Raw genomic sequence first — 144,179 nt, 5'->3', positions numbered from 1 at the left:
CTTATTAGACCAATCGGACCTCACCACATCACCCGTCTCAGTCACTCACAAAAGAAACACAAAATTATCTAGGCTGTCCATTCCATAAATCAACGGCCTACAATTTTAACTTCATTCTCTTTATTTTTAATACATCTCCAGATCTAATACTCACCATCCAAAATATAACAATCCAACGGCCACGAAATTTTCTTCGAAAATCCTTTTAAATGTCAAAATACCATGACCGTTGCCCAGATTAACCCCCCCCCCCCAATCTTTCAAACCTTAATTCATTTGTAACTCTCACAGCTGCTTCCCTTTTCCTCTTTCGTCTTCTTTTCTCTCAATAGCCATGAATAATCAATTAACAAACCTTGCACAAATCTGTGCAAGATCATGAAATCCTTATCAAATCATCCTTTCCTGCTTCATTATCAAAAAATCCAACTAACTTTCCCTTTTGTTCGCCAAATCTAAAACGCTAGGACCAGTGTCTTTGAAATCGAAGAATCATTTTGTTTTTGCTCTCAAATCCAACTAGTAGAGCCAAATCGCCTTGTCCCTAGGCTATGAAGTTTGAGATCATATTTCTGTTTCATTGATTGAGTTTCAAAATCCCTTAATCCGAAACCCTAAGCTAATCGGTGCAAGGTCAAATCCTTAGGGAGTATTTGTACTCTGTCAAAATTGGTGGCATGTATGGCCATTTTACTGTACCATCATCATTATTCTTGGTCTAGAGGTCAAGCACAGATACCTCTGGATATTGGGCCTTTATCCGATGGATTCATGTTCTCTACGGGCAGTCCTCCTCTCTCAGGTACAAATTATATTTACTCTCGCCACTGTCATCTTTGTTTTCACTTGAGTATGCTCACATCATCTGGTACCTGTCATCTTCCACTATCCTAGTTTGAATCTTGAAACCCTAAGGCATTGAATGCCACTATAAATAGGGCTTTCAATGCTCTCACCTAACAAGATCAAAGAAAACAACACCTAACACACAAATACGAACACTATCATTGATAGGAAACTTAGAGCTGAGAAGCTTAGGTTTTCTTACTATTCTTTTCTTTTGCTTTCTAAGTACTGTCACTGGTTAAAACTTGAGTTTCTTGGGGTCTTAAGCAGCTGAGGAAGCTCTCGTTTGGTCTGCTGCCCTAAAAAAGTTAGCCCATCTCTCATTCTTCTTCTTTTTTGTTCGTTTTCTTTGAATGCTACAAGCATGGTATCTAGGTTCTGAATATTATAGTTGTTTTATGGTGTTTAATATATTAATACTTGTGCTTTGATTAGTCTAATGACTTCTTGAGATTAGTTGTCTTATTGGGAGTCTTTAAATGATGATTGATTAAACTATATAATTGATTCTTGTTGATCTTATTTTTTAAATTTCCAACAATCTACATGCTTAAGTTATTCTATGTTCATGTTCACATGAACCTTATAGCTTTATTTGGCATGCAGTAACATTTATCCTTGGTTGTTTCATCTCTTTAGCTTGTGAGCTTTTGAAGTTAAACCCATATTTTCATAACTATGATTAAATGAATCTTAAGGTGTTTTCGTTTATATCTCCTATCCTTTAACCTTAAGCAAGATCTCTAAGTGTTTATATGCCATTTCCCTGCTTATGTCTGTTAGACTATTTTTGAGTTGCTACTATGGTCTTTCACTTTGTTTTAGTTGTCTGTTGCTTTTATCAACCTGATCTTGTTTGAACTAAACTTCTTCTATCTCCTTCCAGTGATCTTATTGTACACACCTGTTAAGGTTAACTTATATCTCCTCACAATGTGATCACGATTTTGTTCCTTTCTTTTGTTATAAAGATTGATAATTGGTTAGACTAAATTTAACTACTTTTTTAATTAGCCAACACCCTCAACAACATGCTTATTTGGTATTATATCTCATATATTTTATCTTTAGGGTCATCATGCATCTTTGAAAACCTGGCATGCATTTTATCTTTTAAAGAACCTAGTTTCTCTTCCTTAGTTAAGTGATAACTTGTAAAAGGGAAGCATGACCATCTTTGTATTCATTTACTAACTTAGAATTAAGTTTGAGTCGAACCTATCCTGATGCAATGTTTATCCCTTATCTATAACCTTTGCTTAATCCAACCCTAAAAATGTGTGAAGTTTCCCTTGACGGCATAAGATCATTACTGACCTAGAATGTGTAAGTAGCTAATTAACTACTGCACGTCCTTACTTAATTCCTGGTTATATATCCTATTCAGAACTGTCCTAGTCTTTGGTCTTTTGATAACTATAAAACCAAGTCTAATCCCTAAGGTCTCATGAGGATCTTTGTTGATACTATCTGAACTTGATGATTTGTTTGAAGTTAATATAATTAGGAGTTTGATGCTTAGGAATTCCCTGTTGTAGTCTGTAAGTTTGTGGACCTGTTGAGAAAGTTGATCATATCATAGATACCTTTGAAACTTCTATATATGCTGAGTTGTTGTTGTATAGATTTACCTTTCCTTGGAGTATTGACTTACTCTAAATTTGGACTTTTGTAACATGTGTGTGATGTTTTTGATGTTCACTTGTATGAGTTTCAGAATCAGATCTTTTAAATCATGTGATACATATGTGTCACGACCCAGATTTTTTGCCCTCGGGAGTTGTGATGGTGCCTACTCTTGAAAGTTAGGCAAGCCGAGTATTATAGATACACTAACTCTTTTATTTACCCTTTTTTTTACAGTTTAAATCATCATGCAATCAACAATGAAATAATAACAATAATTAAATACGTGCGGAATACATAATCTGATAACTTAGCCAAAGACAAGTGCGACAATATCAAGTACATCTATACCCGGAACCGGTGTCACAATATCACGGACCGTCTACGAATACTACAAACAATTGTCTGGAAAGAAAGATACAATCTGTCTCTGAAGTAAATGAAAATAGAATATAAAGGTAGAAAAGAACGTCGGGGCCTGTGGACGCTTGCAGGACTACCTCAGGATCTCTAACTGGACTGAAGGCAGCCACCCAAAGCTATGGTCCAAAAGTTGCCGCTCCGGGATCTGCACATAGAGCAGATTGTAGCATCAGCACAACCAACCCCATGTGCTAGTAAATGCCTAGCCTAACCTCAGCGAAGTAGTGACGAGGCTAGGACCAAACTACCAAATAAACCTGTGCAGTTATATAATATACAGCGGAAATAAAAGCAGATAATTACAACTAAAGTTGGGCAGGGGAAACATGTTGGGGGAGTAACAGATAACAACAGAACAACAGTAGAGAAATATAAGGAATGCCATAAATCAATTACCAGCAAGGATAAAGAAATAAGAAGAACAGGTACACATGTAATACCGTTGCAGGCGTGCAACCTGATCTCATTTCATATGATACCGTTGCAAGCGTGCAACCCGCTCCCATTTCATATATTTTCGTTGCAGACGTGCAACCTACTCCCATTTCATATATTACCGTTGCAGGCGTGCAACCCACTTCCATTTCATATATTACCGTTTTAGGCGTGCAGCTCGCTCCCATTTCATATATTACCATTGCAGGCGTGCAACCCACTCCCATTTCAAATATTACCGTTGCAGGCGTGCAACCCGCTCCCATTTTATTTATCAACACCAATCATAAAAAAATCTCGGCAAGAGAACAATACCAATATAAGAACATCCCAACAAGGGAACAATAATATTACAACAACATCCCGGCAAGGGAACAATAATATCACAACAAACATCCCGGCAAGGTAACAATAATATGACAATAACATCCCGGCAAGGGAACAATAATATCACAACAACATCCCGGCAAGGGAACAATAATGATAATCCTCATATGAAGCACAATAAACTACGACGGAGTCATAACAATTACACTACAAGACTCACGGGCATGCTTGACACCGACGTATAGATACTCGTCACCATGACTATACGTCGTACTCCACAGTTAACACGTAGCAAATAAGACACGACTCCTAATCCCTCAAGCTAAGGTTAGACCAAATACTTACCTCGAACTTCCACGGTCAACTCAACCTCAAACACTTCTTTTCCTTTAGAATTCGCCTCCGAACAACTCGTATCTAGCCCAAATTGATTTAATAATATCAATAAATGCTAAAGAATTCATACCCAATGCTTAATTATAGATTTCCTATCATTCTTCCCAAAAGTCAAAAATCGACCCCGACCCGTTTAGTCAAAATACGAGGTTCGGACCAAAACTCAATCACCCATTCACCCACGAGCCCGAACATGTAATTAGTTTAGAAATCCGACCCAAAACAAGGTCTAAATTCCATTTATACAAAAAGCCCTAACTCTACCCAAATTTCTAATTTTCTACCCTTAAGAACATGATTTAGGCCTAGATCTAATGGGTATTAATGGAAATTGAAGAAAATGAGTCTAAGATTACATACCTATGAATTTGTAGTGAAGTTCTCTTTCAAAAATCGGTTAATTTGGAGTTTGGAAGAAGAAGTTATGAATTTTGGGTTTAATCCCGAATGTTCTGTTACTATTTAAAAATCACTGGGAAGACCTTCATCGCGTTGGCGATGGGTCTGCCGCATTTGCGAAGAGCAACATTCCTCAGGCTTACGCGATCGCGAGTCCTCTTACGCATTCGCGAAGGGTTGGCCCCCTGACCTTCTCGTCTGCGGGCCTGTGCACGCGTTCACGTAGAGGAATGATCACTTCCCAGACCAGTCCCCCATTTACACTACGCGTTCGCGGGAAATGGGTTGCGTTCACGTAGAGCAACCCCCAGTGCTTCGTGTTCGTGGCCGTTACCTCGCGTTCACATTGAACAAATTCACCCCTGCCCAATTTTCCCTTCCGCGATCGCGTGAAGGGCTTCACGATCGCGAAGCACAGAAGCCCTATGCATCAGAACAACAGTTTCTGCAATTTTCCTAAGTTCAAAAACCTTCTGAGACCTATCCAAAACTCACTCGAGCCCTCAGGGCTCCAAACCAAACATGCACACTACCTCAAAAACACCCTACGGACATGTCGTGTGATCAAATCGCCAAAATAATATCAACAACTACGAATTTAGCATCAAAATCATGAAATCACTTAAGAACTTCAAATTTTCCAATTTTCTCAAATACGGTCCGATTCACGACATTTCAAGTCCGTTTCTTACCAAATTTCACAGACTCATCTTAAATCACATATAAGATCTGTACCAGGCTCCGGTACCAAAATACGGGTCCGATACCATCAAGTTTTAAATACATTTCATTTCCAAAAAACTCATAAATATTCCAAAAAATAATTTTCTTTAAAATATTCATTTCTCGAGCTTGGGACCTCGGAATTCAATTCCGGACATACGCCCAAGTCCCATATTTTCCTACGGACCCTCTGGGACCATCAAATCATGGGTTTGGGTCCCATATTTAATAGATTTTCACATAATACTTTCTGGCTAAGCGCCTGGACTACACACGCAAATCGAGGTGATGCTGAAAGAGGTTTTTAAGGCCTCAGAACATAGAATCCATTTCTAAAACAAGTGATGACCTTTTGGGTCATCACATTGTCCACCTCTAAAACAATCGTTCGTCCTCGAACGGACATAAGACGGAAGTACCTGAGTCGGGGAAAAGATGGGGATAACGGCTCCGCATATCAGTCTCGGACTCCTAGGTCGATGCCTCAGCAAGCTGACCTCTCCACTGAACACGAACAGAAGGGAAACTCTTCGATCTCAACTAACAAACCTGCCAGTCTAGAATAGCTACCGGCTCCTCCTCATAGGACAAGTCCTTGTCCAACTAGATAGTGCTGAAATCCAACACGTGGGATGGATCGCCGTGATACTTTCGAAGCATGGACACATGAAACACTGGATGCACGGCCGATAAGCTCGATGGCAACGCAAGTCTGTAAGCCACCTCCCCCACTCGATCAAAAATCTCAAACGGGCCAATGAACCTAGGGCTAAGCTTGCCCTTCTTCCCAAATCTCATCACGCTCTTCATAGGCGACACTCGAAGCAATACCCGCTCACCGACCATGAATGCCAAGTCACAAACCTTACGGTCGGCATAACTCTTTTTCCTGGACTGAGCTGTACGAAGCCTATCCTAAATGATCCTGACCTTGTCCAAGGCATCCTACACTAGATCTGTACCTAACAACCGAGCCTCTCCCAGCTCAAACCATCCAACCGGCGACCGACACCGCTACCATACAAAGCCTCATAAGGAGACATCTAGATACTCAACTGGTAGTTGTTGTTGTAGGCAAACTCCGCTAAAGGCAAAAACTGATCCCACGAGCCTCCAAAGTCAATGACACAAGCTCGGGGCATATCCTCCAAAATTTGAATGGTCCGCTCGGACTGCCTGTCCATCTGAGGATGAAACGTTGTGCTCAACTCCACCCGTGTGCCCAACTCTTGCTGAACTGCTCTCCAGAAATGTGAGGTAAACTGTGTACCTCGATCCGAAATTGATCTCCTTCAGGTCTGCATCCCCAGGCTCTTTGTTCCTGCTAACTTCACAAGAAAAGGTAGAACCATCATAATAAGGGGTTGGGGGAAGATAAGAAATATAAGCACAACCATAAAAGTGACCATTTTTACCACCACACACATCACACACATTCCATAAATAAGATTGAGTTGGTGCACATAACTCGCTCTTAGGAACGTTTTGAAAATTTTGCCATGAGTGGTTTCCTTCACAATATGTATGGAGATTAATAGTAGAATTATCTACACCTAAATTCCCATAATTCCAAGATGTCATGTTTCTCAAATCAATAGCTATAAAAAAATAAAAAATACAAAAAAACAAAATTAAAGAAAACAAAATAAAACTTCAAACTCGAAACCTAGCAATATATACAGTTACAACTATACCGTTAGTCCCCCGGCAACGGCGCCAAAATTTGATCACGCCCAACTCTAGTCCTAAAAAGGATAAGCGGTCGCTGCAAATATAATCCGGTCTAAAAGTCCGGAGTCGAATCCCACAGAGAACTAAGGCTTAGCTATATCTGTTTAATATCACTAAAAAGACAAGTTTGAACAATTTTCTAAATTATAAAGATTGAGGTTTATATTTCTAACTAATTAACTAGCAAATACTAGAAAACGGTAAAATTATCAACTAACGAGACAAAGGGTGTAAGCACGTGATTTTGACCCTCCCCGGGAATTTTTACGTCCTTAAGCTTAAATATCTAATTTAGGACTAGTATAGCCATTTTAACTATTTTTACTTTATTTCGTTGCAAAAAAAAGAAAATTTCAAAAAATATATATATAAATTTTTGTTTATGTATCTCTCATAAATTTGAAAAATACAAAAAAATTGTACTTTATTTTTGGTACTTTATATAAATTCAAAAATTACAAAAAATATATAGTTCTATTAATGTTTGCAGTCATTATAATTTTGAAAAATACAAAAATGTTACTTCATATTTTTGTCTTTATTAAAGAACGAAAATTAAAAAAAAAATAGTTTTATTAATATTCTATAGTCATTTTAGCTTTGAAAAATACAAAAATATTACCTCATATTTTATCTTAATGTTTAAAAACGAAAATTACAAAAATAGTTTTATTAATATTTTGTAGCTATTTTAAATCCTTAAAAAATATTTAAAAGATATAGTTTTGTTAAATACTGGTCTTATTTTGGTAGTTATTTTGCTTATATAGGACTAGTTAAGCAACGTCGTTTTCTATTTCTCGGGTCCGGGCAAAAGAATAATATTCGGGTTCAAACTACCCGGTTTTAGGCCTAATTTTCGGACCTAACCCATAATAAACCGTGTCCAGGACCCGTGGGGAACCCCACCACACGTGGGGGACATATGCCTCGAACCCCACCACGCGTGGGGCTCATTTTCATGGGCATTGTATTACAAAAACACGGACAAACACATTTTGAGGGAGAGATTTTGAAATTTTGGAAAAGGGGGTACTGTATATCTTCTTCTTAAAAAGAAGAAGACAAAGGAAAAAACGGACGAAAAAACCAGGGGGACTTTGAGATTTTTGGTTTTGGAAAATACTGTGCATCTTCTTCTTTCTCTTTGAAAGAAGAAGCAAAGAACCCTACTGCATACCCTAACCATCGTCTTCTTCTTCAACTCACCAAACGACCCATCCAGCCCCGGCCATCGACTACTGTCCGAGCACCACCACCAATGCTGTCCTTCGACCACCGGACCCCCTCCCCACGCTCGAACACCCCCCGTCACGACCCCTCCGGTAAACCACCATTAACGACTCCTACTGTCGTAGCAAGGACGACCACCTACAAACCATCACCTTCCCCCACCGATCTCCACGTCCAAACACCAACCAAACGACACCGTAACCACCAGCTGACCCCTCCCCGTCACCTTCCCGACGCTAGACCACCAAACAGGCCCGTCGTCAACCTCCGAACAGCCCCCCCACCATCAACACTCCATGAACGACCACCCAACTCCTCCATCGCCGACCACTGTCAAAACGCCATAACCATCGACAGACCACCGTCCTCACCTTCCCAGTCGAAACCATCGTCGTCATCACCCAAATCACCACTGTTTCGCCCTCCCCAGCCCACGAGCTCCTGCCCGTCGTCATTGTCAAGCCGACGACCAAACAACCCAGCTCAACACCACCGTCGACCACCAACGCTGCCCGTCCCAGCTTCGCCAGCCTCACGTCCGAAAACCACCAGTCTGTCACCTACCCCATCGCCTAAAAACCACCTGTGGAACCAACAAAAACCATCACCAAACAGGCCCGTCAACCACTGCCCGCAACCCCACCGTCCAAACGCGACCACCACTGCTTCAGCTCATGTTATCGTGGTTCTTTCACTGTTGTCGTGCAGTCCGTTGAGGTCGTCTTTGTTCGTCGAGGTCCGGCGCGTCGAGTTTGTTCGTTGAAGTCGATGTTGAGGTTCGGTCCATGGCTTTATGCATTTCTGTTTATTCAGGTTAGTAAGCCTCGATGTATTGGATTAAAGAAATTTTACGTTCAATGTTTGAAGTTGCAATATATCAATTGAGATTCTGCTTATGTTTCACCGTATGCATTTTAGTTCATTTTTGTGTTATGTTATTATTGTTTACTTGACGTCATTTGATTTAGTTGTAGTAGTAGTCCTAAGACACAGTTTGACGTTGATTCGCTCGTCCCTTCATTGTCTTAGTTTGTTTGGACAAGATTAGTATTAGTACGTGTTGTTACTACGCCCGAAACACTCATTCGCTTAACTTCTTTTATCAAATCTTGACAAGTTATGAGATTGTAGTTGTAAAGAAGCCGTAAGGTTTAGTATTGTTAAAGGCGTAAAAATGGCATCCTTTTAAAAACAAAAAAAATAATAATAAAAAAAAAAAAACTGTACAAGCTTCGCCAAAAATAAAAAATGTACAAATTGCGGGGCCCTCACAAAATATATGTATTAAATACTTAGATTCTGGGACGGGCCATTTAGCAAATTTCACGGCCCTACCCAAAAAATAATAATGCGCTAGTTGCTTTAGGCGCGCCTTTAATAACGTTATCTCCCTAAACTCGGGTGCACATTTATGTGACCCAAATCCAAATCTCAACGAAATCGAAATGTGCCTCTAATCACGGGTACATTGACTGTGACGTGGTATGAGATGCATTTCCATGACGTTGCGAATTCCTTTTTAAAAAAATAAGCATGAGATGAGCCTCGCCGAATAACAACACAAATCGTGGGGCCCTCAGTAAATACTTGTTTAAAATTACTTAGAATTCAGGAGGGTCGTTTAGCGAATTTCACGGCCTCCGCAAAATAATAATGCGCTAGTTGCTTTAGGCGCACCTTTAATAACTTAATTTTCTTAAACTCGGGTGTGCATTTCATGCGACCCAAATCCAAATCCTAAAACATCAAATAAAATATGTTTCGGATTGTGGGTGCATTTCATGTGACACAGTCCAAAGATATATTTTAAGCGATGTTCACATTCCTAAAAACAATAATAGTAAAGCGGTTAAAAGATAAATTTGCACATAAGTTCATATTGTATTAAAAATCAGATAAATAAGCCAAATATAACAGTTGAGCGACCGTGCTAGAACCACGGAACTCGGGAATGCCTAACACCTTCTCCCGGGTTAACAGAATTCCTTATCTAGATTTCTGGTACGCAGACTGTAATATAGAGTCATTATTTTCCTCGATTCAGGATTAAAATTGGTGACTTGGGACACCCTAAATCTCCCAAGTGGCGACTCTGAAATAAACAAATAAATCCCGTTTCGATTGTCCTTTAATTGGAAAAAACTCCCCTGCGCCCCCTCGGGTGCGGAAAAAGGAGGTGTGACAGCTCTGGCGACTCTGCTGGGGATTAAACCCAGAACCACTGGTTCAGGGTTAAGAATTCGAGCTTAGAATAATTGTTGTTATTTGGCTTTATTTATTATCTGATGTTTACATGATATATGCTTAATGTGCTAAATGATGCTTTTACCGCTTTAATATTATCTGAATTGTGTATATAAAACTGCTACGAAACCCTTCCTTCTGAGTCTTCTGAATTTATGGTGTACACGTGCGCGTGACCCACCTTTCTGTTAAAGTCATACCAGATAAAACGGAGTTGGGATAAGTAACTAGGCCGGGCAGACTTTCGTGCTCCCGGTACGTTGCCCCCGCTTCGGCTCAAACTGTCCGTTTGGGTAAGCCAGGTCTAGAACAAATACCCAGGCTATGAACTTAGTATAACAAAGCCACATGCCGGATCGCTAGTAGGAGCGTTTATTTGCATCATGTGCATTTGACTTAGGGGACTCAACACAGGGGTTGGGTCCGTCTAGGACAAGCAACCTGAAAATAATAGACCATCTTTTGGCATCCTATGTGCTACATGTTGTACTTATTCAAGGGTGAATGGGTCGTTTGGCGGACCAATAATAGTTGCGGACAAATAACACACCTTGTTAGGTTGATCACATTTAAATAAGAAGGCCGCACGTTTTTCCAGCTTGATGTTATTTTAATCAAAGCATGGAGAACATTTGTGGAATCCAAGAATTCTTGGAATTCCCTATGTCCCCCACGCTTGCTTTTTGGGAAAGCACATGGGGAACATTTGTGGAATCCAAGAAGCCTTGGAAATCCACTATGTCTCCCACGCTTCATTTTTGGGAAAAGCACATGGGGAACATTTGCGGAACCCAAGAAATCTTGAAATTCCCTATGTCCCCCATGCCACATTTTTGAAAATATAATAAATATAAAAAATAAAATATATATGTATATATATAAAAAAAAACATTGAAAATATATATGTATATATGTATATATAAAAAAAACGTTGAAAAATTCAAAAAAAAAAAAGATTTTGTATGTTTTCATCATCATCCACAAGTTAGAAATAGTGGAAAAGAGGAAAAAATAACAGTTTATAAATGTGAAAAAAAACAAATGTCCAAGTAGTGTCGAAACTCTGCCGAATTTTTGAGAAAAATATATGTCTTATTAGTTAGTTTTATTAACAACAAAGGAAAAGTAGAAAAAAATCATCATTGTTTTGTTTTGTTTTTCAAAAAATAGCTTGTCTTGCCATAAAAAAAATAAAAGTAAAAAGGGGTCTTGTTTTAAAAATATGTTTATTTATTTGTTTATGAAAATGCTGAAATTATAATAATCCAAAAATACTTTCCATTATTGATTTCTTTAGAAATTCTTTCTAATTGTTTTTAAAAAAAAAACATGTATATATAATAAAAAAAAATCCGAAAATATTTTGATTCTTTTTCAAAATTGAAAAGAAAATTCAAAATCCAAAAAAAAAACATTTTGAGAAGCATTCCTTTTATTAAAAGCAAAATTCCGAAAAATATTTTCTTCTTCTTTAGAATAAAGAAAAAAAAAGAGCAAATGAAAATTCAAAATATATCTTAGAATTGTTTCTTTCAAAAAGAAAATCAATCAAAAAAAAATAATAATACTTCCTTTCTTATTTTGAAGTAGTTCTTTCACAAGTCTCAATTAAAAAAAAAGAATGTGTTAGTTCATTTTCTTATTCATTATTCGCCCGAACTACGCGGGTTTGATTCTCACCGGATGTGAGATACGTAGGCAACCCTCATCGGGTCCAACCCCACCTTTTGCTAAAATAGCCAAAAATCAAAAATTTTAATCTTGTCATAAATAAGTCGGGTGATGTCCAACCCACCTTTGCTAAAAAGCCAAAAAATAATAATAAAATAAAAGTAAATATATGTCAAATTTTAATCTTGTCATAAAGAAGTCAGGTGACGCTGTTTTATCAAGACATAGCCGAATGTTCCCGAAAGGGACGCCGGAAGGCTGACTTTGCATAAACAGCCACCTTTGGGTCATTGTTTTAGATTTGGTCCAATTGACCCACACAGCCTTAAAAGATCTTCGTCCCCGAGGCGCTGAAGGGCCGTGTTTGCAACACCACGTTTTCATTGTAATTTGAAAAAAAAAAAACAAACAAAGAGTCAGCGGTCAGGTGAATACCGTTTGAATTTTGTCATAATAAGCCGAGTCAGCTTCGGCCGCGTCTTAAACCGTTCTTGCCGAAATAGCCTTAGAGTATCTTTCAGTTGTCGAAAGGTTATTTTTGTAAAAGAATGGACAAGTTTGTAAAGCGTCATAAAATAATCCTCCTCGGCCTCAAAATTCATGTGAGAGTTGGAAAGGGCCACGGTTGCAAAAACAACCATTTGGTTAAAATTAGCAAAAGGAAGAAGGAGGTTGGCCATTTGTTTTTTGAAGTTTGTAAACCTTTTGATTAAAATAGGCGGGTTGTTTGATTTTCAAGTTGGTAGGTCATCTTTAAACCTTTGAAACCCAGTTTGTTTTAATATGAAAATTGAAAAAAAATGTTCATTATTGTTTATCTTTTATTGGCCGAACTACGCAAGGTCTGATTCATGCGGGGTCATGATACGTAGGCAATCTCCATAAGATTCGACCACAACAAAAAAATAAAAAAATAAGAAAAAAATTTTTGAAAAAAGAGAAAAAGGAGAAAACAAAAAAAAAATGAAAAATCTAAAGAAAAATAAAATACAAAATATAATAAAATACAGGGGTTCCCAAAGTACTTCAAAGGGGAAAATAAGCAAGCCGGGATGATGCATGTTGTTTGAAGCAAAGCATGTTAGGAACCGTTAACTGCCTAGGGGCATTGCACCCTCAATGTGTTGTTATCAAATCTTTTAAACTCTAAACGTTAACAAGTTTGTTGTTTTCCGAATCTCAAACAGTTAGTTGTTAAAGAATTCTGGCAACACACCCTTACCAAACTAGATCCAAAGGACCGATAACAACAAACATGACTACTTCAGAGAATAGTACCGAGGAAGAAAGGCCGATGAGCCAGTTGTTAAAGGAAGCGATGGGAAAGATAGAAAGGATGGGACTAGAGATGAATGCAATGCAGCTAGCTCTAGCCAAAGCACAAAAGAGCCCTGAGCCATTGGGGCACATGCCGGAATACCCTCACTCCGGCCCTTCAACAAGCCTCCCAAATCCCCATTACCATCAAGAAAGAAGCCCTCATGATTCCCAGGCTCCACCACCCCATCAACCTCTCCCCACACCCGATATTCCCACTCTTGTGGGACCCACACCAGCCCCCTTGCACAGAACGACCAGTGAGCCATTGTTTCAGGCTCACGATACGCAATACTATCCCCCTGAGCCTACATTCCATGCCCCCGAACCACATGCTTACAATCCACACTTGGAGGTACCGGCAGAGATCGAAAAGCCGGTTAAAGCCCCTGAACAGGGTGAGGTGTTGAGAAAGTTCAAAAGCCTGGAGCAGTCCTTCAGGAACCTGCACGGTTTGGGCAACCAGGTCAGCGTAGCATACAAAGATCTATGCCCTTTCCCAGACGTCCAACTCCCGGCTGGGTTCAAGATGCCTAAGTTTGATTTATATGAAGGGCACGGTGATCCCATGGCATATTTGCGGGGATTCTGTAGCAAAATGAGAGGGGCAGGCGGCAAGGATGAGATGCTAATAGCTTGTTTCGGCCAGAGTCTGAGCGGATCTGCACTAGAATGGTATACCAGGCAGGATTCCAGTAGGTGGTATACTTGGGATGATCTGGCGCAAGCTTTCGCAGGTCATTTTCAATACAATCTCGAGATAGTCTCTGACCGTCTCACATTGCTGAGGACTGGAAAGAAGCCTGGGGAAAGTTTTCGTGAGTTTGGGTTCCGCTGGAGAGAGCAAGCGGCCAGAGTTGATCCTCCCATGAAAGAGGGAGAAATGGTGGACTACTTCTTGCAAACACTTGATCCAACTTACTTTGGTCACTTGGTGACAACGGTTGGGAAATCCTTCAATGAAGTGGTAAAGATAGGGGTCATGATAGAGGAGGGCCTAAGGTCTAACAAGATCCTAAATTACTCAGCGCTCAAGGCAACGACCCAGGCTATTCAGAGCGGCACGGGAGGTGCGCGCGAGGTCGCATCAGTCGAAGCAGGTACTCGGTCCAAATTCAGAGGTCCTTCCTCTCACTACCAGCCCAAACCCAGTCATCCAAATTATCCACGCACTCCATACAACCTTCCACAACCCTACTACCCACCATCAGAGCCACTCCTTTCAGCCTATCATGCCCAAGCCTGCCCCCGAGCTCCATATAATCCGCCTCAATATTATCCTCCAAACAAGGTCCGGTCGCAGGGTCAACCATCAGGTCACCCCGGCTGGCGAGAGCCAGCACCACGTAATGCATTCTTGCCTTCACATAGTTCCCAAGCACCCAACGACCCTAGAAAACAGGGTCATGGGGGAAAACAAAGGCAAGGAAACAATTTCACGCCAATTGGGGAGTCCTACGCAAGTTTGTTTGAAAAGCTAAAGCTTTCAGGACTGATTGAGCCGCTCCTTGGCTATACTCCAGATCCATATGCAAAAGGGTTCAATCCTGCTGTATGATGCATGTACCACTCTAATGTCCAAGGACATAGCATTGAAGATTGTCGTTCTTTGAAAAAGGAAATCGAAAGAATGATTCAGGAAGGGGCAATTGTGATCGACGACAGTGACAGGGAGCAGGCGAATCATGTTGAGAACTTGTTGATTGATGTTGATAATACTGAAGTTGGGGATGGTCTTGGAAATGTTGATATAGAGCTCAATGGCTAAAATGTCATGCTTTGCAGTTGGAAGATACTCCATTTTGGGTCAGCCGGAGATGCCGTGCTTGGATAGTTGGAAAGACACTCCATTTTGGGTCAACCGGAGAGGATCTTTGATGGTCTATTTTGTTGTCATTTCCGTTGTTCGGATTATTAGGATTGTAATTCGGATTTGTTTTGTGTCAATGACTTTCCGCTTATCTTTCCGTTTTTTCATAGCGGTTTGTTTAAGTTTTGTCCAAGTTGTTTAGGATTTTATTCCGTTTTGCTTTGTTTTTAAAACCATTTGTTCAGTCCAATGCAAAAAAATTCAGTCATTGATTATTCCCAGTCATCTTTCTGTTTAGTCATTATGTCATTTTTATTCAGCACCGATTCTAGTGACACGACATGCGCACACAGTTTGGGCCTAGTCTTTAAAGTTAATCATAAAACCCCAGAAAGGCGATCAAACCATTTAAAGAAAATAAGGACGGTTTGAGATTATTTGGAGCCCGAGTCATGTGGAACTGGGGCAAGTTAAACACAAAGAAAACCGTTAAAGAAAGATTCGCCTAAATTGGCATGAGGGTCGTTCATAATAATGAGGATGAGAGTGTCGCCCAACGGTGTTTTAGAAGTGACAAGTGAACAAACAGATGTTGAATATAATTGTCAAGTCCGGCACCATTGGAGGAGACTATAAATCTATTGTTTAATTGTGTTGTTTGCACTTGGCATGTGTTGAAGACTGGAATGACGAAGGCTTTTTGTTCTGCTACCCAAACACTTTATCCTTCGTTAGCCCTTTGAGCCTTATTTATTTTCTTTCATACCCCTCGTTCGGAATTAGTAGCAGCGATTAGAATACGCAAGCATGGCAGATAAGAAAGAAAAGAAAACAACAAAACGGAAAAGAAGAATAAAAGAAAAAAAGAGAAAAAAAAACGACAAAAGAAAGGAGAAATGAGAAAAGAAAAAGGCAAAAGAAAAAGAAAACAAAGATAAGAATGAGTGAAAAGAAAGTCACAAGAAAAAAAGAGGAATTGGGAACTACGTTTGACCTGATTCCTCAAAGAGGATACGTAGGCGCTTCACGGCTCGGTCATAGTTTTGGAAAATAAAATAAAAAATTCAATTAAGATATCCCCAAGCAAGAAACTGGGGCAGAGGTTGCGTTCGTTGTAAATAAATCTAATTCCGAAGGTTGTAATTAATAACCCAAAATTAATGCATTTTTGAGCCTTTAATACCTTTTTTTTCTAGCCCTATCCAAAACCCATGTTACGGTCCAAAGAAAGACCTTCTGATCAGTCTTTAAAAAATGCCAAGTCGGACAAATGAAGAGTCTTACCGGCAAACATAACATTCTGTTCCACATCAGAAAGGACTCTAATCTCCAACAGAAAGAGTCATACCGGCAACACTCCAAATCCCCCCAGCTGGAGAGAGATATAAAACGAGAGAGTCTTATTGGTGAAAACCTTCACAGGCACCATAAGGCGATGAAAGCTGAGAGAAGAACCCAAAAATGAGAGAGACTTGATAGTGAAAACCCTTCGGGCACTACAAGTCGAATAAGATTGAGAATCAGAGGGGGAATCGCCAATTGAAGATCTTAAAAGATGATTGACGGTAAAGGATAGGCCCCATATGCATGTCATGGCCATTATAGTCGGTACCTGCGTTTGATAGATTTTTATTTATAGTTTCTTTTGTAAAAGAGTCATCGTTTCCTTTGTCTTTTATTTTGTTTCTGTTATCTTTCTCCTTTCATAAAAAATTTCCCCAATAGAGTCTGTCCGGTCAGAACAAGTATGAAATGACTTCAAAATATGCCATCAGCTTTCCAAGATGAGATCTGACTAGTATATCCGAATGGTATAGTCAGCAAGGAACAAGCGCGAGGCCAGTGTCAAAAAAAGATATCCCCAGCAAAGGGAATTGATAAAAGGATTGACGAGCGTCAAAAGAGATATCCTTGTCAAACCCAAGGTTATAAACCTCAAAGGCCAAGGCCCATGAACAGAGCAAGGAGAGCAGTGAGCATGATTTGGCGAAATCCATACTAGACTAAAAGGTCGGGGAAATGCCAGTTTCCAAGCTATGCCACAAAAGAAGAGGGATATCCCCCAGGAGGAAGGGGGTCATCCCCAGCACATAATATCATCCCCAACAAGTGGTGGAGCACAGAGAAAGGAAGAGAGAAAGGGAAAGCCATCCCAGTAGGAGTATCACAACCAACCACCACGTTTTAAACTAACAGTTTTTGTTTGATTTGAAATAGGTAAAGGAAATGGCGTTGATGCCAGAACTGCATGCCACAAGGGATATTATCAAACTGGGGCAGAAAATTTTCCTTCCATTTAGAAAATTTTCTGGAAGTCAGGTACCCTCAGCTGATAACATTTTACCCCCAACAGGTAAGTAAATAATTCCCCAACAGTATTATCCCTAGCAGTTGCGAGGAGTCCAACACAAGGTTGGAAAGTCGGTATCCTCAGCGGTTCCTTTCGGGGAAAGGCAGAATGACTCTCAAGGGAGGTAGTCTTCGAAGGAAGAAGCTATGAATAATATAAAAAAAAAAGAATAAAAAGAATAATAATAAAAAATGGGGAAGGTAGAAAAATTCATCCCAATCCGCCCTCAAATAGGATATGTCGGGTTCATCCGCCCTCAAATAGGATATGTCGGGTTCATCCGCCCTCAAATAGGATATGTCGGGTTCATCCGCCCTCAAATAGGATATGTCGGGTTCATCCGCCCTCAAATAGGATATGTCGGGTTCATCCGCCCTCAAATAGGATCTGTCGGGTTCATCCGCCCTCAAATAGGATATGTCGGGTTCATCCGCCCTCAAATAGGATATGTCGGGTTCATCCGCCCTCAAATAGGATATGTCGGGTTCATCCGCCCTCAAATAGGATCTGTCGGGTTCATCCGCCCTCAAATAGGATCTGTTGGGTTCATCCGCCCTCAAATAGGATATGTTGGGTTCATCCGCCCTCAAATAGGATCTGTCGGGTTCATCCGCCCTCAAATAGGATCTGTCGGGTTCATCCGCCCTCAAATAGGATCTGTCGGGTTCATCCGCCCTCAAATAGGATATGTTGGGTTCATCCGCCCTCAAATAGGATATGTTGGTTTCAGTCTTTATTTTCAAGTGAGGCGCCCACCTGAATAACGAGAGGAATACATTTCTGTCTTTTCATTGTTGTTCTAGGTCACCAACCAGTATAATGCGGGAATACATTTCTGTCTTTTCATTTCTGTTCTAGGTCACCCACCAGTATAATGCGGGCATATCATTTTTCATATCTTTACCACCAGGCGCCCACCTGTATAACGAGAGGAATACATTTCAGTCTTTAAATTTCATACCAGGCGCCCACCTGTATAACGAGAGGAATACATTTCAGTCTTTAAATTTCATACCAGGCGCCCACCTGTATAACGAGAGGAATACATTTCAGTCTTTAAATTTCATGCCAGGCGCCCACCTGTATAATGAGAGGAATATATTCAGTCTTTACTTTTAAGTGTTGAAGTTGGGAGCCCGCCCAGATAACAGAGGCATAAATTCAGTCTTTACTTTTCAAGTGTTGAAATTGGGAGCCCGCCCATATAACAGAGGCATAAATTCAGTCTTTACTTTTCAAGTGTTGAAATTGGGAGCCCGCCCAGATAACAGAGGCATACATTCAGTCTTTACGTTTCAAGTATTGAAGTTGGGAGCCCGCCCAGATAACAGAGGCATACATTCCACGTCTTTACCCATAGGAGACGCACTTCCTAAGTTTATTTCACCAATAGGAGACGCACTTCCTAAGTTCAGTTTATCATAGGAGACACACTTCCTAAGTTCAGTTTTACCATAGGAGACGCACTTCCTAAGTTCAGTTCTACCAATAGGAGACGCACTTCCTAAGATAAGTTTCACCAATAGGAGACGCACTTCCTAAGTCAGTTTCACCAATAGGAGACGCACTTCCTAAGCAAGTTTCATCAATAGGAGACGCACTTCCTAAGTCAGTTTCACCATAGGAGACGCACTTCCTAAAGTTCAGTTTCACCATAGGAGACGCACTTCCTAAGTTCATTTCACCCATAGGAGACGCACTTCCTAAGATATGTTTCACCATAGGAGACGCACTTCCTAAAGTTCAGTTTCACCATAGGAGACGCACTTCCTAAAGCAAGTTTCACCAATAGGAGACGCACTTCCTAAGCAAGTTTCATCAATAGGAGACGCACTTCCTAAGTCAGTTTCACCATAGGAGACGCACTTCCTAAAGTTCAGTTTCACCATAGGAGACGCACTTCCTAAGTTCATTTCACCCATAGGAGACGCACTTCCTAAGATATGTTTCACCATAGGAGACGCACTTCCTAAAGTTCAGTTTCACCATAGGAGACGCACTTCCTAAAGCAAGTTTCACCAATAGGAGACGCACTTCCTAAGCAAGTTTCATCAATAGGAGACGCACTTCCTAAGTCAGTTTCACCATAGGAGACGCACTTCCTAAGTTCAGTTTTACCAATAGGAGACACACTTCCTAAGTTCAGTTTCACCAATAGGAGACGCACTTCCTAAGCAAGTTTCACCAATAGGAAACGCACTTCCTAAAGCAAGTTTCACCAGTAGGAGACGCACTTCCTAAGTCAGTTTCACCAGTAGGAGACGCACTTCCTAAGTCAGTTTCATCAATAGGAGACGCACTTCCTAAAGTTCAGTTTCACCATAGGAGACGCACTTCCTAAGTTCATTTCACCCATAGGAGACGCACTTCCTAAGATATGTTTCACCATAGGAGACGCACTTCCTAAAGTTCAGTTTCACCATAGGAGACGCACTTCCTAAAGCAAGTTTCACCAATAGGAGACGCACTTCCTAAGCAAGTTTCATCAATAGGAGACGCACTTCCTAAGTCAGTTTCACCATAGGAGACGCACTTCCTAAAGTTCAGTTTCACCAGTAGGAGACGCACTTCCTAAGTCAGTTTCACCAGTAGGAGACGCACTTCCTAAGTTTCAGTTTCACCAATAGGAGACGCACTTCCTAAGATAAGTTTCACCAGTAGGAGACGCACTTCCTAAGTCAGTTTCACCAATAGGAGACGCACTTCCTAAGCAAGTTTCACCAATAGGAGACGCACTTCCTAAGTTAATTTCACCAATAGGAGACGCACTTCCTAAGTTTATTTCACCAATAGGAGACGCACTTCCTAGGTTCAGTTTCACCAATAGGAGACGCACTTCCTAAGCAAGTTTTACCCAGTAGGAGACGCACTTCCTAAGAACAGTTTTTCCCAATAGGAGACGCACTTCCTAAGCAAGCTTCACCAGTAGGAGACGCACTTCCTAATTTGATTCATTTTAAGTTCGACCATAGGAGACACCATTCCTAGTCCAGTTTTTTAAAGTTTACCCGTAGGAGACGCACTTCCTAGTCGAGATTTTATTCATAGGAGACGCACTTCCTAGTTCTAGTCACTGAAGTTTTCACCCTTAGGAGACGCACTTCCTAGTTTAGCTCATTCTGATTCAACCATAGAAGACACACTTTCTAGTTTGAGTCATTGAGGTTTTACTTTAGCAGACACATTTGCTAGCAAGAGTTTTGGTTTTACTCATAGGAGATGCACATCCTAGCCTTTAGATTACTCTCATCATTGCATCAGTAGTGTAAGTGAGTTACAATTTTGCTAACGACTCACAAACCTTCCCAGTACAAACTGGGTTAGGAAATTTTGTTTGTTTTGTTTGTTTTGTTTGTTTTGATTGTCAGGGACCCGCCTGTAGAACGGAGAAACATTTTTCAAAATCAAGCAGTGACCTACTGGAGAGCAGAAGGATTACAACAGAAATCCCCAGCATTCAATCCAAGTTAGAAGCTCGCCTCAAGAGTGCGAATCAATAGTCTGGGATGATCAACAGAAGCTGGTCACAAAAACAAAACAAAAAAACAAAAAAACAAAAAAAAAACAAGAAAAAGAAGAAAAAAAAAGAGAAGAAGAAAGAGAAGAGCCCAAAATACGGAAGTGGAGAACAAATGTGGTCTGCTCAAGAACTAGCACCTACAACTAGCAAGTATCAAGGTTCAGATCCAAAGTCTGTATGAAGCACCATTCAAGATTCAAGACCAAGTTTCAGAAGACTTAAGAGATAGGAATCCTTGTAACTAGTAGCTGATAGGCTTAGTTAGTCTTTTTCAGTTTTCATTTTTGTTGTAATGACAGGACCGCGGACCGGAACCTCAACGGAACGGCACCTCGATCGGCTCTTCACCTCGGTACACTTCACTATCTCTCTCATTCCCAAACTACACGTGGCCTGATTCCTGTATAACCAAGGATATGTAGGCAGCTCAGATACCAGGGCTCGGTCACATTCCCTCCCTTTCCTTAAGTGTAGTCCGTCCAAGTAATGGTCGGGTCAAAAACACGTCTAGTCGTTCTTTGTCGAAAAACTCTTCGTGTTTCCAGTCAAAGAGGGGCAGCTGTAAGCACGTGATTTTGACCCTCCCCGGGAATTTTTACGTCCTTAAGCTTAAATATCTAATTTAGGACTAGTATAGCCATTTTAACTATTTTTACTTTATTTCGTTGCAAAAAAAAAAAAAAGAAAATTTCAAAAAATATATATATAAATTTTTGTTTATGTATCTCTCATAAATTTGAAAAATACAAAAAAATTGTACTTTATTTTTGGTACTTTATATAAATTCGAAAATTACAAAAAATATATAGTTCTATTAATGTTTGCAGTCATTATAATTTTGAAAAATACAAAAATGTTACTTCATATTTTTGTCTTTATTAAAGAACGAAAATTACAAAAAAAAAATAGTTTTATTAATATTCTATAGTCATTTTAGCTTTGAAAAATACAAAAATATTACCCCATATTTTATCTTAATGTTTAAAAACGAAAATTACAAAAATAGTTTTATTAATATTTTGTAGCTATTTTAAATCCTTAAAAAATATTTAAAAGATATAGTTTTGTTAAATACTGGTCTTATTTTGGTAGTTATTTTGCTTATATAGGACTAGTTAAGCAACGTCGTTTTCTATTTCTCGGGTCCGGGCAAAAGAATAATATTCGGGTTCAAACTACCCGGTTTTAGGCCTAATTTTCGGACCTAACCCATAATAAACCGTGTCCAGGACCCGTGGGGAACCCCACCACGCGTGGGGACATATGCCTCGAACCCCACCACGCGTGGGGCTCATTTTCATGGGCATTGTATTACAAAAACACGGACAAACACATTTTGAGGGAGAGATTTTGAAATTTTGGAAAAGGGGGTACTGTATATCTTCTTCTTAAAAAGAAGAAGACAAAGGAAAAAACGGACGAAAAAACCAGGGGGACTTTGAGATTTTTGGTTTTGGAAAATACTGTGCATCTTCTTCTTTCTCTTTGAAAGAAGAAGCAAAGAACCCTACTGCACACCCTAACCATCGTCTTCTTCTTCAACTCACCAAACGACCCATCCAGCCCCGGCCATCGACTACTGTCCGAGCACCACCACCAACGCTGCCCTTCGACCACCGGACCCCCTCCCCACGCTCGAACACCCCCCTTCACGACCCCTCCGGTAAACCACCATTAACGACTCCTACTGTCGCAGCAAGGACGACCACCTACAAACCATCACCTTCCCCCACCGATCTCTACGTCCAAACACCAACCAAACGACACCGTAACCACCATTTGACCCCTCCCTGTCACCTTCCCGACGCTAGACCACCAAACAGGCCCGTCGTCAACCTCCGAACAGCCCCCCACCATTAACACTCCATGAACGACCACCCAACTCCTCCATCGCCGACCACTGTCAAAACGCCATAACCATCGACAGACCACCGTCCTCACCTTCCCAGTTGAAACCATCGTCGTCATCACCCAAATCACCACTGTTTCGCCCTCCCCAGCCCACGAGCTCCTGCTCGTCGTCATTGTCAAGCCGACGACCAAACAACCCAGCTCAACACCACCGTCGACCACCAACGCTGCCCGTCCCAGCTTCGCCAGCCTCACGTCCGAAAACCACCAGTCTGTCACCTCCCCCATCGCCTAAAAACCACCTGTGGAACCAACAAAAACCATCACCAAACAGGCCCGTCAACCACTGCCCGCAACCCCACCGTCCAAACGCGACCACCACTGCTTCAGCTCATGTTATCGTGGTTCTTTCACTGTTTTCGTGCAGTCCGTTGAGGTCGTCTTTGTTCGTCGAGGTCCGGCGTGTCGAGTTTGTTCGTTGAAGTCGATGTTGAGGTTCGGTCCATGACTCTATGCATTTCTGTTTATTCAGGTTAGTAAGCCTCGATGTATTGGATTAAAGAAATTTTACGTTCAATGTTTGAAGTTGCAATATATCAATTGAGATTCTGCTTATGTTTCACCGTATGCATTTTAGTTCATTTTTGTGTTATGTTATTATTGTTTACTTGACGTCATTTGATTTAGTTGTAGTAGTAGTCCTAAGACACAGTTTGACGTTGATTCGCTCGTCCCTTCATTGTCTTAGTTTGTTTGGACAAGATTAGTATTAGTACGTGTTGTTACTACGCCCGAAACACTCATTCGCTTAACTTCTTTTATCAAATCTTGACAAGTTATGAGATTGTAGTTGTAAAGAAGCCGTAAGGTTTAGTATTGTTAAAGGCGTAAAAATGGCATCCTTTTAAAAACAAAAACAAAAAAATAATAATAAAAAATAAAAAAAAAACGGGACAAGCTTCGCCAAAAATAAAAAATGTACAAATTGCGGGGCCCTCACAAAATATATGTATTAAATACTTAGATTCCGGGACGGGCCGTATAGCAAATTTCACGGCCCTACCCAAAAAATAATAATGCGCTAGTTGCTTTAGGCGCGCCTTTAATAACGTTATCTCCCTAAACTCGGGTGCACATTTATGTGACCCAAATCCAAATCTTAACGAAATCGAAATGTGCCTCTAATCACGGGTACATTGACTGTGACGTGGTATGAGATGCATTTCCATGACGTTGCGAATTCCTTTTTTAAAAAAATAAGCATGAGATGAGCCTCGCCGAATAACAACACAAATCGTGGGGCCCTCAGTAAATACTTGTTTAAAATTACTTAGAATTCAGGAGGGTCGTTTAGCGAATTTCACGGCCTCCGCAAAATAATAATGCGCTAGTTGCTTTAGGCGCACCTTTAATAACTTAATTTTCTTAAACTCGGGTGTGCATTTCATGCGACCCAAATCCAAATCCTAAAACATCAAATAAAATATGTTTCGGATTGTGGGTGCATTTCATGTGACACAGTCCAAAGATATATTTTAAGCGATGTTCACATTCCTAAAAACAATAATAGTAAAGCGGTTAAAAGATAAATTTGCACATAAGTTCATATTGTATTAAAAATCAGATAAATAAGCCAAATATAACAGTTGAGCGACCGTGCTAGAACCACGGAACTCGGGAATGCCTAACACCTTCTCCCGGGTTAACAGAATTCCTTATCTAGATTTCTGGTACGCAGACTGTAATATAGAGTCATTATTTTCCTCGATTCGGGATTAAAATTGGTGACTTGGGACACCCTAAATCTCCCAAGTGGCGACTCTGAAATAAACAAATAAATCCCGTTTCGATTGTCCTTTAATTGGAAAAAACTCCCCTGCGCCCCCTCGGGTGCGGAAAAAGGAGGTGTGACAAAGGGTTGGAGACTAAATTAAAGAGGTCTAGAGTTATGATTTCCCCAATTGTCGGAATCCTTCTACCTATATTCCCTACAATTTCGCCAATGTATTATCTACTGATCGTGAGCACTTTAGGAGCCGTAATTCTCTCTCGAGCAACTACAACAATTTGCTAGACATATTCTCTCGAACTACGCTAGTTGGCTTTATCTAACCACTCATTATGACCACGTCAAGGCTTTGTTATTTCTAAACCTACCTTTAAACCTGTTGTATTGATTTCTCACACACGTCAGGAGTGACGTTGTTCAACAATCACCTAACTATGTATCCTTTCTCAAGCAACACATAATAAATAGGCATAGTCAATCGATGGACATTCAATCAACAACAATAAACACGTAGTTGAACAAGTAGAGAAATCCAATGGCTCAATTATATAAAAACATAACAAGAATTTATCCTACAAAAGGTTCTATCAATACCCTAGATAACAATTTAGCTATTCATAATAGTATGTAAAAATACAATACTAAAAATCATAACCAACAATGAAAAATAGGAAGAGGAAGGAAAAAGTCGTTGAAGAATTCCCTGCCTTGCTCTTATTGTGTTCTTGACTCCTTAGGTCGAATCCTCGGTCTCCTTAGCCTCCTTAGGTCTAATTTTTATGTCAAAAGTGTGTCCCACCCTTAAAAATACTGTTTTTCCATGTATATATACCAAGTAGGGTCGGGCCCAAATAATTATACCTTCTCCAACGCGAAAAAGGACAATATTTCACGTCTGGACTGCCGCGGTCAACTGCGGTATATGGCAGGTATACTGCCTCAGCCTGCCTCAGCTCCCCGGACGCGGTTTCGACCGCATTGTTCACCCTGTTCCGTTTGGAATTTAAAAAAATATAAAACATGAAAGTTGTAGCCCTTTGAGTTAGATTTCCAACCATATATTTTGGAGCCCAAATGGAGTTATGAGCAAAATGTTATGTATATTTTACTAGACAGTATACAATATGCCTACTCGAGTCTTCGTTTTGTTGCTTTATCATCCGTTGATCCCCGAATACGATCCCGGCTTAATTCCTTTGGCTTTTACTCAGACTTAAAAGCTCCAAATCACTTGAATTCATTTCATAACATCTATATAGCTCGGAATCACTCCTACAAGGCATAAAACACATCGTTAGTGCAAAATACTAGCGATTAAAGCGCAAACTCAACTAAAGTGCAGTAAATTAGAGTGTAATAATAGACTAAAATACGCAATTATAGCCGATAATCAACACCCCACACTTAAACATTGCTCGTCCTTGAGCAATCAAACTACACTTTATATAGACACGACCTTTTTAACAATTTTCCTAACTCATCACACCAAGAATATTTAAAATAGACTAAGCACAAAAGCGTAACATCTTCACCTCAAGATTTGACTCACAAGTACCACGCATTATTCACAACTCACCTACTTACTCTAACATAGAGGTCATTGACATTACCTTTCCTTCATGAATCAAGTGCCCTCACACAACAAAAAAGAGTAGTTCCACACAATAAAATTTAAGAACATTTAGGAACTCAAGATAGAAAGAATTCACTCACTCTCAGAAATAATATTCATATGCCACAAAATATGCACCATAAGCTTGCCCGTAGTGTATTACTCCACTAATAAAGCTCATTCAATCTAAGATCAATTAGGACTTTATTTGGTTATAATGTAGGGTACGGGACGGGTAGGATACATTTATATATAAGAGTGACTACACCTCCCGAAGCACTTTAATACATATACTTTAACATTCAAACACAATACTTATGTCAAACCAAAACTCCACCTTTACATCAATGTATATTACCCCATTCTTTTTTAAGCGCACTTACATCAAGAGCCACCACTTATCAAGGAATTTTTTTTTCACAACAATCCAACTACTTTTTTTTTAATTCAAGTGGCTCTTACTTTTTCAAAACAGTGCACCTTTCTCCTTATTTAATTTGTTCCACTCAAAAGCCAAACCAACCACCCCACACTTTAACCTTTACATAGTTCATTAACAATTCAAGTGCTCATGAGAGGTTACAATGGTTCAAATAGATGGTTAATTCGAACAAATGGGTAAGGCTTGTAATGTGGTTGCCAAAGAAACAAGATTACAGGCTCAAAGGGGTTAACTACGATACATAATAATTAGGCGGATAAAATATACATATCTGGCTCAACAAAGAAACGCCTATATCACTTCCAAGACTAAACAAAACTACTATTTCGCTTTGCAAACACACGGGGAAAGTTCTAGGCATCAAATGCAATGCACAGAATGACACAAAACCTTGCACACACATGGCACATAACTCACTAAGGATTGGATTCATAGACACTCTAGTCAAAGCAGTTAAGCAAAGTTAAAATCATACAATTTAAGGTACTTATACAAGAGTCAAAAACTGAGCCTAAGCATTACAACCAAAGTACTAACTATTCTCAAGGCATAACAAAATCAAGAGATATTGCTTCAATTCAAAACACAACACAATGTCTCCTACTCCAAAAAAAATAACTACACTCGGTTCAAACAAAACCCTTGAAAAAGAACTGTGGTTTAAAGAAAAACCAAGGGGTAATTGATACACTACCTAACAAAAGAAAATCTTTTTGTTTTTTTTTATTTAGACTTAAATCCCTCAAGAAAATTGTCTAACATATCCATCGTCAGGAAAAGTCCAATCTTTTCTATTTAAAAAAAATTATTCAATTAAACTAACACAACTAAAATAGCATACAAAGTCACCCAGACAATCTCCTCACCCCACACTTAAAATTGTGCATTGTCCCCAATGCACACCATAACTAATAAAAGGATAAAAGAGACTCCCTGGTAGGCCAAAGGCCGAATCACTAACAACTCATGAGGTACTCAGACTTCTCTCAAGCTTGGTCCTTCGTGCGGGTACCTCACACTTAGTTCCAACCATTTGGTTTGTTGTTGCATCTTTCCCATACCTTTGCTTTCCATGCTCCTAGAAAATAAAAAATTGACACTACAAAAATAATTCAATTAAAAAAAAAAAAAAAAGAAAGCAATAAAGTTGGGTTGCCTCCCAACAAGCGCTTGATTTAACGTCGCGGCACGACGCTTTGCCTCCACCTTGAGCTTATAAATTGAAACCCCAATTTGGCATCAAGTTTTCGGCTATGATATAGGGGTGGAGGAACAAATCTAATTGGCCCAAGCAACCATTGTACTATTCTACACTTCTTGGCTTTCAGATGAGGTATGTAGTCCTGTCTTTCTGGCAAGAAAAATTCCAAACTGTAGGCACCTTGTTCCTCATTCCTTGACTCCTCAATCGGCTCGGATGACTCTATTTCCATATCATCATCCAAGCCCAATGTGGAAAAATGTTTGGAGTGAGGACCAATGTGCTCAAACACATGAACTTCAGGACTTTCAGCATCCTCAACATCAATGATACTAGAGTCAACAAAATTTGTATCCTTAATGTTCTTGGCTGACTCTAGTCCCACTTTTTCAACATTGACATCCTCAAATTGTAGTTGGCTAAGTTGTTGATGTTCTACTCTGGCCTCCCCAATTAACACTTCAAATTCATGCTCTTCTTAGCTATTATCCCCAATATTAGCTTGTTGAGCATTAACAGCTCCAATCACTTGACTCAATTGAGCCTCCAAGTTGCGAATAGTTGCTCTTGCCTCTCTATCTGCAGTTGTTTCTCATTATTTTGTTTCAGAAGGCACTTTAACATATCCTTGATCTCCTTCAGGTCTGCATCCCCAGGCTCTTTGTTCCTGCTAACTTCACAAGAAAAGGTAGAACCATCATAATAAGGGGTTGGGGGAAGATAAGAAATATAAGCACAACCATAAAAGTGACCATTTTTACCACCACACACATCACACATGTTCCACAAATAAGATTGAGTTAGTGCACATAACTCGCTCTTAGGAATGTTTTGAAAATTTTGCCATGAGTGGTTTCCTTCACAATATGTATGGAGATTAATAGTAGAATTATCTACACCTAAATTCCCATAATTCCAAGATGTCATGTTTCTCAAATCAATAGCTATAAAAAAAATAAAAAATACAAAAAAAGAAAATAAAAGAAAATAAAATAAAAATTCAAACTCGAAACCTAGCAATATATACAGTTACAACTATGTCGTTAGTCCCCCGGCAACGGCGCCAAAATTTGATCACGCCCAACTCTAGTCATAAAAAGGATAAGCGGTCGCTGCAAATATAATCCGGTCTAAAAGTCCGAAGTCGAATCCCACAGAGAACTAAGGCTTAGATATATCTGTTTAATATCACTAAAAAGACAAGTTTGAACAATTTTCTAAATTATAAAGATTGAGGTTTATATTTCTAACTAATTAACTAGCAAATACTAGAAAACGGTAAAATTATCAACTAACGAGACAAAGGGTTGGAGACTAAATTAAAGAGGTCTAGAGTTATGATTTCCCCAATTGTCGGAATCCTTCTAGCTATATTCCCTACAATTTCGCCAATGTACTATCTACTGATCGTGAGCACTTTAGGTGTCGTAATTCTCTCTCGAGCAACTACAACAATTTACTGGACATATTCTCTCGAACTACGCTAGTTTGCTTTATCTAACCGCTCATTATGACCACGTCAAGGCTTTGTTATTTCTAAACCTACCTTTAAACCCGTTGTATTGATTTCTCACATACGTTAGGAGTGACGTTGTTCAACAATCACCTAAATATGTATCCTTTCTCGAGAAACACATAATAAATAGGCATAGTCAATCGATGGCCATTCAATCAACAACAATAAACACGTAGTTGAAAAAGTAGAGAAATCCAACGGCTCAATTATATAAAAACATAACAAGAATTTATCCTACAAAAGGTTCTATCAAAACCCTAGATAACAATTTAGCTATTCATAATAGTATGTAAAACTACAATACTAAAAATCATTACCAATAATGAAAAATAGGAAGAGGAAGGATAAAACTCATTGAAGAATTCTCCGCCTTACGCTTATTGTGTTCTTGACTCCTTAGGTCGAATCCTCGGTCTCCTTAGCCTCCTTAGGTCTAATTTTTATGTCAAAAGTGTGTCCCACCCTTAAAAATACTGTTTTTCCATGTATATATACCAAGTAGGGTCGGGCCCAAATATTTATACCTTCTCCAACGCAAAAAGGACAATATTTCACGTCTTGACTATCGCGGTCAACCGCGGTATATGGCAGGTATACTGCCTCAGCCCGCCTCAGCTCCGCGGATGCGGTTTCGACAGCATTTTTCACCCTGTTCTGTTTGGAATTTGAAAAAAATAAAACATGAAAGTTGTAGACCTTTGAGTTATCTTTCCAACCGTATATTGTGGAGCCCAAATGGAGTTATGAGCTAAATGTTATGTGTATTTTACTAGACAGTATACAATATGCCTACTCGAGTCTTCGTTTTTTTGCTTTATCATCCGTTGATCCCCGAATACGATCCCGGCTTAATTCCTTGGGCTTTTACTCAGACTTCAAAGCTCCAAATTACTTGAACTCATTCCATAACATCTATATAGCTCGGAATCACTCCTACAAGGCATAAAACACACCGTTAGTGCAAAATACTAGCGATTAAAGCGCAAACTCAACTAAAGTGCAGTAAATTAGAGTGTAATAATCGACTAAAATACGCAATTATAGCCTATCATCAGAGTCCATGGGAGTCTAACAACAAAGTATATAGTGATACGCTCCCACTTCCACTCAGGAATCTCAATCTTCTGGAACAAACCGTCGGGCCTCTAATGTTCGTACTTAACTTGCTGAAAGTTCAAATACCGAGCCACATGTGCAACAATGTCCTTCTTTATTCTCCGCCACCAATAATGCTGTCGCAAATCTTGATACATCTTAGCGGCGCCCGGATGAATAGAGTACCGGGAACTATAGGCCTCCTCTAAAATCAACTCTCGGAGTCCATCCACATTAGGCACACAAACTCGACCCTGCAATCTCAGAACTCCATCATCTCCTAAGGTAACCTGCTTGGCACCTCCGTGCTACACCGTGTCTCTAAGGACACACAAATGAGGATCATCAAACTGCCGATCTCGGATACGCTCCAATAATGAAGAACGAGCGATGGTGTAAGCTAATACACGGCTGGGCTCATAAACATCCAACCTCACGAACTGAATAGCCAAAGCCTGAACATCCAAAGCAAGCGGTCTCTCACCGATCGGGATATAAGCAAGACTGCCCATACTGGCTGAGTTCCTAATCAAAGCATCAGCCACCACATTGGCCTTTTTCGGATGATATAAGATGGTGATATCATAGTTTTTCAACAGATCCTACCACCTTCTCTGCCTCAAGTTTAGCTCCTTCTACTTGAACAAGTACTGCAGACTCTTGTGATCCGTGAACACCTCACATGCCACGCCATACAGATAATGCCTCCAAATCTTCAACACGTGAACAATGGTTGCTAACTCCAAATCATGAACCAGATAGTTCTTCTCATGAATCTTCAACTACTGCGAGGCATAGGTAATGACCTTGACATCCTACAGTAACACCGCACCAAGTCCAATACGAGATGCATCACAATAAACTGTATATGGCCCTGAACCTGTGGGCAAAACCAACACCGATGCCGTAGTCAAAACTGTCTTGAGCTTCTGAAAGCTCACCTCACACTCGTCCGACCACCTGAATTGGGCACCCTTTTGGGTCAACCTGGTCATCGGGGCTGCAATAGACGAAACCCCTCCACAAACCGACGATAGTAGCTTGTCAAACCCAAGAAACTCCGGATCTCTGTAGCTGATGCGGGTCTAGGACAGTTCTTGACTGCCTCTATATTCTTCGGATCAACCTGAATACCCTCTACTGATACAATATGACCCAGGAATGCAACTGAACTTAACTAGAACTCACACTTTGAAAACTTGGCATACAACTGGCTATCCCCTAAAGTCTGAAGAACCACTCTAAGATGCTACTCGTGCTCCTCCCGGCTGCGGGAATAGATCAAAATATCATCAATAAAGACTATCACGAATGAATCCAAGTAAGGCTTGAACACTCGGTTCATCAAATTCATAAAAGTTGTCGGGGCATTTGTCAACCCTAATGACATTACCAGGAACTCATAATACACGTACCGAGTGCGAAAAACTATCTTAGGGACGTCGGATGCCCTAATCCTCAACTGATGGTAGCTAGATCTCAAGTCAATCTTTGAAAATACCTTGGCACCCTGAAGCTGAACAAACAAATCATCAATCCTGGGAAATGGATACTTATTCTTGATTGTAACCTTGTTCAATTGCCGGTAATTTATGCACATTCTAATCGATCCGTCCTTCTTCTTAACAAACAACACCGGCGCACCCCAAGGCGAAACACTGGGTCTAATGAAACCCTTTTCAAGCAAGTCATGCAACTGCTCCTTCAACTCTTTCAACTCAGGAGGGGTCATACGATACGGCAGAATAGAAATGGGCTGAGTGCCCGGAGCCAAATCAATGCAGAAGTCAATATCCTTGTCGGGTAGCATACCCAGTAGGTCTGAAGGAAATACCTCAAGGAACTCACGAACAACAGGCACAAAATCAATAGAAGGAATTTCAGTACTAGAATCTTGTACATATGCCAAATAGGCCAAACACCCCTTCTCGACCATACGTTGAGCCTTCACATAAGAGATAACACTACGGGTAGAATGATATGGAGTCCCTCTTCACTCTAAACGAGGTAAACCCGGCAAGGCTAAGGTCACAGTCTTGGCATGACAATCCAATATAGCGTGGTAAGATGATAACCAGTCCATCCCCAATATAACATTGAAATCAACCATGTCCAGTAGTAATAAGTCTACTCGAGTCTCAAGACCCCCAATCACAGCTACACAAGAGCGATGAACACAATCTATCATAAAAGAATCACCCGCCGGGGTGGACACATAAATAGGAGCACTCAAAAAATCACTAGGCATGACCAGATAAGGCGCAAAATAAGATGACACATAAGAGTATGTAGACCCTGGATAAAATAGCACTGAAGCATCCCTACTATAAACCAGAACCGTACCTGTGATAACTGCATCGGAAGCCTCAGCCTCAGGCCTAGCTGGAAGAGCATAACATCGAGGATGGGCCCCACCACCCTGAATTACATCTCTAGGACGGCCTGCTACTGGCTAGCCTCCACCTCTAGCTGCCTAACCTCTACCTCTAATACCTATACCTCCACCTCTAGTACCTCTACCCCCACCCCTAGCTGGCGGAGCGGGCAGTGGAATGCCTGGTGCCTGTACCATAGCACGGGAACCCTACTGTTGAGAATTGCTCGATGCTCGAGGGAAATATCTAGCAATGTGCCTCATGTCGCCATAAGTAAAACAAGCCCTCGACTGTTGGGGTTGACGACCCTGAAAAATTTGAAGCGGCGGTGCACTGATTGGATCTAGTGGTGCACTATAGGACTACTGATCAGAATACTGCATATAAGAACCACAACCACCTGAAGCGCCGTGAAAGACCTGAAGTGCTGACTGAAAGGGCCTAGGAGGATGACCTCTACCATACAAATCCCTGCCTCCAGACGAGGCACCACTGAACCTGCCTGAATGACGAGGCCTCTTCTCAGACCCCTGACCACCTCCCTGCGACAGAACCATCTCAACTCTCCTGGCCACATTGGCCGCCTCCTGGAAAGAAATCTCACTCCCTGTCTCCTTAGCCATCTGAAGTCAAATCGGCTGAATAAGTCCCTCAATGAACTTCCTCACCCTCTCTCTCTCGGTGGGAAGTATGATAAGAGCATGACAGGCTAAGTCGATGAATCTAGCCTCATATTGAGTAACGGTCATAGAACCCTACTGGAGACGCTCAAACTGCCTCCGATAGGCCTCTCTCTGAGTGATAGGGAGAAACTTCTCCAGAAATAGCTGAGTAAACTGCTCCCAAGTCAAAACTAGCGATCCGGCTGGCCTAGCCAAATAATAATATCTCCACGAAGTCTTGGTGGATCCAGACAAGCGGAAAGTAGCAAAGTCGACCCCATTAGTCTCCAATATCCCCATATTCCTGAGAACTTTATGACATCTGTCTAGATAATCCTGGTGATCCTATGAAGATGCACCGCTGAAAGTAGTAGTGAAGAGCTTGGTGAACCTGTCCAATCTCCACAAAGCATCGGCAGACATAGCTATTCCATTACCGGTCTAAGCTACCATACCTGGCTGAACTGCTCCAACTGGCTGAGCTGCTGGAGTCTGAAACTAGGGAGCCATCTGCTCCGGAGTGCAAGTAGCAGGAGTCTGGGCTCCTCCTCCAGCTTGAGAGACAGCTGGTGCTACAGGAAGCAAGCCTGCCCGGGTGACACTCTCTATAAGGCCCACTAGACGGACCAGATCATCTTGGAGTACTGGGTAGCAATAAACCGCTCTGGGACCTGAGCTGGGCCCACCGGAACTGCCTGGGCCGGAACCTCATCATCAAAGTCAACCTGAGGCTCCGCCGCTGGTGCTGCTGCCCTTGGCTGAGCTCTACTCCTACCTCGGCCTCTAGCACGGTCTCGGCCTCGGCCTCGCCCTCTTCCCCTCGTGGGAGCTGCTACTGGCGGCTTGGGCTATTGATCGGTGGATGAAGAAGCGTGTGTTCTCACCATCTACGAATGAATAGAGTAGAAATTCAATTAGCATTGAGAAAACCAAACCGCACGACAGGAAAGAATAAATGTGAAGTTTTTCCTAACTCTGTAGCCTCTAGGGGATAAATACAAACGTCGTCGTACCGATCCCTCAGACTCTACAAAGCTTGTCCGTGAATAATTAAATACGCACGTAAGACATAATCAACAATGAAATATTAACAATAATTAAATACACGCGGAAGACATAATCTGATAACTTAGCCAAAGACAAGTGAGACAATATCAAGTACATCTCTACCCGGAACCGGTATCACAATATCACGAACCGTCTACGAATACTACAAACAATTGTCTGAAAAGAAAGATACAATCTATCACTGAAGTAAATGAAAACAGAATATAAAGGTAGAAGAGAAACGGGGCCTGCGGATGCCTGCAGGACTACCTCAGGATCTCTGACTAGACTGAAGGCAACCACCTAAAGCTATGGTCCAAAAGCTGCCGCTACGGGATCTGCACATAGTGTAGAGTATAGCATCAACACAACTGACCTCATGTGCTGGTAAATGTTTAGCCTAACCTCGGCGAACTAGTGACGAGGCTAGGACCAGACTACCAAATAACCTGTGCAGTTAAATCATATACAGCGGAAATAGAAGCAGATAATTACAACTAAAGTTGGGTGGGGGAAACATGTTGCGGGGAGTAACAGATAACAACAGAACAATAGTAGAGAAATATAAGGAAAGGAATAAATCAATTACCAGCAAGGATAAAGAAATAAGAATAAAAGGTACACATGTAATACCGTTGCAGGTGTGCAACTCGATCCCATTTCATATGATATCGTTGCAGGCGTGCAACCTGCTCCCATTTAATATATTTCCGTTGCAGGCGTGCAACCCGTTCCCATTTCATATATTACCGTTGCAGGCATGCAACCCACTCTCATTTCATACATTACCGTTGCAGGCGTGCAACCCGCTCCCATTTCATATATTACCGTTGCAGGCATGCAACCCGCTCCCATTTCATATATTACCATTGCAAGCGTGCAACCCGCTCCCATTTCATATATTACCGGTGCAGGCGTGCAACCCACTCCCATTTCATTTATCAACACCAATCATAAAAGAATCTCGGCAAGGGAACAATAGTAATATAAGAACATCCCGGCAAGGGAACAATAATATTACAACAACATCCCGACAAGGGAACAATAATATCACAACAAACATCCTGGCAAGGGAGAAACAATATGACAATAACATCTCGGAAAGGGAACAATAATACCATAACAACATCCCGGCAAGGGAACAATAATGATAATCCTCATATGAAGCACAATAAACCACGACGGAGTCATAACAATTACAATACAAGACTCACGGGCATGCTTGACACCGACGTATAGATACTCATCACCATGCCTATACGTCGTACTCCACAGTTAACACGTAGCAAATAAGACACGACTCCTAATCCCTCAAGCTAAGGTTAGACCAAACACTTACCTCGAACTTCCACGGTCAACTCAAGCCTCAAACACCGCTTTTCTTTTAAAATTTGCCTCCGAACAACTCGTATCTAGCCCAAATTGATTTAACAATATCAATAAATTCTAAAGAATTCATACCCAATGCGTAATTATAGATTTCCTATCATTCTTCCCAAAAGTCAAAAAACGACCCCGGGCCCGCTTGGTCAAAACATGAGGTTCGGACCAAAACCCAATCACCCATTCACTCATGATCCCGAATATGTAATTAGTTTCGAAATCCGACCCAAAACGAGGCCTAAATTCCATTTATACAAAAAAACCTCACTCTACCCAAATCCCTAATTTTCTACCCTTAAGAACATGATTTAGGCCTAGAAATCTAATGGGTGTTAATGGAAATTGAAAAATATTAGTCTAAGATTACATACCTATGAATTTGTAGTGAAGTTCTCTTTCAAAAATTGCCCAATTTGGAGTTTGGAAGAAGAAGTTATGAATTTTAGGTTTAATCCCGAATGTTCTGTTACTGTTTAAAAATCACTGGGCAGACCTTCATCGCGTTAGCGATGGGTCTGCCGCATTCGTGAAGAGCAACCTTCCTCAGGCTTACGTGATTGCGAGTCCTCTTACGCGTTCGTGAAGGGTTGGCCCCCCTGACCTTCGCGTTCGCGGGCCTGTGCACGTGTTCGCGTAGAGGAATGATCACTTCCCAGAGCAGCCCCCCATTTACACTACGCGTTCGCGGGAAATGGGTTGCGCTCACGTAGAGCAACCACCTAGTGCTCCGCGTTCGCATCCCTTACCTCGCGTTCGCATTGAACAAATCCACCCCTGCCCAATTTTCCCTTTCGCGATCGCGTGAAGGGCTTCGCGATCGCGAAGCACAGAAGGCCTGTGCATCAAAACAGCAGTTTCTGCAATTTTCCTAAGTTCAAAAACCTTCCGAGACCTATCTGAAAACTCACCCGAGCTCCGGGGCTCCAAACCAAATGTGCACACTACCTCAAAAAGACCCTACGGACTTGCTCGTGTGATCAAATCACGAAAATAACATCAACAGCTACGAATTTAGCATCAAAATCATGAAATCACTTAAGAACTTCAAATTTTCCAATTTTCTCAAATACGGTCTTATTCACGTCATTCAAGTCCGTTTCTTACCAAATTTCACAGACTCATCTTAAATCACATATAAGACCAGTACCGGGCTCCCGAACCAAAATACGGGCCCGATACCATCAAGTTTTAAACACATTTCATTTCCAAAAACTCATAAATATTCCAGAAAATAATTTTCTTTAAAAAATTCATTTCTCGGGCTTGGGACCTCGGAATTCAATTCCAGGTATACGCCCAAGTCCCATATTTTCCTACGGACCCTCTGGGACCGTCAAATCACGGATCCGGGTCCGTTTACCCAAAATATTGGCCGAAGTCAACCTAAATTTATTATATTTCACAAATTTTCACATAATGGCTTTCTAGCTATGCGTCCGGACTGTGCACACAAATCGAGGTGATGCTGAAAGAGTTTTTTAAGGCTTCAGAATGTAGAATCCATTTCTAAAACAAGTGATGACCTTTTGGGTCATCACAATATGTTTGTTTGGTAATCAAGTTCAAATTATATGTTCTTATGTTAGGAGGGAAAGTATATTCTTGTGGTAGATAATGCTATAGCATTTAATTTACATTAGAAGAGTCTTATTGGTATTTAAACTCATAAGAAAAATATGTTGTTAGTATTTAAGGGTATTTGAGAGTAAAGTTTGATTCTAGGTTGGGTGCCTTTCCCGGCACAAGCGTTGCCCTGGGCCTTGAGTCCCTTGGGAACTTTGAAGTGTCGGGGAATCCACAGGGAGCATCAGCCTTGACTGGAGCTTCCTCTTTAGACCTTAATTTATTGACACTTTTAGTTCTTTGAGGGTTTAATGTTTACTGACAACGAAAGGTTTTCAACGTGAATTATTTGCTAAGTAAAACCACCACATTAATATAATTTCCTGCATTATTGATTATTTCCTTGTTTTAATTATTTGTTTATATACATGTCATGTGTATTTGAATATGTTGAGAATGTGTGAATATTTCTAATGAATTTATTTTTATTCTTCTGGACATGTATGCATTTGGGCCTGCTGAGTTCCTAAGAAACTCAGGTCCAAACTAGCTTTGCCGCACCACCTTTGAAGAGTCCAGTCTTGCTATTGCCCCGCCTCCCAAGTTGCTGGGCCTACCTTATTGAGGCTCAATCATGAGAGTCCAGTCCTCTCTCCCTACTTCTTTCATTATTGTTCATTATTTCCATAGCTTAGTTTACTGCCTTCATTGTCTTTCGCTTACTGCCTTTATTGTTTTATCATATATTGTTCTCATGTATTTAGCACTCATATATTGGATTGTGCATTTTTATTTCTTGCTTAGTATTACATGAAATATAGGAAAACCTTAACTAATATAGAACTTAAAAGGACATAGCTAGTAACTAATCTTCACCTCATGTTAACTTGTTCATCTTGCACACTGATTTTTCTTAAAGATTTTGAAGCTTATGTCCTTAATGAGAACAACAATCCATTTTCAAAGAAAAATTAGGAAAGAATCACTGATTTTTTACTAACAAAGTATGAAACCAGATTTTCATAAAAGTCAGTAATGAACGATCACCCAAATGAATTTTTAAAGACCCGCCTTCTTCAGAATTTTAAGAAAAAACTAAGGTACATTTTAAAATTATTTTCCTCTAAACATCTTTCATAATTACCTTAGCATCTATTCTTCAAAATACTTATCTTATTAACTTAGTAATTACAAGCTTTAACATATAAACCACTTTCAAAACCCTCTTAGCCTCTAATAACTCTTTCATAATCCATACCTTTCTTAAGTCTTACACATATACATTCCCTTTAGTATATAGTGAGCCCTGCCTTAGTAATAATCAAGCATAGTGTAAATAACTTAGTCTTTTAAAATTATTCTAAGTCCTATGGAGCTAACTTAGGTAGATTTTAAGGGGTGCCTAACACCTTTCCCTTAGAAGAACAAAAACCCTTACCCATAATCTCACCGGTTTGCAGACCTGTAATGAACATAACTTAGTAACTAAATAGGTACCCTAGTATACCTTTAAATATTAGGTCACGACCCAAAACTCAAACCTGTCGTGATGGCGCTTATCGTGGTACTAGGCAAGCCGACACACTTCCAAAACACTTAAATATTTCATTAAAAGATAAGTCAAAGCTTTTCATACTAGAAACTTCATAAAAGAGTTGAACTCAAAATAAAAATGCGGAAAAGGTAGCCCAACATCGGGGTGTCACTAAGTCATGAGCATCTAAAACCAATCTAGAATCCGAGTTTACAATAGTCCACTAATGCCAAAACAAAAAGAAAATATAATAATGGAAGGAGAGACGAGGGTTGCGGATGCCGGCGGCTACCTCGTATGTCTCCGATAGCCAACTGCGCACGAATTCAATGACCTCCGTAACCGGTCTCACCTAAATCTGCACACAAGGTGCAAGGAGTAACGTGAGTACTTCTAACTCAGTAAATAACGGAAATAAATAATGAACTGAGAAGTAGTGACGAGCTATGCAAATACAGTTTATTTCAATAACTTTCAAATAAAGAACAGTCATGTTTTCAAATTTAGTAGTTTAAGTCAAATCAGTTCGTGCTCAAGTACCAGATATCAAGTCTTCCAGAAACTTGCACAACAAGGACAGATAACAACTGAGTGCAACAAATAATTGAAAGCAAGTACAATCTCTCAAGACAACGATCACTCAGCTCGTCTCAATAGCTCAATGACTCGGCTCTCAACCCTCAGTAATCATACTCAATAGGTACTTGCGCTCACTGGGGGTGTGTAGACTCCGGAGGGGCTCCTTCAGCCCAAACGATATATCACTACAGCGTGCATCCCGATCCAATATATGAATAGCCATAAGGCTCGTTGCGGCGTGAAAGCAGATCCAATATAGATAATTAGCCCAAAGGCTCGTTGTGGCGTACAACCTGATCCAATATATGCATATATATCCACGAGGCTCGTTGCAACATACAACCTAATCCATATATACTCACAAAGCTCATAGCTCGGCACTTAGGCCCTATCTCAGTCACCAACCTCTCCAGTCCCTCGAGCTCTCAAAAAGCATATAATTCAGCCAAAATAGAGATAATAACATGTATCAATGATAAATAGGAGGGGCGGAGTTAAGATACGCAAGTAATATCATTACAGAGAACAAAACAGTAAATAGCAGTTAATTCAGCAAGTACACAACCTCACGGGTCTCAACAGTGATATCACAAGGCCTAAACATGATTTCTAACATGCAGTGCAGTCAATTTCCATAAAAACAGTGGGAACAAGTAGTAAACAGTAGGCTAATCGATTTTACAGTCTCACGGGACGGACCAAGTCACAATCCCTTTGATGCACGCCCACACGCCCGTCACCTAGCATGTACGTCACCTCCAAAATAGTCGTACGACACAAAATTCAAGGTTTCATACCCTCAGGACCAAATTTACACTGTTACTTACCTCAATCCGAGCAAAATCCTACTCCGCGATGCCTTTGCCTCTCGAATCGGCCTCCAAACGCCCTGAATCTAGCCACAAACAGTACAATGCGATTAATATATGCTAAAGGAATCAATTCCATAAGAAAACTACTAAATTATACTCAAAACCTGAAACTTGCTCAAACTTGGCCCCCGGGTCCACGTCTCGGAATCCGACAAAAGTCACAAAACCTGAAAACCATACCAAATTTACTCAAATCCAACAACAAAATCCCATTCAAAACCTCAAAATTCTAACTCAAGAACACTTCATCTTCTTCCCCAATTTTTTAGCCCAAATCACAAATTAGATGACAAAATTAAAGGTAGAATCATGGGATTTACCCAAAACCAAGTGATAAACACTTACCCCAATCAACTCTCTGAAAAATCCTTCAAAAATCGCCCAAAGTCGTGGTATCTTGCTCAAAATATGAAAAATAGGCTCAAACCTTTGATTTTGAAATTTAACACTGCTGCCCAGCTTTCCTTCTTTGCGAACGCGGAAGTACCCTCGTGTTCGTGAAGTACAACTGCCTATGACCGGAAATTTCTTCTATGCCAACGCGATCTACCACTCGCGAATGCGTAACTTTACTGAGCCTTCTCATTGCCAACGCAATCTTTCTCAAAGAATATCATACAGATTCTTCCCTACTTCGATCCACCGTTATGTGATTTGTCGCAATTGACGTATTTTAGAGGATTGTCAAGAGAATCGACTCAGGTATGTTAAGGCTATCCCTTATTTCTTTTGGCATGATCTATACGACACAAACGAAACGAGCAAATACACAATTTCCATAAATGACTCTATTCATAGTAATACTAGAGATGCTTATGTTCTTGATTCTCCATGTGTCATATTATTCTATCATCTGTTCATGGGTCTCAGAAAATACGTAAGTTGATAAAGTTTATTTCATGATATTAATCACAGGCAAAATGGTCTTATGACACTCCGAAAGATTTTGTTGACGTACTTCTCATGCATTGCATTCATTTACATTGACCTATGACCGGATGGCGGTATATACGTGTATATATGTATAATATATGTATATGGGATATGGGAAAAGGTTACGGCGTTACATACGCACCACCACCTGATCAGCTGGTATACGTTGATATTTTGCCCATAGTGATCGAGATGATATGATGGGATGCCCTTAGAGGCTTGATGATATTATGAACGCATATACCCATGCATGGTATGACATTTATACGCATATGCATGACATTATAATATTAAATGATTCACAGAGCTATTCAGATATACATGTTGAGTCTTTTACTCCATGTTTCTCTCATGTCTATTGTTTATTGATTTTTATTCCTTACATACTCGGTACATTATTTGTACTGACGTCCCTTTTGCTTGGGGACATTGTGTTTCATGCCTGCAGGACCCCATAGACAGGTCGAGAGCCCTCCAAGTAGGATATCAGCTCAGTGGAAGATATTGGTGGGCTCCTTTTGCTCCAGAGTTGCTTGTTTGCTCAGTATGATTTAGACGTGTATTGTTTGGTATGGCGGGGCCCTATCCCGACCTTTATGATAAGTATGTACTCTTAGAGGCTTGTAGATAGATGTCATGTATATGGATGCTTGTATGCCCTTGTCGGCCTATGTTTTGAGTTTACAAATGATCATATTGGCTTTATAGGCTCGTATGTCACATGTATAAGTTTTTATATCATGTTGGGTCATCCTATATTGAGTATTCCCTAATGTTTATTCTAGTTAGCCCATGATGGCCCATTCGGCCCATTTGCTAATGAAAGTATAATAAGAAAGATATGTTATGTTGGTACTCGGCTAAGTAAGGTACCGGGTGCCCGTCGCGGCCCATAGGTTTGGGTCGTGACAAAAGTGGTATCAGAGTAGTTCTATCCTATGGAGTCTACAAGCCGTGTCTAGTAGAGTCTTGTTTATGAGTGTGTCGTGTACCACACTTATAAGTATGAGGCTACATGACATTTAAGATTGTCACTCTTTCTTCTTACTCTAGATCATATGGTAGAGCTCAGTTGTAAGAACTCAATTTCCTAAACTCTATCTTATTTATAATATGACGATGCCTACATCCAAAAAGATTGGTGGTAAGAGATTGAATGTGGATATGGAAAAGTTGAGTCAGAGGAACTCGATTTTTCGTTATGCTTATGATAAGTAAATATAAGGTCTTCAGCAGATCATGTGTGTATTGAGACGTGTAAGCCTTTTGATAAGGAGCCTTAAGGAAAGAATATCTATCCACTTTTATGGTGAAAGACAATGAGAGATTCAGAAGATAAATATAAGTTTCAAAAAGCAAAATAAGCAAAATGAAGAAGGGTACGAGGTGCCCAGTTAATGAAGATTAACAGTATTTACAATTCAAGCAGAGAAATATAAGCATTTTGAGCTACCTTCAATTGTAACAGACGTATGTACAATTGGTCACACCTATTTCAGTTATTCCCTATGGGAACTAACAGTTGTGCTTTAAGAAAAGGACGGGATATCAGGATCCGACTGGGGTTAGAGTAACCCAAAATGATAAATGAATTGTTTAAGTTAGTTGACATTTCCGAAGGACATTGCAAAAGTGCTAATAAATCTCCATGTGAGACATCCAGATGGTGCACTCTAAAATAGTACAAATGGATACAAGTACTACAAAAATAGGCACTGGAAGCCTTGAAGGGATAAATATTACCTAAGTGTGGCTCATGTCCCTAGTAGAGCGAGAACGTTAAGCAAACCGAAGAGCCAGTGGATGGAGCAAGGGGAGCTGAAAGCAAAGAACGTCTTATTAAAGTTTTCAAAATAAAGTGATAGACAAAAATATTAGCAGGGAAATAAGAAGAGAGTTAATGAAGCGTTATGAGTAAAATGTGATACATGGATGACAACGGTAGGAAAAAATGACAGTACTACAGTGTCCATAGTCAAGTAAAGGAAGAGATGAAAGGTGACAGGCCTTGAGATAACAAAAGAGTATAGGCCATAAAGTCATATCCTCATTTCAAGAAATAAGTTCGTGACGCTAACATGATTAGCAGAAGAAAAAGTTAGACCCCTAAGCAATAGAAATCAATATGGACTGGTGAACAAGATAAACTAAACATGAATTAAGGACTGAGTGATTGGATAATGGTCGGCATGATGAGAATTTCATATTGCGTTCCAGCAATAATAGAATGGACAACAGAAGAAAATTCATAAGAAAAAGGTCATTCAGGAAGACGCTTTCCTAAAGCAAGCAATGTGAGCAAAGTTAAGCTTAAAGGACTAAGTGTGCCAGTTACACTAAGTGTCACCCTCGTGAGTAAGTAATTTTGTTATCCTTAGTACAGAAGGATTACCGCAAGGCAGGTAAGAGTCATCGATGATGTGAAAAGATGCCAATGAGGTAAAACATTTATACGTAAATCCTCATAGTGCTAAATCTTAGTACTTCCCTAAAGGGGAGAATATGGAGTGATGTGGCATTAAGTCGGAATTAAGTGGTTGTAGTAACTATGGAATAATAAAGGAAGAATGCGATAAGACTAAGAAAGGGATAAGATTGCACTTATCCAAATCTTACAGGTATGCTGCAATTCCAGAACATTATGCAAACACGACGTCAAGGAGAATAAGTAAGGGTCCCTGCCCGAGATGTTATCAATAGATAAGGATCCAGTGCGAGAAGTAAGTTAAGACAAAGGAAATAACCCGAGAAAGATTACGCGGAATATTGATATGAGAAATGGCCAATGAGTAGTTAGTAGTTGATTCAGGAAGAGCCTAGCTATGGCTATATAAGAGGATACAGACGAATCAGCAGATCGTGCTAGATAAGCATAGTAAAACCCAATATAGTAAATTTAGCCTCGCAGTAATGTCATTGTAATACTTGAGATATATTCAGATAGGAGTCGGGGTAGTTAAAGGTTCTGTATCAATATTACGAGAATAAAAAAGAGTGTCATTGGTAAGGCAATCAAAATATTAGTTCAGAAGCAGCCGTACAAGCATAAGGGCGTAGAGGTAAGTAACTACGGATAATTATAGGCAAGGAAGGACATCAAAAGTCCCGTCGAGTATTCGAGGTAATAAGCTCACAGCTTTACAAGAGTCAGAGGGTCCTCCCTAAGTACTGCAATAAAAGACTAGCTAAGGAAATAAAGAGGAAGGCTTCAATCTAAGCACAGTGACCTAAAAAGGAAATGGTCATATAACAACAGTCTCACAACAACATTGTAAGCAATCCAAAGAAAGTGGCACCTACCGTGGATAATGAACGGGAAGTAAAATCTAAAGTAATGATCGAAATCATATGAGTTGCAAAAAAGAAAAAAATAAATTTTCCGGCATATGTGGGCACTAAGATAAATCAAGTATTCATGCAACAAGTGGCAGAACGACCAAGAAAGGCAATTGCTCTCATTTAAGGAAAGTTGAGAAGGAACAAAAAGAATTATTCAGTAAATCATCCAGAGTTAGTTATGTTATGAACGCACTTAAGATTTCGGAGTATTATCCATGCAACATATATGTTGACAATCATACAGTCGTAGAAGACCCTGGTATAAGTTAAAAGAAAGGATTGAGTCCAGGTCATAGACAAAGGCTTGAATTGTTAGAAGATTGTATCCTGAATATTCCATAGCGTCCATGAAGGGTTAAAGTAATACCATGAGTCGTAGATCGGAAGATAACTTAAGCCTACATAAAGGCTGATCATAAGGAAGAGGAAACTAAAGAGTTACATCAACGAAGTAAATCAGGGGTCCGATTATTGGACCCAAAAAATTATAGAAATCGTGATTGAGAATATTGCAGGATTACTCTTAGTATCAAAGGTACAAAAGAGATAGTACAACAACCATATGCTATAACAGCTCTATGATAAATCCAGTTAGAAGAGTACCGGCCTCATAAGAAATCAGTATGAAGCTCTCACCGAATCATGTAAAGAGGTGCAAGTATTATAATAGAAGTTCAAGTTGTGGATGTGGGTTATACCTAGGTGAAAAGGAGGTCATGAAAGAGATAGAAGACATGATGCGAGACTTTAAAGTTAGTAAGGTAAAAATGAACAACGTACGAAATACTCAAATGCAAAAGGTTGTGAATAGTCCATACTTTGGATAGAAGGCTAGAAGCACGGGGATTGAATATCCAGGAATGATAGCAGTATCGTTAGTGGCATATCTTCCAGCCTATGGTTTCACGTATCGAGAGGTCTAGTTGAGAGAGTAAAGAAGAGTTAGAGACGAAGTGATGTCTCGCTTAATGTTCCATAATAACAAAAGGAAATCTATGGTGCAAACAAGTTGAAGGAAGGTTGTGAGTAGTATAAATGGATATGTGTAAGTCGCAAGCTAAAGTATGGTAGAGCGACAAGGTTTTAGGAAGACAGGAGTAAGGATAATAAAATGCGAGTGCGAAGGTGATGAGAATGGATAAGTCCTCGGGATTAAGCCCATGAAAACAAGAAGAGCTGATGGTTTCTCTAATTTATAGAAAGCTCAGTATAGCCTGAATGAACTAGTAGCATTTAGAAGAGATGGAATGCTGCCCTTATAGTATAATGAGGGTGTAATTGTGATAGATAAAGGATGACGTTTGGGCCTTTGATTGAGTAATGATTTGAAGAAAAAAAAAGGGATTTCATGAATTGTACATGATAAAAAAATACCCACGTAAGGTGAATCACATTGGGATGCTATGAAATACGGTTATGGAAGCATGGTATCGCCCTAAGTGGATAGTCTAATCATTTCAGATGTTCCCCGATGAGACATGAGCCCTAGCGGCAGTGTTACATAAGAGGTCAAGTTATCAGTGGTAGATTATAGATCAACAATAGATGGATAAAAGTTCAACAGTATAAAATGAGATCAGGCTGTCATTTTTAAGATGAACAGTAATGAGGAAATATTAAAGGACTTATATTTATACATATATGATAAGCAGCGAAAGAGGAACCTGGAAGTGGGTAGCAGACCTCGATAATAATAAAACCAAGGTAAGAGTTATGGTATAGTATGACCTACCTAGATACAATAAAGTCATGTAGATGAATAACTAGGTCTATGAAACAAGATATAGCAATAGTCAAGTTCGACAAAGTATCGAGCAAGAACTTCAGTATACCTATAGATGCCCAGAGGGACATCTTGTCAAGTTATGTATATGTTCCCAAAGTGAAGCCTAGAGATTGTTTAAAAGCTAAAGGGAAGAGTCGCATAGGTGCACATACAAGGAAAAAGTCGTACAGGCTGCATGACAGAAGGTAGTAAGAGTTACGAGATTGGAAGAATTAGGCCGTGGTGAAAGAAAGAGGCCTAAAGGGGGGAATGCCCTGGCCTTTGGATTTGTTCACAAAAATAGTTGCCTAGATGGCAAGAAGAGTACTAAAGTATTCAGCGGAACTATGGGTTATAATAATGATAAGTGTATCAGTCAATATTCGAGGACGAATGTTCCAAAGGGGAGAATGATGTTACATCCCACATTTTCGTACGCTAAAATTTCGTCGTAAGTTAATTTGTAAGTTCGGGAATGAGATTTTTTGGGATTATAAGTATTATGCTATTTTAAACAAGTGATAAGTAAATTCGTGAAGGTGAAAGGGTAAGCGAATCGAAGAAGACTAGTTTTGTCGAAGTTTGTCAATTTGGGATAGAATACAACCCGAGCTATAATACCCCATATTTATGGACTAGTGTCATACAAGGTACCACATGACTATGATAGTAAGGGGTATAAAATGTGTTAAAAGTAATTAGTATTTTAAGTAATTTGAGATAATTCCTAATTATGTGGATAATTAGAAATTTATTGGTTAATGGGGGATAGTCAATTAATTAAGGAAATAATTAGGACACTATTGGATAAGAGTTGACCACCAAAACGTGGCAGCCACAACATATGACTCTTATATCATGATTCAAGGTGTCATTCTTAGAGAATTGGGTTGTGGCCAACTAAGCCAAAAAGTGGGGCCCACTCCTAAAGGTTAACAAAACCTTTCAAATTCATTTTTAGAATCTCTAAAATGAAGAAGGAAGCTTCAGCAACTTATTCAAATGTTATCAACGTGACTTTGCTACCAAAGATCGTACGAGACTACGTGATATTATAGCAACAGGGTTTTGCGATTCTAAGGGAGTACGGTGCAATCTTTCTCAAAGAATATCATTCGGATTCTTCCCTACTTCGATCTGCCGTTATGTGATTTGTCGCAATTGACGTATGTTAGAGGATTGTCAAGAGAATCAACTCAGGTATGTTAAGGCTATCCCTTATTTCTTTTGGCATAATCTATACGACACAAACGAAACGAGCAAATACACAATTTCCATAAATGACTCTATTCATAGAAATACTAGAGATGCTTATGTTCTTGATTCTCCATGTGTCATATTATTCTATCATCTGTTCATGGGTCTCAAAAAATACGTAAGTTGATAAAGTTTATTTCATGATATTAATCAAAGGCAAAATGGTATTATGACACACCGAAAGCTTTTATTGACGAGCTTCTCATGCATTACATTCATTTACATTGACCCATGGCCAGATGACGTTATATACGCGTATATATGTATAATATATGTATATGGGATATGAGAAAAGGTTACAGTGTTATATACGCACCACCACCTGATCAGTTGGTATACGTTGATGATTTGCCCACAATGGCCGAGATGATATGATGGGATATCCTTAGAGGCTTAATGATATTTTGAACGCATTTATCCATGCAAGGTATGACATTTATACGCATATGCATGACATTATAATATTAAATGATTCACATAGCTATTCAGATATACATGTTGAGTCTTTTACTCTATGTTTCTCTCATGTCTATTGTTTACTGATTTTCATTCCTTACATACTCGGTACATTATTTGTACTGACGTACCTTTTTCCTAGGGACGTTGCGTTTCATGCCCGCAGGTCCCGATAGACAGGTCGAGAGCCCTCCAAGTAGGCTATCAGCTCAGCGGAAGATGTTGGTGCGCTCCGTTTGCTCCGGAATTGCTTGTTTGGTCAGTATGATTTAGACGTATATTGTTTGGTATGGCGGGGCCCTGTCCCGACCTTTATGATAAGTATGTACTCTTAGAGGCATGCGACAGATGTCATGTATACGAATGCTTGTATACTTTGATCATGCCGGCCTATATTTTGAGTTTACAAATGATCACGTTGGCCTTATAGGCCCGTATGTCATATGTATAAGTTTTTATATCATATTGGGTCGTCCTATATTGAGTATTCCCAATGTTTATTCTGGTTAGCCCATGATGACCTGTTTGACCCATTTGCCAATGAAAGTAAAATAAGAACGATATGTTATGTTGGTACCCGGTTAAGTAAGGTACCGAGTGCCCGTTGCAGCTCATAGGTTTGTGTCGTGACAGAAATATCCGCAATTAGTTGGATATCACGGCGGGAATCTCGGCACGTGTCAACGAGAGACCGATTAAGTAGCAAATCATGAGATTTCTTACCTTTTACAGATATGTACCTAAAGCAGGACTCCCCCACTATATAAAAGGGGGTGATTCTTTGTAATACACATTGTAACACGCATCCCAAAAATATTATAATATTATTTTCTTTATGCAAGCTACTGTTCTTCTGTATTAATTTGATATTATTTGGATCATATTCAGTTCGAGTGAGATCTATTTCTCAAGGCTATAACTGTTCAAGTTACACAGTTTGAATTTACTTTATTATTGTTTGCTTTACTTATAGTTCAATCTATCACTTTGTGTCAAATTAATCCACGTATTCTTAGAACAACTTATAAATTCAATTGTTATCCGATTTTGAGGGTAAACGATCTCCGCGAGCTGATTAAGCAACTTCTGTAATGAAGTTTAAAGAGTCGATTAATCATTAAGCTACTTGAAACAGACAAAAAGTTTCAAATCTTAGTCTTGAGATCTGTAAAGTAGCCTAAGATGCTCAATAGATAATCAACTTTATTCCAACTTCTCTACATTATTTAGAATATTGCTCTATGGTTAAGCGACTTTACGAAAGTGACTTATCACACAGTACTAAATTTAAGAATCAAGAAAACATGCAATAGAAAATTGAGTACCATCTCACGTCCACGCAATAAGTAGTTTAATAGCCCGTTTAGCCAAGTTGCAAAAATCAGCTTATTTTGAGAAGTGTTTTTTTTTAAAAGTGTTTTTTTCAAAAGTACTTTTGGTGAGAAGCAGTTTGTGTTTGGCTAATTAGTTTGAAAAGCATTTCTGACCAACAATTAGTGTTTGGACAAATTTTTAAAAACTGCTTCTAAGTGTATTTTTCTCAAAAGTATTTCTCAAAAAAGTGCTTTTTGGAGAGAAGTTACTTTTTTCTACTTCTCCAAAACTGTTTCTGCTTCTCCTCAAAAACATTTTTTTTCCTTCCAGAAGCTTGGCCAAACACCTCAATTTTTGGCCAAAAGCACGCACTTTTGGCCAAAAATAAGCTTGGCAAAACAGGCTATAAGAGTCCAAAAGAATCACAATTGGGTTCCGGACTAGTAAATTCAGCGTAACTTTTTAATGGTACTTTAGATTGAAGACACGTGTCAATTATAATTAGGGAAATGAAATTTTTGAAACTAACTTAATCCAAATGTTAAATTATAAGGCGAAAATTGTACAAGATTATATTAAAAAATTAAATATTTTATTATAATAATCTGGGACTCTAACAGTAGATGCTACATGTCTGAACAGTTGAGACATTTTTTAACAAAGCCTGAAAGATGTGATATCTTTTCCTTAATCTTTTGTGGTACTATAGCAATGCCAAATTCAATAAAGGAGATCAACTATAAAGGGAGAACAAAAGCACTATACTCTGTATTTTTCTGAGTACTAGCTATGATGATTAATGAAATTCTTATTGACAAAATCAAAGATTTTTTTTTTCTTGAAATTTCGGTTCATATCTCATCTGTAATGAAGTTTCAACTGTCAATTAATCATTAAGCCACTTGAAACAGACAAAAAGTTTCAAATCTTAATCAACTTTATTCCAACTTCTCTACATTATTTAGAATATTTCTCAATGGTTAAGCGAATCCCTTACCATACAGTAGTAAATTTAAGAATCTAGAATCTAGTATAGTTAGAATGGCTTGTTGAAAGTGACAGTTCATATGGTATTATTGAAAATTCTCGGTGCAGCAATATAAAAAAGGAATTTTTGACCAGAAGAACATTACTATTGTATGTGTTCAAGAAACATGCAATACAAAATTGAGTACCATCTCACGTCCACGCAATAAGTAGTTTAAGAGACCAAGTAAATCATGATAAACCAGTATTGTAATTTTCTTCTAACGAGATAAAAGAAAGTTCAATAATTCTTTCCTCTTGAGAATAACAGTCAAGTAAAAAGAAAATACCCACTTCGCCTTATTTCCTATTCTTATATTTGCTCTTATAATTCTGGTACCGTGGATATAAAGTTACATTGTACTACATATGAGCATGTTAGTTACATTGTATTGTACAGAACACTCTGGTATTAACCTTAATTTCATTACATTTTACAGCCGTAAGAACAGGTAACACTATGGTTTTTCCTTCCTACAAACAAAATTGCTCACGCTCAACCCATGACCTGTCCAGGGAGAAAATACAAGCAGCAGTAAAATGGCAGCTTTCTTTTCCTTTTACCATTCTCTTTTCCGTGGACGCTATCTGCATGGACAGCCGTGACGTTATCTTCCTTTGTTTGGTCTACTGAGGTACGTACAGCAGTATGGTGTTCATCGCCCGAGATTTCAACATAATCATCTGGTGATGCAGGAGCAATCTTCTTGTTGTGGGTGGCTTCCCTCGTGCACAGAGTAGAACTTGTACGCCTGGAAAGTTTATACACCAATTTTTTAGATATTACGTAATAGATTAGAAGAAGCTCATCAAGCATATGATCAAACGCATAGTAAGCAAATCATGTCATTTCAACAAAAATTTAGCGTTGCAGAATCTTCTCTTCATGCATAATTTGAGACGTGCAGACGAAGTTGCAGAAATCTAAGGTTTTTACTAAGCTAAGTGACGATATCTTTGCCGTTTCTATGTGCTCATTTGGCAAATACATATTTAACTTCTTGGAAACCAATTTGACACGTTTGGTGTAGAATAAATAAGCTTAGCATCACCCATTATTTCAATGTAGCCTCTTGCTATTAAGCAAACAAAATTTACCTGGAACTGTGACTAGAAGAGCTGTTCCTGTGTTCGTAAGGGGTCGCCTCTGACAATTCTTTTTTTGGTGAATCAGCACAAGCGCTGCCACTTCCATGAATTCGATCAGTTTCTGATGATTTTGAATTTTCCTGACCATCCTCCTCTACACCTACATACTTAACAGTAGTGTTGCTGGGAACAGATCTAATCTCCAAATTATATCCAAAATCCCTTATGATAGAGATTGCCTTCTCTAAAGTTCCCAGAGCTTGTCGGACCTCAGAGCTAATCAAAACCTTCTTGTTGTTGGCAGGCACGTGCACGACTTGATTAGCTGGATAATTGTGCGCTTTCTTGTCATTCTCATTTAAACTTTCAATCATTTCACTCGTGTCTTCATTAATTTCCTCAATTTCGCTGTGACCTTTGTTATCTCCAGCCACAAAGTTGTCCTGCTGTGATGAACAAATTAAACCATTATCCGATTGCACCATCTGTTCTGGTCTTTTGACTTCAACATTTGTTCGTGTTCCTTGATCCACGTGAACACAGGCGTCTCCTATTGGGTCTTGGAGTTCTAAAGCATCATTGTCATCTCTTGTCCGTTCATTAAGTTGAAGAGATGCATCTTTCTTCAGCTCTTTTTGCAGTCCCAAAGTCTCCCTTGACCCTTCATCAAGATTAACACACGTGTCTTCCTTCAACTCTTCCAATTCTAAAGCCCCATTGCCATTTCTTTTCTCTTCATCAAGCCGACAGACATCTTTCTTTAGGTCTAGCAGTTCCAAAGCCGCATTGCCATTACTTATATTATCTGAATAAAGAGCTTTCCGTACTCTAGCATATAGTGGATCTTTTAGAGCGTTGCTGAAATCTTCGTCGCCTTTGACTACTGAAGCTACTTCCTGCAAGAAAAATAGTATATTATAATTATTATTCAGAGAAGACAAATATTGATTTTATCAGATCATCGTATTTCACAAAAAGAAAAATCAGAAACAGAAGTGGGAACTGAACTGGCATTAACCTTTTTATAAAGCTTGAAACCAGCACCTACGAGCTGCCTTGAAACAAAATTGATGAATGAGGGAGGAACAAAGTCCAGTTTGATATCCATGTTTGCTATAGTCCTGTTAAATTTAAAAGCAGAAAAAGAGAGTTCATAATAAAATAATAGGAGCGGTAAATTCTTTTTAACACTGAATTTGATGTCACTCTGACTATCCTACACTGCTTATCACAGCATTTGGCTTTTCTTTCTTTCCAATAACTAGGTACTTTTTCATCAAAGAGAAGTAGGGGATCACGATTACACATCTACTATAAACAGTATCTGATTTATAAAACAGTATTTGGTTAATGTTGTATCCTGTCTCGTTGCACATAAAAGCACTGAATCACGAGGAACGTTCTTCCTTTTGCCAAAATTATCAGCTCTAATCATTTGCAGAACTACTGCTAACCGGCAAAAAAGAGGAGGAAACCTTCTTTGGGCTTCTAGGAGTTCAAACACACTTAAGCAGGAATATCGGTGTATCATTACTTGTGACCATCTTCTTGATGCATTTCGGATGCAGCCCACAATTGGATCCTGATTCATCGACAACCTAAGTAACATCTAACATGCAAACTAATAGGGAGAAGGGACATCAGGCTATGTGGGACCTAATCTGATTGAGGGGCTTAATGACCAAAAGAAACCAAACACCACAAAGTTACCATAGACTATGGCTATGCTGACTTGCTCAGTGTTCCTTTAAGCTTCCTTTCTCTAATTTCCTTTTATACTAGATGATTTATATCGGTCCATGTAAGAGATCATCGGCATTTTCTAATGTATTCTGAGTGATGGTTCTCTAGAATGCTGCCGGAGAAAGAATAAACTGTTCTCCCAGTAATGATCTAAATTTTTGGCGCACTCGAACTGGCAATCTATGTTACAGGTAAGACTGGTGCATATCTAGAAGTCGATTTGTCTTCTTATAGATTTTAGGATTCAGGGTGTGGAGAAAAAGAATGGGAATGAGTGCTGGGATATGGGTAATGAATACATTAGTATGAAATATTTGACTATTACTTATTCGCATTGGTAGAAAAGTAAGTCAAGCTTCAGTTAAAAATTTCAATCAAATTCAGTGCGATTTAGTTAAGTAAGTTATGCCGAAACAAACATATATTTTTTAGTTGTTCAAGTGGTAACCAGCTTATTTTGTTTCTTCTTGGACTTGCTAATAACAAAGAAAATAATGAACACTGTGGCCCAAACTTATTTGTGTCGGCCCATATAATGCAATTCTCTGAAATATGTTTTAAAACCCACTTTCACAAACCCAGTCCATCAATACCAAACAACAAAAAATCCTAACTTTGGTGAGCTTTACACATCCCAGTCAATCTATGGAATCTCTGTTTGCATTCAAATGAAAGAAGAGGAAGAGAGATGACAACATTGAAGCACAAACAGAGAGACGAACTTGCCCGAAAGTTGCTGTATCCCTCGTCTTTCATCTGTCTTCCTCACAGGACTTCATTTCATCTATGTCTTCGTCTTAGCAGTTTCAGCTTTCGTTGGTCGAAGAACCCGTTGAATGTTGACCAAATTGGGTAAGAATCTTGTCACCGACAAAGGTGTCATGTCGACATTCTAATTCCTTCGGTTCTTTAGGAGCTCAAACAACATGCAAGGAGCACCACTCTTAAAGAATAATATATTGTTATGTTGGATTCTAGAAGAGTAGTCGTTATACTATTGCATATTTCCAATATACCAAGAGCAGGACATACTCCAAGAATTTATGCAACATATCTGGCAATGCAATTTATATGAACGTTCTCTTTTTTTCTATATGTAAATATAGGAACTCTTTGATAAGAAAATTTTAGTCACTAAACAGGAGAAATATTAGCTTATTACAAACAAAGCTCTCAACGTATTGAGTGGAAGAATCATGTTTCAATACCACTGGAACCTACTTAATAACCATATCATCAATCTAGAGTTAGAACGTTTTAGAGTGGAAGTCAAAATAGCCGGGTTGTTTTGAACATGGGAAATTGTGCTACCCATTCTCAACCCCCCCACCACCACCACCACCACCACCACCACCACCACCAACAACAACAAGGACCCAGATTACCAGAATAAAATCTTCAAAGATTTTAAACTATATCACTTAAAGTTTCAACACTACAAAATCTTATATCCACAACCAGTCTCCATAGTTCCAAAAGCATCTTCTTGAACCCACCCACCCCACCCACCCAAAAAAATAATAATACTAGTAAAGAAGGTTCCTATGGAAAAGGCTAACACGAGAAAGCAAAAGGAAGCGTTCAAAGCTGAGCATACTGCCCATGTCAAGACTTGCTATGCCTGTCTATCTATATGTGATAAATATTTTAAATTTAATATAAAAGAAGTTCAAAGTTACCTGAAGTAGCTACGATTATCAGTAACTTTCTGGATAGCAAAACCTCCCACCACATCAATTCGTACTACATCCAGTGGAAGTGGTATTCCATCTTTTGAAAAACCATGAGTGCTTCTATCAACACTATCTAAGTCAGAGATCTGGAAATAGAGCTTGCTATCAGTTGCTTTAATATTGATGAAAACAAATATGATAATGGAAATATAGATAGTTATCAAAGATATAATCATTGACAAATGTTGTGGACTTTCACAAACTTACCGAATTTACAAGTACTACAATCAGACCATCTTGAAAGTACTCAAATACAAAGAAATGTATAAGGGCCTCTCTTGCTGACAACGGCCATGAAAGCTTCATCCTTTCTTCCAAGTAGTTAAACATATATCAGCACATAATTAGAGACATGATAAGAAGAACAAAATAAATATCTATGGACTGCTATAGGATGACAAACCTTACTAGACATATTTGTTCACCGTCTCTGACCTTCTGCAAGCACTCGGAGGCTACAATCTTGAATGTAGGAATTGTGGTTTGCGGCCACCTGATGTGAAAATGGGGTGTATTAACACAACTTGTTGCTTGACATTTATTCATAACGAGTCATTGCATTGATATTAGAAACGTATAATAAATAGAAGTGAAAAAGATGGATAAGTAGAAATATCCATAAAACAGAAGTGCCAATGCAACATCAGACTATCCCTCAATCCCAAAATCGCTGGGACTATCCCTTGAACTAGTATTCAATGAACATTACTGTATCGCAAATGGATATGTTAAAGATTTTGAACCTCTACTGACATTTTATTTAGTTAGGTTTCTTCGAGCAGATCCATTCTAGAGCTTTCATATTTACATTTACTGCATTTAGTCTACCAGCAGCTTTAATGTACATCATCACCTTGATAAAAGGTAAGAGCAATTATTTCCCAATATAGACAAAACCAAGAAATTGCGGTTGTGTTACAAATAAACACATATATTTCTGTGTAGTACTTTTCTTAATATATATATGTGCTCTTATTATGTACCTTTTGTTTGTGCATTAACTACTTGGGTTGTACAGGTAATAAAGAGTATTTCTGAGCGGATGCTGTGATACCATTGTACTTGATGCACAATCTCTCCCCCGCACCCCCTAATGAATTCACCATGAATGTCGTTCTCCGTGAATTGCTTCAAAAGCCACCTATCCACCACTTCTACCACCAGTCTCATATCTGCCAACTTATACAATTTCTCTTACTCGAATGTTTGATTTCGAACTCATACAAAATTTGCTGATACAAAAGCAATACCACCATTACAACTAAAATTTTATAGTTTAAGCTCTGCACCGACTCCAGTCCCTTTGTGGCAGAAAATGCGAACATTTGTATTAAGATTTACCCAGACAATTATTCTTTAGGACAACAAAAGTGTCAGACTTTTATATCCTTTTTTCACTCGTTGTTTATGAAGATTATTTAGAAGCAGTGCAGCAAGCAGCTGCCTAGTAACTGATTTTTGTTGCATGGTAAACATGAGACAAGCTGCTTAAGAGTCTTTAGCATACGGGATTCTCACCACTTCTTGTAGAGCTCTGCTCCCCATGAGATGCATAAACCTGAAACAGCCAGTTCTTATCTCAAAAGTCGTCCAATACTAAAGCAACACGAACTTTCTATATGACCTTGACTGATAATCACTCCAACAGTTAATAAAATAATTGAGATTTTAATTTTTTCTTACAAACATCTGCTGGGCCATCTACATAGCCTTCAACAAGGAGGGTATGGAAAGGAGTGCCTTCTGGTCCCTCTCGATACATAACACGGTATTCTTCAGTATCTTGTTTTACCTGCAAAAGATGGAGAAACCAGCATTGCTCTCATATTAAATAACAGATAAGGAGAAATACTGTTGCAATACATGAATAGCAACACCAAAAATTTCTGGCTGTCCCAATAAAGCACCAGGCTTTGGTGCTACTAAAAATGAGCAACACTGATGCTTCAAATAAGTTTCGGATCCACAATCACATTAGTGAGTCAAGATTTCAAGAATAAGAGAAAAGATAATCTATAAATGTGATAGATAGCCTACTTTCCAACCACCATGTGTTGCCTCAGAAGACTTTGACTTCTCACCATCAGTTACAGATGCACTCCTTAACATGCTCAGGAAGTTTGCCACTTCCTTGGTTCTTCTCTCTACTAGATCATCACTACATTCTGGAAAAGAAAAAGGGGTGGGGGGTGGAGAAAGGCATCTCTGCTTAGTATGTATTAGATGATATAAATGTTTTAGAATTAGGTAACTACCTATTAAAGTAAAATCTATATTCGAAGTGATTGAACAAACCTTGAAGATCACATTCTGACGAGCGTAGCATTTGATTCTTGACAAGGGGCTTAAGTAAATCATTGTTTACAAGATCATGAGACGCCAGCGTCTGATCCAATCTATCTCGGTACTGGGAGATGTTACCAGTGTCCCTCATATTGCATATCAAGGAAAACCGTACTGTCTCCTCTCTAATTCTTAATCAATGAATGAAGTATTTTGGTATATTAAGTATGGAGGGACCTACAAATTTATGAAAATCATGTTTCAGAAAAGCTTCTCAGTATAGATGTATTTGTGCAAGTTAGTCACAACAGGAATTTGAACTTTTGACAAAATAAAATTATTCAAGGGATATATATCTATGCCTTTTTCTTTATCAAAATTAAATATCACAATTAAAATGAATTAGATGCTTTATCTGAAAATTTATCAGCAGGGAATTCAATCAAACAAGGGAAAGAGCAAATCTCGAGTATCCGAACAAGGTCCATATGTTTAGTAAACATATAATAAATGTCGGACCATCCAAGCAACTCTGAGGTTTTGGGTACAATGAATAAATAGACTGAGCCAATATGTTACTTTTCAGAAATTCTTTCACGTAACATAACTAAGAAGTGCCATTAAATTAAGACGTATAGGTTAAATAAAGATAGACATTTAGTACAGCCTGATCAGATATATAAAGATGGTTAAATCTGCAACTTCAGGGAAGTTATACACCACCTAATTGACTTCAAATAGAAACTCAATAGCTATTTCTTTCCTATCCAATTCATTATCCATAAATGGATGATAGCAAATGATACTGGTTTCAGTCCACAGATGCAGAAAACATGAAAGAGTCACCAACATTACAAAAACATCCAACCCACAAGCAAGCAAATACGTAGTCAAATTGAGAGTGATCATCCAATCAACACAAAACCAAAAAGTTGAATTAACTCATCAAAATCAGCTCTTCAGAGATAATACACACGCTACCATATTGGAAGCAAACAGCTTTTGGTTTTCACCAATCAATAAATATTATTCATAACAAGGAGCACAACAGATGGTATGAGACTATAAGTTCAGTTCAATCAAAATCATAATCATAATCTAAAGCAACAAAAATCAGGAATTCATTTACTGCTACTCCCATCTTTCCTCAAACAAACAAACCACAAAGACACAAACTTTAATAGTCAAACTCAAGTAATCATCCAACCAACAAAAGTCAAGCTAACAGTAAAGCAAAGAATCCAAATTTCATCAAAGTTTCAACTCACTCAGCAGCTTAGAGCTGTTCTGAAGGAAACCAAGCTGGAATCTTGAAGTTTAGAGCACGACGTGCAAACACTGAATCTTTCAAAGTCACAGATCTCAAAGAAGCAAAGAAGGGACAAGATCAGGTGATATGAGAACACCAAGGCGGATATCTAACATGGCCTCTCCTTGATATTAACGAATTTGCAGACAACAATAATCCACAGTGAGCTCAACTATTCCAAAGAATTTTTCAAAGCTAAAAAAATTTCTCTGTAAGAAGATGTCTTTAAAATAATATTCCTGTATGTCCTTTTTCAAAAATATCAGTTTCTATAATTAATTAATTTCTATCTTACTAAAATAATTTATATGACATAAATATTTATAACTTATATTTCTAAAATAATTTTTTTTTCTAAGGTCTAAACTTATTTAGAGCCGGTTTGGATCGGCGCTTTTAAGCCAAAATAACTTTTAAGTCATTTGTAGTGTTTGAATAAAGTAAAAAAGTACTTTTAAACATTTATTTTTAAACTAAAATAGCAAAATAAAGCCAAAAGCAAAAAGTTAAAATTCCTATCTAATGGCTTTAAAAGCTATTTTGGCTTAAAAATAGCTTTTCTTAAACATGCCACCGAAATTAAAATGTAGGAAAGCTAAGAGTGAGTCAAGAATGATGTGTCGAGAAAACACTATCTGTCTGTAGAAGTTGTATCTGGTTGACCCCTTTTAATCATTACTTTTTCAAGTATTTATGTTTTCTAATGCTACTACCTTGTTTTTTTTTTTACAGTATGCTGTCCTAAAATTATGGGCACTTTTTACTTTCTTCAGAGATATGACGTGTTATCTATTTTAATAAATGTATTGTTTAGAGCTTAAGCACACCTTAATTATTTGATTGGATACATACTTCCTTTTATAATTATCTGTTGGACAATATTTTGTTGAAATTGAGAAAAAAATAATTATTCATAGTTAAAGTTAAAAGAGAAAATTTAGAGTATTATCATTTTACCATCAAGACTTAAAAAAATAAAAATAAAAATAACCTAGTGATATTTTATCTTTATTAAAATTTAAACTTTGATCTTTTGTATCACTTTTTTGACATGATTTGTAATTAGTGTTAAGAACAATACTGGTAAAATTAATAAAAACCTTAAGCTTCATTCTAAATTATTCGAAAATGCAATTGGACAATATTTAGGTGAATGAAGAAGTTTAAATAATTTTACATAAAAGCATTAAGGAATTGTTCGAATCAATGATATGTGTTGATGTTCACCTACAGCATTTATTTTTCCAGCTATTCCGCTGACCGGGGAGACTTGTGGGTACAATTATTAAAGGAAGACTTTGCCCACTATTATAGTGGTCCAAATCCAATTCATCATCTTCTTACAAAAAAATGGAAGTTTAAGAAAATCGAAAAGATCCTAAAATATCTTTTACTGTTAAAAATTATTTAAATTGCCTTCCATTATATTATTAGCTCAAAAAAATTCCTACTTTCTTGTTATTGGAACACATATACCTCTGAGTTGACGGACGGGACACATAGCACTCATCTAAAGTTGTTGGTCCATCCGGTCTTAAATTAGTAAGAATGACACAATTATCCATAAAAATAAAATTATTTATCCTTGTCTACCCATTTATTTTTTTACTCATAAACTAATTATATTTCCTACCCATAGTAATTTTTGTGTGGAATTTTTTCTTTATTCTCCAATTCTTTTTTATTTCTATGCTTCTTTTCTTTTCTTTTTTCTATTTTTCTCTTTTCTCCTTTTCTTTTTTCTCCTTTTCTTCTTATTTTTTTCTTTTTTCCTTTTCTAATTTCATTTAACTTCTTTTTTTATATTCTTTTTCTCTTCATAATCTAATTTCATTTACTGTTTTCACTATTTTTTTTATTCTTTTTTTATACTACTACTAAAGAAAAATCAAATTGTGTACCAATTAATGTAGCTAATACAACTAAAAATATTAACTAACATATGATACCACTATAGTACATAGCTATACCAACAAGGTATACACTTATTAGCAAAGAGTTAAAAAAAAATCTTGTTTTGATTTTCAAAATAACTATAAACTCAACAAACCAATTTATGAGTTTCAAAGTTTCAAGGTCCTCCAATGGTAGATTAATGTTTTGCAACATTCAGAAGTCTTGGAATTCAAGTCATAGAGTAAATCAAAACGAAAAAAAAAAAGATTTGAATTTTCACTTTGCCCCTCACGCTGGGTAAAAGCTTAAAGCAAAATAAAAGGGAAAAGGCAAGTGAATTTATGGGTAATAAGTATACTATTATGATATATTATATACTATTACATCATACTGTTATATTATATTGCATATTATTATAGGATACTATAACAATATATTGTATACTATAATAGTATATTGTTGCAATATAACTATATACTCCTATAGTATATTATATATTGTAGTGGTATACTGTTAGGTAACTGTGTTCTTCTTCGATTATTACAATATACTGTTGCAGTATATTATAAACTACAATAGTATACTATTGTAGTATAGCTATATACTTCTACAACATATTGTATACCGAAGCAGTATACTATTAGGTAGTTGTGTTCTTCTTCGATTTTCAACTGAAAAATTCAATCTCAATCACCTAAAATCAGCTCCAAATGCTATTTAACAGCACCCACTTTGAATCACAAAAAAAATCTTCAAAATAAAAATTTTAAATTCAAGAGCTTCAAGCCCGACAATTGTGAATATTCAAATATACATAAAAATTTAGATGGGGAGGATCGACAACACAAGGTAAAAAGTTTTATATTTGTAGCATTTATCTTCAGTAAAAAAATTTTCTCAAAGTTCAATTAGATCGTAGTTGGTTCTGGAAAATTTTGTACTCCGACTTGTGCATTTAACTAGTCCTTTACTTCTTTTTTTTTTAATTTATAAATTCTTAGTTATCCATAATGGGTAGATTCTCAAAGGATGATATTGTGAATGTACTCTAACTTTCAAATCATATCCTTCTTTTTACTTGTTCTAATCAGATTATACATATGAGTAAGAGGCTGTCATGTTTATCGCAGGTTAAGGAGCTTAGGACTTCCTTGGAGCCACTATTAGGAGGCAGTTTACAGTACAAATACACTTTGGGCCGAATAGAATAAAGGTCGGGTAAATAGTTTGGGCCGCATGGGTAGGAGAAGTAAATAATTTGGGCTTGGGCATTAAGGGTAAATAGTTTGGAATTAATGGGTATAAAGTGAGATTTTCTCCTTTAATTAGATGCGACCCACCCATTACCCGCTACCCGACCAATAAAGTTTGACCCTTTCCTCCTTTTTGGTATATCCAATTCAAAAAGGCGAGTGCAGCCTAGCTCACCCAGCTCAACAATAGAAATCCCTGCAGTTCAGCCACCCACGGCTAATTCAATTCACTCTTTTTGAAGCTCTCGTGAAATGGTTTATGTCCTTCACTTTTCCTTTACTTCCGTCTATCTTCATCGTATTAAGCCAACATAGACCCCATAGTGGTTTTAGTGACTGACAGGTATAGTAATAAAGGCTTTCTGGCGTTGTAGGCTTACTCTTACTGCTCTTCTCAGGTTCACCTCTTTTGGGTGCCCTGAGGTTCTTGTTTGAAGTCATTTGTTTTTCACAGAACAAGTCCCCCCTCAGTTATTGCCATAGTTGACCCTCTCTTCCAGATTCTCGCTTTTATGAGCCAAATCACTCTCCTCGGGAGTTCTCTCTTTGACTACACCCTCATCGGCTTTGTTTCCCAAACACTCCTCCTGAGCAATCTCTTACGGTTCAGCAGTGTCCAAATCTGGCATCTTTGCCTCTTCTTGTTTAGAGTCCTCTAGAACCACAGAATGGTTCGAGCTGACTAGGTCTAGTTGGGTCATTCCACTCGCACAACTAGTGTACAACCCCCCTTTGTTATTGTCACTATTGGTACCTGACCTCGTCGGCTTGATATTTTTGCAAACATCGACCCTTACTCAATAGGATCTGCACATCCCTCTATTCTAATAGAAAACGTTACGTCTAACTCTCCAACTAACCAAAACAGTTGTCTCCGCCACCACCATCTTTTTTTTTATTACAAAGGATTTCATCAATAAACAGTCACAAACTCATAATAGAGATGAAGAAAATCGAGTTCTAACAGATGACAATCAAAGTCTAAACTAAACAAGGAGCTCATAATTAGTAAATGGACAACAACGATGATGAGGCCCAAACTTAAAAGCTAAGAGAGCTTCTCAAATTAGCAACCTCTAACAGAAATCAAAATAGTAGTGGCCTCATAAAAAATGATAACAAACATAATTTCATTTTCATATAAAAAGAAAAGGGAGGGGGAAAGGGGGGAGAGAAGAAGAAGACAAGAGTATGGGTGGGGGAAGGGGAGGGGGGAGAAGAAGGGTACAATAGAGTGGGGAAATTTTATATAGGGTCTTCTTTTAATTGAAGGATACGATAAGGCAACGGGTAGAAGGGGGAGTCGCCTAAGACTGGATGGACCAGTAGCCTTGAATGGGTGCCACGTATTCAGTCCGTCAAGTTAGGGGTACATGTGTTTCAATAGTAAGACGATAGGAGTTTTTCTAAGCCAATATAATTTTAAACAACTTCTAATAGTATAGGGGTATTTTAGGGCCTTTTCCGTTAAGAAAATTGATTCAATCTCACCCCGCTCCAGTGTTGAATGATATATGACTCCTTCCTTTCTACCACAAAGGTTGCAGTGGATTGATAGGATTTATCGATTTTTAATACGAAGTTTTGGTTTTGCATCTTGAAAATAAAATAAAAAATTAGTATGGAGCATTTTTCTTATTAATGGGTCTTACACGACCCGAATTCAAATTAATTGGAATCTTAAAGCAGGTACTTCTCCACTCCTATGGCATTAAAAAGGTAGTTATCCACTTTAATATTTTTAATATAACGAATGAAGAAAGTAAGGGAAGATGCCTATATATGCTAAATAATAAACCTAATTACTACTATCAGGGAGGTTTCCCTTTAATTACTTAACACATAATACATATTTACGAATTGTATATAAAGTAAGGAATTAGGCTTTAATATTCCCTATTTTCTCTCCCTCTCTCTTTCTCGGGATTCTCTCTTCATAAGTACTGGAAAGTCAACTAATCAAAGAGAAATGAAAAATTGAATAATTATTTGAATGAAGGACCAAAAAATGTATGAAAAAACAACCTCGACACCACTACCTCCTACTTTGCTTGTGGTTGCATCTGCCTTTTGGGCATCTTCTGTTGAGAATGAAAAACAATAATTATAACAAGAATGATAAGATTGTCAATATATTCTTATGTTAGCAAAGATATTATATTCATCTAATTGATTTATTGTACTGTTATATAAGACCTATTTGTTATGGCCTTATCAACATCAAATTATATGTTATGTTGCAATTATAATCCCTCTTCAAGTCATTTTCGTTGATTTTTTAATTTTGCCACTATATGCCTATGAGAAGAAAAAGAAATTATACTTTATTTAAGTGTGCATAACATGAAGACAAGAGCTTAAACTCCGTTGACAACTATTAAAAAGTTTTAAAACTTTAAATTCGAATTTGAATTTTGCGAATTTTTATAATTGTTTGGATTGGGTATTATTATAAAATGATTGGGATATCCTTTATAATATATATCTCAATTTTGAGGGAGATTGGTGAATATTTAAGATTGGAATAACCTTTGATGTATAAATCTCAATTTTGAGGGAGCTTGGTGAATATTTGAGGTGATTTTGGTTGGAATTTCAAATTGAAACTCGAAGATGAAAACACAATATTATATATATTGGATGTACAAATGACGTATAAAATATTGGAATTTTTTATCAGTTCTCATAGTGTGGAGGTAGATGAGAGTATGGCTGAGGTAGTTAGAAATTAATCAACACCTAAGAGCATTAGTGACATTAGGATTTTTCATGGTCTAGCCAGTTCCTATAGGAGATTTGTAAAATATTTTAGTATTATAGCTAGTCCATTGATCGAGGCGATTAGGAAAGTCAAACCCTTCTATTGGGGAGAGAGTCAAGAGGAATCTTTTAGGCTTTTGAAGGAGAAGATTAGCTTCGCACATCTTTTGCAACTTTCTAATTTTGACAAGACCTTTAAGATTGAAAATAATGCTAGTGGGTTAGGAATAACAGTCATACTCATGCAAGACCAAAACCTATAGAATATTTTAGTGAGAAATTGAAGGGAGCTAACTTGTACTATTCCATATATGATAAGGTGTTTGCTTTAAAGAGAGCTTTGACCAATTGGAAACACTATCTTGGACTAAGAAGTTTGTGATAAGGACCAACCATGAGTCTCTTAAACATATTAATAGCCAAGGTAAATTGAAAAAGAAGCATGCTAAGTGGTTGGAATTCATAGAGACCTTTTCATATGTAATGTACTAAAAATAAGGGAAGGATAATATGGTTGTTGATGCTTTGTCTAGGAGATATTCTTTTATGAACATCCTTACCTCTAGGTTGATGGGTTTTGAAAGTATAAAGGAAATGTACCGATTATATATTGACTTTGAGGAGGCCTGTGCTAGGCGTGATGAAGTGGAACAATTAGGGAGAACTACTGAATTGGAGGATAAAAAGTTGCTGAAGTTTCATAAATTTGATGGGTTATTATTTAGAGGAAATAGATTGTGCATGCCTAAGTCATCTTAGAGAGAGTTGTTGGTTAGGAAGGCACATAGTGGAGGTTTTTGTCACGACCCAAGACTGCCAACCGGTCGTGATGGCACCTAACACACTTACCAGGCAAGCCAAACATAACAATAACGAATCATAGTAATAGAAATGATGAAATAGTACAAGTCTAAATCCATCAACATAACATAATAGCGTTGATACATAATAAATTCTCCATAACTGGTAAATAAGAGTTATGAGCTCTAAAATGGAAATACAATTCTAAAATACCAAATAATCCATATTCTTTGAATGAAAGACAACAGTACAAAATAAAAAGAGACGCCAAGACTACGGTCGAGATGCAGCTCAACCTCGCCTCTCCGAAGATAACTCAACAACAAGCCTCAGCTACTGGTAGCTCGGTCAAATACCTGGATTAGTATAATTAAGTGTAGAATGTATTATGAGTACAACCGACCTCATGTACTCCCAGCAAGTATCATAACTAACATCGGCAAGGTAATAGAAGCAAGAACTATAAATGATACCAGCTAATCACCTGTATAGTTCATAATTCCAACAAGTGTAGAACAACAATATGATCAAGTCATGAATCACAGATCGAAACCACCTTGGTGCACACAACAAATTAATATACCCTGCTTAGTCAACGATCCAAAATATAAAGAAGATATGCAAACAAATCGGGTAAACAACCAAGGAAATTGCAAGTAAAGATAAATGCAATAATCAGAACAATCACTGGCTAGATTTTTCTCAGAATCTGAATAACCGAACCAAACTATTGATCATTTTTTCTCAAACTTCATGTACACGTTCAATAAGGAACATGAGAGAGTGATCCTAGGGGAATAGATCTACATTCACACGATGAATAGTATAGTCACATGCTAAAAATCACAATCCACTTGGCGTGGTTACAGGCTCAATATCACAATTCGCCTAGCGTGGTCATAGGCTCAATATCACAATCCGCTCGGTATGGTCACAAGCTCAATATTACAATCCGCCTAATATGGTCATAGACGCAATATCACAATCCATCCACTATGGTCACATGCTCAATATCACAATCCGCACGGCGTGGTCACGTGCTGCCAGTCTAATCCATAGCACACAGAAAGTAGATATATAAGAATACATGATCAATGAACATCAAATTTCATATTCCTCAACTGGTATGAGTGACATGCTGAGATGTATGCATGTATAAAGTGTGCTATCATAGCTCAAAATTAGGCAAATACATCATGAAAATAGCAATTATCAGGTTCGATCAGGAGATTAACCTCTATGTAACCTCAAACATGGCTCAAATATCTCACAACAGGGGTACAATTATAAATAGCATCACAACGCTTAGCAATCAATCCAAGGTATATCACAGCCTAAACACTACTCCGAGCACGAAAAATACCCCAGTGCACGCATACGGGCTCAACCCCACACATGTGTGCCACCTATATCATGTAACTATTACAAATAACTTTGGCAATTGCTGCCTCAACTAAGTTTAGGTAAGATACATACCTCAAGTAAGCTAAATTAGCACTCTAAGAAGTCCTTCTTGCGTGAATCAACCTCCAGGCGGCTTGAATCTAGCCAAAATAACTTAATATCATCAATAAAAGCTATAAGAAATAACTTCAAATAACAAATCTGAGATCTTGAATCAATTATGCAAAGTCAACTCTAGGTTCGCACCCGGGAACCCGAAAAAAGTCAAAAATTCCGAACCCCCATTCCTATACAAGTCCAAATATATGTGTTTCATCGAATTCCAACCTCAAATCGACTGTCAAATCATCAATTCTCACTCTCCAAAATCATAGTCCAAAAAACCCCAAATCCCATCTTTAATTTTTAGTTCATATAAATTAGGTGTAATAATCCATGAGTAATCAATATCTAATACCAAAATAAAGTAAGGATCACTTACCTCCTTCAATTATGATGAAAAATCCTCCAAAAACCGCCCCTAGTTGAGCTCTACGAATCCAAAAATGAGAAAATGACCAAACCCTTCGAACTAATATTCTGACCAACTAAACTGCATTCGCGGTTACTTGAGCGCATCTGCGGCTCTGCTACTATGGACGGAAGTCCACATTTGCGGTCCAACACAATTCCTAAACCTTCCGCTTTTGCGGCCTACCTATCGCAATTGTGCTCACGCATCTGAAGTCTTTATCATAGATGTGACCTCGCACCTGCACCCAACCTTCCGCATTTGTGGTCTTTCCCCACTCTCCAGCCTTGTCCACTTCTGCGGCCCCATGCCCACACCTGCGGTCAATCCTTCGCAAGTGCGAAAACACTAGAAATCAGAACTCTTTACAAAGCCAGCTCAAATCGAAATAATCTGAAATACACTCGAGCCCCCATGACCCCGTCCAAACACACCAACCAAACTCAATACACAACATAAACCTACTCGAGGCCTCAAATCACATAAAACAATATCAAAACCACGAATCACACCTCAATTCAAGCAAAAGGAACTAATGAACTTTCAACTTGTAATACGTGTGCCGAACCATATCAAATCAACTTGAAATGACCTCAAATTTTGCATGCAAGTCCCAAATGACACTATTGATACTCAATTTTGCCCTCATGATTTTCATATTAGCCTTTGAGGTTTGATATATTTTATAGTATAATTTTTATATATTTTAAGGTGTATTTATGGGATATTTCTCCGCATTATTAATCCATGACATGCTTTAAATATCAATGTATTATTTTCATAACATTTATTATCATGGAAAGTATTATACAAATAATTTTATTCACATTATATGCTTTTTAATTGATTCTAGTATTTTAATTGATAAATATTTATTTATTATTTCCTTAAACTTAAAATTATCCTGAGTGATCAAGTTGTCCAAACTAGTTATTTATATTTTTATGCATATTTTATATTATTTCATAGAATTACATTTGCATTTTCATACCATTTACATATTATTTGCGATAATAACCTGTATTTTTCAATAATTATATTTATTATGTTATTTAGGTCAGAATAGCATTTACAATTATAGTCTACTATTTTAAAAGTGTTAAATTTCATAAATAGCATCTTTATCATTTTGTTAACCATTTTATAATTTATTTAATTTAATTTTCGTGTGTTTTTAATTATGACCCAATATAGGGTTGAAATTCGGACCAAATATGGCCAAATAACTGAGCCCATCCTATTTACCCATCTCAGGCCCAAACTAAATGAACCCGTATCCGTTTGACCCGTCCACGACTCTTTATCCACCCCACTTCCCCTTTTCTGAATCCCAGATGTTGATTTTTAGAGATCAATAACCCACAACGATCCCCTTTATTTCCTTATATTCCATCAACCGCAAACCTTAACCCATTTTACACCCGACATTGCCCTCAGACACTCTCGTATCTCCCAAGCAAAACCCTAGCCAACCCTAGAAATCCTCCCTCACCCCTTTCCTTATACACGTTCACACGCGATTTTACTTACCTTGTTTTTCTTTTACTTACTCATATATGGTAACTTTGGTTACCAATCCATCTATAGCAAGTGTCATTTTCCTAAATTGGGCGGACACAGCCACGACCTTGAAGACTTGGATACAATTGTGGCTTTATACATCTAAGAAGGAAAAATATCTTCCCATTTTGATAGGTCTTCGATGCTTTCTTCGTGGTTGGGGTCTTTGTGTAATTTTCACTAATTCAATTTGAAATTGGTCCGCATGGGTCTTCTCTCTTATTTTGTGTAATTGATTCTTTTCCATATTTATTTATATGTTATCAATACTATATAAACCCACTCCCTTTTCCCCAAGAGGTAGACCTAGGTCACTCACGCTATCACCCTCATAACTTGTATATTATTATGTGTTCTGTGTTTTCTTGGTCCCACTTGATTCTACTATTGTTTGGTTATTTATGGCTGGCTGAAAACTAAGGCCACCAGATATTGGTTCTTTAGACCTTTTTTCCTGGCATAAGAACTGCTCAAGATCTTAGGAGATCCTTGTGAGCTTTGATTTACCGAGTATTCAAGGTCTTGAAGATACAATTTGGGGTTCTTTCAATCTCTATTTTTTTTTGCTTTTGTTGCTGATGTGTATGGTAACTAGTTAGTCTCTTTAATCTCTACTCTCACGATTATTTGTTAGTTGTTGCAAATGGCTTTACATGTTATGTTCTAAGTCTTGATTTAGTAGTTGAAGCATTCTCATAGGGTAATTCTCATTACTGTCTCATTCTCATAAAATGTTACTGTTGATGCTTCTGTTGAATTATTACTATGTAATATTTGTCTGTGACATTAGGCTTAATTAATCGACTAAGTAGTATTATCATTCGAATTGTTATGTAGTTTGACTCCCTGGGGTCTATTATGCCATATTATTAAGCCTAGGAATCAATTGAAATTGATAAAGCATAGATTGTGGACTCATGTTTGTTGATAGGAGATCTCACATGTGTTCTTTTCTATGATTTGTTGACTGTTGCTCCTACTGTCCTTAAACCATTAGTAGAACATGAAATTGGAGACATTAGTGTAAGCATCTAGGCCTCTTGAAATTTGTTTCCTCCTTCTGTGTTGACAATGAACCCGTGTATGGACCTTTAGTTACTTATATAGGCAAATTTGATTCATTATGTTTAGCGTCCTATTTAAAATAATAACATGAGTAAAAGGGAATAACATATATGTTACGATCCATTACTTGTGTTGTTTGGCATGAAATCTTTCTTCTTTGTACTATGTTGATTGAGTATTTATTATAATATGCACTAGTACAAGCATTTAGAAGGTCTGTCTCTAGGAATTTATGTATAGTCCACCTTAATTCCTTAATTCGTTAAGCATATGTCTTGGTAAGTCATGCCACTGAAATCAGTCGAGTAGTACCTTAACTTGGGATCTTTTTCATCGTTGCTGAATTATGGTGAAATTTTTGGGCCTCAATTGTGTTTTGGGAGATTTCGAAGACCCAAATGTACGTGGGTTTGCTCTATATCATATTACTATGTCTTTGGGTATGTTGTCTGTAATGACCCGACCGGTCGTTATGTATAATTGCGCGTCGTTACCCCTTTTATGCTTCACACATATATGTTTATGATTTTATGACTTGCAGTGTCGGTTAGTTTCATTCCGGGATGTTTTCGGGTTGATTTGGACCCTTGATTTTTGACTTAGAAGCTTAAAGTAGAAATGTTGACCAAACTCTAGCTTTTTTGAAAATGATCCCGGAATGGTATTTTATGGCTTCGATAGCTTTGTATCGTGATTTGGACTTGGGCATACACCCGAAATTGATTTCAGAAGTCCGTAGGTTGATTTGTGTTGTTTTGTCGAAATTTGGCAATTTGAAGTTGAAAAGTTTGATCGTAGGTTGACTTTTAGCTATTGAGCACCGAATTTAATTTTGGGACTTGGAATAGGTCCGTTATGCTATTTAGAATTTGTCTATAAAATTTTGTATCATTTGGAGTTGGTTTGATAGGATTCAGACGTTTAAATATAATTCTAGAGATTCTTGAACTTTACTTTGAAATTCTTGTGTTTTAATATTCGATTTGTGGTTTTAGATGTTATTTTTGTGTTTTGATCATGCGAGCAAGGTTGTGTGATGTTTTAGACTTGTGTGGTGTTTTGTTTGGAGCCCCGAGGGCTCGGATGAGTTTCGTGCATGTTTTGGAAGGTTTGAACTGAAAATGTAGAATCTGGTGTGTCGATGCTTCATGTATCGCATTTTCAAACACCAGGTTCGCAATTGCGAGCTTATCAGGGGAGCCTCTGGTATCGCAATTACATTACATGGCTAGCAATTGAGAAGAAGTTCTAGTAGAGGTCTAGTTCGTATTTGTGACAAAACAATCGCATTTGCAATGGAGATAGGGTTCGCAAATTCGAAGCCAGAGTCGCAATTGCGACCTCCGCATAGGACTGATAGTGACCGCATTTGTGAGTAATACTTCACAATTGTGAGGATTTGCAATTACGAACCCACGTTGCAATTGCAACATCAGCAACTGATCAAAAGGGTTGGAAGTCGGGATTTCATCTCACATTCTCTCATTTTAGAACCCTAGACTCGGTAGGGGCGACTTGGTGAGGTAACTTTTATCTACAAACTTTGGGTAAGTAATTATAATCTATTTCCAATCATATTCCATCAATATATCTTAGATTTTAACATCAAAATCATGTGAATCAAAGTGAAAATTTGTAAACTTTATCAAGTTTTTGAAAAATAAGAATTTGAGTTTTGAGAGTCGATTTGGACTCGAATTTTGAAACTAATCACATATATGAGCTCGTGGGTCATGTTTAGTTGGAATCAACTATTGGACCCGGGTTTTGACCGGGCGAGCCAGGATTGAATTTTTGGGAAAAGTATAAAGATCATTGTTGCACTCTATTTTGCACTAGTCAGACATGATTCAACTTGTGGTTTCTCTATTGTTGATGAAAGAGAGTCGCCACCTAATATGTAACGACACGACCGATCATTTTGAGAGTCGTAGCCCCGTTTCCCCATTTCTGCCTCATTTGTGTTCTTCAGATGTATTATGTCTTACCGGGTCAGTTGGTTCCGGTCCGGAGTAATTTTGGAGTTTACCGAGACACTTAGTCTCTTAGAAGAAGGTTTAAGTTGGAAAAGTTAACTGGATGTTGACCTATATATAAACAATCTCAGATTTGAATTTTGATGATTTCATTAGCTCTGTTAGGTGATTTTGGACTTAGGAGCGCATCCGGAATATTTTTTGGAGGTCCGTGGTAGAATTAGGCTTGAATTGACGACGGTTGGAATTTTGTGGCGATTTTGGCAGGCAATGGAAATTTTGATATCGTGGTGTCATTTCAGACTTGTCTGCAAAATTTGAGGTCATTCAGACGTGGTTTAGTAGGTTTCAGCATCGTTTGGTGGAATTTGGGAAGTTTAGAAGTTCTTAGGCTTGAATCCGGGGGTAATTTGATGATTTGATATTGTTTTGAGTGATTTGAAGGTTTGACTAAGTTAGTACAATCTTATAGGACATGTTGGTATGTTTGGTTAAGGTCCCGAGGGTCTCGGGTGAGTTTCGGGTGGTTAATGGGCCAATTATGGCCTTTGGGAGATAGTTGATCAGCTAGTTTTTGTTATTGCTGGTTTCCTCTTACGCGTTCGCGAGGGAGGTCTCGCATTCGGGAAGAGTATCTAGGGATTTAGGAAGAGTTGTTATTCACGTTCGTGAAGTAAGGGACGCGTTCGCGAAGGGTTAGGAGTAGAGTGCATCGCGGACGCGAGATGAGTAACGCGTTCGCGAAGAAGAGAAGAGGCAGTTGGGGACCCTATTCATTTGGCCTATGCATTTGCTAGGTTGATGCACCGTACTCCCTTAGAATCGCAAAACTCTGTTGCTATAACATCACGTAGTCTCGTATGATCTTTGGTAGCAAAGTCACGTTGATAACATTTGAATAAGTTCCTGAAGTTTCCTTCTTCATTTTAGAGATTCTAAAAATGAATTTGAAAGGTTTTCTTAACCTTTAGGAGTGGGCCCCACTTTTTGGCTTAGTTGGCCACCCAATTCTCTAAGAATGACAACTTGAATCATGATATAAGAGTCACAATGTTGTAGCTGCCACGTTTTGGTGGTCAATTCTTATCCAATAGTGTCCTATTTATTTTTTTAATTAATTGGCTAATCCCCCATTAACCAATAATTACCCAATTATTCACAAAATTAGGAATTATCTCAAATTACTTAAGATACTAATTACTTTTAACACACTTTATACCCCTTACTATAATAGTCATGTGGTACCTTGTATGACATTAGTCCATAAATATGAGGTATTATAGCTCGGGTCATATTCTATCCCAAATTGACAAACTTCGACGAAACTCGTTTTCTTCTATTCGTTTACCCTTTCACCTTCACGAAATTACTTATCACTTATTTGAAATAGCGTAATACTTATAATCCCAAAAATAATTTCATTCCCGAACTTACGTATTAACTTACGACGAAATTTTAGCGTACGAAAATTCGGGATGTAACAATTTCGGCCTTCCGTTATTGGGTCCGATAATGTTTCCTCGAGCTTATTCGGAATCGGGGTCGGTTCAGGAGTCACAGACTCGAAGATCTTAGAGACGTATGTTCTTATTCGTACTTTGGTTCGATGGAACCTGGGGTCGATCTTCAATCCATTACATTTCGGTTCCGATCCGTCACACAACAGATGAGCCAGGTTTCGGCCGTATAAAGAGATAAGAACCTAAATAACGTTATTCAAGAAAAAAGAAACTTTTATTTTGTTAATAAGAATTTCCTTAATCATCATACCTAGTACTCAACAATATACAAAGTACAGTACATTTCCTTTTATAGTTGGTCTGTAGTTGCTTCTTGACGTTTTGTCCTCTTATCAGGATTTCCTTTGGGGTTGTTTGGAAAGCCACGTGTAATTGAATTTGGGTTTAATTATATAGTTTTGTCATATTTGTCTTACTTGGTCGGCGTGTAATTGAAGGGTGCAATTACACTCTCCCATTTTTAGGGGGCTGATTGCTGTTATTATATGGTGTAATTATAAGGTTATTTTTTTAATTTTTTTTTATTCTTTTTAATTTACTTTTTATATCTATTATTTCTTTTTATTTTAACTTTTTCATTTTTTACTAGTATTATTCTATTCACATTATTTAGCTTTTATTTCCTTATTTCTCGTTTCCCAATTTTACTTTATGAGTTTCTACAAAATTTCTCATAATTTATTTCTTTCTTAATTAATTTTCCTTATTTTTTTTATTATACTTAGCTATGTTGTTATTCTAGTTTTTCTAAAAAATTACACCTCGTAATCTTAGAAAGAATAAGTCATCCACAAACCTGACTTATAATGAGTGATGTTACTAAAGTTGAACTTTATTATTGGATGGGGTTACATACAAATTTAACTATGTTAAAATAATAGATTACTTTTTAATATTTAAATAATATTCTCATTTTTTAACTTTTATTTTTTATGATTCTATATAGTTGTTCATAATTTTTTTTAATTTTCTTTATTTAGCATAATTTTGCTATTATTCTAGTTTTGAAACTATACCCCTTAACATTAGAGAATTTGGCATTGCTATTATACCACGTAAGATTAAGGAAAAGATATCTCATCTTTCTGCTTTGTTAAAAGAAAATGTGATTAGGAAATTTCTTAACTGTTCAGACATGTAGCATCTATTGTTAGAATCCCAGATTATTGTAATAAAATATTTAATTTTTTTCTTATATAATCTTGAACAATTCTCCCCTTATAATTTAACTTTTGGATTTAGTGAGTTTCAAAAGTTCATTCCCCTAAATTTATAATTGACACGTGTCTTCAATCTAAAGCACCATTATATATAACCGCCGTCTTTCTCCAGCCTTCTATGCTTCACTAAGTTCATGACCGCCTGCTGCCAAGACCAACCCCAGAAAATGTGGACGAAGAAGCTCCGGATTTTAACATCCTTCCCAGTAGCGCTATTGAGAAGGGAAGTAACGACGTTTTCTGTTTCGCCGTCCCAATTGGATTTTCCTGTTTCTTCTTCAATTTCTCCACAAGTAGATCAATTTCCTCAACGTTATTTTGTTCGAAACAATCTGGACTTTTCTGGAAGATTCCATTTCTGTTCCGAAGCTGCTCAGAAGCTTACTTGCTGGAATTGCAATGCTGTTTCCTCAACTACGACGCCGTTTCTGGTTTGCAATGCTTGTGGCAGCGTCCAGCCTGTCGATCAATCTGTTGATTATTTCCACATTTTTGGATTGTAAGTTCCTCGCTTATAGTTATATACATATGGATGTAGTTGTACTTGTAATATCAAAACGGAGAGGAGCTTCTGTAGTTCTGAATATTTAAAAGAGCGTGAGACGTGTTTCTTATTAATTTCTTTTTCAACTTTTTCTACAAGTATTGAAGATTTTTTCTTTTATTTCCATGGCTGGTGATATTGAGATGCTAAAGATTCTATGCATTCTTACAGGGAGAAGAAGTATGGAATTGAGGGGGAGAATCTAGAGCGCAAGTACAAAGACTGGCAGAGGAAGCTACATCCAGACTTGGTTCATACGAAATCCGAGGTTCATAAAATTGTACATTCTGGACATATATATGTGAAAATTCCGTTTTCCAGGCTCCCCTATGATTTTCTTTCTTTGGGTGTCCCTTTTTGCCAAAATTTTGATATTATTTCCCGTGGCTTTTTGCTGTTTCTGCTAGAAAGAAAGGGAGTATGCTGCTGCACAGTCTGCTCGTGTAATCGATGCATATCGCACGCTAACTGACCCATTGTCAAGGGCAATATACATTGTAGGTTACCATTATTTGATACATATTTATTGCTATTGTAGTTTCATTTTTCATTGGTATTTTCACTTTTTCAAAGCATATTTTTCTTTAGCTGTAATGTCTGTGATGCCTTATATGTGCAAGAGACTTTTGACAGAAGATTACGTCTATACAGCCTCCTATTATTTTTATGTTTTTTAGGCTGAACATGCTTAACTCTAAGGACAAGAAGATAGTGTATTGGCTAATGCTTTAAAAGCATATTTCATATCCTGACTTATGTGTTGTGTTTCCTCTGGATTATTGCAAGAAACGAGGAGTGGTTACTTTGGCCAATTGCATTTGGTTTCATTCTTTTTCTTCTGCATTGAAGTATTTAAAATGAAGAAAATATCAATAATGTAATGGCAACATAAGGACAAGATAAATGGATGCAAATGTAATAGGAGTTTTGGATTATGGTGTACCAAGTTTCAGTAATTTTTCTTCTTACTGTTTTTTCCTGGCTTCCAGCTGAAGTTGGAAGGCGTGCATGTGGATGAAGAGGAAAGGATTGATGACCTAGAGTTGCTTGCTGAGGTAAAATTTGTTATTCTGGACTTACTTTTCAAGAAGTGATGCTGTCAATTGTTTTTTGGACATGTTGGCTTTTTTAAATTGATCTAAGATAGAAATTGGCATTCAATACCTGTAACGTCAATATTACTTTGATATAGAAATTGGCATTCAATGCCTGTAACGTGAATATTATCTTGACCATATGTTCAAAATTGACTAGTGCTTTCTTATCCCTTCCTCGTAATGGTAACGCTTTGGTTATGCTGGCTTGGTATGGGTTAATTACTTTGTGTGTGTTATTTTTAGATTTTCAAAATAGGGAGTCACTATTTACTTCTCCACCTTTTCCATTTTTTGATGAAGTTCACATGGTTTTTTGTTGTTTGTTGTGTTCGGAGTTGACAGATACTACAGTTAGACTTGAAAGTATAAAAAGGAATGCGTCTTTGTGGCATCCCGTATCCTCTTTATCTAACGAAAGCAACTACCAAAAAGAATACAGGCAGCAGATCAATAAAAGACGTGAATGGTGGAAAGTGAGGAATAACTTATGGAGCTGACTTAAGTAATTTGACATGTTTTATATCTAAATTTCTTCTAGCGAATTGTCATTTGTTGTTTTGTTTGCAATATGATGAGTTATGATGGAGCTTGTAATTTGCTTCTCATATTCCCAGAATTAGTCAAATTGTTTTGCTATGAGGTGCTCTAATTGTAGATTTTCCCTATTTGCTTCTCTTTCCACATGAGAGCTGTAATATGGGAAGAAAGCATTTTATTTCAAAAGGACCGACGTTTTCTCAGATTTTTTTCCACAAATTTTCCAAATCGAATAATGCTGCTATGATGCTTAGCTGTATTATTCTTGAAGTAGCTATCACAATTGCTTCATATTGTGTTGCTTTTGAACCTTGTATTTTCTTCTCTTGTTGAATTACCACTAGTGTATTGAAAGTAGAGCACTTCACCTGAAATATGCAAGCACGGCAAAGTGGGTGTTTTCACTTCTTCTGGGTGAGGTATTAACTGAGCATACAGAAGCGATCACCTTGTTCTGCTGAAATCCATCTGACCAGAATACAGTGGGGGGAAAAGGAGGAAATAGAAAATTAGGCCTTTTGAAATTAAGGCTTTTGCATGTCTTCTTCTTTCACCTCTCCTTATCTGTGACTAATCTTCTCCTGGTCTAAGCTTATGTTTTCACTAGACTTCTTCTTCTTTTTAATTTGTGGTTCCCTCTTCTCCCAGGCTGCAACTTCTCTGTTTCTTCTTCTGGTTGGCAACTTCTCCTCATCTTTAACATTTTTGAAGCTCCTGCTTTGCTTTGACATCTTCAACTTTCATTTCTGCTCTTGATATATTGGAAATATGCAAAAGGATAACAACAACGTCTTCTAGAAGCCACCATAGCCATTTATGATTCTTTAAGAGTGGTGCTCCGTGATGTACTTGCATGTTATTTGAGCTCCTAAAGAACCAACGGAATTATCCAACTCCAGGTAAAGGATAAGAGAATGAGAAAAATCTGTCTTTGACATAGAAGCTTACTTTTGAGGATGTGGGCAACCCCATACTTCCTTTTCCTCCATGTGGGGTGCTCAGTAACAGCATAAATTAGAGTACAGGAGGCAGTAGGAAAAATGACTAAATGGCTCTATGCCATTAGCCATTTAGCAGTCGAGTAGTACCTTGCCATTAGCCATTTAGTGGGGTTATGCTGATTCATTGCCTACATTTTGAAGGTGTTGAATCAGTGGTGACATAGAATAGGCTTGGACATCTTGTATGATTTTTTTCCCCATTAATTCTTTAATTAACTAATTTATTGTTGGTTTCTAAAGTTGCAAGATGGTGCATTCCAAAACTTCAAATGTCCAGGATCATTAAGGGATCGCTTGAATCGCGCTTAAGCCCTGGAGCTAGGTGCTAAAACAGGCCGATCTCTTCACCCTGCTTAAGCAATTCCTTGGTATCCACAGCATTGAGGCAATACCCATAATCATCTAGACTGTAATTTGAAGAGGACATCACTAAACAATAAGTATTTCACTTAATTGTAACTTCTCAATTTTCTTTGCCCATGTAACTATTGTCTGCATGTATAGCTGTTATGTTTCAATTATGTATGTATATAATTATTTTCTGAGTTTGCGCCTTTCTTCGTTAAGGCCTGTACACTTGTTTCTCTTTTTACCTTTGAACAGAATAAATATCTCATCACTGAAATTTGAGTAGAGTTGTTCTGAATCTTGGTTGGTGAACCAAGTTTGGTATTGAAGTGGAGAAGGGTAAAGGAGAAGCCCGGATCCACCGAGTTCTGAAACTCGAAAAAAGAAAACTTCTCGATCATCGAAAGAACAAAAAATTTCAAGTGAGAACTCTTGCAAGAATCTTACCAAGAATATACAACATACAGAAGGAATCTGTATGCTTGCAGAGAAGAGTTGGCATTAAATCTTTTTGTTATTTCCTGGAATAACTTTAGCGCCTGTATCTGATATTTATCTTGGCAGAACGGTATATTATTTTGTTTGATCTTCAGAAAGGTGCTAACTGTGCTTCTCTTCCCATGGCTTGCCTAAAATTTTCTGCTTAGACTGTTAACTATCAAATTTTAACTGCAGATTATGGAACTCAGAGAAACAGTTGAAGAGGCTGCTAACACTCAGGCACTGAAACAAATTCAGGGGGAGGTAAAAAAGAAACCCAGTAGTATAAGCGATGACAACAAACTTGTATAAGCGTTTAAAGAACCTAACTCTTTTTCTGATAGCTGTCAGAGAAATTATCAGTTTTCCTCTTTCCTTTTCTCCTCCACTTAGTTTTTTGGCTCTGGTTGCGGTGAAGGTCAGATTGCTATACTGATATGAGTCATCATATATCAATCTGCATGTCGCCTGAGTGGTCAAATTTCGGTGAATAGTAGGCTTTTTTAAAAATGCTAGCAAGCAACAGAGTTATCAAGTGGTTGGTACTGACTGAAAATACCCTGAGAGAATATTATATTAGTTCTGTAATTACTCCTCCTTTCCTCTGGTATGTCACTGGAAGAATTTTCTCATATAGCCATCTCACACTTTTGTTATGTGAAATTAACTACTAGAAAGTAAAGACTTTTACCAGTTTCACTTGTGCACACATAATAAAGAAGGAATTAATTGGACAATTTTTATTTTGGTAATTTGGTGTTTGTGTAGGTTTGCAATTGTTATAACTCTTAACAATGCTATTGCTAATATTTTTTACTCCATATTTGTTTATGTAAGTCTGCAGTGAGCTTGGCTTTACTTATTTTATCTCCATTAGCTCTACTTCATTGGTCTGCAGATACAGGGAAAGTTCGAACAATCATCCATCTCTTTTGCTAACGCCTTACAAAAAAGGAAGTATGAAGAAGCTGTGGCGGCTACACAAAGGATGACTTACTACAAGCGTGCAAATGAAGAGATTGTGAAGAAGCTCTAGTCCAGGGTATGGAACCTTATAATTGTTGCACAAGAATTTAAACTTTCATCCTTGATTTATTCTTGTCGATGGACATCCAACAGACTGATGGTTTTCCAGTTGCCACCTTGGAGTTTATGGGCTAGTTCAATTTGCTGCGCTGGGGCTTAATATTTTGCATTTTGAAATTCTCTTGGACTTCACTTCTTGGTTTCATTTTACCTTAAATTTTTACTGTAAAATACCATTTTGATTGCATACAGTTTTTGGTACATATTTGTGTCTTGTGAGGATATACTTTTATCTGCATTATAAATGTCGGATTACAAATGCTATGGATTTTACCTGTTCATCTATTGTATTTGTTTGCACTTGCATAGAGCATGAAGCTGTGGTTTGGCCGTGGAGATGCAATTGGGCCCGATCAGATGAACCCCGAGTACATGGGTAAGTCAGAAGACAATAAACAGTTGATCTAATGGAGTTGGGTTCGCTTGCTGTGGTGAATCTGGCACCTGCCGTTCCTTCCAATATAAGCCCAAATTCTACACTGTTTATCCACAAAATAATTGCCAGGAGCGACACCAGCAGTGTGTATACATCATTTCTCTGTCATTGATTGATGATTCTGGTGGATTTGACCTTAACGTTATCATTTGTATGAAATGTAAACAGAATAAAAGTATGTCGAAAGTGATAGTTTGAAGTGTTGCATTTGAACAGAAAGGATGTTCCTGAGAGTGGTTGGAGTTGTGTTGAGGATCTCTATCAACTCCATTTTTAAAGACTCAAGGTTGCTTCTATTAGTTTTCTTCCAATATTTTCGTGATTGAACCTTGACAAATCAGTATGTCATCTCCTCTTATGTTAACAGTTCATAGTGCTACTATATTGAAATGCATGTATTAAGTAATGATATACCTTCTGCGATCCAATGTTCACTTCGTGTTTTTCTTTCTCGAGTCTATTTGGCTAATTTTCATATAGCCTCAAGATAAATTTGCTAATCCAATTTTGTTTTATTAACTTAAAAGAACATCTCAAACATTTTTTTTGGTTTAACATAATTACTTCCAAAGAGCAGAAAATGGACGATAATGTTGGTCGGATGAAGTAAATACTAGTAACTCTACTAAACCCTATTTGTTTGCAACTCCTTGACAATGTCATTCAAAATGGTTTTTGTTTGAACTATGATTAATTGCCTAATTGAATGGCCATGCTTATTGAATATTGAGTGTCGCTCAAAAGATTTTCGTTTGAAATACCATTAATTGCCTAATCGAATGACCATGATTATGGAAAACCTTAATTAATATTGAGGCCTTGAGGGATAGGGGATCTTAAATAAAAGTACAAAGGAGTCTCACCACACTCCCTTCCATATGCGTTATCATAATGCTTTACTTTTACATGCTTTGGAAATAAGGACCTAATTATGTAAATAATTTACTTGTAATCTTATTAAATTACTTATATTTATTAGTAGCATCAAAAGTATGCTTCTAATAATAAAGGCACTAGAAAAAGAGTATGCATTATGATAACGCATATGGAAGGGAGTGTGGTGAGACTCCTTTGTACTTTTATTTTAAGAGGAAAAAACATGGCCTTCTCTTTTCATAAGCGTGACCAATGTTTTTAATAACGTTTTTTTGGGCGAGGCATGCTATAAATACATTAAGGTTAACTAGTGGCGTTTATTTGTGGCGTAAGCCGAGAGAACTCTTACTATTTGAAACCAAAATTTCTAAACCACTGTTTCCTTTAGAGGGCTCATTAATCATTATACAACAAGAAAAAAGTGTTATGGTTCTTGCCAAATTTCGTTGTCGGTCATTTTCCATAGCAAGCTCTGATCACGGGATTAGCTGTTATTGCAATTTTTCTAAACCATGAAATAGAGCAATCTTCAATTCATATAGATCGAATGGAAGGTCGAGGTTTTTTATTTCTATTCCTATTATCCACCCATGACGCTATCATTTCTCTCTCACTGATTGCTAGAAATAATATCTTAAAATTTTTTTGCATCAGATAAATACTGCGTAATGATTTTTTCCCCCTCTTCTTGGACTTAAGTCATGCTATATCTCAAATCTATATTAAACATACTTAACAAACAACCCTCTTACGATAAAAAGTGACAGTGTTAACTTTAACATGTTCTTATCAAAATCAAGTTAGCAACTTTCTTCTATTTTTCACATCTAACTTCATCTGTATTACAGTCTTGGCCAAATCTTGTTTTCCTTCTCTATTGAGCCCATAGAAGACGGTTCTAAAATTAACTGTACTAGGAACAATCCCAGTATCCAGCATTTCAGAGATAAGTTGGATAGCTTCTTCAGACTTACCAACTCTACATAGACAAGAGATGAACATGGAGTATGCCTTGAAATCAGGAGATGGTCCATTCTTTTTCATCTGATGAAACACACTCCAAGCATCAGAAACCTTTCCCATGTTCATGTACCCTCGTATTAACGCTGAATACGTAACAATTGTTGGTTGGCAGCCTAAATCTTTCATTTCCTCAAAAATTTCAAGAGCCTTTCCTATCTGTTTCTCCTTAAAGAAGTATACAATCAAGGAAGTATATACATGGACAGTAGGATGAATACCGACCTGCTTCATGGATTCTATTCTTGTCAATGCCTCTTCTAACTGCCCTTTTTGTAGTAATCCATGAACTAAACTTCCATAAACATACTGATTCAAGACATGTTGCTCGTCATCAACTTCGTTAACCAATGCTAAAGCCTCTTCCAGCCTCCTTGCTCGGCAAAGTGCCCTAATGTACAATGAATAAGTTAAAGGGGTACTGAAACCGAGTTTTTGTAAAGATTCAGTACAGCTTCTGACATCCCTTAATTTACCAAGCTCACATAAACAACCGAGATAAGCTTCAATTAGTTCTTTATCAGGACTGCATCCAACTTGAATCATCTCCTGGAAAACTTTTACTGCTTCATCAATTCTCCTACCTTTTTTCTGACAAAGAGATGTGATCACAGCTTTGTATGTACTATCTGTGGGTTTACAACCGCTACCTTTCATTTCTTTAAAGGTACGAACAGCAATATCTGTGAGTCCGGTTCGGCCATACTGCATTATCATGATTGTCCAGGTATGAGCTGTTACTAAGCAACCGTTTCTCCTCATATCAGAAAATAGATTTCTCATCTGAGTGAAGTCCTTGCCCTGTCCTGCTATTTTAATGGCCATATTGTAGGATTCTGTTGTATGCCTATAATTAGTTTGCTTCCCAACCCAAGAAAAAAATTGCAATGCCACACAACCTTGCAGCCTAAAGTTACGCAAAACTTCCACGACAATTTCTGGGGTGAACTGTATGTTGCATTTTTTCAATTGTTCTTGTATTAAGCACCAATCTGTTGATGATAACAAAATTTGGAAAACCTTATGTGTATCACTTTCACTACAGGATTTTGAAGCTGCCTCTGGCACGTCAAGAGCTGAGGACAGCCGTTCTAGGTTTTCTGATTTTAACTCCAAATTTCCTTCTTGTTGACTACTCACATCCAAGTCAGGTGATCCATTTTCTTCATGGTAAACTTTAGAAACTCCCTGTAGCAGCTTGATCCTGTTGATGTTCTTCATATCTCCTTTTCTCTCCAGATATGAAATAACATGCTGGAGGATATTGTTCCCAATAACCATCTTGGAGGCCTTCATTTCATTCAGAACCTTGAAAATATCATTCGTCCTTGATACTTTGGAAAGTTCCTTGATAAAAATGGTGTATGATTTCCGGCTAAAGTCAATTCCTTTATCCTTCATATTCTCAAACACTTCCCACGCTTCAGAAATGCGGTTTTGGCTGATATAACCCGCAACCACTGCAGTTGCTGCAACAGAATCCAATTCAACTCCTATCTCTGTCATCTCATTATAGAGGTTCACCGCTTCCTGAAACTCATTAACCCTGAAAAGGTGCTGCATCAGATTAGTATAAGTCGAAACTGTGGGCAAACTTCCTGAATCTTTCATGCACTGGAATAGATTAATTGCCTTTGAAATTTCATTTTTCCCCAAATATGCACTTATAAGGACTGCATAAAGTTTCTCATCAGCACCATTTCTTTTCTCTACAATTTCAACAATCTCCAATGCATCACTGATCCTCGCAGCCCTACACAGTCCTTTCACCAACGTCACAAAAAATTGAGAATCAAGCTTCACATTTTTATTCTTTAAATCACGAATCAATTCCAAAGCTTCTGTAATCCTCCCTGCAATGCAGAAACTCTTCAGCATAAGGCCATACACATGGTTTTCTGAAATACTAAAAACCCGTATCATGTCGTCGCCAACTTTGTGAACTGCAGCAATATTTCCAGAGTTAGCCAAGCATTTGAGCAGCTGTCCAGACATAGCTGCATCCAACATCAAGCCTTTGTTGATCATCTCATTGTAGTACTCCAAAGCAATGTCTGCTTTTCCAGCATTACAAAGCGAACTCAACAAGGTCTTATAAGCCCTTAAGTCAGGTTCATAACCATATTTCTTCAACTGCTCAAACGTGAACAATGCTTTACCAATCAACTTCGCATTCCCAAAATGGGATAGCAGAATACTCCACGTCTTAAGATTCTTCTGACAGGAACTCCTCCCCATTTCCTCCACCAATTCGTCAACCAAGCGAAACTTCTTTGTTTCTGCAGCCACGTAAATCATTGTATTATAAGTCGCTGTAGTATGACTAAATCCTTTTCTTGATTTCACCCAATTGAAAAACCTCAAAGCTAAATGAGGAACTTTGAAACACCTCTTCAAAACCTTGTCAACAACCTCCTCATTATACTCAAAACCTGCTTTTTCCAGTTGTTCCTCCATTGAAATCACATCATTTTCACTCCTCACAATCTCTGTAATCTTGTGAACAATGGGACTAATATCCCTTTTCACCAAAATTTCTATCGGAGTATCATCATGTAAATTTCTCATTTTCAGCTCTGTACTAGGCTTGGCATTTTCACAAACACTTCCCGTGCAAGATGATGAGTCCACGACGGGTATTTCAGGTCCATATGGGTTTTCATCTGCAGTTACTACAGTCTCTGTTCCTAAAATCTCTCTGATCTCATTGAAGAGCGAAGTATTCTGGGGTTCAATTTGTTTTTTCAAACTGGGGTTTTCAGTTTTCTTGGATTTCTGATGCTTAGATGACTTGGTGGAAATTGAAGCAGAGGAGGTCTTAAATCTTGAGGAATCAAGATTCAACAGTTTGTTTCCACAAATTAGGGACCTTTGTTTGCGTATGTACTTCAAAATTATTCTAGTTTGGAACATTGTTTCATAGTAGTAACCCTAGGGTAATTGTTGTTGTGATTTTTTCAAATATAGAGGATCTTTTTTCTTGAACCATAGTTGTGTCAAATGGTGTTCTTTCTTTGTGTTTTCAAAAGCAAAATAAGTAGGCATAACAAGCAAATGGACAACGGGATTCTATTTCAATCTTATTATGGATCGAATTTATGTGACAATATTCAAACATTTGAATATATATATTCAAAATTATTATTTTAAAAGCATATGCATTAATCGAGCTTATGTGGCAAAAACAGAGGCGGATCCAGAATTAAATCCTATGGGTTCAACTTTAAGGTTTTTAACATTGAACCCATTGTATTTTTAAAATTGTGGGTTCATATCTATTATTTTTGCAATTTTTAATGAATTTAACCTACAAATTTTTACTCCGCGTCGAAAGTTATGGGTTCACTTGAACCCGTAAGTTGTACACTACTCTGGGCAATAACATAACTGAGTTAGACAAGTGTATGAAAGTGAAACTTAAAAATATATTGGGGGTGCTTGGTGTGAAGGAAAATATATTTCGTAAGAAATATTTTTTTTCATATCAAACATAACTATTATCTACCAATAATTTAATTTTTTTAAAAAGAAATCAAAACTCTTTTTACCGTCACTTTAATCCATAAGCACCTGGGCACAAGACATACAAGGATATACTATGTTTACTATATGGAGGAAGCTGAAGCTAATAGAGGAAGCCACCAAAGACATGCACAAACATATGTCCTCTGTAGATCTCAAGCTAACAAAACTCAGAGAACAACAGAAGCATACACAGGAAGCACTGAATGAGGACTGCTTTAACCACAATTGATTGAGGAGGAAAAGCTACAACTCATTCAATTAGAAAAATGGGAGAGAGTACAAGAACAGGTCTGCAGACAAAAATCTAGGGCAGCCTCGATTGCATATAATGACTCAAATTCTAAGTATTTCCATGCATACTTGAAAGCTAGACATGCAAGGAACAGAATATTATCTATCTACAATGAAGCCAACATGAGACTAATAGACCCACCTTTGATACAAAAGGAATTCTTGGGGTTCTTTCAAAAACTGTTGGGGGAAGCAACTCCAGTTTTGCCTGGACTTGATGTGAGTATAGCTAGAAATGGCCCCTGCCTAACATTGGGTCAGCAACAACAGATGTTTCTACTAGTAACTAGAGATGATATCATACAGACTGTATAAGACTTACCTCTAGACAAAACACCTGGTATAGATGGATACCCAATTGAGTTCTTTAAGGAGTCTAGGCCACTTATTGGAGAGGAAATAATCAATGCAGCGCAAGAATTCTTTACAATTGGGAAACTGCTAAAAGAAGTAAATGCTACTACTGTTACACTGGTACCAAAGACTTCAAATCCATCATTTATCAAGGAATATAGACCAATTTCTTGTTGTACAACCCTCTACAAAATCATAGCAAAGATCTCGACAGGAAGATTGAAACCAGTAGTAGATCAAATAGTAGGGGCATCACAATCAGCTTTCATTGAAGGGAGGAATATTCTAGACAATGTGATCATAGCACATGAACTACTGAAAGGTATTCTTATAAATCATCATCTCCCAGATGCTTGATCAAATTGGATATCAGAAAAGCCTATGATTCTGTAGAATGGAGCTTCCTGGAAGGATTACTATTGGAGTTTGATTTTTCTACTAGAGTGGTCAAGCTCATTATGGAGTGTGTAAGTATTGTAAGTTATTCCCTGTTGATCAATGGGGTGTTGAATCCCTGATTTAATGCAAAGAAGGGGCTAAGACAAGGTGATCCTATGTCACCTTATCTCTTTGTGTTAGTAATGGAGTACCTAAACAGAGCTTTGAAGAAATTGAAGCTAAATACAGACTTTAATTACCATCCAAAGTATGCAAAAATGGAGATTGTGCATATCTGATTTGCAAATGACTTGTTGATGTACTGTAGGGCGGATCCTATCTCAATACAACTCATGATGGAATGTTTTGACAAGTTCTGTGAAGCATCAGGCCTCGAAGCCAACATGAAATTTTTTTTAATCTATTTGGCAGGGGTCTCTACTCAAGTAAAAGAGCAAATCCTATCACAATACCACTTTACATTAGGTATTCTCCCTTTCAAATACTTAGGAGTACCTTTATTCACAAGAAAACTTACTATATGTGAGTGTTTGCCCCTACTGGGCACAAGTGTTCCTACTTCCCAAAAAGGTTATGAACATGGTGACTGCAATATGTAGGAACTTCTTATGGCATGAGACTGAAGAAAACAGCAGGAGAAATCCTGTTGCATGGGATGCAGTTTGCCAGCCCAAGTCTACATGAGGTTTGAATGTTATAAACCTATTTTTGTGGAACAAAGCAGCTATAAGCAAACTACTATGGGCCATAACTCAGAAGAAAGACAAGCTATGAGTACTCTGGGTATATACACATTATACAAAGAATAAGGATCTAGACAGTATATCTACTCCAAAACAAGCCTAATGGATAGTGAGGAAAGTATTTGATACTCGAAATTGGTTAACAACTGGAGTTGCAGAGTTGAATTCATATGCCTCTAATGACAGATTTATAATAAAGAAAGCATATACTGCTAGTGTGTCACAATACCAAAAGGTATTATGGAGGTCCTTGATAATGATCAGAGGACTAATTCCTAGACACTCCTTTATACTTTGGATGACAGTTCAGAAACGACTTGCAATAACTGACAGCTTACTAAGTTGGGGAATTCAAGTACCATATGCATGTGTCTTATGCTCTACAGGAGCAGCTGAGACACATATCCACTTATTCTTTAAATGTTCATACTCTAAAGACATCTGGGGCAAATTATTGAAATGGATAAACATCAGCAAGCAATTACATCACTGGGAAGAGGAAGTAGTATGACTATCTTAGAGAAGAAACAACAGGCAACTAGTTGGAGAGATTATGAGGTTCCTATTTGCAGTAGCGGTGTACCACATTTGGGCAGAAAGAAATAACAGAAGGTTCCAACAAATCACTCGAGATAGTAGTGATAGAATCAGAGAAATGATCCTACAAGTGCACATTGCAGGACAAAGACAAAACAAGTGAAAATAAGTACTAGAAAGATTAGATAGTTACAAACATGATTGTATAATAGAAGTAACTATAGCAGTTGTATATATTGATAGCTGATAGCTAATTAGCCTACATCAGCTACTATGAGGCCAACAGATAAACAACAGCTATTCTCTTGGGTATTTTTATAAGACTTGTCTCTAGTCCAAAGAGCAGGGGTGTCTATATTCTTGATTCCCCATGAGAATTTTTATTATCTTCTGTTCATGGGTCTCAGAATAATACGCAGTTGGAAAAGTTTATCCGGAAGGAAATATCGAGATTATTATGTATTTTTCATGCATTTTATTCATTTATACACGTGCATTGACCCATGACCAGATGGCGTTATATACGCGTATATATGTAAATATATGTATATGGGATATGGGAAAAAGTTACGGTGTTATATACGCACCACCACCTGATCAGATGGTATATGATGATGATGTTGCCCACAGTGGCTGAAATATGATTCAAACGGCGTTATATACGTGTATATATGTATGTATATGGGATATGGAAAAAGTTATGGCGTTATATACATACCACACCTTATCAGCTAGTATACAATGATGATTTTGCCCACAGTGGCTGATATGATATGATGGAATGCCCTTAGAGGTTGATGATATTATGAAACATGTACCTATGCACGACATGACATTCATACGTATATGCATGACGCTAAGAGTAATTTATGATTTACAAAGTTATTCAGACTGACAGGTTGAGTCATGTACTCTATATCTCTTCCATGTCTCTTATGTACTTATTTATGTGCCTTACATACTCGGTACATTATTCGTATTGACATCCCTTTTGCCTGAGGACGCTGCGTTTCATGCTCGCAGGTCCCAATAGACAGGTCGGGAGCCCTCCAAGTAGGCTATCAGCTCAGCGGAAAATGTTGGTGCGCTCCATTTGCTTCGGAGTTGCTCATTTGGTTAGTATAATTTAGACGTGTATTGTTTGGTATGGCGGGACTCTGTCCCGACCTTTATGACATTTATATACTCTTAGAGGCTTGTAGACATATGTCGTGTACATAAAAAATTGTGCGGCCTTATCGGCCTATATTTTGAGTTTATAAAGGATCATGTTGGCCAATTAGGCCCGTATGTCATGTGTATATGATGATGTAATAAGAAAGATACGTTACGTTGGTACTCGATTGAGTAAGGTATCGGGTGCCCATCACGGCCCATCGGTTTGGGTCGTGACACCCACATGCCCGGATTCCAAAAAAATTTCTAAGATAACTATTACCTATAACCTCACGAACTCAAATATATAATTTATTCCCAATTCCATGTCTAAATTCGTGGTCAAAATCCAAAAATACCAAATTTCAAGGTTTTCTACCAAAACCCCTAATTTTCGCTAATTTTCCATGAATTTTCATGTTTAAATCCTTATAGAATTCATGTATTTAACTTGTAATAGGTGGGAATCACTTACTTGTGTTGCTTGATGAATATCCCTCCCTGAAGCTCTCCAAAATCGCCTCAACCAAGTGAAAAATGAGAGAAGAAGAGCCAAATCCCGCTCTTAAAACATATCTGCCCAACAATATTTTCGCACCTGCGGCGTCGCTTCTGCGACCACACCACTGCTTCTGTGGAAATCACCCAAACACGATGCCTCGCACCTGCGAAAACATTCCCCACTTCTGCGACATCGCAGGTGCGAGCTCCCTTCCGCTCATGCACCTTCTTCTGCTTCTGTGCCCAACTTTTCGCTTCTGCGCTTGCGCAGATGCGGCCAAAACTCCGCACCTACGGTCCTTTCCCTGGCTAACCTTCTCCGCTTCAATGACCTCTGGGCCGCTTCTGCTTCCCGGTGCCTGCGGCCAAAACCTCGCATGTGCGGTCACACTAGATGATAGCAGCTTTATCATCTTCATAAGGCCAAATTCAATTCGTTAACCATTCGGAATCTACCCGAGGCCCCGGGACCTTAACCAAATATACTTACATATCCCAATATACAATACTAACTTGATCGAGGCCCAAACCACACCAAACAACATCAAAATCACGAATCGCACTCCAATTCGAGCTTAATGAACTTTAGAACTTCAAACTTCTACATTTGATGCCGAAACCTATCAAATCACGTCCGACTGACCTCAAATTTTTCACATAAGTCACATTCGACATTAAGGACCTACTCCAACTTCCGAAATCAGAATCCAACCCCAATATCAAAAAGTTCACTCCTAGTCAAACTTCCCAAAAAATTTTAGCTTCCAACTTTCGCCAAATGGTCCCAAAACGACCATTGGACCTCCAAATCCACATCCGGACGCGCTCCTAAGACTAGAATCGCCATACGGAGCTATTCCCAGGCTCAAAATTCCAAACAGACACCGATAGAATTAAAATACACTTCAACCCAAATTTATGAAATTCTTCTAAAACACCAACTTTATACAATAGGCGCCGGAACGCTCCCGGCTCATCCAAAACCCGATCCGAACATACGCCCAAGTCCAAAATTATCGTACGAACCTATTGGAACCTTCAAATCCTGATTTCGAGGTCGTTTACTCAAATTTCAAACCTTAGTCACCTCCAACTTAGAGATTCCGAGATTAGAATTTTCTTTCTAAATCAACTCTGAACTTCTCGAAATTTAATTCCGACCACACGTACAAGTCACAATACCTGAAGTGAAGCTACTCATGGACTCAAATTGCCAAACTATGCGCTAGATCTCAAAATGACTGATCGGGTCGTTACAGTGAGGACCTAACAATTAAAAGTTTGATTCACATCCTCTGTTACGTTCATGCTCTCACCTAACTTTACTTTCCCTTTTTTGTTGCAAGGAGAATACTATGTTAGGAACCAGTGATCTACTCAATGTTCCCATAGTTGGACAAACGATCAAACAATTTGAAGCAGTCCTAACTCCAGATGATTAATATACCGGATCTACACCTTTTCGCGGTCAAAATGAATTGCTATCCAGATCCAGTAGCGATCATCATAATATTTGTGGGCTAGAGAAAAAAGTAGACGATTTTATGTCAGAACAGTAGAAGCTGAACGCCGAAATTGGAGAAGCTTTAAAGTTGTGGACAAGTAGAGCAATGGTACTAATGTCAGCCCCACTCCGAGAACATACACTACTGATGGAACCCCCAACTCCAAAATGGCTCACATGGCAACTCGAGAACTTCTAGGAGAAGCCGGAGCTGGATACTCAAGTATGACTTTAAGCGTTGAATGACAAGATACTATTCTAACCTTGAAGAGGCAACTCATGAAACAAAATGATCCAGCGGTCGTGAAAGGGATCGATGTGAACAAGTATTCACAGTAGACGTGGAAGCCTAGTGCGGCCCCCGTATCGATCCTGAAAAAAATTATAATGCCCGATATTCCAAAATATGACGACACCTAGGACCCTCATGATCACATCATGGCGTATAAAATCGGAATAAAAGGGATTGACCTCATAAAGGAAGAGAACATATCGGTGCTCATCAAAAATTCGAGGAGACACTTACGGAAAGAGCTCTAACATGGTATTCTCATTTACCCGAACATTCTATTAGTTCTTTTGTTGAACTTGCAGATGCTTTCATCAAAGCCTATTCTATAGAGAAAAAGGTGGAAAGGCAAGTGGAAGATATCTTCAAGATTATACAAAGAAGGACAAAGTCATTACGAGACTTCATTGACCGATTCCAGAGGGAAAGGATATTGTTCCCGAAAGTTGAAGACAATTAGGCGACTATGGCGACTATGTCATCAAAGTAATAGGTGCTTGAGCACTCATAACCATCAACATACATCTGCCACTGGTGGATATCAATGTTATGTTAGAACAATTACCACTAACAAGGATATCACTATCCACTGCCTAACCCCCTGGCATATTGGCTCGAAACTCGGAATTACATCATTTCCTCTATCACTATAAAGTCTGTCCAAGGGAGGAGGATCGAAAATAGAGAAGAAAAATCCTCTTGATACGAAAACACTATCTTGTATTAGATTCTTGTTCAATAGCATTGTAATTCAATCCCTTCTGTGATCGCAGATTGCTCGAGGATTAGAAATAAAGTAGAATTTCCTCTATTTCAGCGGTCTATTTAATCTATTACACTTTTCTTGTTTATCATTATTTATTATTTATAACTATCTCAGATCAAATAAATTGCTAGTGGCCCTATAAAATACAAATTTAATTATTTTTCTCAAAACTAATTTTTGGGTCAAATAATTTGGCGTCCGCCGTGGGGCTTTGACAACTAATAGTTTGATTCACAACCTCTTTTACGTGATGCTCTCACCTAACTTTACTCTTCTTTTGTTTGTTGCAAGAAGAATACTATGTCAGGAATCAATGATCTACTCAATGTTTCCATAGTTGGACAAACGATCGAACTATTTGAAGGAATCCGAACTCCAGATGATCAATCTACTGGCTCTACACCTCCTCGCGGTCGAAATGACTAGCGATCATCCTGATATTTGAGGGATGGAGAAAAAAGTGGACGATTTCATGTCAGAACAGCAGAAGCTGAATGCCCAAATTGAGAAGCCTTAAAGGTATGGACAAGTGTACCAATGGTAATAACGCCGACCCTGCCTCTGAGAACAGATGCTGCTGATAGAACCCCCACCCCCACCCCCAACTCCAAAATGGCACACAAGGCAACTCAAGAACTTTCGGGAGAAACCAGAGCCGGATGTTCAGGTATGACTTTAAGTGTTGAATGGCAAGATATTATTCTAACCTTACAAAGGTAACTCAAGGAACAAAACGAAAAAATTGAACAAATTCAGGGAATGCCACCGACCGTGAAAGGGATCGATATGAACAAGTATTCGCAGTAGCCATGGAAGCCCAGTGCAGACCCTATACTAATCCTGAAAAAATTCAATACGACATTCCAAAATATGACAGCACCTGGGACCCTCATGATCACATCATGGCGTATACGACCGAAATCAAAGGGAATGACCTCATAAAGGAAGAAAATAGGTCGGTGCTCATCAAAAAATTCGGGGAGACACTTACAGAAAGAGCTCTAACATGATATTCTCATATGCCCGAACATTCTATTAGTTTTTTTGTTGAACTTGCAGATGCTTCCATCAAAGCCCATTCTAAAGCGCAAAAGGTGAAAAAGCAAGTGTATGATTATACAAAGAAGGACAAAGTCACTACGAGACTTTATTGACCGATTCTAGAGGGAAAGGATGCTGCTCCCGGAAGTTAAAGACAATTAGGCGGCTATTGCATTCACCAGGAATCTGAATCCGAATAGTTCGAAGGCCTCGAGGAGGCTGAAGGAAAGCCTTCGAGAATTCCTGCGAAAACATGGAACAGTTTAGAGGCCTCAAGAAGATTATTGCTTTCACACAGAAAAAAGGTATGCATCAATAAGATTTCCATTTCCTTTATTCTCTCATTTATTTTCTTATTATTATTTGTTCCTTTTTCGTATCGATTATACTTGGAAAAATTAATCAAATTGATTGTTAGAAACCTGAATTACTTATTTAATTGCTTTGACTTCAAAAATTATTGTTTTTTATTAAACACAGACAAAATATCCTACTGTAACATCATACCCTCAAAATTTGACTTAAAAGTACCTTTTTTTATAAACTCGCTTACTTACTCCGACAAAGAAGTCAAAGAACATCACCTATCTCTTGCAAATCATATGTCGTCCCAATAAATAATAGAGAGTAATCCCACATACATAAAATTCACAAACAAACTGGGGCTCTGAATAGAAAAATTTAACTCAACTCCCAAGAACAAATTCATGTACCCACAAAATATACCACAGGTGTGCGCTTGATGTAATATTTCACTAATTCAAACTTATTCAGTTTAAAAATCGAGCAGAACTTTATTTGATTGTCATGGTTTCTTTTTCACATTATGTTTGCTCTCTTTCTCCCTCCCCCTTCTGTTAAAGAAAAGTCTACAATCAAGAAGCAAGTTCGTTTCTCTTTTAACTTTGAAACTATAATTAGCTTTTAGTTTACTCAATTCAATGAATAAAACATAATCCAACAATTTGATATAGACCTCTACAGTCAACCATACTTGGTCAAACATTAATTACCTACTTTTAATTTTGCTATAATATTTGGATCAGCCTGGCGTGAAGGGAAAGAAACAAAAATTAACTTAGGTCTATATTTAAACAATCATTATTGTTCCTAATTGTTTTAACATCTCATCAAGGCACTAAACTAGTGTAACTTTCTAATGAAGAAGGGATTCATGATGTCAGACTACCTTATTCGTCAGGTATAAGGTGCAAGTTTTACAGCATAGGGCACAAATGATGAAATGCAATAACTTGCCAGTCATATTATTAGTAAAATAAAAATAAAGGTGAACCAACCGAATAATTTGAAATTTTACGTAAGATCTCTGAAATGGGACAAAATAATTTTGCAAAAATATTTTCTTTTCTCTAGCTATTAGAATAATATTACTTGCTAGTCACATATTGATAGAAATATAAAAAGGAGGACTAATCATATAAATTCAATTTCTTAGTTATGGTATAATTGGAGTATCGGGAAAATTTAGTAATCGCAATATGAAAATTAACTTAAGAGAGAAGTGGTTCCGCCAAACCCTCAGGCAGAGGCCGGCCGCCGGCCGCCGGTAACAAGTTGCTTAGACCTACACAACTGGCATTAGATTAAATAATCCAAATTGAATCTCTGAGTGGCTCACCACTTCCTAAGAGGCTAAGACATTTCATCTTATTTTTATCCTTTTTTGGCAATAGAAGACTTGATAATTATCCTTTTATTTGGATAATTTTCTTAGACCCCTAAAACTTTTTGACAATTTTAGGCACACCCTTCAAGTTTTGAGGATTAGTCTTTGAGCAGCTCAAAGTTTTAGATTAGGTTTATTAGGGTGAAGATATACTTCTTTCCTTTTGCACATTTGCATTTCTTCTGACCCATCAAACTATTATAACTACACCTATTTCGTGCATCTAATATACATAATCTCTCTCTCTTCCTATCTCTCTTGCGATATTATAATGTACTTGGTATATATATAAAATTATTTGAAGTACTTGATTTTTTTATACCTCAGATTGGTTCGTTCTTCTGATCTCGCTCGCAACCAAATCCTCTATACACTTGTATAACCCAACGTAAAGGAAAAGTAGTGAGTATATGAAATAATTAAAAGGCAATGTCTGTTTTTAACAAAAGTAGGCAACATTATGAACTATCGAAAACCTAAGGGGGGTGAGTGAAATTATTTGCATATGTTTTAGCATTACTTGTGCAACTATAGTATTTTCATCCAGACGCGTTTGTAACTGAAAAACCTGCCACTCTCCCTTCTGTCCCGCGACATTCTCTCCTGGGTAAATTACCAAAACAATTCTAACAAGAAATTAGTAAATGTAAAACCCCTAAACCAAAACCTTTCATCTCAAAAAAGAAAAGAAAAAAATTACTAGGTAGCATTTATATACAAGTGGATAGCGAAAAGTTTTCTTCTTCTTGGTTCACAGATAAAGCCCATTTCCAAATTCAAAAACGTTCCCTTTTTCTTCTTTCTTTCCTTCCGGGACTGGGTTGCTCAAGTTTTCTTCTTATTTACTCAATCTGGGTTGGTGATTTTCTCATTGAATACTTCATTACATTATATTCATCTTTTTACGTATTGAGTGGTTCTCAATAAATGTCTCATCTTTGGCTCTTGCTCTTCCCCATTTCTTGAAAAGAAACCATAGCTCAGAAGATCAGTACTAGCTAAGAAATTTCATGGTATGTTCTGCATTAGTCTTTTTTGGGCTGATCGCAATTGTGTAGGCACACTGCAGTCATATATATTCATGCTGAACTTTTTGTTATCCCAACTTGTTTGCTGTTTATTCTTAATGTTATTTTAGTTTTTAGTATGTATCTCTCCATTGCTAGAAAACCTTTTTCTTATTGTTGGGATTTGCTCCATTGATGATTTGATTGTGTGAAACACTGTTTCATAAGTCATGTTCGTTAATACCTAGACTCTTTTGACCCTTCATACCCTGCCTTCTCTATCCCTCTTCTTTCTGTTTTTAGGGCGATGACGTGTCATTTTTCGGTGCTGGGAACTTGACTTTCCGGTGAACTGTATTTTCTAAGAGATTACAACATAGTTCAGTGATTTTAATGATACAAAAAATATTTTTGTTGATTTTACTGATGCGACGAGTAAACTTAAGTGACCATGTGTGAAATCAACCCTCAACTTTTGTACTACTATTTATTTGGAATTAGTAAGTTTCTGGAGTTGAAAATTTACAGGGTCAAGGTTAAGCCAAATATATGTTGATGTTGACATTTAATCGATATCTTCAAGTTTTTGGAGTTGGATTTTACAAGGTCAGACGAAAAAACGAAAGGACCTTTACAGGGTCAAGGATTTTAGTTTTGAAGTGTGTGAAGCATGTAATGATGTTGACTTTCATTTTCTTCATTTGTTTAACAGTGATTTGAGTAGGTCATACTTTTGAACAAACCATCATATTCATGGTTTACTGCTTCAAATTGTGAGGAGAGAAATGGGGTTGAGTTTGGTTTTTAATGCTTGAGCTCAAGTGTGAATAGCAATTAATTTGCAAATACTGGTGGAGAAGTGATAGATGGGGAACAATTGTGTTCATGCAAAGATCTCAAAGGATGGATTCTTCAGCTCCATTTGGTGGTCGCGATCACCAGATATGATCACGTATAAGAAAAAGGAAAGCGGTTCCCAAACATCTACTACAGAGAAAGAGCCTGAAGATCCTAATTCTGTTCAGAATAAGCCTCCTGAATTGGTGAAGATAGAGAGTAGACCGTCCGAGCAGGTGATCATCATCGTAAAGGATGAGATGAAAGATGCACGAGTGGAAGACATGATCAAGATAAAAGTTGATTTGAAACCTGCACAAATGTTGGGGGGATCTGAAAAGGCTAAGCCGGCAGAGGCTGCAAAAGCAAGGAAGCCTCACAATGTGAAGAGGATGGAAAGTGCAGGACTCCAGGTTGATTCCGTATTGAAAACCAAAACTGGTCATCTAAAGGAGCACTATAATTTGGGGGAAAAGCTCGGACATGGCCAATTTGGTACCACATTCCTATGTGTAGAAAAGGCGACAGGAAAGAAGTATGCTTGTAAATCAATTGCAAAAAGGAAGTTGTTGACAGATGAAGATGTGGAAGATGTAAGGAGAGAAATCCAGATCATGCATCACTTGTCGGGGAATCCTAATGTCATTTCAATAAAAGGGGCTTATGAGGATGCTGTGGCAGTTCATGTCGTGATGGAATTATGTACCGGAGGTGAACTCTTTGATCGGATTGTTAAGAGGGGGCATTACTCCGAGAGACAGGCTGCTGAGCTTGCAAGAACAATAGTTGGTGTGGTAGAAGCTTGCCGCTCTCTTGGAGTCATGCATCGGGACCTTAAGCCTGAAAATTTTCTATTTATCAATGAGGACGAGGATTCACCTCTTAAGACTATAGATTTTGGGCTATCTGTATTCTTCAAGCCAGGTATCTGTTCATTTCCCTTCATATTCTTTCATTTTATTTCCACACATTTTTGGTTGCATCGAAATAACCACTTCTTCTGCAAATAGAGCTGCAAAATTCTTTTTCAATGAAGCTCTACGGATAAGATAAGAGTGGAAATGTTCTTCGCTTAGATAACAATTTTGTAGTTCAGTTTGTACCATTTCCCCATATAATATAGCTAATGTTTTAATATTTAATTTTCTGACCCAGAACGGAGACATATAGTTTGGTTCCCCTAGTTGAAAGCTGATTTGTGGCCTTACCTGGTGGGTGATCTAATAACATTTTCTTCTGGAGGAGAAAGACTTCACAGCAAATGAAAACAAATTCAGGAAAATCGATAAAAGAATCCTTAGCTAGTACATACAATTGTAATCTATGGAGAGACACACACAATGCTAATAATGTGGAAGGATAATTGAGGATATCTATTGTTGATGTAATAAAAGGCAATGCCTGCGTAGCTGATAATTGCAACTACCCCTAAGTTTATTTCCTCAGCAATACAAATTCAGGAGTAAAGTGTTTAAGGGTTCTCCTGGAGTGCATATAACGAACTAGTGATCATCGAGCTGTCATAAAGTAATCTAAAAATCTAATATTTGTAGATTATTGTCAAGTCCAAGATGCAGTGGAATGGTGAGGGATCACATTACTCTAATTGAGCTTTTATTGAAATGTTCAGTTTTTACGGATCAATTACTCCAATCTACAAACTTATAAAGCTACAAATTCATTTTACAGATCTTTCTTCTTTATAATTCTTTAGTAGGAAAAGATGCAGATTTCAAGAGCTTATGGATTAAAAATTTGTAACATTTTTCCTTGTATGCTTGTCATTTGATCAGGAATATATATTTCAAGTATCAGTTATTTTTCACACAATTCTAAAACTATCTACACGATATGCTTTCTGGAATTACCTTGGTTTTTTTCCTTATGCATGTTGGTTTTACAGTGTCTAGATCATTGATTTAAGTTATGGACCACAGGGAAAATATTCGATGATGTTGTTGGAAGCCCTTATTATGTTGCTCCAGAAGTTCTGCGTAAGCGTTATGGTCCAGAGGCTGATATCTGGAGTGCAGGTGTTATAATTTACATTCTTCTAAGCGGCGTTCCTCCATTTTGGGGTGGTAAGCTGATCTTTTAATGTCTTGTGAGATGCCACATTTTCATAAGTTTATGTTGGATGAAGTACAGAATGAACTTCTCATTCTTCTTTTGATATTTGGACAGAAAGTGAGCAGGAAATATTTGATGAGGTTTTACATGGTGATATAGACTTCGAGTTGGATCCTTGGCCTAAAATCTCTCAAGGTGCAAAGGACTTGGTTAGGAGAATGCTTGTCAGAGACCCCAGAAAACGACTAACAGCACATGAAGTTTTATGTGAGTCATCATTCATCTTCACTTTTGTATTCAGAATGTAGCTAACTATAACTCTGAGGACAACTATTTCACTTCGGAAGCAGGAGAATATAATACTTCGAGTCCTCCTTCTGTTTGTCCGATAAATGTGAGCCCTTAAAGTATGATGTATCTTTCGCGTCCAGTTCAAATATGACTGAATACATAAGTTTTCTGATGGAAGTAAGATAATAAACCACTCGTTATATAGGGTACTTCGTTATTCTAGTTGGTTATAATATGCAATGTTAATGCAGTAATGTTGTTTGCATAAAGTGGTTTTAGTTGTATGTCATTTGAATTAGATCATCTAAACTAGTCTTGTTTTCTTTTCAAAGTCAATAAGTTACCTTTTTATTCGAGTGATTACCAATACAGGGCTGATGCTTTGGCATTGAACATTCAAAAGTTTCCTTTTGTTATTCTTATATTTCCTTTTGCAGGTCATCCTTGGGTGCAGATTGAAGGTGTGGCCCCAGATAAGCCTCTCGATTCTGCAATATTGACTCGCTTAACACAGTTTTCTGCTATGAACAAGTTGAAGAAAATGGCTATCAGGGTAGGTTATCCTTAAATGCTATAACCAGACAAAAACAATAATGTAATTTCTACTTAAAATTGCAGTAAAATGCTACAACTTGTACAGTTACATGGAAAGTTGATTTAGTTATTGTTTTTCTTCTAATTTTTATAGTTATCCATGTCTTCTAAAATGAAGTTCTATTTATGCAGGTTATTGCAGAGAAACTTTCTGAAGAGGAAATCGCTGGCTTGAAAGAGATGTTCAAAATGATTGACACAGATAACAGTGGCCAAATTACTTTCGATGAACTAAAGATTGGATTAAAGAAATTTGGAGCTAATCTTAATGAATCAGAGATACACGACTTGATGAAGGCTGTAAGTAATAGGCATCTCTTTTTCCTTCTAGTACTAAATGTCATGTCATCGACTTTTTTTATTTTCATACTGGAAGGTTCTTTTCTTCGTATTTCAAAAAGGAAAAGCAAAATTTACCAAATTTTAACGCCTAAAAGTTTGAATTCTAAAGCTGCATCACACAGTTTTAATAATTTTAGTGACAAATTTGCATTAATAAATCTTGAAGATGATGAAACTTATGCAGAAATTTATAGTTTATAAAGATGATGTTATGAGCAGTTTTAGCTTAGCTAATATCTAAGAACTTCACAAGTGTGTGTACTGTAGGCAGTCTTCCTTTGATAATATAATACATCTCTTTCATTATATTTAGCTCCAATCTTCTGCTGAAAATGCAGGCGGACATTGACAATAGCGGAACAATTGACTATGGGGAGTTCGTAGCTGCAATGTTGCATGCCAACAAAATCGAGAAGGAAGATTATTTGTTTGCAGCTTTTTCATACTTCGACAAAGATGGAAGTGGTTATATTACAGCTGATGAGCTTCAAAAGGCTTGTGAAGAATTCGGCATTGAGGATGTCCACTGGGAAGAAATGATTCAAGAAGCTGACCAAGACAATGTAAGTTGCCTCCTCTGCCATTTCTTTACTCCAAAAGATTGTGCTTAACAATATATGAAAAATTTGTATTAGCTTGTAACTTTAATATCGACCAGAGTGCATAAACCAGTATAAGAAATTCGTGTCTAAAGAAAAACTCCAGATTTTTGTGCCACGTAAAATAAGAAAAAGGATTAATTCTTTTTCTTTCTTTGTGATTTTAATTATTATTGACCGTTTTATAATGTGTTTATTAACTACTGTAACTTAACAGTATAGGTAATCTTCTAAATTATGCATAGACATAGCTGTCAGTGATGACAAAAGTTATCTGTTTCTGTTTTGGCAAGTCCTCTGGGCACCTTTGGAATGTGACAAGATACCAGCAGCTCTTTACTCCATAGTGCCAGTTGTAGAGTTTGGTAGCCCAAAAAATGTCACATTAAGCACACTAGCGTTGGACGGTCAGACAATGAAACTGATTATTAGGCCATAGTCAAAATTCATAAAAAACATATGCATATGTCAACCAACACAAAGTTCAAAACCCTTAGCGTCTAAATTCTGAATCCGCCATTGACTACTCATTGATACTTCCGTCCTTTTTACTGGCATTAATTCTTGTTCCGTTATTACTACAACTATCTTCTAATCTTTCAGGATGGTCGGATAGATTACAATGAGTTTGTGGCCATGATGCACAAAGGAAATGCAGACTTGGGTAAGAAACGGTTGCCAAATAATTTTAACATCGGATTTAGGGAGGCATTGGAGGTCTGCTGATACAGACAGTCATGACCTTTTGTAATTCTTCTTTTCCTGTCTTGTATTCTCTTTGTAATAATCCCACGTTTTCAACATGTATAGAAGTGTGGCAGATTTAAGTGTCATTTGATGCTGGCACATAGCAAATGCCAGCTCCCTTTCATCTAGTCTGGAGCTGTGGCTTACTTGCTTGCCACTTCAGTGTTTACTCCTAAAGATAAAAGTATTGAAAACTATAGGATGTAATATATTTCAGAGGAAGCAAGATAATGGTTGTTACCATTTCTCCTTTGCCCTTTTTTTATTTGTTGTAGTATTGAATATCTTTGTATACTATAGACCTTTGTGGTCCGGCACTTTTTCGGACCCCGCGCATAACGGGAGCTTAGTACCCCTTGTTGTTCTTATTGAATATCTTCAACAGAGTGTACTTTAACCTTGTTTATACTCCATTATCTTATTCCCCATATTTGTGGAGCCTCTTTATGTCAATTATAACCAGATAATTTGCTTTTTGTTAAACTAAGTTATTTAACCACTTGCTGGACTCAACTGATTAATTAGTGATAAATCAAGAATGGTAGTTTAATTCGCACTTCGAAGGTCATTATTACACATAACCGTGTAAAGGCTGTTTAGAAATTAAGATGACTAAATTATGGAAATGACTGATCTTTCTGTATAACAAGTAAGAATCAGTATTTGCTGGAGGAATTTAGAGAATAAAAGTTATGCAAATTAGTCAACGTGATGATGCAATCCGAGTGCATATCCTTCTTTAATTGCACTTTCAACCTAATTTACTCAGCTTACAGTTGGCCCAAAACCTGTCTAATCAAAGTGATAAACTAAAAGAAATTGTGATAATAAAGTTGGGTCCAACCTAGTTAATTAAGGAGAAAAGGAAAGTCATCATCTTTGGAAAGGATAAGTCCTTTATTTTTTAGTACTGACGATTTATACTAATTGCAATATTTGCAAGTGACAACCTTAACTTTTGGTGGCGTAGTGGCAACCTATGTTCTCTACGTATCACAACTTGTTTGTCATTCTTGCGGAAGCCAAATGTATATAATGTGAATGAGTCACAACTACTATACCAAAAATATGGTAGCCACTAAATAATAAACAAGACAATAAAGCAATAATAAAAGGAACACCAGAATTTACGAGGTTCGGCCAATTTTGCCTACTTCCTCGGGCACAACCAATATTTTATTTCACTCTAAAATACAAGTAAAATAATACTAAAGAAAGAAGATACAAATGCCTTAAGAAGATAAGAAGGCAAATAAGAGGTGTATCTAAATCCTAAATATTAGGCCTCCTTTTATAGGGAAAAATTCCCTACCAAAAGGCTAACCCACCGATGTGGGATTTGCCAAATTCAACAAATCTCCACCTTGGCAAAATTTCACATCTTCAATTTTTTCTCTCAATAACAAATTTTGGTTGTGTCTTCATCTTCAATCTTTAGTGTTCAACAATGTTGATCAAATCCAAACAATGTTGAAACTTGACCGCAGTCACCACTTTTGTCAGCATATCAGCAGGATTCTCTGTAGTATGAATTTTCTTCATCATGACTCCACCTTCTTCTATGATTTCTCGTACAAAATGATACCGAACATCAATGTGCTTCGTCTTTGCATGATAAACTTGGTTCTTCGCTAATTGAATAGCACTTTAACTATCACAAAAATTGTGATACTTTTTTGTTCAACACCAAGCTCTTTTAGCAATCCTTGAAGCCAAATTGCCTCCTTTACAGCCTCTGTAATAGCCATGTACCCTGCCTCTGTTGTAGACAAAGCAACTGTTGACTGCAAAGTAGACTTCCAACTAACTGGTGCTTTTGCAAAAGTAAACACATAACCAGTAGTTGATCTTCGTTTGTCCAGATCACCCGCAAAATCTAAGTCACAGTATCCAACTACAGACTGATTGCATTCCTGCTCAAAAACTAACTCAACATCTACAGTATTATGAATATACCGTAGAATCCACTTCACAGCTTGCCAATGCTCCTTTCCTGGATTATGCATATATCTGCTAATAACTCCAACAGCTTGTGAAATGTCAGGTCTCGTACAGACCATTGCATACATCAAGCTACCAACAACATTTGTGTATGGTACCTTTGACATACACAAAGGTAGTTCAGCTTCATCCTTTGGCGACATAGTAGTACTTAGCTTAAAATGGGGAGCAAGTGGAGTACTAACTGGTTTAGTCTTGTCATCTATGCCAAAACGTTGAAGTGCTCTCTTCAAATATTCTTTCTAAGATAAACAGAGTTTCTTTGAACGTCTATCTCTTATTATCTCCATGCCAAGAATTTTCTTTGCCTCACCCAGATCTTTCATCTCGAACTCCTTCTTCAGTTGAATCTTCAACTTATCAATTTCTTCCGAATTCTTGGAAAGTATCAACATATCATCAACATATAAGAGAAGATATACATATGAACCATCTTTAAGCTTGCGCAAATACACACAATGATCGTATTTGCTTCTCTTGTACCCTTGCCGCAACATAAACTCGTCAAATTGCTTGTACCATTGTCTAGAAGATTGTTTCAATCCGTACAACGATTTTTCGAGTTTGCACACCATATTTTCTTTTCCATCAACTTTGAATCCTTCTGGTTGAGTCATGTAGATTTCCTCCTCCAAGTTTCCATGTAAAACCGCAGTTTTTACATCCATCTGAACTAGTTCCAAATCCAACTGTGCTACCAAAGCCAACATAATTCTAATGGAGGAATATTTTACAACTGGAGAAACACTTCATTGTAATCAATTCCCTCCTTTTGAGTATATCCTTTGGCCACCAATCTTGCTTTGTAGTAAACATCTTCTTGGTTAGGAAATCCTTCTTTCTTTGCAAATACCCATTTGCACCCAATTGCTTTTTTTCCTTTCGGGAGATTGGCCAGTCTCCATGTATGATTCTGATGAAGGGACTGTATTTCATCATTCATGGCAATCATCCACTTATCTTCTTCTGAACTTTGGACTGCGTCTTTATAAGTGGTAGGAACATCATCAACTGCAATTGAGGTTGCACAAGCAACCGTCTCTATGAGACGAACAAGTTTCGTTATTGTTCTTTTTGGCCTGCTGGTTGCTATTGATTCAAGTTGTTGTTGAGGTTCCTGAGTTGGAATCTCCTCTACTGGCTCTTCTTCCAGAGGATAATCTTCATTTGTTTCCTCTTCTGCTTCTTGTGAAGGAAAAATAAATTTTCCCTCAAACTTCACCTGTTTAGAAGCACCTTCATTTTGTCTGGTATCTTCTGTTACCTTATTTACCATAGCAGATTCATCAAAGGTAACATCTCTGCTGAATATTACTTTCTTTGTCATAGGACACCATAAGCGGTATCCTTTGACTCCAGAAGTAATCCCCATAAAAATAGCCTTCTTTGCCCTTGGATCCAATTTTGACTCTGTCACATGATAATATGCAGATGAGCCAAACACGTGCAAAGAGTCATAATCTACAGCAGACTTTCCATACCATTTTTCAAATGTTGTCTTGCCGTAAATAGCAGCAGATGGTAGACGATTAATGAGGTGGCATGCATATGTAATTGTCTCAGCCCAAAATTCTTTGCCCAAGCCAGCATTGGACAACATACACCGTACCTTCTCCAGCAAGGTCCGATTCATACGTTCTACCAATCCATTTTGTTGTGGTGTATGTCTGACAGTGAAGTGTCGGACGATGCCATCATTTTCACAGACCTTATTGAAATGATCGTTTTTGTATTCACCTCCATTGTCTGTGTGAATACTCTTGATCCTCTTGCCTGTTTGATTCTCCACCATCATCTTCCATTTGAGAAAAATTCCCAACACTTCATCTTTGCTCTTCATTGTATACACCCACACTTTTCGGGAAAAATCATCAACAAAGGTTACAAAATAGTGCTTCCCACCCAATGAAGGTGTTTTGGAAGGACCCCAAACATCAGAGTGTACATAATCCAAAATGCCTTTAGTATTATGGATCGTTGTACCAAATTTAACCCTTGTCTGTTTCCCTTTGACGCAATGCTCGCAAAACTTCAAGTTACAAGCCTTTACTCCTTTTAACAATCCTTGATCTGATAGAGTTTTCAAGGATTTTCCTCTAGCATGTCCCAAGCGCATGTGCCATAGCCTGGTTGCTTCTGCCTCTTTGTCGTCACTGGATGTCACTGTCGTTGTCCCAATAACTGTACTACCACCATAGCGGTACATATTATTGTTCTTCCGATTAGCCTTCATTACCACTAGTGCACCGGAGCATACTCTCATCACTCCATTTTCTGCAATGATTTTGAACCCTTTTGATTCTAGGGCTCCCATAGAGATGAGATTTTTCTTCAAATCCGGTATATATCGAACATCTGTTAATGTTCTGATCATTCCATCATGGTTCCTTAATCGTATTGAACCAATGCCATATGAGGTAAGAGGGTTGTTATCCGCTATGTGGACGACTCTATATTCTCCTTCTTGAAAATTCACGAACCAGTCCCTGTTGGGACACATATGATAGCTACAAGCCGAGTCCATCAACCATATGTCTGATAATGTTGATGGCTCTGTTGTAACTAATGAGAAGTCTGAATCATGACCATCAACTACATTTGAATCCATAATGGTCTTTCCATTGTTATGTTTGGCCTTATTCTTCAACTTCAGACAGTCTTTCTTCCAGTGCCCCTTTTCTCGACAAAAGGCACATTCATCTTTGTTGGGTCTAGATCTTGACTTGGATCTTCCTTTATTTGTCCTCGTTTGATTTTGAGGACGACCCTCACAACCAGTGTTTCTCCTTCTCCGCCTTTCTGTTTTTCTCCCTTTCTTTGTTCATAGGTACAAAGCCGAACAAACTTCTCTGAGAGAAATTTCGTCATTCCCATAGAGTAGAGTAGTTTCAAGGTGCTCGTACTCATCAGGAAGTGACCCCAACAACATCTAGGCCAAGTCACCATCATCGAAAGTTGCATCTATATTTTGCAAATCTATGACCAACTTATTGAAACTGGTGATATGTTCATTCATCGTGGTACCAGGTGTCACACCTCCTTTTTCCGCCCCCGCGAGGGTACAAGGAGTTTTTTCCAATTAAAGGACAATCGAAACGGGATTTGTTATTTATTTCAGAGTCGCCACTTGGGAGATTTAGGGTGTCCCAAGTCACCAATTTTAATCCCGAATCGAGGAAAAGAATGACTCTATGTTATAGTCTGCGTACCAGAAATCTGGATAAGGAATTCTATTAACCCGGGAGAAGGTGTTAGGCATTCCCGAATTCCGTGGTTCTAGCATGGTCGCTCAACTGTTATATTCGGCTTGATTATCTGATATAATACATATTATAAACTTATGTTTAAATTTTATCCCTTAGCCGCTTTTATTATTATATTTCAAAAGAATGTGAACATCGTTTAAAAACATGTCTTTGGATTGCGTCACATGAAATGCACCCGCAATCCGGAACACATTTTTATTCAATGTTTTGGGATTTGGATTTGGGTCGTATGAAATGCACACCCGAGTTTAAGAAGGTAAGATTATTAAAATGCGCGCCTAAAGCAATTAGCGTATTATTATTTCTGGGTAAGGCCGTGGAATTTTGTTAAACGGCTCATCCCGAAGTCTAAGTAATTTTAATTAAACATTTATCGAGGGCCCCGCAATTTGTGCGTTTTATTGGGCTCATCTCATCTCATTTATTTTAAAAGGATAATCCTAAAGTGCCTACATTTTTTCTATTAAAATTGTCTCTACAAAATGAAAGAGAAAAGGTCTTAATTTATTTACATGCTTGAGTTGTTATAGTTGAGTTTCGAATATGATTCATAAATTCTGAAAATGATACAAGCAGGGCAGTCCGTTGCCAATGCGGGCCCAGGCCCAACGTGTATGGCATAAAACTAGACCTGGGTCGTCTTATTCACATGTTACTACCTAGTTACATTATACTAGGCATGTTCTCAGTTTGTCAAATTAAAAAAAAACTTAGCAATCTAATTTTAATCCTAAACCATTTACATGCTGAAATTAACCAATATTAATTAACTAAACAATATTCCTACAAGTTTCGAAATGGTCTATTCGTTTGATTTTTAACTAGACGGAGTTACTACACCATTTATTTATTTTTAAGCAATATATACAGATAGTTCATCCGTTAAGCTATCGTCAGATGTTCCACTATATATATTAAATAGCTACATGATTCTGATTTTTGTAAGCTAAATAATTTATATATACAAATAAAATTCAGAATATAATTAAAATAAATTTAGAACTTCAACTCTTCATTTTCGTATTCATGCTTCCTGTTTCAGTTTACAATAATCAACGTGTCAGTTGTGTACCTGATATTGGAAGCAAAAGAAAAGGGAGATTAGCAGAAATTCAGTAGCACACAACAACAGCAACCCCAGCAACCAGTAACAACCAGCAACAAGAAACTTAGTGACAGATTTTAAAATCAAGACAAAAATCCAGAAACACCAACAACAATCAACGGACAGAAGCAAAGAGAATCTTTTCAGATTTTGAAAGACTAGTTAGTGTTTAACCCTTAATTTCTGAATCCGTATCTCAGAATATTTGGATTGTATATCAGGTGTATACTATTCTTCTTTTGAATTTCCAGAATGTTTTTCTGTTTATTTTCTGAAGTCTTAATATTTTCGGAATTTTTTTTTTCTCTTAAAATTTTCTCTCTTTCTTCTGTATTCTGTCCTCTGTCTAAAATCTGATTCAAGTCCTTTCATTTATATCTCATCCCAAACCTTTTAATCAATTAATAAAACAACTATTTTCCCCTACCAAACCCACTATCTTCCCACTCATCCCCCTTTTAATCCCACTACCTAATGTTTTGTCCCCCACTATATTAAACTAAAGAATTATTCCCAACCCATTATGTCTTGTCCCCCATGCCTAACATAAACAATTATATCACACACACCCCATTAGAATTTGTCCCCCATGCTTAACATAAAGAATTATTCAAAATGTACAATTCCCAAACTACCCCTCCGACCTTATTACAATTACCATTTTACCCCCATCAGCTATAACCAATCAATTAATCAAACTCAACCAAAATATAGCCAATAAGACCAATTTCTTAAACAAACTCAACAACAAACCATATGAACACAGATGAATCATTCAACTTCAAATTAATGGAAATAAATTAACCATATTGGGAACCAATCCTGGTTAACTTAGACCAAAAATGGATGAGCAAGGAAACAACAATACTAACAACACAATACATGATTCAAACTAAATCAACAAATCAAAAACCAAAACAAACTCAAATTAAATTACTGGATGAACTTCAAACAAAGAATAAACATGCATTAAAATTTATTTTAAACAATAAAACATGACGGATTCAAACAACAACAAAACGATTCAACAATTTCTGAAAAAAATACATAACAACACATGAAACAAACTGAAGAAATAATTAATTAAACTTCAATTTGAATCTAACAAGTTAAACTAACAACTTCTCATGAACAAACTGAAAAATTAACAAAATAATGAACATGAACAAAACAAAGATCAAACATTTACCGATTTTAGATTTGAGAATATCAAAAACAAAATACGGACAAAAGTGAAACTCAAAATCAACTAACCGGAAATGACCAACGACGAACGGAAACGGAAAACTCGGACAGAAAACTCGACGTACAGGATCTCGACTCAACGAAAAACCCAACTTCTCTTTTATCCTTGACGAACTTTGTCGGACTTTAACCGGACTGCCTTGCTTTTCCTCCGTGTGTGTGCGATGGTGAGCGGCGCAGGTAGCAGCGGCGCAGGCAGCAGCGGCGCAGGCAGCAGCGACATGGCGGAGGATCAGCGGTGGAGGGGTTGTTAGTGTTCGACGAGCAGCTGGGGAGGTGAAGGGGGAGCTGCTCGACGCCTTGGCTCTGTCGTAGCAGAAGCAGCAGGAATTAGCAGCAGCACGAAGGGAAGACGACGCAGCCATCGCGAAGCTGTAGCAGCAGCATGAAGAAGAAGACGACGCAACCAGGGCGAAGGAGGTGGTGAAGCAGTAAGGTGGTCGTTTGGTTGCTGCCGGGGATCGTTCAACGTGAGGGGGGGGAGCTGGACGAAAATGGAGCTCGAAGGTGTGTGTGTGAAGGTGAGGCATGAGGGGAAAGGGCAGCAGCCATGGCTGCTTGCTTTGGACAGGTGAGGCAGCCATTGGAGCTTGGTTGGAGAGGAGAAGAAGAGGGGGGGTGGGTAGTGTCTTTAGGTTTTAGGTTTTTTGTTTTGTAAAATGTAAGATAGGGGGGTGTTGGGTTATGGACTGGGTCGACCCGGTTTTAAAATGGACCGGGTCATGGGGAAGGTTGGGTATTTTTTGGGCCTGGGTTGAAATTTGAAGAAGTGGCCCAATCCGATTTTCTTTATATTTTGCTCTTTTTCTTCATTTATTTCTCTAAAACTAAATTATAAAAATACTTAAATTATTATTAAGAACTAAATTAAGTTATAAAAGCGCAAATTAATTCCCAATAACAATTAACGCATAATTAAGTAATAATTAAGCATAAAATTGTACAATTGGACATTAAATGCTAAAAATGCAAAAAATGCCTATTTTTGTAATTTTCAATTTTTGTAAAATAAACTTAATTACTAACAATTGTAGAATTAAATCTTACATGCAAAATGCGACATATTTTTGTATTTTTTATTAATTTAATAAATAAACATGCACAGACAAATACAAATAATTATCCAAAAATGTCACAAAATATCACAAAATTGAACACCAAGGAAAATCATTTTATTTTGAATTTTTTGGGAGTAATTCTCATATAGGGAAAAAATCACGTGCTTACAGCTGCCCCTCTTTGCCCGAAGACACGAAGGGTTTTCGTGCAAAGATAAAGTGAGCGATTTTTGCCCATCTGAGTACTCCGTGTGAAGCATTTTTTTTTTTTGAAAAAGATTTGACTGAACCTTCGCTTCAGAGGTTTCCTACATATCCTGGGCAAAACAGGAATCAGGTCAATGTAGTTCGGGAAATTTTGGTAGCTGGGACTACCATGGGACTGCAAGGTTACTGCTGTTGCATGCTATTACCACTGCTTACCGATCTCCTTGTTACACCGTGTTTAAAAGAAAACAAGAAGCTAGGCTAGGCTACAACTTGTTCTTGTTGCCTTGCTTTCTTGTCGGCTTGTGTTTCCTCCGGTGCTTTTTCTTCCGTGAATTTGGGGATGACACTGGCCCTTTGCTTTTCTGAATACCAGCTTTCATCATTTCGTTCGGTCCGCTGGGGACATGACTTTCTTCATTAAGCTTTTCGGCGGTTCCTCTGGGGATACGGCTTTCTTCATCAGATTTGTTATGTTGGGCATGATTTAATGTTCACAGGCCGCTTCTTTCAAGACGCGTCTTTTCTTCATTTTGACTCACACGCTTGAATTTGTACTGGGACCTCTTGTTACAACCTTCTGCTTCCCGGTGCTGGGATTTTTATTGTTTCCTGCTGGGGATTCCTGTTGTAACCTTCTGCTTTCTGGTGGGGTTACTGATTTCAAAATCTGCAGTATAAGACTAAAAAGTATTCCTCTCTTCATGCGGGCTCCTGATTTCAAAAACAACTTTAAAAATAAAATGTCATTCCTTTCTTTAGGTTGACGAGATTTCAACAACTTTTAAAAATAAAACGTCTTTCCTCTCTTCAGGAGGGCTCCTGATTTCAACAAACTTTTAAAAATAAAACGACATTCCTCTCTTCAGGCGGGCTCCTGACTTCAAACAAACAACTTTTAAAAATAAAACGTCATTCCTCTCTTCAGGCGGGCTCCTGACTTCAACAACAACTTTAAAAATAAACGTCATTCCTCTCTTCAGGCGGGCTCCTGATTTTAACAACAACTTTAAAAATAAACGCCATTCCTCTCTTCAGACGGGCTCCTGACTTCCACAAACAACTTTAAAATAAAAATGCCATTCCTCTCTTCAGGCGGGCTCCTGACTTCAACAACAACTTTAAAAATAAGATGTCATTCCTTTCTTTAGGTTGGCGAGATTAAAACAAAAATAAAACGCCTTTCCTCTCTTCAAGTGGGCTCCCGATTTCAACAATAACTTTAAAATAAACGTCTTTCCTCTCTTCAGGCGGGCTCCTGACTTCCACAAACAACTTTAAAATAAAAATATCATTCCTCTCTTCAGGCGGGCTCCTGACTTCAATAACAACTTTAAAATAAAAATGTCATTCCTTTCTTTAGGCTGGCGAGATTTCAACAACTTTTAAAAATAAAACGCCTTTCCTCTCTTCAGGCGGGCTCCTGATTTCAACAACTTTTAAAAATAAAATGCCATTCCTCTCTTCAGGCGGGCTCCTGACTTCAAACAAACAACTTTTAAAATAAACGTCATTCCTCTCTTCAGGCGGGCTCCTGACTTCAACAACAACTTTAAAAATAAAATGCCATTCCTTTCTTTAGGTTGGCGAGATTTCAACAACTTTTAAAAATAAAACGCATTTCCTCTTTTCAGGCGGGCTCCTGACTTCAAACAAATAACTTTTAAAAATAAAACGCCTTTCCTCTCTTCAGGCGGGCTCCTGACTTCAAACAAACAACTTTTAAAAATAAAACGCCTTTCCTCTCTTCAGGCGGGCTCCTGATTTCAACAACAACTTTGAAAATAAACGCCATTCCTCTCTTCAGGCGGGCTCCTGACTTCAACAACAACTTTAAAAATAAACGTCATTCCTCTCTTCAGGCGGGCTCCTGATTTCAACAACAACTTTTGAAAATAAACGTCATTCCTCTCTTCAGGCGGGCTCCTGATTTCAACAACAATTTTAAAAATAAAATGTCATTCCTTTCTTTAGGCTGGCGAGATTTCAACAACTTTTTTTTAAAAATAAAACGTCATTCCTCTCTTTAGGCGGGCTCCTGACTTCAACAACAACTTTAAAAATATACGTCATTCCTCTCTTCAGGCGGGCTCCTGGCCTCAACAACAATTTTGAAAAATAAAAACGTCATTCCTCTCTTCAGGCGGGCTCCTGATTTCAAACTTTAGGAGGAAATGCCTCTCCTATAGGTAAAACTAAACTTAGGAGGAAATGTCTCTCCTATGAGTAAAAATAAACTTAGGAGGAAATGCATCTCCTATGGGTAAAAAACAAACTTAGGAGGAAATGTCTCTCCTATGGGTAAAACTAAACTTAGGAGGAAATGTCTCTGCTATGGGTAAAATAAACTTTAGGAAGTGCGTCTCCTAGGGGTAAACCATTTCCTTAAAAGGAAATGTCTCTCCTATGGGTAAAACTAAACTTAGGAGGAAATGCATCTCCTATGGGTAAAAAATAAACTTAGGAGGAAATGCATCTCCTATGGGTAAAAATAAACTTAGGAGGAAATGCGTCTCCTATGGGTAAAAATAAACTTAGGAGGAAATGCATCTCCTATGGGTAAAAACAAACTTAGGAAGTGCGTCTCTTATGCGTGAACCATTTCCTTATTCCTGAATTATTTACTTACCTGTGTTGTCTTCCCTCGAAACTGCTGGGGATGAATTTTCCTTTTCTTCCTTACCCACTCTGGGTTGTCCGACCCTCTTGAAACTTGGTCGAAACTCTGTCGAGGATGCTTCTACATCTCGATGATCCGCTGGGGATAACACTGCGAACTGCTGAGTAACCCTGCTGGGGATAACACTGCTGAGGATAACTTTGCTGAGTAAATATGTTATCTTACTCCTTCCAAAATTACTTCCTTTTAAGTAGGATGTTTCATTCCTCTGCAAACTACTTCCCCCTTTTTTTCTTTTTCTTTTTTCTTTTTTTTCTTTTTTTTTTTTTTGCTTCTTTTTTTTTTTTTTTTTTTGCATAGCTTCTTCCTTCGAAGACTACCTCCCTTAAGACTCGTTTTGCCTTTCTCCGAAAGGAACCGCTGAGGATACCGATTTTCACCAAACTTGTGTTGTACTCCTCGAACTGCTGGGGATAACACTGTTGGGGAATTATTTACTTACCTGTTGGGGGATAAAATGTTATCAGCTGGGGATAACGCTGTCGAGGATAACACTGCTGGGGGATTCTGACTCCTTCAGAACTAGTGCTTCACTCTTCGGAAGGCTGTTGGGAATGATACTGGCCTTTTGCTTTTCTGAGCACAAGTGTCATCCCTTTGTTCTGTCTGCTGGGGAACAACTTCCTCCATTGAAACTTATTATGTTGGGGGCAACACTGGTTCAAAGACCACTTCCCTTGAGACTGGTGTTATCTTTATTCTTCCTCGACTGGGTACCTGACTTCCAGAAAATTTTCTAAATGAAAGGAAAATTTTCTGCCCCCAGTTTGACAGTCTCCCTTATGGCATGTGTCACACCTCCTTTTTACGTACCCGAGAGGGTACAAGGGAGTTTTTTCCAATTAAAGGACAATCGAAACGGGATTTATTTATTAATTTCAGAGTCGCCACTTGGAAGATTTAGGGTGTCCCAAGTCACCAATTTTAATCCCGAATCGAGGAAAAGAATGACTCCATATTACAGTCTGCGTACCAGAAATCCGGATAAGGAATTCTGTTAACCCGGGAGAAGGTGTTAGGCATTCCCGAGTTCCGTGGTTCTAGCACGGTCGCTCAACTATTATATTCGGCTTATTTATCTGATTTTAAATACAATTATGAACCATGTGCAAATTTTATCTTTTAACCGCTTTTGTCATTATTATTATTTTTACGAGAATTGCAACGTCGTGAAAACATATCTCGAACCACGTTACATCAATGTACCCGTGGTTATCGATATATCTCGACTCGGTTGAGATTTGGATTTGGGTCACATAAATGTGCACCCGAATTAAGGAAAATAAATTGTTAAAGGCGCGCCTAAAGCAACTAGCGTCTTGTTATTTTGGGGAAAGTCGTAAAAATTCGTTAAACGGCATATCCCGAATTCTAAATACTTTAATATATACATACATCTAGAGGGCCCCGCAGCTTTGTACATTTTGTTTGTCGAGGCTCGTCTCGTTCTATTTTTAAAAGGAATTTGCGACGTCATGGACATGCATATCGAACCACGTCACAATCAATGTACCTGTGATTAGAAACACATTTTGAGTCCGTCGAGATTTGGATTTGGGTCACATAAATGCGCACCCGAATTTAAGAAGGTAAAATTATTAAATACGCGCTTAAAGAGGCTATCGCGTTATTATTCCGGGAGGGTCGTGAGATTTGCTAAACGACCCACCTTAGGGACTGAATGCTTCAACATATATATATTTAACAAGGGCCCCGCAATTTGTGCGTTTTTCTTTATTTTTTGTCGAGGCTCATCTCGTCCTTATTTTAAAAGGATATCCTATAGCAACTACGTTTCTTGTTGCGTTTGTCTCTACTAATTGAAAACAGTAGATAGCCCTAGTTAATTACATGCTTGCAAGTTGTCTATACAGAATTCCGAGTGCTTGCACAAAATCAGAAGCACGACCACGTACACAGTCGGCCGAGCAAAAATTAAGGGCCCAAATCCAGCCCATGCGTGATGGACCAGACCTGGGCCATTGTTTGTTCGATGCAGGCCTGCTTGGTCTGTTTCGACCTGGGCTCGACCTTCGTGAGGTTGAGATTGCAGTCTCTGTGTTCTTTGTCTTAAAACATGGTTTACTAGTTATATGAAGCAGTTTATCAGAAAGGAAAGAACTTAACTAGTAGAGTACGATTTTCATGCTTGGCCTACATTAAAGGACATACTACAAAGTTAAACTAAGTCTAAGATACAACCTATTTCATTGGGAATATTTTCACCTATCAGCATACATATATAAACTATCATTCAGCTAATCTATATTGATATACACTGGGCATACAGGCTACTTCTATTGTCAACACAGGAATGAAAATTATTATACAGTACATGATATCTAATGTAATAATCTATGTATGAAAGTCAACTTCAGGTCTTTTCTTTTTGTATTCATGCTCAATTTTCCAATTACATTTGACAGTGTATTGGTTGTGTACCTGGTATAGAGAACAAAAGAAGAAAGGAATGATCAACTGGGCAGTATGCAACAAACACAGCAACAGCAGATACACAGCAACAACACAGCAACAAACCAACAACCACAAGTGTTTTCCACAGTCCACAGACAACCAGCAACAGTTTCCAGAACAAAGAAAACCAACAGATGGTCGAGCACCAAACAAGTAATCCCAGAAAAGAGTAGTGAAACAACAGAAATAACAGAGTATTCGATACACCAACAGTTCAACAATCACAAGCAGCTCAATCAGGGCAAACAACAGAACTTGGCCAAGACAGCTTGACCAATGTGAATTCTTCTGTAGTTTTCAGACAGTGTTTGGTTACAGTATTTCTGGAAATTTCCTTATATTTTTTCAGTTTCCTTTAACTCACAAGACCTCTCTCAAGACTAAGTTTTTTTTCAGAAGAACCTCCTCTTTTCGGCTCCAAAAAAATTCCCCCTTCTAATGGAAAGTCTGCCTCTTTTATAGCCTAACCTTAACACTTTACAGTCTGTTTGACCACTCAAAATTCCCCCTCCCTGTTGTTTTTCCACTCACTCATTTTAAATAACAAAACTCCCATGAAATCCCTGACAGCCCCTCTCTCTTTTTGTTGTTAAAGTGTCCTAATCTCTTGTTTATTTAACCAAAGTATGGGCAGCAGGAATATAATCTGACAGCATGTGCTGTCAGGCTATTTTAATCCAAAACAACTGACCATACGTATGCTGCCCACCATCTGAACTAAGTGAACATGGCATCCATTTAAGCTCAAAGTCTGAACTGCCATTATAACCTACCCCCTAGATGTTCTTTTAATTCAACTTTGAACAAAACCAATAGGCAATACAATTCAGTTCCTAATGGGATTCAAATACGATCACAGTAGAAATAAACAACACGGATCAAGTTGTTACCATTAATGACTGAAACTAATTGACGACATACATCGACTCGACTATATTAATCGTAACACATAACAATCAATCGTTCATATAAACAACACGTACAGAGTCCCGAATGACTTCAGACAACTTTGTTCAATCACTGGGAACCTATATGAATTAACTCATTTGACGACTAATTTAATTGACGATCATGTATACCACAGAATACATTCAGAACACACAGAAAATCAACTGACCCAATAAAAGGTCTTTGACATAGATGAAAGAAATCCGAATGGAAAATAACAAAAGAAAATAACAAACATACACAACGAAACATGCTGACAACTTAACTAGCAGTTGAATAAAACAAAAAGGAAAAGAAAACTTACCGAAAAATGTCCAAACAAAACTGAACCAAATCTGACTCAATTTTGACCCCTTGAGGCCGAACAAACTTTAATCAGGGTGTTCTCACGTGAGAACACCTTGATTAAGGTCTATTAGACCTCAAACCTTGTTAAGACTGGCCGGTTTCCAAGGCTATTCATGTTCTAGGTTTTGGATTCTCAGATTTGAGATTCTAAGAGTTGTGGGTAGATTCGGACCAAACCAAGCCTGGTTTGGTCACGAGGGGGGTTAGGGGATTGTCTGGTATGAAGATGGTGAGGTTTGGCATAGGTCCGGGTTCGACTCGAATCTTCGAATGAAGATTCGAGATGAAGGAAGGGGATTCGAGGCTAGGGGGTAATAGATCCATGTTCAGGAGAGTGAGGGGGTCTTAGGGTGTTCAGGAGGGGGTCATCGGCGTTCATGCCGCCGGGTTCTGGTGAAAGGGGAATCAGGGCGGCTGCTAGGGTTTGGGGGGTTTCAGGCTTGGGGAAGGAGATGAGTGAAGGGGGGGTTCGGATAGGGGGCGTGGGGTGTGATAGAAAGCTTATATATGGTCTAGGGGTTTAGATCTGAGCCGTTGGATCAGATGATCTCAACGGCTTGGATCTGATGGTGAGGGGTGAGACGAGGTCGTTTGGTATTAAAACGAGGTCGTTTGGGTTTAAGTGATGGGTTGGGTTGGACCGGCTAAACAGGTCGGGTTACGGGTGCTGAGGTGGACCGTTGGATGGGTGTGTTTGAACGGCTCAGATCAGACGCATGATGCGGCGTCGTTTCGGGAGGTGGTCAGGGCAGGCCTAGTCTGGGCTGGACTTGTGCTGGTTTGGGCCTATTTTTGTTTTATTTCTTGGGCCCAAACTGATTTTCATTCACTTTTTTTTATTTTGTTTTCTAATTTTTGAAATACAACTAAATTAAAAATGAATTTGAAATACCCATTAATCAACACTTAACACAATTATTCACACACACACACACACACACACACACATATATATATATATATATATATATATATATATATATATATATATATATATATATATATATATATATATATATATAACTTTTAAATGGTTAAATTACAATCTAGAAATGCATACCTATTTTTTGTATTTTGTTTGATAATGATTAAATGCAAAATGGACAGACCCACAAATGACTAACAACACATGTCACGGAAAACTCGAAAAATTGTACAGCGAAGTCATTTGTCACTATTTTTATTTTCTTTTGGAGCGATTGTCCGTGAAGCAAAAATCACGTGCTTACAGCATGCATTTCTGTCATCAATGCCATTTCCTTTACCTATTTCAAATCAAACAAAATTTGTTAGTTTAAAACGCGGTGGTTGGTTGTGATACTCCTGCTGGGGTTGGCTTTCCCTTTCTCCTTCCTTGCTCTGCGTTCCACAACTTGTTGGGGATGATATTATTTGCTGGGGATAATCCCTTTCTGCTGGGGATATCCCTCTTCTTTTGTGGCATAGCTCGGAAACTGGCATTTCCCCGACCTTTTAGTCTAGTATGAATTTCCCCAAGTCATGCTCACCGCTCTCCTTGCTTTGTCCACGGGCCTCGGCCTTGAGGTTTATAACCTTTGATTTTGGCAAGGATATCCCTCTTGACATTCATCAATCCTTTTGTCAATTCCCTTTTGTTGGGGATATCTTTCTTGACACTGGCCTCGCGCTTGTTCCTTGCTGACTATACCACTTGGATGTACTAGCCAGATCTCATCTTGCATAATTGTAAAGCTGATGGCATATTTTGAAGTCAATTCTCACTTGTTCTGACCAAACAGACTCTACTGGGGAATTTTTCTATGAAAGGAAAAGATAAAAGGGAACAGAATAAAAAGACAAAGGAAAAAAATGACTTTTTAACAAAAGAAACTATAAATAAAAACCTATCAAACGCAGATACCGACTCTAATGGTCATGACATGCACATGTGGCCTATCCTCTACCGTCAATCATCTTTCAAGATCTTCAATTGGCGATTCCCCATCTGATTCTCAATTTTATTCGACTTGTAGTGCCCGAAGGGTTTTCACTATCAAGCCTCTCTCATTTTGGTTTTTCTCTCAGCTTTCATCGCCTTATGGTGCCCGCGAAGATTTTCACCGATAAGACTCTCTCATTTATATCACTTTCCAGCTGGGGATTTGGAGTTTTGCCGGTATGACTCTCTCTGCTGGAGATTAGAGTCCTTTCTGCTGTGGAACAGAGTGTTATGTTCACCGGTAAGACTCTCATTTGTATGACTTGGCATCTTTTGAAGACTGATCAGAAGGTCTTTCTTTGGACCGTAATGTGGGTTTTGGATAGGGCTAGAAAGAAAGGGTATTAAAAGGCTCAAAAAAACAAAATAAATTTGGGGTTCAAAATTACAACCTTCGGAACCATATCTGTTTACAACAAGCGCAACCCTTGCCCCAGTTTCTTGCTTGGGGATTATTTATTTTATTTTATTTTATTTTATTTTAATTTTTTGTTACACTATGCACACTATGCACCCTATGACCGAGTCGTGAGGCGCCTACGTATCCTCTTTGAGGAATCAGGTCAAACGTAGTTCCCAATTCCTCTTTTTTCATTTGACTTTCCTTTGTTTTTTTGTTTTTTTTTGTTTTTTTTAGCATTTTTCTTTTCTTTTCTCTTTTTTCTCTTTTCTCTTTTTTCGTTTTGTTGTTTTCTTTTCTTTCTTCTTTTTTTCTTTTTCTTTACCTGTCATGCTTGCGTTTTCTAGTCGTTGCTACTGATTCCGAACGAGGGGTATGAAAGAAAATAAATAAGGCTCAAAAGGGGTAACGAAGGATAAAGTGTTTAGGTAGCAGAACAAAATGCCTTCGTCATTCCAGTCTTCAAAACATGCCAAGTGAAAACAACACAATTGAACATAGATTTATAGTCTCTTCTGATGGTGCTGGACTTGACAATTATATTCAACATCAGCTTGTTCATTTGTCACTTCTAAAGCACCGTTGGGCGACACTCTCACTCTCATTATCATGAACGACCCTCATGCCAATTTGGCGAATCTTACTTTTAACGGTTTTCTTTGTGTTTTACTTGCCCCAGTTCCATATGACTCGAGCTCTGAATAATCTCAAACCGTCCTTATTTCCTTTAAACGTTCTGATCACCTTTCAGGGGTTTTATGATTAACTTTTAAGAATAGGCCCAAACTGTGTGCGCATGTCATGTCACGAGAATCGGTGCTGAACAAAAATGATAAAAGGACTAAACAAAAAGATGACTGGAAATAATAAAAGACCGGATTTGCTTTAGACTACCGGTGGAATGGTTTGAATAACAAGACAAACAAAACAAACCAGAATAAAATCCAAAAACAAACTGGACAAAACTTAAACAAATCGCTATGACAAATGGAAAGATAAGAAAGTTTGACACCAGACAACATCCGGACTATAACCCTAAGAATAATCCGGTCAACAGAAATGACAACAAAATAAACCATCAAAAACTTCTCTCTTGATAACCAAGGAACAAGCGCCCTCCCAATTATCAAACCTGACATCTTAGCCACTGAGCTTTGCATTACTACTGCCAAGACCATTACTAGCTTCAACATCCTCAACCTCGGTCAGCGAGTTCTCAAGAGGATTCGCGTGCTCCCTGTCACTGTCATTGATCACAATTGCCCCTTCCTGAATCATTCTTTCTATTTCCTTTTTCAAGGAGCGACAGTCTTCAATGCTATGTCCTCTGACATTGGAGTGGTATGCGCATCGTGCTGCCGGATCAAAGTTTCTTTCATGTGGATCTGGAGTATATGCGGGGAGTGGCTCAATCAAGCCAGCATGCCTTAGCCTTTCAAACAGACTTGCATAAGATACTCCGATAGGGGTGAGAGCCTTTCCTCGTTTCAGCAACCTCTCGTTCCTAAATGCTTGATTGTGCCGGAAACCTGATCCAAGGGGCTTCCGGTAGGCTTGTGAGGGTGGATAGGCCTTCTGTGGAGCTGGGTATTTGGAAAGTGAAGCCCGTCTTTGGGAATCTCGTGGAGAGAAGTAGCGTTGGGGAGGGGAGTAGCGTGGACGAGTGATGGAGCTACTCGGGTAGTTGGGAAAGCTGACATAAGTGGGTTGGGATGGAGAGTATGGGGGATCCTCCATTATGGTGTTGGGTGCTTGGGTAATGACAGAGTTCGAAAGGCTTGGCGGTGGAGGGGGTGGTGCTTTCCCAGTTATCCATGCCTGATACATGTCTGCCACATGTTGTCTCAGCATTTTCACTTCTTCTACCAACCCGTTGTTCCGTTCGACCAATTGTTGTCGGTCATCAGTACCGACCCACTCTGTTCTGAGGTTCTGTGTCATTTGCTTTGCAGGGAGGAGTTACCACAACCAACCACTTTTCTATATATGAACACAGCAAAGGGAAGCCATCACGTTAGTGTTAGGGCATTTGACAGATAATCATATATCAGAGATGCAATGCACCTAAGCAGTTAAACCGTTCTATCAGAGATGCGATGCACTCGCGCTTTCCTTTATTTTTCTCTTCTTTTTTTTTCTTTTTCAGTGGTGGTCGAATCTTATGGAGATTGCCTACGTATCATGACCCCGCATGAATCAGACCTTGCGTAGTTCGGGCGAAATGAAAGGTAACAACAATGAGACATTTTTTTTCTTTATCAATTTTCATAATAAAACAAACTGGGTTTCAAAGGTTGAAAGATGACCAACAAACTCAAAAATCAAACAACCCACATATTCTAGTCAAGAGATTTATAATCTCAAAACAAAAAGGCCAACTTCCTTTCCCCGTTTGACAAATGCAACCAAACGGCTATTTTTGCAAATGTGGCCCCTTCCAAATCTCACATGAATTTTGAGGCCGGGGAGGATTATTTTGACACTTTATAAACTTGTCCGTTCTTTTACGAAATAGCCTTTCGACAACTGAAAGATACTCTAAGGCTATTTCGGCAAGAACGGTTTAAGACGCGGTCGAAGCTGGCTTGGCTTATTTTGACAAAAAATCCAAACGGTATTCACCTGACCACTGACTCTTTTTTTCTTTTCAAATTACAATAAAAACCTGGTGTTGCAAACACGGCCCTTCAGCGCCTCGGGGACAAAGATTTTTAAGGCTGTGTGGGTCAACTGGACCAAAAATCCTAAACATGACCCAAAAGGTGGTTGTTTATGTAAAGTTAGCCTTCCGGCGTCCCTTTCGGGAACATTCGGCTATTTTTGACAAAAACAGCATCACCCTGACTTATTTATGACTCTTTTTATCATTTTTCAAAAATAGAAAACTCAACAATGCAAACACGGCCTTTCAACGTCTCGGGGACGAAGATTTTTAAGGCTGTGTGGGTCAACTGGACCAAATCTTAAAAAATGACCCAAAGGTGGCTGTTTATGCAAAGTCAGCCTTCCGGCGTCCCTTTCGGGAACATTCGGCTATGTTTTGACAAAACAGCGTCACCCGACTTCTTTATGACAGAATTAAAATTTTGACATGTTTTTTTTTATTATTTATTTGTTTTTGGCCATTTTAGCAAAGGTAGGGTTGGACCCGATGAGGGTTGCCTACGTATCTCACATCCGGTGAGAATCAAACTCGCGTAGTTCGGGACATTAACATAAACTATTTTATACTCTCTTTTTTCATTCATTTTTGGCAACAAATATCAAACCCACTTTCAAAGCACGGCTCTTTTCCTTTTCGATTTTGGGCGTTTTCATAAAAATAAAAATAAACTATTTTAAAAAATAAGACCCTTTTTTTTTTCATTTTCCATGGAAAGACAAACTATTTTCCTTTTCTAATTTTTTCATTTTGAAAACAAAACAAAGTGAAGATTTTTTTTTTCGTTTCAACAAAATGACCAACTTATTCTTCAACCTAAAAATAAGAGACTCTTTTCTATTTTTTCTTTTGCTTTTTTGAGTGAAACAAACTATATAAAAAAAATATTTTTCTTTTTTTTTCATTTTTCCCAAAATTTCGCCAGTATTTGGGGCATTGGTTTTTTTTTCTAAAATAGGCAATTAACTCTCTACACAGTTACTTCCTTCTTTTTCGCAATTTTCCAATATTCCCGATTTTTTGAAGCCGGTCAGCATGCAAGTCCGAAACAAGTAAATGCATAAAGCATACAGTATGCAGCAGGATGGTCTTTTCACTTCAGGTTGCTAGTCCTAGACGGACCCAACCCCTGTGTTGAGTCCCCTAAGTCAAATGCGCATGATGCAAATAAGCGTTCCTACTAGGGATACAGCATGTGGCTTTGTTATACTAGGTTCAAAACCTGAGTGTTTGTTCTAGACCTGGCTTACCCGAGCGGACAGCTCGAGCTGGGGGGGCAGCGTACCGGGAATACAGAAGCTTCACCGGCTTAGCAACTTGTCCGAACCTCATTCTAAATTGGGATTTGACACTATACAGAAAAGAAGTCGTACGAAGTACACCCTTCTTCATGATTCAGAAGACTCAGAGAGAAGATGGGTTTCGGCACAGTTTATATACAGTTCACGTAATATCAAAGCGGTAAAAGGCAACCAATTAGCACATTGAGCCAAAACATGTAACAAAATCAGATAAAACCAAATATAACAATTTATATAAGCTCGAATTTCTAACCCTGAACCAGTGGTTCTGGGTCTTTATCCCCAGCGGAGTCGCCAGAGCTGTCACACCTCCTTTTCCGCCCCCGTGAGGGTACAAGGAGTTTTTTCCAATTAAAGGACAATCGAAACGGGATTTGTTTATTTATTTCAGAGTCGCCACTTGAGAGATTTAGGGTGTCCCAAGTCACCAATTTTAATCCCGAATCGAGGAAAAGAATGACTCCATGTTACAGTCTGTGTACCAGAAATCCGGATAAGGAATTCTGTTAACCCGGGAGAAAGTGTTAGGCATTCCCGAATTTCGTGGTTCTAGCACGATCGCTCAACTGTTATATTCGGCTTGATTATCTGATATAATACATATTATAAACTTATGTGCAAATTTTATCCCTTAGCAGCTTTTATTATTATATTTCAAAAGAATGTGAACATCGTTTAAAAACATGTCTTTGGATTGTGTCACATGAAATGCATCCGCAATCCGGAACACATTTTTATTCAATGTTTTGGGATTTGGATTTGGGTCGCATGAAATGCACACCCGAGTTTAAGAAGGTAACATTATTAAAATGCGCGCCTAAAGCAATTAGCATATTATTATTTCTGGGTAAGGCCGTGAAATTTTGTTAAACGGCTCATCCCGAAGTCTAAGTAATTTTAATTAAACATTTATCGAGGGCCCCGCAATTTGTGCGTTTTATTAGGCGAGGCTCATCTCATTTATTTTAAAAGGATAATCCTAAAGTGCCTACTTTTTTTCTATTAAAATTGTCTCTACAAAATGAAAGAGAAAAGGTCTTAATTTATTTACATGCTTGAGTTGTTATAGTTGAGTTTCGAATATGATTCATAAATTCTGAAAATGATACAAGCAGGGCAGTCCGTTGCCAATGCGGGCCCAGGCCCAACGTGTATGACATAAAACTAGACCTGGGCCGTCTTATTCACATGTTACTACCTAGTTACATTATACTAGGCATGTTCTCAGTTTGTCAAATTAAAAAAAAAACTTAGCAATCTAATTTTAATCCTAAACCATTTACATGCTGAAATTAATCAATATTATTTAACTAAACAATATTCCTACAAGTTCCGAAATGGTCTATTCGTTTGATTTTTAACTAGACGGAGTTACTACACCATTTATTTATTTTTAAGCAATATATACAGATAGTTCATCCGTTAAGCTATCGTCAGATGTTCCACTATATATATTAAATAGCTACCTGATTCTGATTTTTGTAAGCTAAATAATTTATATATACAAATAAAATTCAGAATATAATTAAAATAAATTTAGAACTTCAACTCTTCATTTTCGTATTCATGCTTCCTGTTTCAGTTTACAATAATCAGCGTGTCAGTTGTGTACCTGATATTGGAAGCAAAAGAAAATGGAGATCAACAGAAATTCAGTAGCATACAACAACAGCAACCCCAGCAACCAGTAACAACCAGCAACGAGAAACTTAGTGACAGATTTTAAAATCAAGACAAAAATCCAGAAACACCAACAACAATCAACGGACAGAAGCAAAGGGAATCTTTTCAGATTTTGAAAGACTAGTTAGTGTTTAACCCTTAATTTCTGAATCCGTATCTCAGAATATTTGGATTGTATATCAGGTGTATACTATTCATCTTTTGAATTTCCAGAATGTTTTTCTTTTTATTTTCTGAAGTTTTAATATTTTCGGAATTTTTTTTTCTCTTAAAATTTTCTCTCTTTCTTCTGTATTCTGTCCTCTATCTAAAATCTGATTCAAGTCCTTTCATTTATATCCCATCCCAAATCTTTTAATCAATTAATAAAACAACCATTTTCCCCTACCAAACCCACTATCTTCCCACTCATTCCCCTTTTAATCCCACTATCTAATGTTTTGTCCCCTACTATATTAAACTAAAGAATTATTCCAACCCATTATGTCTTGTCCCCCATGCCTAACATAAACAATTATATCACCCACACCCCATTAGAATTTGTCCCCCATGCTTAACATAAAGAATTATTCAAAATGTACAATTCCCAAACTACCCCTCCGACCTTATTACAATTACCATTTTACCCCATCAGCTATAACCAATCAATTAATCAAACTCAACCAAAATATAGCCAATAAGACCAATTTCTTAAACAAACTCAACAACAAACCATATGAACACAGATGAATCATTCAACTTCAAATTAATGGAAATAAATTAACCATATTGGGAACCAATCCTGGTTAACTTAGACCAAAAATGGATGAGCAAGGAAACAACAATACTAACAACACAATACATGATTCAAACTAAATCAACAAATCAAAAACCAAAACAAACTCAAATTAAATTACTGGATGAACTTCAAACAAAGAATAAACATGCATTAAAATTTATTTTAAACAACAAAACATGACGGATTTAAACAACAACAAAACGATTTAACAATTTCTGAAAAAAATACATAACAACACATGAAACAAACTGAAGAAATAATTAATTAAACTTTAATTTGAATCTAACAACATTAAACTAACAACTTCTCATGAACAAACTGAAAAATTAACAAAATAATGAACATGAACAAAACAAAAATCAAACATTTACCGATTTTACATTTGAGAATATCAAAAACAAAATACGGACAAAAGTGAAACTCAAAATCAACTAACCGGAAATGACCAACGACGAACGGAAACGGAAAACTCGGACAGAAAACTCGACGTACCGGATCTCGACTCAACGAAAAACCCACCTTCTCTTTTATCCTTGACGAACTTTGCCGGACTTTAACCGGACTGCCTTGCTTTTCCTCCGTGTGTGTGCGATGGTGAGCAGCAGCTATGGTGAGCAACAACAGCAGGCAGCAGCAGCGCAGGCAGCAACGGCACATGCAACAACGACATGGTGGAGGATCAGCGGTGGAGGGGTTGTTAGTGTTCGACGAGCAGCTGGGGAGGTGAAGGGGGAGCTGCTCGATGCCTTGGCTTAGTCGTAGCAGAAGCAGTAGGAATTAGCAGCAGCACGAAGGGAAGACGACGCATCCATAGCGAAGCTGTAGCAGCAACATGAAGAAGAAGACGACGCAGCCAGGGCGAAGGAGGTGGTGAAGCAGTAAGGTGGTCGTTTGGTTGCTGTCGGGGATCACTCAACGTGGGGGGGGGGAGCTGGACGAAAATGGAGCTCGAAGGTGTGTGTGTGAAGGTGAGGCATGAGGGGAAAGGGAAGCATCCATGGCTGCTTACTTTGGACAGGTGAGGTTGCCATTGGAGCTTGGTTGGAGAGGAGAAGAAGAGGGGGGGGGGGGGGGGGCGGGTAGTGTCTTTAGGTTTTAGGGTTTTTGTTTTGTAAAATGTAAGATAGGGGGTGTTGGGTTATGGACTGGGTCGACCCGGTTTTAAAATGGACCGGGTCATGGGGAAGGCTGGGTATTTTTTGGGCCTGGGGTTGAAATTTGAAGAAGTGGCTCAATCCCATTTTCTTTATATTTTTGCTCTTTTTCTTCTTTTATTTCTCTAAAACTAAATTATAAAAATACTTAAATTATTATTAAGAACTAAATTAAGTTATAAAAGCGCAAATTAATTCCCAATAACAATTAACGCATAATTAAGTAATAATTAAGCATAAAATTGTACAATTGGACATTAAATGCTAAAAATGCAAAAGATGCCTATTTTTGTAATTTTTAATTTTTGTAAAACAAACTTAATTACTAACAATTGTATAATTAAATCCTACATGCAAAATGCGACATACTTTTGTATTTTTTATTAATTTAACAAATAAACATGCACAGACAAATACAAATAATTATCCAAAAATGTCACAAAATATCACAAAATTGCACACCAAGGAAAATTATTTCATTTTGAATTTTTTGGGAGTAATTCTCATATAGGGCAAAAATCACGTGCTTACACCAGGAACATAGGTGAAGCGAAACGGTCTCTTCTTCATGTACAATTTATTTTGACTGTTTTTCTTCAAAAATTTATCCTCTAGTGCTTTCCATAATTTACTTGCAGAAGTTTCCTTTGTGTATGGATATTTCTTCTCTCTAGCAAGGTAGGATCGAATAGTAACGCAAGCAACACGGTTGATAATTCTCCAATAACAACTGGTCTCTTTTCTTCAATAGCAAGATCTAGCCCTTGTTGAAAAAGGACATCTAGAACCTCGCCTTGCCACATCACAAAATGTCCCGACCCGTCAAAAATTTCTACCGCAAATTTTGCATTTGACACAATTCTTGTCATAAGCGAAGATGCCAATGATGACGTATTGTTGACACTTGATGTAGATTCTTCTTTTTTATTGTCTCCCATCTTTGACACAAATATTATTTAATAGCTGACGACACAAATCAAAATTATTTCCTTTTTGGTGTGGAAGATCAGACTAAGCTACAACCATAGAGCATACTCAGACAGAACCTTGACTCAGTTACCAAGATAAATCTTTTCTGATGTGGAAGATCAGACTATGTTGCAACCACAGAGCATACTTAGACAGTAACCTGACTCTGATACCAATTATTGCGGAAGCCAAATGTATATAGTGTGAATGAGTCACAACTACTATACCAAAAATATGGCAGCCACTAAATAATAAACAAGATAATAAAGCAATAATAAAAGGAACACCGGAATTTACGAGGTTCGGCCAATTTTGCCTACTTCCTCGGACACAACTAATATTTTATTCCACTCCAAAATACAAGTGAAATAATACTAAAGAAAGAAGATACTAATGCCTTAAGAAGATAAGAATGCAAATGAGAGGTGTGTCTAAATCCTAAACATTATGCCTCCTTTTATAGGGAAACATTCCCTACCAAAAGTTAACCCATCGATGTGGGATTTGCCAAATTCAACAATTCTTACGTAAGAAAATTAAACGTACACAAAATCATAGTTTCAAAATAACATTACAAACTTAAGATCGGATGAAATACTAATACTTATCATTTATCAAAGTGCATTCAAGAGTATGTCCGAACGGTTAATGAAATTGCCAGTAGAGGCAAAAAAAATAAATATGCCAAGTGATTATTTCTTATTTGTCTAAGTCTTCATATATAGGTTTGTCGATACCTATACTGATCGAAGATAACACGTAGTTGATGAATTAGTACAAAATCACACGTGCTTACACACACTATCATTATCAAAAAATAAAAAATGTGACCTATCAAAATATTTTTTATTAGAAATTGTAAGTGTGTTGTAAAGAATAGTAAGAGGCGGATTCCAATTTAAATTACAGGTGTTCAATTACTTTTAGTCGAAAGTTCATAAAGAGAGATGGGTGCTCATCAATAAATTTGTGTGTATTATTAGTTTCTCTATATATGTGTGACGACGATGAACAATATGGAAGAGAGAGAAGATAAAGAAAAAACATGTTGAATCAATAATTGAAATTGAGAGAACAATGAATACAATGCTCCAAGATTTTGTTATTAGCGAAGTAATATAGGCCGTACAAATAAGAAATAATAACGATTCAGGAACATGAGGGATGTCAATGCTCTTCTTGTTATTATTGGAAAGTATTGTTATGAATGAAGACAAATTATCATGTGGCTTTACCTTCATTGGCCGTTTTCCATTCATTTTTTCCATGATGGAAAATATTTTGTTTTCACCCTACATCTTTTGTTCGATTTTGTCTTGTTTTTTCCTCACCGCTCATTTTTGTCTTTTTGTTTGGTACAATTGAAGATAAATAAAAGTGCTTAGGAGTTGTCTGGTTTGAGGTTTGAATTATATAGAAATTGTAATATAAGGATTATTAATAATTAAATTATTTAGTACATAAGTTATTTCTAACGAATATTTGTGTTCATTAATTAAAAATGGGATAATGTTATGTGTAATCTAAGAGATTACGATGTTACCCTTGTTTTAAACTAAATTAATAATTGAAAGATGAATAAAAGTTATTTTAGTGTTTTATGCATTTTATTCTGTAAAGCTGATTCCTGTAAAAGTTATCTCTTGTTAAATCAAGTACAAACTAATATTGAAATTGTGACCTAAAAATATAAATTATAATGGTGCTACTTATAATGAAAATGAAATGTCAATCAAATACGGTAACATAGTATCGAATTTTACAAAATAATTATTTTTCTTATCCAAAACAGGCCAACCCCTCACTTCCTTATTTTCCGCAGCTTTGTAGGGTAACAAGAGTATTGAGTAAGAGGAGCAGTTGCATTTATCAAACCATAACCCTTGTTCAGTTGAGTCGTCATCAAAGTTTATTATTATTTTTTTAATTCACACATACACATCGAAATCTGATGACATAAACCATTTTTCATCTAACTGATCATACAAATCATAAATAAGACTTGTTTGGATCACATCCGAAAATATAAAGTGTTGAACCTTCGGATATAAAAATGTAAACCACTTCTCAAAAGAATTTTGTTCTGTATTTTGATTTTGCGGACCAAAGGCCATATAAACCATATTTAGGGGTGTTCATAAAAACCCCAAAAATTGAATCAAACCGAAAACCAAATCAAACCGACCAAAAAAATCGATACTTTTTGGTTTGGTTTGGTTTGGTTTGATTTTGATTTTGAATTTAAAAGATCGATTAAATTTGGTTTGGCTTTGGTTTTAATCAAAAAATAGCCGAACCATACCGACTATAGAAGTAACTATTTCAAATTTATTATTACACCTAAATATATGTATATTTTTGTACAAAGTTTCTAAAATTTTATGGTAAATATTAATCATTTGTACTTTTAATATAATTCTTTGCCTTTACATTCTAGTTTGATTGGTAGTTTTCTTTTGTTAAGTTTAAGAGTCTATTTCATGTTAAAAATAATCTATTTTTAATTAAATCCTTAAATTATTCATCACTATTTGATTCAATTATCATCAATATATCTTGGTAAACGATAGATTTCTCAAAGAGCAATTGATTTTATAGTGTTATGTTGAAAATGTAGTCGCCGGAATATGTGTTTGGTAGTGTATGTCTTATATTTAAGAAAAAATCGATAAATAACAGAAAAAACGAAAAACCGACAAAATTCGTCATAAACCGAATCGAAAAAAATCCGACTTAATTGGTTTGGTTCTAATATTTGAATTGATTTGGTTTCTTTTTAGAAAAAAACCAATCCAAATTGAATCATGAACCCTAACCACAATATTTGAAGAGTAAGACATGAACTAAAGAAAGTAATTTGATATATTTTGTTGAATCTAGTGGGCATTTATATTTTTGAATTAATTATTTAAATCAAAAAAATATTAATTTAATTAAAAGTTAAATTCATCTGGTTATTCTATCTATTTGGGCTATAAATGGTGAGCTCACCATTGGATGCCATTTTATCGTAAAGGTTAAAAATATGTTATGTGTCAAATGACGTGGAGCACCAACGAACGAGATCATGATTTTGCATGCCAAATGATATTTCATCCCAAGTAAAATGAGAAAACCAATGAAAAAGCTTCACGTATACAATGACAAGTCCTTTGGTAATTAAACGTGATTTTATTACTGTTTCAATTTGATTGATTAATGATTTAAGTTAACCAAATCAAAACAAACTGAGTATGAATTTTTTATTTTGTTTAAATACGAGATATTATTATTATTCTGCAGGAATTTAAAGTGAGTTATTACAGTCTATGACTGATGTTAAAGAAGTAGTCTCTAATAAGTTTTTGCGAAAAGTAAATAAAGCAAATAAAGTTGGTTCACGCCAAAAATGATCTTCATACTCTTCGTTAGTAAGTGAGTTACAATTACTCCCAAATTAAGCTAGTGGGTGAACCATTTGATTTCCTTCATGATAGACATGCTTAACATTCGACTGCCCAGTGCGTCAAGCAGGACCTGCAATCATGAAAAAAGTTACATGCCTAATGAGCATTAATAAATCATGTTAAACTAAGAATATTTGAGTAAAATTGATCAATATGTAGGAAGGAAAAGAGAAAAGGAGTGGAGGTACTAGTATATTTCGTATCTTCCTTGTAAATTGAATCTCTGTTCCTCTTTTGATATTGTTTACCTCGAAAAATAGGAGTAACAATTAAATATGATTTATGATTTTAAAGATATGTGATTTATTCTAATATTAGTGAATAAATAAATAATATTAGGTCTAAGTAAGAAGAATTGATGAACCAGACCAGTGTTGCTAGAGCAATAAGGACCTCGAGTTCGGTTTTCTTGGGGCTTCGAGGTGAGCTAAGAACAATGAAGTATGAACAATAAAGTAAAGGCAATAAAGCTGAAAAACACTTGGAGAGCACGGTAAACAAGAAAAGCAGAGTAGAATATTCTATTGCAGTGAATAATGTGAGATGATCCTTACAAAAATGATTGAGGTCCCCTTTATATACGAGGAGAAAACCCCAATATAGTACATTCCTAATTGTAGTAAAGAATTCTATTGGTACAACTGTATAACAACCTAATACTGACTTGTACTATTTCGTACAGGTCTTATCCTATAATTTATACCCTGATCCACATGTCCTTGAGAAATTCCCGCACTTTCTTGAGTGTCTTCGAGATTGTACTGCCGTCGATGTAGGTCGTGTCAGGCCTTCGATCTGCTTCCTCGAGGTGTGTATCCTTCAGTCGGGCCCGACCCTTACTTCGAGTCGCCGAACTCAAACTCATAGCCCAATTTAAGACTTCGAAATCAGGCTCCTTGATTTTGACCATATACAGATATATGTTAAAGTATAAAATTATAAAGTTCCTTTTAACTGAAAGTTCCATTAAGAAATTATATTTAATAAATCTTTGAATACAACGTACCATCCACAAAATCCCATACTCTTCTAATTTTTCCAAACGGGAGAAAATGATTTGACTCCAAATCTACGGCTGCGATTCCTTCACACCGAACAAATCCGCCGTAGGATTAAGTCCCGGCACGTTCTGACAGCTCACGTCGCGAAACGGTTGTTGGAACACGTTGATGGATGGGCCCCGAATGAAAGGAAGAAATTGAGAATCGTGGGACCCAATCACGTTCTGTGGTAGTGCCACGTAGGCTGCATGCACACAGGGCCCCCCCAAATTCCAGAACCAGACTCAATATGCACGTTCTCCTACAGGGATCTTGGCTCAGGTAATTTAGCATTGAATCATTGGCTGCTCTTTGTTTGGACCAAAATGACCTTGTTACTTTGGATCCATGAAGTTGATGAATTGATCATTTTGCCCCTTCACTTATTCATTCTTTACAGAATTATTTTCTTATATTCAAATTGTAATGTCCATAGGAGTTAGGAGACCAAATTAAGATATTAACTATAAATTTTAAGAGCTTGTAGTTTGGAAAATGTTCTACAATCTATCATTGTGGTTTGTTCAAGATAAAAATTTATGTCTTGATCAAATGATTTAGATTTTAGATGATGTATAATTAAGGTTGCCTTTATATAGATGATAGAAATTGGCTTTGTTATGTTTCAACAAATATCATGGCATTTCCAACCTTTACCCTATTTTTGGTCCCTAAAATAGGGATTTTCCCATTTTGGGGACAACTTACTCCAACCATTCCCCCATTTTTTTCCCCAAACTTTTTTATATTCTTCTAATTCTTCTATATTATATTATTATCTTTCATTTCAATTTCATTTTTTAATTTCCATTAAACAAATTCCATCTTTTATTTTTATTAATTTGTAATTTTCATAATTAAAACAATTCCATAAAATTTTAAATAATATAATTTGTAAGCAATTATTATAGATTAACTAATAATTCAAATAAAAGTGAAATCATTGCGATACAAGATTAATTAAATACATATTACATAACGATAAAATTCATTCGAAATACTAGATAAATATTCAACTTCAACCTCTAGTATTCTCCCATAAATGATCTATTAATGCATTACGAAGTGCAAACTGAGCATCTTTGTCCTTAATTCTTCTATGTCAAAATAAAAATTCTTGAAATCGTTGATTTTCATCTACTTCCATTTCTACATAAAAATAATAAATGCACGAAAATTAATTTATCAAAATTATACATCAAAGTTAAGATATAATATTAATAAAATAAAGACATTACATAAACATAATTAGGTATATATAAAGAGATAAATTAAAAGATTAAATAATAAAATAATTAAAAAAAATGATGAATAGTAATGGGGGAGATGAATAGTGTACCCCCATATTTGAGGGAGACCTATTCATCCCCCATTTTGGAGACAAAAATGGGGGAGGGTTGAAGCTAAATTCTCCCAAATATTTTCCCCGTTATGGAAACGGGGCAAGGTTGGAGATGGCGTGTGGCTTTCAGTTTTCATAACTTTTTGTTATGCTTTTGACTTTTAACAAGTTGTTGCTCTCAAGTTTCAACGAATTGACATTGCAATAAGGAGTAATATTTTCCGCCAATGGTATTATGTATGTCTGTACCTCACGTTTGTCTCATAACTCTAGTTGTATTACTTATACATAGATCGTCAATTTTGATATTATCAATATTATCAACTACGTCCCCAAAAATCGAAAACAATCGCAAAAATCGAACCAATTCAACAAAATCGAAAATATATATACCATGTTGGTTTCGTTTAAATATTATAAAATCGACTTAGTTTTTTTTCTTTTTTCTTTTAAGCCTAAATCGGACCACTAATACCCCTAGCTCCCGCTAACACTTAAACTTTATTACTTTTTTTATTTCACTTTATGTGTCATACTTTCTTTTTTAGAAATAATTTAACTTTAAAATTCATAATCTGCACTTAAGGATATGATTTATAGTCACACAAACATAGTGACTTATTTTATATTACAAATTTTAAATATTTTTTTTATTTTTTAGACTTCGTGCCACGTCAAACACCGCCAGATAAAGTTGGACGAAGGGAGTATTATTTTTTAATACTAAAAATTTTCTTTTATTATACATAAAAGCAGGGGAGGAAAAAATAGAGAAGGAATAACGAGGTGGAAAATTGAATCCTCGCCAACGTGAAAGTATATGTGGCCAACCAATTGAACTGCTAAGGTTTTGAATGCAATATCCCATTTGTTAACATTATAATTAATCTTTAATAAATATTTTCTTAAAAATATTCTAACTATCCAACCAAACACTGGGGAAAATGTTTTTTTTTTTTCAGAATTAATTCAGTTTACTTGAAATTTCCCAAGATACGGTTTATAAAACTGAAGAATTCAAGCATGTCTATCCCAAATATTGAAAAAATTCATTAGAGTTTTAACATTGAAATTAGTCGTGAGACAAAATAAATGGATTACCATACTTCTAATCGTAGAATTTACTCCTAAGTAAAAGAACGGATTATTGTACTCAAATCGCTCTTTTGTTTACAAATCAAATTTCATGATAATACGTCAAAACTAAGGATGTTGATTGCTAAATAGGATGTGGTCCAAAATTTTGTCATCTATTAATGTCTTTTATGAAATTGCAAAAAAAAAAGAAACTATCAACTCGGCATTGTTCGAGTCAAACATTTTTTGCTCCATCTTTTCTTACCTATTAAGGAAGGCAGAGATAATTCAGAATTTAGAATTTAATAATTTTTGTTCAAACCCTATATATATATATTACAAAATTCTATTTTTTACTAAATATATATAAATATTTAATTGTAAACTCAAAATTATTATGTATATATTAAAGATATTGTAGAAATTTATAAATTTTAAATTCTGAATTATCTCTGCCTTCCTTAATAGGTAAGATTGTGACGAGGGTCAGCATTGTTTAATAGTATGTGCAAGTCTTGCAAAGAGATAATAAAATCTCTTGCTTGTTGGAAGCATGTATTATTGATTCAACAAGAAATACAAAACAAAAACCATACTACTCATTCATCTACCTTCTTTTAGTTATATATAATTATACAAGTCAGATTTTAATTTATTAGTAAGATATAGGTCGGATTCCTTGCTTTCTTAGGATTCTTTTGTCATCACATAATAAGACAATTTCAAGATATTAAATAATTGGAAAAGTTGCATGACCCTGTCCAACAAAATGAAAGCATTGGCTAATTGATTAGTAATATTATTAGCTCTTTTTATATTTGAAAAATCTTTTATACTCTTCTTGACATGGATATTAGATTATCACAGACGTGTCCTCCACATGCTGACCTTTGGGACAAAATAATAATCACAAAATTATCCATTAATGGAGACAATAATCAGCTGGTGATTTAATTATTGAGATGACATGTATACTATTTTTGCAATTACGTTTGAACATTACATAAAATAATTTAGGTGTATCTGATGATTACCTCCCATATTAGAATTTGATTCTCTTTATCAAACTTATATTTTCATGTCTAAAAAATTTCAGGTATTCGTATTCATTAATCTGTAATAGATAATGGATATTCCCTTCGATATTCCAACTCTTAATGTAAGGAAAAACAAGTAATCTATATAATTAATGAAGCCAAGCCTATCCAAGAACAACCTTGGTCTCTCTTTACTTCCTTAAAAATTAATATATATAGTATATTTGTTTAAACGCAAAGTTGTTGCTTATACTTTTAAGATAGGCAAACCCGCACATAATAATTCTCGTATTATTGTCAATTGTAGAACCATCTACATTTTATGTTTCACTGTGCAAAATTTATTACCTTATTTATCGTATAATTACTACTATGCATTAAAATTTCAAGATTATTGAAAATTCTATGCTTATCTTTTTATGTTTAGGTAATGTTAGTACTTTGTCTCAATTTAAGTGATATTCTTTTTATTGTATGTCTGAAAAACGATATATTTTTATATTTGAAATAATTTAACTTTAAGCCTTATATTTTATATGCATTAGTAAGCAACGCACTCGACACATGATTGACACGGGAGTCAACATGTGGCCGGTACGGGAGTCAACACGTGGCAAGTAATTCTTTGTTAGAATTTTTAGTCAGCGCCAAGTATCTAGAGTCACTTAGTTCGAAGATTGAAGACCAAGAAGCTAGTTGCGGGATCGTTCTATTTTTTCGTTCAAAATCGTTCCGAATCCAGATGGTCATAGGCGTCCGAATAGATATCTTTCATTCGAAATTCAATTGCTTGTGGCCTAATTCTATAATTTTAATTATTAATTTAATAATTATATTTTAGATTAAATTTTATCATTAATGAGATGATTTATAACTACTATATATATATATATATATATATATATAATTTGTTTTAATTTTAAATTTAAAACATTTTTTTCTTGAACTTATACTTAATCAAATTGTTCACATTCTCTCTCTTTCTCTATTTCTCCCTCATTTTCCTCTTTTCGCTGATCAAGACAAAAAAGAGAGGTCATTTTAGTCATTCTAAGATTTACCAATTGAATCAATCCATAATTCCATCCCCTTTGGAGAAAAAAAAAAGGAAAAAGAAAAAAGAACTTCCCCATAACCTTTTAAATTCCACTGGACACCACCATCTACTCTTACTCTGTCCTCTGTTTCTAATATTTCTAAATTCTAACCAACTTTTCATTCCAAAGTAGCATTTGAATTCTCAAATCATAATTGTTTGCACTATTCAAGAAGCACAATTTGTCACCAATCAGACAAAAGGTACTGTTCACTCCTTGCTCTCATCATATTCCTTTGTTTATGTTGGTTTTCAAGACTGTAGCCTTTCACTCTTTGTTACTCTATTGAATTCTGTTGGATCTTTGTCTTTTTCTTACTTTTTTGGGATTTACGAGGTTGGTATTCATTTTTGGTTACCTTTTATGCCCTCTTTGGTTGTTCTTGAATTGTTTGTTGATTTTCAGTGTAAAGAGTCTTGATGGTTGAAATTCTGAGAACAAGAATTGAAAATTGTCATATGGGCCGTCTTTCTTTTTCCTTACATTTATGTGTTTTGTCGTTTTATTTGAAGATTTTTTGGAAGAAAGTGACTTGTTTTGGAAGATTTTTTCAGTATGGAAGTTTTTTGCTGGTTAAATTGGATTTAGGCTTGTGTAGTTTGTCTTCCCTTTGTTGATTCAACCTAAAATTCCAGATTTCTTGTGCATTTTTGTCTTTGTGTTACTTTATATATTTTAGATAAATGGAGTCTGTAAATGGGGTTCCAGTTGAAGAGGAGAAGTTTGTTGTGGCTGAAAAGAATGTGGATGTGAAGGAGGAGGAGAATGTGAGTGAAAAAACCAATGCAAATGAGGAGAAGACTGATGAAACCGAATTGTCTGAGAATGTTCCAAAGAGCAAAACATCAAATCAAAGAAAGCTTGCTGCTGGTGGAACTACAAAGAACAATAAAATGGCTAAGGATCAGGCTAGCTTAAGAGGCACAGCTGCATTGACTCGTTCGAAAAAGGCAAGTATATCACAAAGTCTATCGTTCCCTTCGAGAGGTGTTAGTTCCGATGTAATGAGGAAGAGCATTGATGTCTATCCAAAGAAATCAGATGCCAAGGAATTGAAAACAAAGGGGGTTAAACACGAGACTTCACTTTCTAAGGGATCATCAGCTTCTAGTTTGAATCCGAAGGGTGTATCAGCTGGAGTATTGAAGAATGCAAATGCAAATGGAGGTGTAGCAACCAACAGAAGGACAACTATTGCAGCCGTCCCCAGTCTCCGTCAGTCTATGGTATTGGCCCTCATAATATTTTGCCTTTGCCTTGTTTAATGGATGCTTTATCTCACTGTGTCTCTAACCTGTTTTTGTCTGTCAGTCTGGGAAATCTCTTCTGGCCAGTGGAAGTGCAAAGAAAGCTACATCTGAAGTGTAAGTGATTTTGTTGCTTGTATTTTTATGATGTTTTTTGGTCTACACTTGTTGCCTTTAGCATCGAAAATTTTTACGTTATATGATGTTTCATTTTGCCGAAGAACTTTTCTTTAGTTAACTTATTTTTTCCTATTGCAGATCGAATGACGAAAACAAAAAACCTACTAAGGCTGCAGCGCTGCCTCTTAAAGAGGATGAGGATGCTCGTTCTACCACTTCCTCGTACTGATTTTGTCTATACGCTGTTGTCATTCTGTTGTTCCATTGGTTTGTTCATCATCTTTAATGTTCTTGGCCAATTAAATCTACTTTTATTCTGCTGTTACCAGAAGTACCACTCCTCGTGGACAAAGAAGGGCCAGTATTGCTGGATTTTCCTTCAGGTTGGAAGAACGCGCTGAAAAGCGGAAGGAGGTTTGTAGTCCGCACTTGTTTCTTCTTTAATGAGGGAATGTGATTTTTATGCAAAGTTTAAGTACAAGGTTTCTTTCTTGGTTAGTTCTTGGCAAAGATAGAAGAGAAGATACAGGCAAAGGAAGAGGAAAAGAATAACATGCAAGCAAAATCCAAGGTTGGTTCAAAATATATACTGTACTTTTTCTGGTTAACTATTTAAGATCTAGTCTCTCCCAAAACTTTAAAAAAAAAATTGAATTTGGGTTTTGAATACAGGAAAACCAAGAGGCGGAGATTAAGCAATTGAGGAAGAGCTTGACATTTAAAGCTACACCAATGCCAAGCTTTTACAAGGAACCCCCTCCAAAAGTTGAGCTCAGGAAGGTAAAGTGTTCATCTTAGATCACATGCCTCATTCCAAAATTTTGTTTGATTTGAAAATAGAACAGGGGTGTTCTTTGTTGACACACTGGTTCCTAACTTTCAGAAAACACATCAATGTGTTAGTTTTGACATCCTCTAACCTGAAAAAACTTCATGTTCAGCATGACTTGATATGTTAAAGTTTTTTCTTAACTTAAGAAATTAACAAGATGTAGTTGCTAGTAGAGCTTTTTTAACTTTAGAAATCCTTTCGGGATGGTGTAGACATTGGCCATCTTGGGGATCCACCCCCTCTGCTCCCCCGATAGGACGCCCTCACAGTAATGGAATAGACATTGACCATCCTGGGGATCCATCTCTCTGCCCAACAGGTTGGAGCATTGGGAGCTCTAGATGCAGTAAAGGCGCATGGATCGGATTTTTTTTCAGCATAACAATTGAAATGAACTCGCTTTTGTTCTGATTCAGAAATCATTGTATGTATCCCGAATTGCTCCATCGATTTTGGTCAAAGTACCCAATATCGGTTGACCAAATCTGGTATGGATCCCACACCCACACTGGCACCAAAAGTGAAGAGTCCGTGCAACTTAGCTGCCAACTAAGGGGATACGTATCATCAGTAGGCTTTTATTGATACAAATTTTCGAAAGAGCCTATTAATACAAATTCTTGACCTCAATGAGCAGAGCTAAAAAAATTGCTGATTTCAGTATGGTGCAATTTTTATGCGTGTTTATGATGGAATTGAAAGACTTGGAAAACACTTCACTGGCATGGCACTGCCTGAAGTTCTCTTAACTAAATGCTCTTCTCTCCTAAAATACTTATTTGTTTTGGCTACAAGGATGAAAAAGGTGACATATTCCTTTTTAAGTTCAAAGTTTGTAAACATGGTTGCTCGTTAGCATGAGATACTTGTAGTTTTAGAGATAATGTTCAAAACTCAAATGTTGCGGATTGGGATTGTTTCTTTATTATCAAAACCAAAATGGGGTCTATGCTGATGGATCTTTCTTTTCTTAAAAATGACAATTGTAGATAGTATTGGGCTTTGACAGCTATCAATGAATTAAGTAGTAGTGGATTATTGCAATACCTGAAAATTGCTGTATAAACCTTATTTATTTGATAAAGAAGCATATCTATTTTCTTCAAATCTGACATAGTTTGGGATAGAATTGTGCTCGTTTATGTTGCCAATCATAAAGATGGTTTTAACAAGGTACAACTTAAGTATTTACAAAATGCTAGTATACTTTTGTTATGTCGGGTAGCCCTTTGGATGCGATACTTCATTTGAATGACCAACGCTAGTTTTCTTTCAAAGACATTCAAGAGATCCCCTTGGATGATAAGGGTACTGTGTTCACCTAATGATATGGCGTATTCCTTTTCCCTTTCCGCATTTTACTAGTGCTTGTCCTGCAATAGAATGCTTTAGTTACTAAGTATATGCCAACAGAGTTTAAGGCTCTACTATATTAGCTTCCAGGTTATATTTTAAGATTTCATGACTCATCATGTTATTCTCTTCTGTTACCTTGAGTTTATAAAAGTAGCACACGGGATAATTTCCTGGATCATACAGATACCAACAACTCGTGCTGTATCTCCTAAGCTTGGAAGAAATAAGAACTTCACATCAACAACCAACAGCTCTGAAAGCGGAGGATCGTGTTTCAGTCCAAGAGTTGTCAAAGAACAGGTAAAGTCACCCATGGCCTTGCTGTCAACTAGTGATAAAGTTACTGGTGCTTCAAAAGGGAAGCCTATCGAAACCAAGAAGCCGATGAAAAGTTCCTCAACTGGTAAAACTAAAGCGAAAGCTGTTGGAACAAAATCAAAACCTGCTGAAGTCAAGAACTTGGATGAGAATATTTGTGAAGAGAATCCACAAGACATGCATGATAAACCAGTTGATGAAAAGTGCGAGATGAATCCAGCAGACGAAAATGCAGTTCAACAGTCAAACACTGTTGTTATTACAGCTCAAGTGACTGTTGAAGGTTGACGCACTTTAAGGATGTTCCAGCGTCCTGTATTCATATATAGGTTTTTCTTTTAGGATCTCTGAAAATTATATGCTTCATTGAGTTGTGAATACATTGTTGTATGTTGTGTTTATAAATTGTATATGTTGGTTCGAAACTGTTTGACATACTTATTTTGTTCTATCTTGTATCATGCTCAAATGATTCTTAAATTCTACCTTTGGTTTTACAAAATAACCGAATCTATCTCCTGTTTCCATGAAGTTATGTTGATCATTTTTTACAATAGATTAGGTGCATACTCTGAATAGCTTAGTGTTACTGTATATACTCTTATAAATCCCATGATCATCACAAAAATACCCTTCAAAGAGAAGAGTCTAAGTTCAACCATTACGGTCAGAGAGTAAGGCTGTATTGTGGTCCGGGCCTGGCCCGGGACCGCGGGTCTAACGGGCCTGGGCTCTAGTGGTGCAAAAGCCCGTGATGGGCCGGTTCAACACAAATAGCCCGTGAGCCCGGGACCGGCAGGCGGGCCTGGGCCGGTTCAACCGGGCCTAACGGGCTCCAACGGCTAATTTTTAATTTTTTTTTTTTTTTTAAAAAAAGACCAACGGTCAGATTTTTAAAATCTAGTCGTTGGCCTTCAAAATTTATCCGTTGGGCACTTTAAAAAATAGTCATTTGACCCCCAAATTTTGTTTTAACCCCAAACTTTTTATAATTACACGTTTTCTCAATTCTCAACTATAAATACCCCCTCATTCTTTCATTTTTTACTCACAAATTCATCAATCTCTCTCATTTCTCAAACTCAAATTGAAGTATTCAAGTCTTCACTCATCTCTCATTTCTCAAACTCAAATTCTTAATTCAAGTTAAATCATGCCCGGTGATTCTACATTGCACCCATTTGTTTTGGAACACTTTAATGTGGTAGAAGAAAATGAAGAAGTTTACATAATAAAGTGCAAGAACTGTGGTCGAGTCTACACTCGTCGTCGAAAGGAGGGCACATGCTCTTTAAGGAGGCATATAAAGAGTTGTCTTGCGCGTTCTCCAGACATTCATATTTAAGATTTTAAGTTGATTTGAGACAATTTGCATGCTCTTTAAGGAGGCATATAAAGAGTTGTCTTGCGCGTTCTCCAGACATTCATATTTAAGATTTTAAGTTGATTTGAGACAATTTGTGTTATTTAAAATTATTAGACGTATTATGCTTAATGTTCTAGTTTGTTAGATTAATTTAAAGTATTATGTTGAAGGTATTGAACTTTAATTTGAAGTATTAAATGTAAACTTTAATTTGAACTATATCTATAGCTTATACATACATACATATATATATATATATATATATATATATATATATATATACATATATATATATATATATATATATATATATATATATATATATATATATACATATATACATACATATATATATATATATATATATATATATATATACATATATATATATATATATATATATGTATAATACATATAAACTATATATAATATTGTTAAAGCTATATACCCTCCTCAAGCACAAGCTCTGACCAAGTTTCAGTTTTATAATCAGAAACAATCTCAATTTTATCAATCCTTACGATTCTAGAACATTTTAACGGTAGATTTACCCTTGAGTTTATTAAGCACTGACCACGTTTCAGTTTTATAATCAGAAACAGCCTCAATTTTATCAGCAAAGTTTTTTGATAAATCAATTGGTCAAATATTTAAACCAGAAAGTTTCTTATCAAGAAGGTTTGCTAAGTCATCAAGAGATTTGCTGATAAGTCTGCTATTTTTAATAGACATTTAATTATATAAGGCAATATATATTACATAAGGCAATATATAATTATATATACACATAATACACCGTTATATATACATACTATATATATTTATATAGCTATATATAAGCAATTTATAGTAGTATATACATATATAGTTTACAAGAAAGTTCCTTAGATAAAAAAAAAAATCAAAAAAATAGCCCGGAACGAAAAAAGCCCGTTAGACCCGTTTAGGCCCGCGGGCCCGACCCATTTAGCCCGGGACCATGTGGGCTTAGGACCACCGTGGGCCGGTTCCACACATTGGGACCGTGAAGCCCGGGACCGCCAAAGCCCGACCCGCCTAAGCCCAGGCCCGTTTGGCCCGACCCGTTTAGGCCCGTTTGGCCCGGGCCCGGACCACAATACAGCCTTATCAGAGAGACGTGCAGGAACTTTACTCAACTTGCAAATATATATATTTTTTTTTGCAACTTCAACTTCAAATGTTGTCCATACTAACTATTTGCCTGGCTTCATCATTGAAATATGTGATTAATTTAGAGTTTAGAGATGGCTGGATTTGAGGAGGGCCGACGAGGCACTAAGGTATAATGGGGTTCCAAATTCAAGAAAATTATGGGAAAAACTGGCGTCCCACATGGATCGGCTATCAATTTTTTGTTTGCGTGATGCTCTGCCAAACACCTGCCGAGTGTCTTTCTCCTGTATTTACCACAAAGGAAAATCCATCCATATAGAATAAGAAAGGAAAAATACTCTTAATCTGCGGCCGGGTAAAAGAGGGGGAAAATCAGGACTTAGCTCACTTTACACCATTTTTCAACCCTAAACACTCTAGAGGCTATTTTTGAAGAACTTTTTCTCCCCAAATTCATTGTTAAGCAATTTTAATTCATTTTCCACCAATTCCCCATTATTTTTCATGAATTTTTAACATCAAATCTAAGAATTTCATGGTAGAAATTAGAGATTTTGGGTAGAATTTAGGGATTTTGTAAAATTAAGATTTAGACCTAAAATTTAGGTCAGATTTCATAATAAATCACATAACCAGGCTCAGGGGTGAATGACTAATCGAGTTTTGGTCCAAATATCAAGTTTTGACCAAGCAGGCCGGTTCGGGGTTAACTTTTGACTTTTTCAATTTAGCTAAAGATTGAACCTTTTTTCATTCATGAGTAGTTTCTAATGCTTCTTTTGAATTGTTTGAACGATATTTGGCTAGATTCGGTTGGTTTGGAGGCTTATTCTAAAGGAGAAATCGTGATTGAGTATTGATTTTGTTGCGGAAAGAGGTAAGTACCGTGTTTAACTTTGACTTGAGGAAATTAGGACTTATTTTGTCTATTTACTACGTGAATTATATGTAGGGGACGACGTATATATGAGGTGACGAGTGTATATGCGTTGTCATGGGCTAAAGAATGCTGGTTCAGCTATTTACCTTTACGTCATC

The 144,179-nt window shown here is 37.4% G+C and overlaps 5 protein-coding genes across 8 annotated transcripts; 3 read left to right on the top strand and 2 right to left on the bottom strand.

Annotated features, from left to right (window-relative positions):
• Positions 1–50,938: 50,938 nt before the first annotated feature.
• On the bottom strand, positions 50,939–59,485 carry LOC107796545 (uncharacterized). The gene is made up of 11 exons (XM_016619335.2): positions 58,779–59,485; positions 57,523–57,747; positions 57,265–57,392; positions 56,911–57,019; positions 56,746–56,785; positions 55,631–55,720; positions 55,435–55,534; positions 55,174–55,313; positions 52,770–52,872; positions 51,761–52,647; positions 50,939–51,414 (listed from the first exon to the last, which is right to left on the bottom strand). Exons 2-11 carry the CDS (start codon positions 57,659–57,661, stop codon positions 51,159–51,161), a joined length of 1,992 nt encoding a protein of 663 aa, XP_016474821.1. The 5' UTR covers positions 57,662–57,747; positions 58,779–59,485; the 3' UTR covers positions 50,939–51,158.
• Positions 59,486–74,812: 15,327 nt separating this feature from the next.
• On the top strand, positions 74,813–80,599 carry LOC107796543 (iron-sulfur cluster co-chaperone protein HscB homolog). 4 transcript variants are annotated; one of them, XR_012705015.1, is made up of 8 exons: positions 74,813–75,284; positions 75,501–75,597; positions 75,737–75,826; positions 76,319–76,384; positions 77,612–77,862; positions 78,988–79,056; positions 79,691–79,834; positions 80,188–80,599. XR_012705015.1 is itself a non-coding variant. In XM_016619333.2 (7 exons), exons 1-6 carry the CDS (start codon positions 74,920–74,922, stop codon positions 79,826–79,828), a joined length of 846 nt encoding a protein of 281 aa, XP_016474819.1. In that variant the 5' UTR covers positions 74,833–74,919; the 3' UTR covers positions 79,829–79,834; positions 80,188–80,599. The 4 variants fall into 4 exon arrangements, 2 of the variants coding, with proteins under 2 accessions (XP_016474819.1, XP_016474820.1); XR_001650427.2 differs by lacking the exon at positions 80,188–80,599 and adding an exon at positions 78,205–78,404 and having other exon boundaries at positions 79,691–79,761; XM_016619333.2 differs by lacking the exon at positions 77,612–77,862 and having other exon boundaries at positions 74,833–75,284; positions 79,670–79,834.
• Positions 80,600–81,922: 1,323 nt separating this feature from the next.
• LOC107796546 (putative pentatricopeptide repeat-containing protein At5g06400, mitochondrial) lies at positions 81,923–85,290 on the bottom strand. The gene has a single exon (XM_016619336.2). The coding sequence runs from the start codon at positions 85,121–85,123 to the stop codon at positions 81,986–81,988; it is 3,138 nt and encodes a 1,045-aa protein (XP_016474822.2). The 5' UTR covers positions 85,124–85,290; the 3' UTR covers positions 81,923–81,985.
• A 10,384-nt stretch (positions 85,291–95,674) lies between these two features.
• On the top strand, positions 95,675–101,855 carry LOC107801034 (calcium-dependent protein kinase 26-like). Its single transcript, XM_016624296.2, has 8 exons — positions 95,675–96,015; positions 96,722–97,770; positions 98,784–98,927; positions 99,031–99,183; positions 99,645–99,760; positions 99,934–100,101; positions 100,482–100,706; positions 101,346–101,855. Exons 2-8 carry the CDS (start codon positions 96,876–96,878, stop codon positions 101,466–101,468), a joined length of 1,824 nt encoding a protein of 607 aa, XP_016479782.1. The 5' UTR covers positions 95,675–96,015; positions 96,722–96,875; the 3' UTR covers positions 101,469–101,855.
• Positions 101,856–136,777: 34,922 nt separating this feature from the next.
• On the top strand, positions 136,778–141,143 carry LOC107787117 (protein WVD2-like 4). The gene is made up of 8 exons (XM_016608641.2): positions 136,778–136,970; positions 137,448–137,994; positions 138,080–138,132; positions 138,274–138,357; positions 138,465–138,549; positions 138,635–138,706; positions 138,808–138,915; positions 140,507–141,143. Exons 2-8 carry the CDS (start codon positions 137,452–137,454, stop codon positions 140,927–140,929), a joined length of 1,368 nt encoding a protein of 455 aa, XP_016464127.1. The 5' UTR covers positions 136,778–136,970; positions 137,448–137,451; the 3' UTR covers positions 140,930–141,143.
• Positions 141,144–144,179: the final 3,036 nt, after the last annotated feature.

Source organism: Nicotiana tabacum, chromosome 22 (assembly GCF_000715075.1).
Source record: "Nicotiana tabacum cultivar K326 chromosome 22, ASM71507v2, whole genome shotgun sequence".
NCBI lineage: Eukaryota > Viridiplantae > Streptophyta > Magnoliopsida > Solanales > Solanaceae > Nicotiana > Nicotiana tabacum.
Note: the sequence above shows the minus strand (reverse complement) of the source record. Positions and strands in the feature narration are given on the sequence as shown.

Coding starts and splice junctions, on each gene's coding strand:
- LOC107796546 (XM_016619336.2), bottom strand. CDS start 85,123: ATGTTCCAAACTAGAATAATTTTGAAGTACATACGCAAACAAAGGTCC.
- LOC107796545 (XM_016619335.2), bottom strand. CDS start 57,661: ATGAGGGACACTGGTAACATCTCCCAGTACCGAGATAGATTGGATCAG. Junction 52,873..55,173: donor GATAATCGTAGCTACTTCAG/GTAACTTTGAAC, acceptor TAAATTTAACAG/GACTATAGCAAACATGGATA. Junction 52,648..52,769: donor GTTTCAAGCTTTATAAAAAG/GTTAATGCCAGT, acceptor TTTTTCTTGCAG/GAAGTAGCTTCAGTAGTCAA.
- LOC107796543 (XM_016619333.2), top strand. CDS start 74,920: ATGACCGCCTGCTGCCAAGACCAACCCCAGAAAATGTGGACGAAGAAG. Junction 75,285..75,500: donor TATTTCCACATTTTTGGATT/GTAAGTTCCTCG, acceptor GCATTCTTACAG/GGAGAAGAAGTATGGAATTG. Junction 76,385..78,987: donor ACCTAGAGTTGCTTGCTGAG/GTAAAATTTGTT, acceptor TTTTAACTGCAG/ATTATGGAACTCAGAGAAAC.
- LOC107801034 (XM_016624296.2), top strand. CDS start 96,876: ATGGGGAACAATTGTGTTCATGCAAAGATCTCAAAGGATGGATTCTTC. Junction 97,771..98,783: donor ATCTGTATTCTTCAAGCCAG/GTATCTGTTCAT, acceptor TATGGACCACAG/GGAAAATATTCGATGATGTT. Junction 99,184..99,644: donor AACAGCACATGAAGTTTTAT/GTGAGTCATCAT, acceptor TTCCTTTTGCAG/GTCATCCTTGGGTGCAGATT.
- LOC107787117 (XM_016608641.2), top strand. CDS start 137,452: ATGGAGTCTGTAAATGGGGTTCCAGTTGAAGAGGAGAAGTTTGTTGTG. Junction 137,995..138,079: donor CCAGTCTCCGTCAGTCTATG/GTATTGGCCCTC, acceptor TTTGTCTGTCAG/TCTGGGAAATCTCTTCTGGC. Junction 138,550..138,634: donor GCGCTGAAAAGCGGAAGGAG/GTTTGTAGTCCG, acceptor TTTCTTGGTTAG/TTCTTGGCAAAGATAGAAGA.